Source organism: Thermobia domestica, chromosome 1 (assembly GCF_964235325.1).
Source record: "Thermobia domestica chromosome 1, izTheDome1.hap1.1, whole genome shotgun sequence".
Classification (NCBI taxonomy): Eukaryota; Metazoa; Arthropoda; class Insecta; order Zygentoma; family Lepismatidae; genus Thermobia; species Thermobia domestica.
In genome coordinates, this window is record NC_137454.1 from 92,188,332 (window position 1) to 92,296,906 (window position 108,575).

A 108,575-nucleotide genomic window follows, 5' to 3' on the forward strand; every position below is an offset into this window, starting at 1 on the left:
CTGACGGTACAGTTCTCACTGATACGGATAGCATCTTAAATAGATGGAAAGATTTCTTTGACAATTTGCTGAACAGGTAACCAAAAACTAATGTGTGTGGACAAAAAGAGATACACACCGCAGAACCGTATATTCCAGAACCCAACCGAATAGAAGTAGAAACCGCTATAAAGAAATTAAAGAAACACAAATCTCCGGGTGTAGATGAAATTTCGGCTGAGTTAATTTTAGCTGGTGGAGAAAAATTCTGGAACAAGATACACAAACTCATTCTCCTTATCTGGAACTAGGAAGAATTGCCTCAAGAGTGGAAAGAATCAATTATTGTTCCAATTTATAAGAAAGGCGCCAAATCTGACTGTAATAATTATCGAGGCATTTATCTTCTTTCAACATCGTATAAAATTCTTTCAAATATTCTATTAGCAAGATTGACCCAATACGTAGATGAAATTATTGGAGATTATCAGTGCGGGCTTAGACGAAATCGATCAACTATTGACCAAATATTTACCATTTGCCAAATACTCGAAAAAAAGTGGGAATATAATACCCCGGTACATCAACTATTTATTGATTTTAGAAAGGCGTACAACTCAGGAGAGAAACATTATACTTGGAATACCGAGAAAGCTAATTAGATTAATTAAGAAATGTTTAAATGAAACCCAGAGTAAAGTCCGGGTAGGAAAATTTTTGTCCACGAGCTTTCACGTCGAAAATGACCTGGAACAAGGAGATGCGTTGTCGCCATTATTATTTAACTTTGTTCTGGAATACGCTATAAGGAAAATCAAAGATAGCAACCAGGGCCTAGAGTTGAACGGTATTCACCAGGTTATGGCATATGCTGATGATGTAAATTTAATAGTGGATGATAGGAGAACAATAGAAATAAATGCAGAGATCTTATTAAACGCTTGCAGGGACATGGGTTTAGAAGTAAATGCAGAAAAAACTAAATACATGGAAGTGCGTCGGGACCGTAATACGTCAATTTGTGAATGCGTTAAAATATTAAATAATACTTTTGATAAAGTGGATAGTTTCAAATATCTAGGATCAATATTAACAGACGAAAATCATATTCGCGAAGAAATTAAATGTCGACTAAAAGCAGGGAATTCGTGTTACTATTCAGTTCAAAATCTCTTGTCGTCGCGAATTCTGTCGAGGAATGTGAAACTTAAAATATACAAAACGATAATCATGCCTGTTCTTCTGTATGGTTGCGAAACATGGTCGCTTACTCTGAGGGAAGAACATAGACTGAAAGTATTTGAGAACAAGATCCTTAGACTAATATTCGGACCCAAGAGGAACGGGAATGGGGAATGGCGGGAACTTCATAACGAGGAACTACATAATTTATACGGTTTACCCAACATTGTTAGGGTCGTCAAGTCTAGGAGGCTTAGATGGGCAGGTCATGTAGCTAGAATGGAAGAAAATAGAAAACGCTTTCAAAGTCTTGACTGGAAGACCAACCGGAAAACGACCATCAGGAAGACCTAGATGCAGATGGGAGGACAATATTAAGATGGATCTCGCAAAGATAGGAATACAAAGTAGAAACTGGATCCAATTAGCTAAGGATAGAAGTCAGTGGAGAGCTTTCGTGAACGCGGCATTGAACCTCCGGGTTACATAGGCCATAGAGTTATATATATATATATATATATATATATATATATATAATCATCGTAGTACATTTTTAGAATTTTTAATGAAATTATCAAATTTTTAGCTACGTAGCTTTTCTTTTCTTCAGGTTATGCATCACCAGAGCTGGATTTAGATTTAATGGTGCCCTAAGCTAGTGAAGATAATGGAGTCCTTTATGTATCCAGATGAACGTTGGACCCTATATACAGATATCAAAACACCAGTTTTATTTTAGGAAGCAGGCTAGCAGAAGGGGTACCATTTCTTAATCATAAGAGCTTACACAAACGAAGTAATGTAGTTATATGTATATTTTATTTTATTTATTGTTTTTCTTACGTTTTGGGAATGTGTACTCAATTTTTCTTTATTTTTTGGGGCCCCCAAGAGCATGGGGCCCTAAGCTATAGCTTGTTTAGCTTATACTTAAATCCGGCACTGTGCATCACTGGTATCACTCACAAATCCGTGATCTGAAAGGGTAAAGTAAACAACAATTCAAATTTTCTGAGTGGACCGCATAATGATAGTGTCAATCCTGAAGCTTAACGCACCATCTGTCGAAAATCCTTTATAAAAGTTACGAACCGACAAAAGAAGGAGATAAAGACTAATAATTTCTGTGTATAGCATGGGCGCACCCAAGGGGATGTTCACCAGGCCCGGACACCCTTCCCCCCTCAAAGAAATCTTCATATTTCCACTAATATTTGTAGACTTTCTCAAGAGAACTATACTTGTCTCACAGAAAAATGATTAAAGTATGCAAGCAATTTGATTTTACGCCTCACCTGTACTCTTTCATTTCTTATAAAAAGCAATCCTGTTCTATCATTTATATATATATATATATATATATATATATATATATATATATATATATATATATATATATATATATATATATATATATATATATATATATAGTATATAGGAGCCATTGATTAACACTTACTTATCATCTTTTCGGTAACAGAATAAGGCAGGTTCAATATTACATAAACGTAATAATACTCCCAAAAATACTTTGGACCAGTCCCAGCAAACATTTCTGGGTGTGTGTCTGGTGCACACTATTATGTTACTTTCGTCTCTGTACTTGTTCTAATTGATTTCAGTTTGAAAAATCAACGTTTAGGAGCTAACGATACTCTTATGCTATACCTTATTAACAATTTTGTGTATTATCATATTGCTTGTATCATAATGAAAGACGTATATTTTAGTATCAGATTCACCTCAATAGATGGCACACTTCTCGCAGAGCATTAATTTTGAATTTGAAGCCCCACAAAACCTATTTTTGTCGATTTTCTCGAAAACCTCACATGAAGATTTAGCCCCGAATGTATCATTTTGTTGAGTTCGATATCTATCGATTGATATATCTTTCATTTTGGGACAACTTTTTATTCGTTCTGCACTAATAATACAGCAATTATGGTTAAAGTGTTAATAAGTTAATATAAAAATAATAGAACTAAGAAAATAGAGATGTCAAAACAACATACCTATTTCAACCTTTCACTTCTGATGTGTTCTCTTATACTATGTAGGAAGATGTTGTAAAAATCAAAATGGTGACTGGTCTTGATCTCTTTTCTGAAAATTTCTCTCTCCTTATTTCATGATCAACTCCTCAGTAACTGAACTACATATGTCTTCAGTCTTGTCTTTTAGTCATCTTCGCCTAATGAACATCAACAATCGCCTACTGGAATTTGTAATGTTCTGATGTAATCCTGGATCGACTTACATCACAACTTTACCTAGAAATAAAACATGTTTTGTTGTTCTTCTCGTTTGCTGTATTGCTTAAGAAACGAGTTTCAAACTTTCCTTTCTATAATAACATTAAAACATATTTTTACGGAAACTTGACAGCCAGTAAAATATTAAAATTAAACTATTTTGTGGACAAAGTTTAGCATGTGGTTAATTAATTGGAAAGATTTTAATGTTCTTTCTCAGTATACAGGCTATAAGCGAATACTCACACACCTTAACATTGGATACTACTTACCTGTACTATTAACTCTGTTTACTGGGTGAGAAATGTGTATGAAATTTACATGTTGTTCTATAATTTAATTTTTATATAATTGTCACAAATTTCTATTGCTTCTAAATTATAACTTCGTCACATTGTAGAAATGGTATATATATGAAGTGGACTATATATCTTCACGCCCTTGGAACTTTTATACTAATGCACAAAAAATGCTGGAATTTTGTACCATACAAATATTAAAAAGGATACATTGTTTTAACTCTGTGATATCACAAAGTTAACAGTTGTAATTTTTTTTTCAAACAGCACTACGTCAGGTTGTTATATATTTCAAATTTACATGTTAATGGAAACTTTTCAATGTTACCGTACATTATTATTCATTGCTGCGAACTAAGGACACTACAGTATCACAAACATTCAAATTTCAGTGGCTTCTATAGCAGTAACAAAGCAAATAATACAGACGGGGCACCGAATTTCCAAAGTAATTTACTAGCTAATGCTATAATTATGATATGACGGATTCAAAATAAAGATGAACAGAGTTAGAAGGGATGGAGAAATTGACTTTCTTCTAAAGTCTTCATTTCAAAAACTGCTTAGTCAAGTACACAATCCAACTGTATAGATGGTTTTCAATAGATGTGAAGAACACAATATAGTTTACAGCAATTTATTATTATTATTATTATTATTATTATTATTATTATTATTATTATTATTATTATTATTATTATTATTATTATTATTATTATTATTATTATTATTAAGTATTCTCCTTTTTGGGAGGTCCTGGGTCTAATGAGTTTATTAGTTTTTCTTTTTAAATTTCCACTTTCTTCCACTTTTATCGATCATCAGCTTCCTCTTTTCACACCTAATATTTTCTTCTATTTTTCAAATCATCAATCAGTTATGTTTACTTCATCCTACTACTCTCTCTCCTTCCATTCGCCAAATACTCGAAAAAAGTGGGAATACAATATCCCGGTACAGCAACTAGTTATTGGTTTTAGAAAGGCGTACGACTCGGTTAGGATAGAAACATTATACTTGGAATACCGAGAAAGCTAATTAGATTCTATGGCGGTATAAAAAGTACAATTTCTTTGTAAGATCTGTCCAATCAATTCGCCTTCCTGAGCTCCTTCGTTAGAGTACAGAGACCCAGGCTCTATTCACGGCCGGAGCTCATGTAGTTCGGATTCCACATAATCAGTAGTCCTGTCTCATATAACCTCGATGCTGAAAGGGACGTTAAACTCAAAATCAATTAAACTAAAAATCAACTCAACTCAACTCAGTTGGCCTTCCTACGAAGAATGGTGGCTAGAAGCGTCCTCTTCTCTCCTATCTGTTTTAAAACATCTTCGATTCTTGCTTTCTCTGCCCATTTTATCTTCTCCATCTTCTGCAACAACACATTCCAAAACTCTCTAAATGTTTCTTCTCTAACTTCCGTAATATCCAAGTCTCTGAACCATACAGTCCAGTGCTTCATATATAGCACTTGACCAACTTCATCCTTAATCCAATATTAAGCCTGCTAGTTAAGAGTGATCTTTTCTCGTCGAATGCTTCTTTGGCAATGGCAACTCTTGTCCTGATCTCATTTGTGTAGTGCCTCTTGTCAAAATACTTCGAAGATACTTGACATTATCGAGCTCTTCAATTTCTCTTTGTTTTACTCCGACTCGTAAGGGTGGGTCCGTCATCTACTGTAGTCTTTCTTCGGTTCCAGCTATAATGACCATATCATCTGCATATTTGACCTTGTTAATAATTTCCCCTCTAATATTGATATCTCCAATTTCCATTAATGCTTCCTTCATTAAACATTCACAGCAAATCTTGAATAATTGGGGCGACAAACTACATCCTTGTCTAACTCCTCTTCCAATTTCGACGCTATTGGTTTTTTCTTCATTTATGCGTAACTTCACGCGTTGTATTTTGTGCAGTTTGCAAACGAGTCATTTTTTCCGCAATAAGAAATTTCATTGTTAATAGATAAAATTTTAATCTTACGAAAACTACTGACATTGGAATCATAAGTGTGACACCCATGTTAATATTTATAATATTTTCCTGTATTATTAATAACGAATATCGGAAATTTTTGTATTAATTATCTGGTCTTTTAAACTGGTCTTCAAGAAACTAATATACCTAAGTACAGTTTTCTTTTTAAAAACTCACCATCTCTCTTAGAGTCATATTCTAATCACCTATTTGGAACGGTTAGTATCTTGGTAAAAAAAAAAAAAAAGAAAGAAAAGAAAAGAAAAGAAAGAAAGAAAAAATAAGTAGCGGATGAAATTTTACATTTGTTTGATTTACTTTCGCGTATACATAAAACTAAATGAGATTAAAAGGAAAGAAAGAGAGAAAAGAAAAAATGGAAGTGGATAGCTTTGGTTTCTTGATTACTGTACGCTTTCTTGTCACTATTCTAATGTCCCGAATTCACGCAGCGGTTGCTTCACTGGTCTGAACGCACGTGTGTCTTCTGTGGTCCAGGTACTGAAGTTTGATTCCTCTTAGGGGAGAGTGAAACATACTGCAGTTATACGGATCACATTTTCAATTGTGGTTCTTGGTCTATGTAACTTCCTTACTAATGAAATAAATCAGTCCACTTACAACATATCTGAACTTGAGAATCTAGTTGCAAAAATTTTTATGCAAAACAGGCAGTCACTGTATACTGCAATATTTTTTTTAGCACTCATCAATATAGACAAGGTATAAAAAGTGTACTAAACAAATTTGAAGCAACATAAGTTACATGTGAGGCTCCCAGACATCCTGGTAAAGCCAGGACAATCCGGACTTTACATCGTTTACCCTTTTCCTCCAAATTCTTAGACTCCAAATGCCTCAAATCTTCTTCGAAACGTATGTTAATATCATTCGTATGGTGTTTTGAAAATTTCGCTTTTATTAGTCAGGGATGCTCAACTAATAGGAATAATCCACTTTCTGACACTCACTTTTAGTGAGTATCGACCTATTGTTTACTTAATTAAGATATTTCAGCAGAAAACCAGTGCATAACTACAACTATACTGTACAGTTTCATAGAGTGACCCTGTTTTACTGAATATTTTTACCGAGTGTTATTGTTTAAAAATCTGAAAGTCCCAGGGGCGCACCCATTTGGGGGGCCCCGAGTCTGAGCCCACCCATACTTAGGAAATCGACAAATTTTTGTAAATTTTCTGAAAAAATTATACTTGTTCAACGTAGAAATGATTGATGTAGTCTGAAGATTTTGATCTTGTACTTCATTTGCACACTTCTTTCCTTACAGAGCAATCCAGGTCTTTGATTTTTGCTGAAAGTATAGGTGGAAATACTCGACAATTACTTGTTATTTTTACAGATATGCAATAACACCGGTTCAACACTATATATACGTAGTGTCTTGTACTACTGTACCCCTTCCAAAGTTTGGACTCCTCCAATAAAAAAAAAAAAAAACAATCTGGGTGCCCACACGGGAAGCCTTAACTGTATGACATGTTTCAATATGGTGATTTCATTTGTACTAAGATTAACGTGATCACAAAATTTGTATGGAGACTTGTATTAAGTATTACAGAGAAATGGTACAAAATATCCACATTATATATTTTTTTAATTAATTTTGAGACAATTCCTACTTCACACAAATAGTTCACCTTGAGATCCAAGAGTTATGTTTCAATCAAAGTTGATATACTTAATTAGAAACTAGATGGTTTAAAAAAGAATTTAAGCATATTTTTTCTTTTTCTCCAAACCTATTATGTCAATATGCTTAGGGGCTTCGTACGAAACTATGCAATAAAGATAACTATGCAATAGATAATCTACTAACGTTGTTGGTTTGTACAACGAAGAAACCCATTAAGATAAATCACAGAGTCATTTGGCTCTATATATATTGTGACATTTCCATACAGAATCAGAGTTTTATTCAGAATTAGCAACATTCTCCGAAGTGTCCACACATCACATACCTACAAGATGAAATTCGTTGTAAGTACTGTTCAAGTTTTAGAAATATTTCTTCAATCACATTGAAACCTTATTAAATTTTCTAATTCTTTCAATTTTCCACAGGTATCGTTTTAAAAATACATTCTTATGCATTGAATGTCAGTTTGCAGCAAAAGAACACTAAAATTTTGAACAGTATTTATTAAGACCTTGAAATTTATTTAATTTAGGTGCTAGAAATTCCTATATTTCCATGTACAAACCTTATTTTTTTCGAAATGTTTCCATAAGATTACCTTTAAGCAAATATCTTATTAAAGGATAGACTATTATTCAAAGAGTTTATTCTCAAAAGGGAACATTACCACTTTTATTTCGAAGTATACTTTTCAGCGTTTTCGGAATCTTTGCAATGATCTCCATTGGATTATGCAACAGGCAATATGCAAACAAGGACGTTTTCGGCAGAAGGCCCAATAAAAAGTTTTTCGTTTCAACAAGATCTATTTCGTTCATTCAATTTGATACTTTTCATTCAAAAGAAAACGAAACAAACTGTTGAGCTAAAGGACATTTTCTTTTAAAAACGTATATTTGCAGGTCTTTCATGTCAAATGTTCTCCCCTTTATCTGTAAAATTAGTCGTTGTGGAAACGGTTCTTTTCGAAAATAAGTTCCTCATTTATTAAGTACTTCACATTACATCAAACATGTAGTGTTTGAATATCACTTCGGTGAAAATAATGAAATAATATGGACACATTTAATGTACATTGAAAATTAGTAACGTAGATAATAGGTTTATTTAATCTGAAGTTCAAGTAGCTAACTAGCAACGTCCTAATCAAATGGTTCAAATCTAAAAGTGAAATAATAGACAAATTTACTTGCTCCTGTCTCTTTAAAAAAAAAAATAGAATAGCTACACTGTTATTCTGTATATACAAAAAACAAAAATAATATTCTATGATAAACTAGTTATTGTAAACCACTTAAAGAGTGAATGAAATGTTTACCACCAGTAGTTACTCACGAGACTAAATTTTTGTGATGATATTCAAGATGAAACGGAGCTCTTCCTATAGAAATAAATAGATACATTTTCGAGGTGAGGGATCACTTTCACGTTTTCGAGACAAATATCACTTTTACATAATCGAAATAAGACGCACTCAAATATTGTCTGGTACCTATTCGTAACATTAATCATAAACAATAGAGTCAAATAATTTCTGGACAATTTATTTATATCAGTATTAAATAAAATTCAAATTTTAACATTTTTAAGTCACCTTCAAATCTTTCTTTAAAGAAGAAATTTTACTTTTCTTTATGGGACAGCACTGAATACACTACAGTAGTATAGATTCCACTTTGAACTGTAAGTTATGTAGTATATAGACTACTCTTATTCTGCTCAAAAGGCCTAAGTACAAATGAATTAACCTATCATAATCAGTAAGGTTTTCGGTAACGAGAGCTGAATTTACTTTCTCTGTTTAAAGTAGACTGCTCATCTTAAGTTTCGTTCCCCGCATTCCATCCTTCTTTCATTTTCCCTACAAAAGTTTATAATATTGTAATAATCCAACAGTCATTACATACATTCATCACAGTACTTAAAGGGTTATTACAATTTCTAGTTTCTGATATCTTAGGTTCTGCGTGTTGATTGAGACTCCCACAGTAAAGAACCTTATTCTCTCTTCTCTTTACTTATCAGATGCACCAGCCAGCCTACAATTCGTCGTAATATCCAGTGGATGATATATTATGCAATAAAATAACGTAACCAACATATATACAGCATATACAGTACACACATATATATATATGCAGTTTAATTGAGACTCAATTCAAATATTTTCCAACATAGTCTTCCTAACTTTACACATTATAAACAATATACACTTATCACGCATCATTATATTCATTTTCTTATCCACTTCTATATTATTATCATTATATTTATACCTTTATATTCTGTGGAAGGCTGATTTAATAAGAAAAACACTAGAATTATATTATCAATATACAGGGTGTTTCAAAACAATACGGACAACTTTGAAGTGATTCCTGACACCAAGATAAGACAAAAAGTATAGACCAACCTGGGTGCACAAATGCTTCATTTCGGAGTTATAGGCTGCCAAAACCATGGAAAATGAACTTTAAAAGTCCATAACTCCAAAACTATGGGACCTACCGAGGTCGGGTCAAGACTTCACTTAAGAACTAGTATGTGCGCTATGTTTCAGAATCCTAAGGTTCTCACGGGCATATAATTTGAAGTACTCAGAACTATCTCTATAAAAAATGTTGCGGAAGTGGCGCAAGATTGTGAAACTTGAATATCTTGGATAGAGCAGATACTAAAAGTCTTTACCCCTGATATTACACATTGTACTTACTCACAACATTAAATACGAACTAGAATTGGAACAACTTCGATGTTTGATCCAAGGCTCACAATTTTCTAAAGGCACATTTTGTTATAATACATATTATTGACTAAGATGTCCCTTCCATCATACATGTTATTTCAAATTTGTTTGTATATTTCGATTCGAAAAATGTATTTTCTTTTAGACTTGTTAATTTCTGAATCATATGCTGCGGACCTTTATCCTTTAGAACATTATCAGGGATGTATTGTAATTCGTCGCTCAGCTATATAATAGCGGTGCATTACAATATATAAGAATTCAAATAGTTTGACCTTTCTTACTCTACTTTCTACAGATATTCGTACAAAGGTGAATCCTACAATCGCTTCTTGTAATTTATGTTAACTGGTCCATGGAATCACCAAGAGAAATGCATAACTTATTAAATGATGCAACATGAAGCAATTAACGTCAAATATGACTTACGTGAACATACTAAATGATGAATATTTATTGTTCTTTCGATGATACTATAAGTTGCATTATATCGTCTAGAGACATATTAATTTGTTATTGAAAGTAATTCTCTTCTTTCAATTTTCTTAATTTCAGGTCTTCTTTGTCTTGTTCCTGTCTGCAGTACTTTTCGTAGCCGCTGATGATTTGAAGAAAGAAGAAACAACGTACATTTACCGCAATGGATTGCCTGTATTAACTGAATATGCTTATCCTTATGCTTATCCTTACGTTTATCCTTATGCTTACAACTACCCGTATGTTATAGTATAAAATTGAAAAAAAGGAGAAGACATAATTCCAACAAGTTTTACATCAAGAACAATGTTTTTTCTGCCTCTTAACTAATCACAAATCTTGCATTAAACTCACTTCTTGTAACAAATGCAACTAATAAACAATAACATTACAGTTATTTTGTGTTATGTTTTATTATTATCTTCGAAACAAGTGTTTTAAGTGTATTTCATCTTTCTGAATCTTCATGGAATATCATTTGCCTGTGACCTGTATACATATGAAATATAATGTAGCTAAATTCTTTGTGATTCCTGCTTCTTCCAAAAACCAAAGTGTATGTGGTTATTATTTTATTTCTTTCCATCATTTGATTACATTTCATTCCGTCTGAAATTTAAGAAAAGAGTGAAAGATTTTTTAAAAATATCAACAAAAATTCTAGAAAATTAATTACTGCTATATTTTAATATACTTTATGTTTATTATAAGGTTCTACCGGAAATGAGAAGAAAAATAATTACGCTCAGGTGCAATTTTAATTTATGAAAATCATTAAGTTATAAAAACAGTCATGATTATCTCAATAGTGTATCTTCTTGTTCAGATGTGGAGAGTTTTGTAATTGTTATTAAAATATCTAATTTCTGCTATGAAAGAAGTTCTGACCGATTGAATGATTGATCTGCAGCCAGGGCAATCCTGCTTAAGTAAAAACTGGGAGATTTGGACAAGCCATAGTATTTATGGCGTAAGGTCAGGATTATTTGGAAACCTTTCTTTAAAGAGGAGAGGAGAAGGAATTGAACTTGTAATTTAATATGATAAGATACTTGTATCTGGGCATTCGTTAAGGTTAGCGATGAAATTTTATATTTAAGCTTTAAATAGGTGTAATTAAACGTATGTTTCACTTTTTACTGTATTCTCCTTGTGCAAAGAAAGGAACTTCTACTAGTATTTTCAAAAATATTACAGTCTGTACAAGTTTATAGTCTCTCTTAATGTGTTATACAGTATCAATTCGGAGTAACTACATATTTAAAGTTATAGGGTTTAGTTAACGGTCTTTTCCTACCATAAATCATGCCGCTGTGCTTACTAATTATACTTCGATTTAAGATTCCACTATACGAATAAATTTTCCGATTTTTCAAAAACCAATTCAATACATTTCTTTAAATCTGTTTTCCTGTTACAAATCTTGTTTAGAAAGTGACCATAATCGTTATTCTTTTATTACAGTTCTTAAAAATATATAAATCAATTAAGATAAACGAAAGTAAAAGGAAACATACTCTAGGAGACTTTTAAGGGGTTTGGTTTCCCAATCGGAACACCTCTTAATATATACTTCGTCGTTCTGTTTCTGCGTGCGGAGAAGACAAAAAATACTTTGTTGTCCGTCGGGGAAGACAAGGAAGTCTCTATAACTACATAACAGATCACATCAATTTTGACGAGGATGTAGAGGGTAAAAAAAGTTAGGAATCGAGTGATTTGATGGAGGAATATTTAATGACCGTTAGCAACTGAGTGTAAGAGGCAATTGCCCCCCAACTCTATTTTTGAAATGTTTTCGGTTCTTGGAAAGACATTGCGAAACATACTAATTTGCTTTCAAATACTACAATACTTTATATATTTATATGAAATACTACAAATATCTTTAGCTTTTTGCTGTAGTTATTAACGATATGTGGTTTGTAATTTTATATGCTGCCTAATGTGCATGTGTGCACCGAAGTATGTGTGTGCTCGTATTTGCAAGTTTGCTAGGGTGTCTGTCTTTTGCTCCACTTGGAATCAGTCTCTTGTCGTCTACATTGGATTGAATCATTCGGCCTCTCCTAGTTTCCAGCTTTAACGTTGATTGCTACGGAGAAAAAGGGTAATAGATACCGATAGGAGCGATTCTCTGTAATCGAACAAGTGTCAAAAGTATATTGGATCTACATCCTGAAACGGAAACCATTAATAATTTATTATCAATTTCCGGTTTCAAAATTGATCTACAGAACATAGTGAAGAAACGAGTAATAGAAATTGAGAAGCGCTTTTCTGCAAGCAATTAAAGGTTCCAAGAACATATTCATCGCCGCTCCAATCTTTCTACTAATATTGAAGGGGTAGAAAGCTAATGCTTCTTTCTGTTTCAACATTAATTAAGAATATATCACGCTATACAAACCAAAATCCTTTACCTGATGCACACATAACACTGTTCCTTTTCTTTTGTAAAATAGGAATTTTAAAAAACATTATCCTAAATTTACCTGCTACTTTGGGAGAATTAAGTATGAGCAAGTCAAATTAAATTAATAGCTATATATTGAAGGTTCATGAAAAATGCCTCTTCAATTCAATAACACTGATAATACCAAATGTAAGAAATTAATTAAACGACTAGACGGACACTATTCGTGCACAAAACAGAATGGGCGTTTAGTTCGTAGTTTGCACAATCTGTAGAAATAAGCTAAGAATAAGCATAGTTACTATTCAATTAAATGTCTCGTTTGTAGTAGGTGGTAGGGTCTATGAAAATCTTTACACAGGTATACATAAAAATGAAAATGTATATATCCATTATATAATACATATAACCAACTCTAATTACTTGCCTAGGAAAGAGTACTCTCAGAGTGAAATTCCTTTAGATCCCCTGGGAGAGTGGGAGGGGAAGACTTGTAAAAATGGTCGAAAATTACTGATATTAGTGTCGAATCTGTAGTTTTCGGGGTTTCTGAAATGAACAGGAACACTTCGGATCCCGTTTAAATCCAACTTCAGCCCCTACGAGTACTCCTAAGAAGAGACCTTTTGTGACATGTGAAAAATAATTGATAATGACCAATATTACTGTCGTATCGATAGTTTTCGTGGTTCTTACGTTGATTGGTGACAACTTTTGTTGTCCTTTAAGTAATGTCAGCTCTCAGTTGGGGTAAGATACCGTTTGAAATGAATCTTGTAACATGGTGAGTTCTTGTCTCAAGGTTTTATAATGTCACATTCATTATGGTCGTATCCTGAGGAGTACGAATTTCAAAATGTATGCCAAGAATACAATATCGAATGGATTGTTTTAATTACACTCTCGTTGAACTGCATATCATAAGAGGAAGGGACTTCAAATATTTTCCAAACACTTGATCTCCCCGTAAGAAGGAAAAATATTTCAGGAAGTAGATGGATGAAATTCTTGCTCCCTAACCTCAATGTTTGCAATTAAAATCCTGTATACCGCTTTATGGAAAGTAATCTCTTTTGTCACTGCTGCTTGAATGGAGAAAGAGTATTTTTAGACATACAACACTACAGATTAGTGTAAAATATTATTTTGCTTAAGATTTCTACAACTGAGTGTGAAATTTAACCAAGGATAACGTGACGCTTGATAGCTAAAATAAGAAAGTATTCAATGTATCTAGGTCCCTTTTTTCTGACATTCTCGTCTTGTTTGATTATTTCTTGCCTCTTTCAGTAACAATAAATGGCATGTACGTAGTAGGTGGGTCCTGAGGAACAGAATTTCCTTCTGAAATCCCGACTTTTCAGTGAATTTAGTCTAATTTTAGGTTTTATTTCACAAATTTGAATATAATTAATCCTCTTATTAGATTTCACCCACTGCGAATCAGTTCCTGGGTACGTCCATGATGGTAGTGGTAACTAAATCAGAATGAAAAGAGTTCTTTCAGAACAGAAAAGGACAATGTAATATTTTTGAGTGGGAAGAGATTAATTACGTTAAGGGAAGACAACATTTAGAGACGGAAAATCTTATTTTCGAAACGTATAAGCTGTGATAAAGTAGAAAACGATTAGATTAACTATTAATTCATACCTTGTTACTTAGATTTTAGCTTCCTTAAGATTATGAAATCACTCTTGGGTAAGGCTCCCAGATTTTCAGACGAAAGTAATAAGGCAATAATGTATGATTTTTTTTTAATATTAATGGCTATGAAAAAGCAGTGGAGTGAACATTTCTATTCTCGATGGTGTCTCAGATATTTCGTGTTGTCCCATAATAGTGAGGTAATTGGGGAATAATTTGAATTAAGAGTTGTTCTTTAGAAAATTTAATGTAACAGAAGTGGAACTTGATATGTTGAACTATATACGACACACATTGATCCTTGATTGTTATGCTGGTTGCTCATTGCTCTAGATAGACTACATCTTAAGTTATGTTACTTTTACTGGATATCATTTCTATCCCTATTTGTAACTTGTAAATACCAACAATATGTACTGGATCTATCGTTAAATTGCATTAATTCCTGCATATTTTTTACTTTGGTTTATAATTTTCTTAGAAAAGCTTGTTTCGTTTGAACACCAAGGTTTATGGTTTTAGGTATGTGAACTGTTCTGTTATCTTTAAACCACGGAAGTCTATATGATAAATGATAATCAAGAGACTCTGGTTAAAACCAGATGCACAAATGAAGAAATTCCGGGACAATCCGACTTCCAAATCTTCTTATGTCTCAAAACTTGATATAACAAGTAAAATTTCCCTAAGGAACAACACATATATTGTTGTGAGCAGATAAAGTTAAATTAGACAAACTGATGCTTCGTTTCTTAATGGAAAAAATATTGAAAGATAAACTCCAGAGAGATTCACATATATATTTGGCCAGTGCAATACGAAATCAAGGTTTCAGTTTTGAAACTATCAATTCGTCAGTAGTTTCAATTAGCCACAATTCCTTTCTTCAAGATGAAATACGTTGTAAGTATTAGCTGATAGACAAGCTCATTGCTTGCTGATATAATATTAAGATTTTACATTACGAATTAATTGTTTTCTCTCAATTTTCGTTACTTCTTTTATCGGAGTTTGTATCTGCTTCACATTTCTTAGCTCATTGATATGAGGTGAGGTGATTTTGAGTTTTACGTCCCGTTCAGCAGCGAGGCTATATGAGACGTGGACCTACTGATTAACGTGGAATCCGAACCACATGAGCTCCCGCCGGGAATCGAACCCGGGTCTCCCACGCCAAAGGCGCGCACGCTAACCGCTTAGCCACGAAGGAGCTCTCATTGATATGAATTTGCACAATTATATATATATATATTTTTGTTAGAAATGAATTGTAACTTTATTACCTTATTTTGCTGATTTCTTCTTTAAATCTGGTTAAGTGTTGTCTTCGTACTGAAAATCAATCATCAATTATCAATTATCAACAAAAATCTTATTGTATGAGGAGCGTCCAAATAGTAGCTTTTCAACGCATATTTGGTAATAACTTTATATTACGTTCTTCATAAAACAAAGCACGTTGTATCCTGCAGTGGACACTTTATTTTTCAAAATAGTGGCCAAGACCATTCATTGTATAACAATGAAATGAGCTTGTCGATGCCATTTTCGCAAAATGTGTGATCTTGACGGTTTGCCCAGCGTTGCACTAATTTGCCACACTCTAATGACTCATCACGTTTTTCTCATAGACGTCCCCGTAGTTAACGATAAATTTCCGCGTTTAGGAATCGAATAACAGAATATATTTCGTGCTTGAGCCATTGTTTTAATGTTCAAACGCTAAACGCTCTGACGTTACGATCTGAAACAATAGAAACAATTTGTCATAATTACATACTGCCTAACGTCAAATTCGTACGAGGTCGTCTCCCAAAATAAAATTACAGAACAGTGATGAAGATGTCAAAGCAGCGATGCAATGCTGGCTCAACAGTCCAGGCTCCACAATCATAAAAGTGGCATCTAATGGTTCATTTCACGGTTCATTAGACAAAAGTGTTCATTAGACAAATACCTCAGTCATCCTGGCGACTATATTTGAAAAATAAACTGTTAACTGTAGCACAGAATGTACATTGGTTTAGGCACAGCGTAAAATATGATTATTCTCAAGTATGCCTTGTAAACTTACTTGTAGGAGAGATGTCTCTCGTACAAAAATTAAATATTTAAAACTATATGTGACACAATTTAATTTTCACGAAATAAGGAACATAACTATTTTTGGGGATGAAGTCAGGTAAATCAGACCATTAAAACTCAGTTTCAAGAGAGTTGAAAAATAATTTTCTCCCTATAAACTAATGAGCAAAAAACAAATACGACATTAATGTCCAACAACATTAAAGAACATTTCTTTCAAACTTTTGTGACTGATCTCGAATCGTAGTACTTGATATAAATATTTTCGTATTCCTTTCTTCTTTCTTGTATTGCAGTAGATCGGTGTTAAAAATGACTAATAACTACTTACCTGTCTGATACGCATAACCTATAAACCAACATCTACTCTTCAAACTTGAACATTGCTTTTAATAATAACATATTATAGCACTCGCTTTATCCAACCGTACTATTTTTTTTTAAATCTTTTTAATTAGAAATGAACAAATAGTTATTTCAAACCTGCTCTTTAGGAGAGTTCAGAAAGATATTTACTAGCATGTTTAACGAGTTTTTTTTTGTGTTCTAGAATAATTGTATGCATTTAAGCAATTAAGCTCCTCAAGGGTTAGGTCCCGCACTCGGCCTTCAGTATTACAAAATTTACGGGAATATTGGGCGAATTATACGAAATTTAATCATCAGACAAGCTGAAAATGTAATAAAGCTTAATACTATACGGTGACTAATTACGCAGCAAATAAAGTTTAATTTTCTAGTATATGAAGGCCTGTAGTGAGGTGATATTAGGTAAACTTATAATAGAATATTATGTTAAAAATCTCGAACCAATTGTGTGAGTAACTAATCTAATAGGTGTATGAAGCAGTAGGGCAGATAAAGGTGCCAATTGATTCTAACAACACTCTACAGTGTCCTCAATGTATTGCCCTTTTGTGGCTCGATGCTCTCCTATTATAAGGGGTGTACATTTGTAAATTCTGTGGAAGAAATATGTGAATTAATTTCACAATAGGATTGTATAAGAAACCAAAACATGTCGGGATCTTATCTCTTCTACATATAACAAGGTAAAAAAAAAACAATACGAAGTGGAAAATGTGTTTCTTACCACGTCATGTTCCATAATGAAGACAGGATTAAATAAAATGCTATGCAAAGGCAGTCTACAAAGTGATCATGGAAGTACTACAGATCTGTGTCACACGTACAGTATGTGTTTCTTGCTATGTGAAATGTTTACCACTATTCTCGTTTGTACGAAATCGCCTACTCCCTTACGGACGCACCACTGCGCTACAGTACGAGCCCCCTGCTGAGCGTCTGTCTGACTCAGATAGCATTCGTGTCTTTCAGTGGCCATATATCACAAATTGGTTTGTGTTTTAAAATTGGTTCGTTTTTTTATGCCACATCTCACACGCTATATTTATAGTTAGTCCTCCTATAGCCAATCTGCACCTATTAATGAAACTCCTCGCTCACAGTGGTAAAGTAAGGAAAAAAAGATTGTAATTCCATTGAAACATTATTTTCGTTATTTCTGAATATAGATTGTAACACATGACAGTTGAAAGGTTTATTTTTGCGCAGAAAGACAATATGAATGCATACTTAGTCGGTAAAGAATAAAGGAATAGGAAATTAACAAATATTTGCGAAATATAACTAGAACTGAAGTAAACAAATGAAAGAGGAGTAATTGTGAGTAAAGTATATTAACGGAACTACATGAAATTTCGTAAATAAAGTTTAAAATAACTTTATGTTCCTCTGATTACAGAGAGCCATCAACGGAACTTTAGTCCTTCGCAATATTGTTCCTTATTATTATACTAAGAGTATTCATTTAAAGAAAACATGCTTAACGTTAAAACAATTCATCCAACATAACGTACAAAAGTATAAAATGGTCTGTTTGCAACTCACATTTTGGTTTAGAGTCAATAACCAAATGAAGTCTAACAAAAGGTTAATTTCAGTTTAAACCACAAGAGATTCTAATTTCTGGTATACGTTTCTTTGAGCTGGAATTTCTTGCTCTATTGTCAAGTGATTACATGCAATATGCTTCTTTTTTGGTATGTATTATACTGTTTTAATCGTTTTTTTCTATTTCAGTTACTCTTTGTGTTATTGCTGAGTGCAGTGCTTCTTGCAAGTGCCCACAATATGAAGAAAAGGGAGACTTCATACGAATATATATACAACCCATATGGTCTCTATCCATATGGTCTTTATCCATATGGTTTCTATCCTTATGCTTACCCTTATACTTACGTCTAACATAAACACTATGTGAGAGGATCAACATTAAAGAACATAGAGATCGATTTAGTTGACTATTTGAACCAATAAATTGTGGTAGATTGTAAATGAAAATTATGTGAATAAAATAAATACAACTTTCACTGAAAGTAATGTTTATTTTCTATCGTAATTGGTTCTGAAGTACTCAGTTTCACAGAAAAAACAGTGCATATTATTCACTTCATGTTCTTTCCGCAATTAACATCTGAATCTAATGAAGAAATTTTACTGCGGTTGAAATTTTAAGCAGTATTGTTTTCAGAAGTTCCACGGGATGATGGGGGACTTTCATTGCCTGTAAAAAGGAATGTAGATTTTCAGGCTCTGTCTTGGGTAAATCATTACTATTATTAGTTTCTGTGCCGGAAAATCAAGTTCGATTTCAGTAGGACTACATGTGTTTTGGATTTTGAAATGTCTCACACTCGGTGCTGAAATAGGATATAAACCATCATCAAATGTTTGTAGAAAGTTAATAACAATTCCTTTACAAGAAGAAAGTCAGAATGGTTCGTACGATGTATGCGAGACTCTCACGTTTGATGTAATACTTACAACACCTATTCCACTATTATTTCTTCTGAAGGGAATTCATCCTCAAAAGTAAGCTATCCCTTGTGAATTTTTAAAAAGAGAATTAATGTATATCATATTAAAAGGTAGTTGATAAGATTCGCATAACGAAAATGAGAGAATTGTGAAAAAACTCATCTTCAAGAGTATCGTGTCTCTTGTTGATCTTATAGAAAGGAAAAACTACTTATATCATTGTTGTAGGGTGAATTGTAATGAAATGTTTATTTATAAGTAAAAAGAAATATTCGTCCTAACCTCTTTCGAAAAAGAAATCCTCCGAAAAACTCATCCACAATAGTAAACTACGATGTCTGGAATTTCTTTCTCAGAAAAATAACTAATAATATAATTTAGATTAGTTAATTACTATTGTTGAGTAAAATATAAGCAGAATTCTTTCAGTCGTTTTCGAGATTAGCACAATTTTCAACATTTGCCTCACAGTAAACTCGTATTTTTGGTATCGCAAGAAAACTCGAAACTCCATTATCCTGGAGAACCTTATGAACACCTTAATTGAAATACATTGTCCAGATTCGTTGACGGTATAACTTCTAAGCGTGTGAGCACATATCAAAATGAACACACGCACATTCAAAAATCATTTTCTCATTATATAGATGTCATTAACATGGAAATCTGGGATTCGATTAGAGGCTTTTCGCTCGAATATGAAAATAATTGAAATATTAAACAAACAAAGAGAAAATGTAATTAAACAGTTGTTTTTTAAAGAAATTTATGTCGTATTGATTAATTGATAATTGTTCGTTACTGTATTGGCATTCCCAGAGAAACTCTCTGCAGATACTCTATGAGGTGTCTGTATACAGTCATTTAAGAAAAAGTGGTTCACTATAGACGTAAATTCACACAATTCTCTTGAAACTACATAAAATAAACAAATAATGAACTCTTGCGTTTAAAGATTCCCATAGCCGTAATTTCTGACTTTCTATTTAAAGTATATTTCTGTACATACAAAATAATATAGTAAAAACAAGTGCGGAGAAAACAGACACACTTTTTATATATTTCATATGTTTTGTATTCAATTATTGCCCTTGATCATTAGATAAATATTTTCTCTAAAGGAATCCTTTCAGGTTGCCACAACGTTGATTACTGATTCTACGTTCTGTCGAAACTGCTTAAAATTTCTTGCAATATAATATGAAACTATAGTAAGATATTCTCCATTTGACAGCATCGTGGGGTACAAAATAGAATCATGATGAAATTGAGAAAGAAAGTACCGTATATATACTGGTACTTATTATGATTTAATAGATTTGGAAATAATCCCTATATAAACACTTTAGCTTCATGCCACATGTGTAAGAAATATGTGGTAATAAGAGTATTTGGTTTCCTAAAATTCATCATGGAATCATAAAGATTAGGTAAGTAAACCTATGACTTAAGGGACCCGAAGGTTCATTGTCACAAAAACAAATTTTCTCGATTAGATTAAATCCTGTAGAACACAATTTTCCTCTGGATGAATAGTCTAAAAAATATGATTAATACATTATATATTACTCTCCCATCTTCTTCCTGGGATACCCAAAGGTCTCTTCCCTTAGGATTCTTATCTAGAATTCTATGCACTGCAAGTGTCGTTTTTCTCCCTGCTTACAAGTAAACCTTACGTTTGGGTGAATCGAGTTGCTGACTGAGACACATATGAGAAAGTAGTACTAAATGTGGTCAGTATTTCAGTGAAGTTTTAGGTGCGAAGCTCCAGGGGTTTAGGAGATACAGCTACCAGAACATCACATGGAAGTACAGAATAGTCTTCATACAGTTGGAGGTAAAAGCCCTGTAAGACCTCTTGTAACGACAAAAGGTGAATAACAAATACATGGGTACATATTAGGACTAGGGGGAAGTCATGTAGTAAGGGTATACCTGACGGCGGCCATCTTGAAATCCGCCATTTTGAATTAAGATTAAGTTTTTAAAATAGGAATAGGGTCATGTGATACATGATTTAAGGCACAAATTTAATCAGAAGAATAATGGTGACGTTAATTTTGATTTACGCGCAATTGGTAAAAAGTTACAGGGAAATTAAATATTGTTGCTGCATATGTATTAGTCCTTTACCCCACCTTGTAAATTTTGTGTTAATGATAATAATTAAATAAAAAGCAGATGGATAAATATTAGGTTTATGGTAAGAGTTGTCTTGATGGCGGCCATGTTCAAATCCGCCATTTTGAATCAGACAAAAGTTTTAAACAAAACGCATAACAGTGGCACCTTATTAATAGCAAATTTTACCATAACTCCAACGGTATAACCATTTTTGCTTTATCATTAACCAGCACAAAACTAATGGATCGCACCTTATGTCTACTGTTTTGACGGAATTGTTAACGACAAATGTGTCAAGTGTAACTCGATTGCCTTTGTCAGGTGTGCTCACTGTGAGCAGAGCATTTGTGCAAGGCATGCACTCTTTTCTGAACTACATATTGATTGTACTAATTGAAGACTTTTTTGGAAGAAAGACCCAAGTTCAATTATGACTCAATTCCACTTTGGTCATTTTTCCTTAAATTAGCAACTTGTTTATGCGATAACAAATGCTCGTTAATGATAAAGCAAAAATGGTTATACCGTTGGATTTATGGTAAAAATTGCTATTAATAAGGTGTCACTGTTTAAAACTTTTGTCTGATTCAAAATGGCGGATTTGAACATGGCCGCCATCAAGACAACTCTTACCATAGACCTAATATTTATCCATTTGCTTTTTATTTAATTATTATCATTAACACAAAATTTACAAGGTGGGGTAAAGGACTAATACATATGCAGCAACAATATTTAATTTCCCTGTAACTTTTTACCAATTGCGCGTAAATCAAAATTAACGTCACCATTGTTCTTCTGATTAAATTTGCGCCTTAAATCATGTATCAAATGACCCTATTCCTATTTTAAAAAACTTAACGTTAACTCAAAATGGCGGATTTCAAGATGGCCGCCGTCAGGTATACCCTTACTATATGACTTCCCCCTAGTCCTAATATGTACCCATATATTTGTTATTCACCTTTTGTCGTTACAAGAGGTCTTACAGGGCTTTTACCTCCAACTGTATGAAGACTATTCTGTACTTCCATGTGATGTTCTGGTAGCTGTATCTCCTAAACCCCTGGAGCTTCGCACCTAAAACTTCACTGAAATACTGACCACATTTAGTACTACTTTCTCATATGTGTCTCAGTCAGCAACTCGATTCACCCAAACGTAAGGTTTACTTGTTAGATGTCTCAACTTTATTATTCTCACTTGTTTTAATTTAGTAAACTTCAGCGTTCTGCGTAACTTTCTAATTTCCTCGATTGCTCATTTCATTTCCTGCCATTGTTCTCATATATATATATATATATATATATATATATATATATATATATATATACAATCATCATAGTACATTTTCAGAATTTCCAATCAAATTTTTAGAGACATAGCTTTTCTTTTCTTAAGGTTATGTCTTACTGGTAACATTCACAAAGTCGTGATCTCGAAGTATAAAGAGTAAAGTAAATAATAATTCAACTTTTTTTGAGTGTTACGCATAATGATAATGTCAATGCTAAGGATTAACGCACCTGTCGAAAATTTATATAAATAAAAATGAAAGTGAATACTTTTGAGACTTAATAACTCTTGAAACACGTGACCGATCTTGATCAAATTTTCAGCATTGATGAGGTTCGGGCCTGGGATGATTGTTATCGTTTCATTTTGATGGTAGAACTTCGGGGAAGGGGATATATATATATATATATATATATATATATATATATATATATATATATATATATATATATATATATATATATATATATATATATATATATATATATAATGAACGAAAATGACAGATATTAATGTCGAATCCAGAGTTTTCGGGGTTGTTGGGATGAACAGTGAACAACTTCCGAATCCAAATTCAGCCGTGCAAAATGGGGGAGTGGAAGGGGAGATTTTAAAGAAATGAGAGAAACTGACTGGTATTACTGCCGAATCCATAGTTTTTGGGTCGCTGAGATAAGCGGTGACACTTCTCATGCCATTTAAATCTAAATTTAGACCTGCAACTGACCGATATTAGTGTCGAATTCATAGTTTTTGGTGTCCTAAAATCATTAGTGACATTTTAGTGCTCTTTATGACCATAATGAAATGTATTCTCCCCGTGCGAAGAATGGGAATTATAGTAGTGCTTTATAAAGGTTCTGACCTAAAACTAAAGGAAAAACAGACTAATAATTTATGTGTACACTATTATATTACTGTCTCTAGATTCGTACCGTACTAATTGATTTCAGTTTTTAAAAAAAGTCAAAGTTTAAGAACTAATGATACTTTTATACTATATTTCATTAACACTTGTAACTATTGTCATATTACTTGTGGTGCACTTCTCTTAATTTTGATGTTGACCCTCCACCCCAAAATTTTGGTCGATTTTATCGAATACCTCACATGAGGATTTACCCTTGAATATGTTATTTAGTTCAGTTCGATGAGATCTATCAATTGATATATCTTTTAAATTTGCACATTTTTTATTCGATCTACGCTAATAATGTAATAATATAATGGTTAAAGTGTTAATGGGTTAATATAACAGAACTAAGAAATTGCACATATGAAAACCACGTACCTGAATCCAATTATTTTTTTCCGGCATGTTCTTTTATATTTTGGAAGATGTTGGAAAATTCAAAATGGTCTTGATCTCTTTTCTGAAACTTTCTCTCTGTTGTTTCATGATCAACTCATCAGTAACTGAACTACATATGTCGTTGAGTCTTGTCTTTTAGTCATATTTGCCTAATGAACACCAATAATAGCCTGCTAGAATCTGTAATGTTCTGATGCAATCCTGAATCAACTTTACATCATATACCTGGAAATAAAACATGTTTTGTTGTTCTTCTAAATTGCTATATTGCTTAACAAACTAGGTTGGAATTATTCCTCTATATGGTAAAAACATTAAAACATATTTTTACGAAATATATTACAGTACTGTAAAATATTAAAATTAAACTGTTTTGTAGACAAAGTTTAGTATGTGATTAATTAACTAATTGGTAAGACTGTAATGTTCTTTTTCAGTATGCAGGCTAGAAACAAACAGTAGCACACTTTTAACATGATATATTACATGTACTACTAACTTTGTTTCCTAAGGGAGCCGCGGTGGCTCATTGATAGTGTGTTCATCTCTGGTGCATAGGGTCCTTGCTTCTATCCTAGCTCGCGCCAAGTGAATTTTGTGGTGGACAAACACTATGTGTGTGTAGATTTTCTCAGTGTTCTGTTACCTCCCACTTTCTTCATTCAACGATTCATTTAGTTCTTATCATCACCGTCTCATTTAGCCTAGCCAGCATAAACGTGGGACGTAAAACTCAAAGATTTCATTTCATTTATTGTAATTTCTGTTTCCTATGCAAAAAATGTGTATGACGTTTTACATGCTATTCTATGCAATGACAACTCTTTTAGAATTTCTTGGGATCAAAATTGGTTCCACAAAATTAAACACGTACGTACGCAATGATTGAACATTATACTTTATTTTTTTTATAATTGTAACAAATTTCTATCTATTCTAAATAATAACTTGATCACATTGCAGAAGCGTGAAGTTGAACCATTTATCTTCATACGCCTTGAAACTTTTATAATAATAATGAAAAGTTCTAAAGTTTTGTACCAAGAAAATATCAGCAGGCGAACGTAGTTTGCATAGTCTATGATACCACAAAATTAACAGTGTTGCCAATCCATCATAAAGTTGTATTTTTTTTTTCAGACAACCCTACATCCGGTTTTTACATATTTGAAATTTACATGTTAAATGAAAACTTACAATGTTACATTTGTTATAAAGGCAATGTATATCCAAAGTACTTTAATGGCAGATACCCAGCATCTCCACCATGTAACATGACTGGGTTCTGTGATATAAGGAACCATAAAGGACTTTACTTTTATAGTAACTTGGGATTTTAATTTATGTGAATGTTTATCGACTACCAGTGTGAGGAGCTGGAAAATGAATGAAATAATATTTATAATGACTATATTTAATTTAAAGTTAAATGGGTTGTGCAGCTTGAAAGAACTTGTTAAATAAAGCAAGAACACAGATTTTATTTTTTATAAAATGCAGCAGATAAGGAAAAGTTTGAAAGTGGAAGTAAATATTTTAGTTTGGGGTTGTTATTAAATATTTTGAAGTTTTTACTCTACCTTTTTCAACAGTTGTTACTCCATTCTTTCCCCTAGCTCGATCTTGTTGCTTGTTTAAGAATATTGTAATCGTAGTTTTACGATATTTTCTAAGCATAGCTACTGTTTTGTTTTCCGGACAGAGACAAAAAAACACAACTCATGTCCCCTTAATTTAAATATATGGTTAACCCATTATTTTTCGACCTTCTCTTTCCACCATGTTTGTGATGTTAGAGAATGATAGGATGTTTTATGAATCGTAGACTTCAAATGCTGGGAAAATTACCTCACGTTCCTACATGGTAGCTTTTTGAGATAATCGAAGTCTGTAGTAAATAGAAATAAACAACAAATTTCAGCTTTAAAAATAAATACAAACGTACTAATGTGACAATTTTTCATAACTGAGGAAATTAATAAAGGAAGCTAGGAATGTGCCGACTGGACGCTTTGAGCATCGTTTTTAAGCACAGTTTAGTGACTGGGCGAAGTAGTGAAACGTAGCCAGACATAGGTAGAAAATAACAGATTGTATAAAGGTAAAAATAATGAGCAAGGTTACTGAAACATTATTATGGGTGAAAGGAATTTGCTAAAGCATTAAGCTTAATAAACAAACAGATTTATAGAAATGCTTCCAGGAAGTTTTAGTTTAAAATATTAAAATTTTGTTATTTAAAAAAGTAAAAAATAATTTGAGGTAGTGGATGAAATAAATCCAAGTATCCGTCCGTGGAATCGAACTAGGAGCCTCAGATGTAAAATATTGTTCCACTATAACCATGATATGACGGATTTCGAATGAGTATAAACAAAGTTACAAGACATTGAAATTTTAGTTTTTCTTAACTAAGTATCTCATCCAATTGCAAAGATGGTTTTAAGATGTGAAGATCACAATGCAGTTTATTATTATTATTATTATTATTATTATTATTATTATTATTATTATTATTATTATTATTATTATTATTATTATTATTATTATTATTATTATTATTAAGTATCCTGCCTTTGGCAGATTCTGGGTCTAACATTTTTTTTTTAAATATTTCTAGACCTGGAAATGTTTCTTTCACGTTTCTCGATCTTCACCTTCCTCTTTTAAATCCTAATATTTTCCTCTTTTTTTTTTAATCGTCGATCAGTCGTGTCCTTCTTCTTATTCCTCCTTTTCTTTCATCTTTCCTTCTATGGCAGTATGAAGAAGACAATTTCTTAGCAAAAAGTGTTCTGTCGAATTGGCCTTCCTACGAAGGATGCTGGCTAAAAGTGTTCTCTTCTCTCCTATCCGTTTTAAAGCACCTTTGTTTGTTACCGTTTTTGTCCGTTTTATCTTCTCCATTCTCCTCCAACACCTCGTTTCCAAGCTTTCTACATATGTCTTCTCTAACTTTCATAATGTCCACGTCTCTGAACCATACAGTACAATGCTCCATATGTAGCACTTGACCATCTTCTTCCTTAGTCCAATAGTAAGCCAGCTACTTAAGGGTCATCGTTTCTTGTTGAATGCTTCTTTGGTTATGACAATTCTTGACATGATCTCTTTGGTGCAGCAAGCGTCTCTTGTCAAAATACTTCCCCGTTACCTGAAATTATAGACTTTTTCAAGTTCTCGTTGTTCTATTTTGTCCTATAAGGGCGCGTTTTCACGGGATATTCTCATGACATTCGATTTTTCGATGTTGACTTCCATTCCATATAGTTTCCCAGTGTTGATTATTTTGTCCATCATCTCCTGTAATCTTTCTTCGGTTCTAGCTATAATAACCGTATCATCTGTATATCTGATTTTGTTAATGACCTCTCCTTCGATCTTGAAACCTCAAATTACCATTAAACCTTCCTTAATTAAACTTTCACAGTAAATGTTGAATAATTAGGGTGACATATTACATCCTTGTCTATCTCCATACTATTGATTCCTCCTTCATTCAAGCGCAATTCACTCGTTGTTTGTGCAGGTTTCAAATGAGTCATTATTTTCGGCAATGGAAAAACAGAAAAAAAATGATCTTACGATAACTACTGACATTGGAATCATAGGTGTAATACCCATGTTAACGTTTACGATTTCTTTCTACATTATTAATAACGAATATCCTAAATTTTAATAATAATTATCTGATCCTTTAAACTGCTCTTCAAGAAACGAATATACCCAAGTACAGTCTTCTGCAAATAAAAACTCACCACCCACCCCTCTTATAGTAATCTTCGAATAACCTATTTGCAACGGTTTAATATGTTGGTCCAAATGATAAAAAAAAAAAAACTTAATTAGCGGAAGAAATGTTACATTTGTTTGATCTTCGCGTATAGAAAAAAGTACATGACAGTAAAAAAAAAGAAAGAAAGAAAAAGGAAGTAATTAACTATAGTTTCTTGATTATTACTGTACGCATCCCCATCACTTTTCTACTGTTCCGAATTCTTGCAGCGGTTGCTTTGCTGGTCTGAACTTACTGTGTGCCTTCTATGCACGAGGTACCAAGTCTGATTTCTCTTAGGGGAGCGTCAAACACATTGCAGTTATATGGATCCCATTTTAAATTTAGGATTGTCCTATATAACATCGTTATTAATAAAGGAAGTGTAAATACAAATAAATCAGTCCACTCACAAGAGATTCGAACTTAAGATTGTAGTTGCAAAAATTCTAATCTATAATTTGCACCAGGACAGTCACTGTATACACTGGAGTATTCTTTTAACACGCATAAATATAAATAAAGTAGAAAAATTCTACCTAACAAATTTGAAGACATAAGTCATATGTAGGGCTCCCAGGCGTTCCGGTTTAACCAGAAGATCAAAGATTTACATCGTTCCCCCTCTTCCTACAAAATATTAAAAACACCAAGTGTCCAGAATTTTCTTCAAAATTTATGTTCATATCATTCGTACGATATTTTTTAAAAATATCTCTTTTGTGAGTCATCGATAAACAACTAATAGGAATAATCCAGTTTCTGACATTCACTTTTGGTGAGTGCTGACTTATTGCTTAATTAATTATGATATATCATCAAGAAAACAAGTGCATAAATACAACTATACTGTAGAATTTCATAGAGTGTTCCGGTTTTAGTGTAAATTTTCAGAAGGTGCTCTGGTCTAAAAATCTTGAAGCCATAGAACATGTTTCATTCTATTGATTTAATGTTTATTAATATTAACATGATCACCACATTTAAATGAAAACTTGTTATAGCCTTTACAAAGAAATAATACAAAATAAAATATTATACATATATATTTAAAACATTCTTACTTCACACAAATAGTTCACCTTGAGAACCAAGTATTTGCCTTCCGATGGTAAATGATACAGTTAATCACCTCCTGGATAATTTACAAGAGAATTTTAAGCACATTAGTTTTTACCTCCGAACATATTATATCAACATATTTAGGATCTTTGTACAGAACTATTCAGTAAAGATAAACTAGTGATAATCTAATACCGTTGTTATTTTAGGTAAAGAAGAAGTCCATTAAGATAAATCACAGAGACATTTGGCTCTATATATATTCTGACATTTCCATACAGAATCAGAGGTTCACTAAGAATTAGCAACATTCTTCGAAGCGTTCTTACATCACATAACTACAAGATGAAATACGTTGTAAGTATTGTTCAAATATTAAAAATACTTCTTCGATCACATTCAAAACTTATTAAATTCTCTAATTCTTTTGATTTTCTAAAATATACTTTTCTTAAAGTGCGTTTTTTCCTATAGCATGTTAGTTTGCAGCAAGACTGCACTAAAATTTGAGCACTATTAATTAAGGTCTTAAAATTAATTTCATGATGGGAACAAGAAGTCCTTGTTTCTACATACAAATCTTATTTTGTCTTTCTAATGTTTACCAAAGATTACATATAAGCAAAAATATTATTATAATATATAATATCGTTATTTGAAGAGGTTATTTTCAAAGAGAACATTTCTTTCTTTCTTTTTTTAATAATGCACCTTTCAACGGTTTCTGATTCAATGGGATGATCTCTATCGGATTTTGCAACAGGATATATGCCAACGAGGATATTTTTGGTAGAAGTCACAATGTAAAGTTATCGTTTCTACAACATCCATCTCGTTCATTTAATTCGGTATATTTCATTGAACTTTGGAACACAACAAAGCTGTTGTCACATTTCCGATAGAAGACTATTTTTTAAACGCATATGCTCAGAAGATCTTTCAAATCAAATATTCTCTCCTTTTCCTATAAAACTAGTCATTGTGGAAACGGTTCTTTTTGAAAATAAGTTCCTCACGTATTAAGTACTTCACAAATTAAATCAAATACGTGGTGTTTGAATATCATTTGGGTAAAAATAATGAAATAATGTGTATAAACTTAATGAATATTGAAAATTAGCTAATGTACATAAAGTATTTATTTATTTAATTTCTACTTGTGGTGGCTAATTACCAATGTCCCAATCGAATGGTGCACATCTGAAACTGAAAATAATAGACATTTATCTGTTCTTGTTTATTCTTTAAATTGGAACAGCTTTACTGTTATCATAGTCTACCATTAAATACAGAAAATAAAAATAATAATCTCTGATAATTCAGTTATTGTAAATCACTAAACAGTGAATGGAATGTTTACATTAACTAGAGTTATACATGAGACCAGACGAGATATATTGTAGTTACAAAGTTTAAAATAAAACAGAGCTCTTTTAAAACAAAACAAATAGATACATTTTCGAAGTGAGACATCACTTTCATCCTTGCAAGACAAGACATCACTTATCTATTATCAAAACAAGACAGACTCAAAATTTTGTCTTGTGCCTATCCGTAACATTAGTCATAAACAATATAGTCGAATAATCGCTTTTCCTAGCCAACTTGCTTACATTACTATTAAAGAAAATTCAAGTTTTATTACTTTTAAGTCATCTTCAAAGCTTCTGAAGAACAAGAAATTCTACAATTCTCCGTAGACCCTTGTAGTGGCGAAAACGCCGAAAGACAAATCAAAACCTATCATATTCAGTAAGGTTTTTGGTAAGGAGAGCTGAAGTTTATTTTGTCTGTCTAATGTGAAAAAACTGATCATCTTAAGTTTCGGGACCGACATCTCAACTTTCTATTATTTTCTGTAACATAAGGTTATTATATAAAGAGTTCAAAGAGTTTGACCTTTCTTACTTTACTTCTCCCAGCTGATCGTACAAGGCTGAATCCTACAATCACTTCTTGTGTCTTATGCCAGAAACACGTCACATCGTTAATGGATCAACCAAGAGAAGGTCGTATTTCTGTGTATATGACCTAAAGAATTAATGCTACAAGTAAATAAAACAAAGGAAAACAGAGAATGGATCCGCCACAGATGACTAGTATTAATAACGACCTGCCACGTGTACCATATGAACAGTTATTATTTCACTGTAGCTTAAAGTCGGTTGCAGTAAAAATGAGTAGCTCAACTCACTCGAGCTTATTCAAACTTAATTTTTATGCCTATAAATAAAGTTCTTAACACTTTCTTAATAAGATTTAACTTAACCTTAAATATGTAAGTTTAGGCTTCATTCTTGCTTAAAACTGGTAATAGTTTTAACTTGTAGAAAATATTGCGTATTCAATTACTTGCAAATGAACGATATATATGAGGGATCAAACTTGCTTACTAATACCAAATAAATTTATTTTATTAAGGAGCTACAAGCCTGTCTTTTCGTATTTACAATTTTATTTTATTTTCGTGATGTTTACATAAGGTTATCTTTAAGAAAACAACTTATTATAAGATGCAACATGAAGTAATTAGCGTCAAATATCGCTTACATGAAAATAATGAAATAATTAATATTTATTATTCTTTCGATGATACTTAGATCGTCTAAACACATGTTAATTGGTTATTGAAAGTAATTATCTTGTTTCTCTTTTCTTAATTTCAGGCCTTCATTGTCTTCTTCCTGTCTGCAGTTCTTTTCGTAGCCGCTGATGATTTGAAGAAAGAAGAAACAACGTACATTTACCGCAATGGGTTGCCTGTATTAACGGAATATGCTTATCCTTACGTTTATCCTTACGCTTATTCTTATGCTTACAACTACCCATATGTTATAGTCTAAAACTTGAAAAAAAAGAAGAACAAAATGTACAGCAAGTTTTACATCAAGAACAATGTTTTTTCTGCTTCCTTAGCTGATCACAAATCTTGGACTCACTTCTTGTAACAAACGCAATTAATAAATAATAGCATTAGAGATAATTTGTGCTATGTTTTCTTATTATTGTTTTCGAAACAAAGTTTTAAGTTCAATCCTTCTCAATCTTCATGGAATCATGTGTGCCTGTGACCTGTCTACATATAAAATATAATGTAAGTAAATTCTTTACCATTCCCTCTTCTTCCAAAAATCAAAAGTGAATGTGGTTATTCTTTTATTCCCTTCCATTATGTGAATAAATATTATCCCGTCTGAAATTTAAGAAACCAGTGAAAGGTTTTTAAAAACAAACCTCATCAAAAATTCTAGAAAAACAAATTACTGCTAAATGTTAATATGCCTGATGTTTATTTTAAGGTTCTATCGAAAATGCCCCCCTTCCCCCCAAAAAAAAACGATCGAGTGCAAATTTTAATTCATGAAAATCATTAAGTTATAAAAACAATGATGTTTTACATGTCAACAGTGTATCTTCATGTAGACAGTTTTATAATTGTTTTAATTTTTTTTAAATATTTTAATTTAATCTCTGCTATGAAAGAAGTTCTGACTGACCGAGTCATTAATTGATTGGTTTAACGCCCAGGACAAACTGTTTAAACTAAGACTTGGGATTTGGCCAAAACATAGAATTTATGACGTAAGATAAGGATTTTTGAAAATTTGGCCTTGAAGAGGAGAGGAGAAGGGATTAAACTTGTAACTATTATAATAAGATATCTGTATTTCGAAATTCGTTAAGTTTAGCGATGAAATTTGATGGTTTTTGCTTTAAGTACACATATATTTCACTTTTTTACTATATTATTCCCGTGCAAATAAATGAACCTTTAATATTATTTTTATATAAATATTACCAGTTCGTACAAATTTGTTGTGATTGTTTGTGTGTTATGCAGTTTGAGTTGACTTCATATTTTAACCTCACCGGGTTTAGTTGACGGTGTTTTAGTCCGTTTTCTGGACGTGTATCTGGAACGCCTGAAGGAATTTTAACCAACTTAGTACACATATTACTTACAGTCTGGAAAGGAACACTGAATACTGTCGGGGTAAAAAAAAAAAAAAAAAAAAAAAAAAAACCTTAGCTCACCTGCTCACCTAGGAGGACACTCACAAAACTAGGAGAAAAAAAGTAGTTTCAGACATAAAAGATAAAGGTAAAGTAATTGAATTTTTGAGACGGAAAATTCAATTACTTTAAGAGAACAAAACATTTTGAGGAGAAAAATTTCATTCATTTAACGTATTAGCCGTGATAAAGTCGCAAATAGTCGAAATTAACTATTAATTCATATGTTGTTACTATGGTTGATAGTTGAAAGAGTTGTGTTTCATGTATACTCTCACTAGGTGGCAGCATTGTAGTATCGGAAGGTTGGAAGTAATCCGCTGTTTTAGACACTGCTACCATTTCGCCTCACAACGTGCTGTGTATATGCATACAGTGGAGGATACACGAGAAGAACAGTATGAAGCAATAAAGTTTTGCTTTCGCTTGAACCATACAGCTTGTGAAACATACGGAAAGCTCAAGCTAGCTTATTCCAGAGTCAACAGTCGTGATACCAAAGAGGAACAGATGAGATATGGAGGTGATCGTCCATTCTTAAAAGGGGGAAAAAAATAACATATGAAATTTCCAACACCACTTAGTTTACGTAATGTTATTCTTCGATCCTCACAGCAGCGGTATTGATGTTTCTTGACACAGAGGCCGAAACACCAGGTCCGCCTTGCTTAACGCATGGAACTCGACGTATGGAAAATTGCTTCCCCCCCCTTTCAAATTTCGATTCGAAACCGAAGCCAATCGTTTGTTTTTCGTTTGTTATTGGTTGTTTTGAAGAAAAAATCTTTATTTGGAGAAACATACAGAAATATTCAAAAAATAAAGTTGGGGGGCCAACTTCACACTGCCCTCCACCCACTTTCAAATTTAGACTCGAAACCGAAGCCAATCGTTTGTTTTTCGTTTCTTATTGATTGTTTTGAAGAAAAAATCGTTTATTTCGAGAAACGAACAGAAATATTCAAAAAATAAAGTTGTGGGACCTTCACACTGCCCCCCCCCAATTTCAAATTTCGATTCAAAACCAAAGCCAATCGTATGTCTTTCGTTTGTTACTGATTGTTTTGAAGAGAATCGTTTGTTTCGAAAAATGAACGGACAAATTCACTAAATAAAGTTGAGTTAGTGTCTGATGAAGACAATGTTAAGTTGTCGAAACTGTTACACTGGAATTGAGTTTTTAATAAAAAAAAGTGTATATACTCTGGTCAGAAGTGTTTATTATTTCTTAAATAAAGTTGGTGGGGTCAACTTCACGCTACCCCTTCACTTTCAAATTTCGACTCGAAACCGACGCCAATCGTTTGTTTTTCGTTTGTTATTGATTGTTATGAAGAATAAATCGTTTGTTTCGAAAAAGTTACGGAGATTTTCACTAACTAAAATTTGGGGGTGGGCATTTTCCCACTGGACACTTTAGTATGAAATTTCGACTTGAAACGGAAGCCAATCGTTTCTTTTTCGTTCGTTATTGATTGTTTCGGAGGAAAAATCGTTTGTTTCGAAAAACGTACAGAAATATTCAAAAAATAAAGTTGGGGGTCACCTTCACACTGGCCCCCCCAATTTCAAATTTCGATTCGAAAACGAAGCCAATCGTTTGTGTTTCGTTTGTTATTGATTGTTTTGAAGAATAAATCGTTTGTTTCGAGAAACGTACAGAAATATTCAAAAAATAAAGTTGGGGGTCACCTTCACACTGGCCCCCCCAATTTCAAATTTCGATTCGAAACCGAAGCTAATCGTCTGTTTTTCGTTTGTTATTTATTGTCTTGAAGAAAATATCGTTTGTTTCGAAAAATGAACAGACATATTCACTAAATAAAGTTGGGGAGGAACTTCACGATGCCCCCTCTTTCAAATTTTAACACGGAACCGACGGCAATTGTTTGTTTTTCGTTTGTTATTGATTGTTGAGAAGAAAAAATCGTTTGTTTATTCAAAACAATCAATAACAAACGATCTTCGTCGGTTTCGAGTCGAAATTTGAAAGTGGAGGGCCAGTGTGAAATTGGAGCCCCAGCTTTATTTTTTGAATATTTCTGTATATTTCTCGAAACAAACGATATTTTTCTTCATAACAATCAATAGAAAACGAAAAACTAACGATTGGCATCGGTTTCGAGTCGAAATTTGAAAGTGGAGGGAGGGTGAAGTTGCCCCCCAACTTTATTTTTTGAATATTTCTGTACGTTTCTCGAAACTAACGGTTTTTTATTGAAAACAATCAATAACAAACGATTGGCTTCGGGTTCGATTCGAAATTTCATACTAGAGTGCCCAGTGGGAAATTGCCCATCCCCAAATTTTAATTAGTAAAAATCTCAGTAACTTTTTTGAAACAAACGATTTTTTTCTTCAAAACAATCAGTAACAAACAAAAAACAAACTATTGGCGTCGGTTTCGAGTCGAAATTTGAAAGTAGGGGGTGGGCAACTTCACATACATTGGAACTCGTACTTCTTTGAATTCTTTGAACTACCGAAACACTGTTGCTCGAGGTAATGCACTTTCACTGTAAGCTTGCTTGAGTTTTTGGTAAATAGTAACTGTAAAGAACCTATCTTGTGTTGATTTATACTGTCAATTTCACATCGATTTCGATTGACATCGCCATAAACGTTCAATATTGGATTTGATCACCCGAATGCAATATAGAATTCACCTGCTGACGAGGCCAAGTTGCTACTCCTAAGGTAATATATTACTCTCTTACACAAACACCCACCCGAAAACACCCAAAATTTCAAAATTATTTCGTTTTACAATCGCATTTAGACCGGAGTGCGTTGTGGCCACTCTATATTAATGATATTCTTATGTTCCAACTATTCTCTTGTCCTGCTAGGTTCTGCTAATTTTGTGGAACAAAATCATTATATTGTAGCCAGATTCATGCCCTGGGATGATATTATTTTAGAAGTACCCTGCCTATATTTCCTTAGGATTTGCAATAATATGTGTGGTACATATGACCCTAGATTTCGTATAATAGACGATAATGTTCGCCGATAAGGGGAAGAGGCAATGGAGAAGTGTTTGGAATATAATATCATACTTGTGGAATGACCACCACGCTCCCTGGCTCTTAATCCAATTGAATATGTCTTGGATCTCAATGGACGTCTGATTCCCACCCAAGATTTACCACCTGGGACTCTGGAGGGCTTTGGAAGTGTGTCTATCGAAAATTAGGATGTAGTACTATATGAGCTGCTGGCTGGTCGCATCCGCAGTATAAAAACGCAGTGTGCAACCTGTATAGCCAGTTGGTAATCAAACTAAATAATGAGCATTCCTAGTGATTATAAATGAAAAGGACGTGAAATCGACAGGATAAACTCTATAGTTATATGTGTCTTACAATCGCCATTTGACATGTTTTTGTGTCAAATGGCATTCAGCGTGGTCCCTCGGTATATCACTCACACTTTGATTTTGTAGATCAGCAGCGATCCCCTGTTTTCATTCCTGTCAGTTTCCCAATATATCCCCTAACCTTTTGTCACAAATATAATAAAAATCCATTTTTGAATCAAAACTCCATCTTTAGATGGCAATAGTTTAAATACACAACTATTATAACATCTTAAATAGCTTCAACTTTTGATATTTGTAAAATGGAAGTTATATTTAATAAGAAATGACCACATTAGAGTTATAAAGATTGCTTAGTTGGAAACTATATTGACTTCATAAGGGCTTTCCGGTTGTTGTATTTATTATGATTTACATTCAGAAAGACGTGAAGAATCGAAATATCGCACTTCAAGAAATTTACAGCAAATCGTTTTTCTATTAGACGGGCCCTTTGAAAAAAGTGTTTGTAGCATAAATGTAAGACAGAGCAACTACAATAAAACAATAAAGTAGTACTGTGTAAGCACAGGGATGTCCACCTGCAGGTTTTGGGGTACAGATTCCGTCTGTGAAATTGTTTTTGAGAATATATATAATTTTCCATTGAAACTTACACAATCGAACTTTAATTATACCATAATGATGCTTCTAAGAACAACAAAAATCTTTTGAAATTGAATAAATGCCTAGCAAGCAATTTATCGTGGGTTTGATACAAGCTACTCTGGTCTCTTTTATTCTTTTTGGGGGAAGGATGGTAAATTTCGGGAAGGTATATTTCGGTATCTCTGTAGCATAGAAAACATCTGTATTAGCGGATAATGAAGAAACAAATGTCCAAAGATAAGACATAAATAAATTGATAGTTCTTATTGAACGGAACAAAATGACATACGTTAAGGTAAATACTTTTATAAACCTTCTGAACGGAACAAAATGACATACGTTAAGGTAAATACTTTTATAAACCTTCTGAGGAAAATTGTCAAGGAACGATTTTTTAATACTGCTAATAATATGTCATTCGTGCCCAGGTTTAAAGAGATGCCATCTATTATAGTGAAACTAATAATGAAATATAATACTGTACATCAAATATATAATTATGACATTAACAAGAGAACACACTATGCTTGATGGTGTATTGCAAATTAAATTTATCATTAACTGTTAAATTTTAAATATTTTTCAATTAACGTTCTTGCAAGTTTTATATATTTTTCGAAATAAGATGATTTACGTACTTTTAGAAATAAGAATATAATCAAATTGTTAGGCATTGATATTCTATAATATGAAAAATAATGCATCTATTTTCATTTGTGTCTAATATGTTCCTGATTTAGGAATAATGTTAGCATAGCTAATATATTTATCTTATTATTATTGTCCTCTCTGAGAGCAGTTTCATCCTCGACTGACTCCAAATGGCTTATTCTTTTACTTTTCTATCGCTTTTGTTTCGCCACAATTCATCAGATTCCTATTATGTTCTGTTGTAATCACAGATCAATTTTTCTCAGCTTCTCCAAGATAAACAGTTGAAGAAGATTGAACAATAAAATAGAAAAAAACAATAACACGTAAATCGAAAGTATTAAGTTTCCTGATGCAATGGAGGTTGAAGATTAAATCACTTAAAGTTTCCTTGTGAACAACTACTAATTTAAACATTTGATGATACTTCTCAAAGACAATTACGAAGGAAAGTTTTATGATTCATGTAATTCACAATAGATTAATGAATCCAATGAAAGAAAGAAATTCTTTGAAATTATTTAGAATTAAACTGCAAGGTTTTGGTAAACTTTTGTCCGTACGAGATTTCATTGTGCAAGTTCTCCCTCAGTGAGATTAGGTTTGCGAGGTTTTGGCCACGCGATGTTTCGGGTGTGATGCTTTGGTCACGTGAGGTTTTGTTCCGCGAGATTTTGAGTGGCGATGTTTCTGCCACAAGATTTAGGTCGTATGCCTTTCGACAGTTCGTTGGTCCTTACTTCAAAAGTGAGGCGAAAAAATAGACCAAAGGGAATGGTCAGAAAAGAAAAAGCTTTGTTATTTTAATAATTCACAAAAAAAAAAAAAAAAATACATATTTTTTCACAGATAGTGAAGGTAACAAATAGGTCTACTACAATACCATTTCGAATTAAACTGACTTTCTTGAAACTAAAGTAGTACTGAACTGCAATTATATATGCCTCCTGGAGCAGAGACTCTGGGAATTTCCTGAAATTAATGTTTACTAAATATTCAAGTACTTTGAGTGGCTGTTTCTTTGTAATATGGAAAAAGTTACAGGTACTTCACTGATATTTCAATAACGTTATTAGTATGGCTCATTAGTTTCATCAATAAGTTTCAAAGTTGTCAGTTTACTATTTTATTTTTAAGTACTTACCTTACCTTCCCCACCCCCAATGTAACAGCGGCGCTGACTTCAGAAAATTAGGGATGTATATGTGTTAAAAGAACAATAGGGGAAATTATAACAGGATCATTAGATGTACAGTAGTACTGCACATCTACAATACTGCAAAAAGTTTGAATACCTCTGGTATATGACATTGAAATAAAGAAGCAAACGAAATAGGAAATACGTGGCCATGGTTTCTTTATTATTGATGTAATTTTATAATGTTCCGCATTTCAGCAGCCGGTCTGATTGCTTAGTATGAACGCCTTTCGTGCAGGAGGTGTCGAGTTTGATTTCTCTTACCAGAGCGTCAAGCACACACTTTTTTAAATTGTAGGTCTTTTCGTACATAACTCCGTTACTAAAAAAAAGGGCAAATAATAGAACTTAAGAAATCTTTCTTGCCTTTCTAAGTTTTACGTCCCACGAATGTGCAGGCTAGCCTAAAGAAGACGGTCATTATGAGAAATGAATGAAATAGTGGAATGAAGAAAGTGGAAGGAAACAGTAGAACATCAAGAAAAAACACGCATACGCTGTTTGTCCACCACAAAGCTCACTTGGAGCGAGCTGGGATCAAACCATGGACCCCATTCACCAGAGGTGAACACTCTATCACCAAGCCATTGTGGCCTCATTTGAACTTAAGAATCTTGTTGCAAAATTTTAATCTATGAATTGAAGAAAGGCCACTGTATACTGACACATCTATTTAGCATGTATAAATATAAGCAAGATATAAGCATCGTACCAAACATATTAGAAGCAGCATATTGAGCCATATGTAGGGCTCCCAGACTTCATGGTTTAGCCAGAACAATCCAGAATTTAGATTGTTCTCCCTCTTCCTCCAAGTTGTTTAAACAACAAATACCCCGAATCTTATTCAAAACATCTGTTAATATTATTAGCACTATATTTTAAAAAAAAGTATATTGCTTTTATTAGCCACGAATTCTCAACTAAAAGGAATAATCCACTTTCTGACACTCACTTTTGATGAGTGTTGACATTTGTTTAATTAATTATGATATTTCATCAAAAAGTATATATCTACAACTATGCTGTAAGGTTGCATAATATGTCTCGCTTTTAGAGTAAATTTTCACAGGTTGTTCTGGTCTAAAAATCAGAAAGATCTAATCGTACAACATGTTTCACTGTATTGATTTGACCTTTATTAAGACTAACGTGACTACAACATTTTATAACTATCAGAGATAAGTGATACAAAATAAATACATTATACATATTTTTAAATATTTTTAAAACATTCCTAAGTAACATAATAGTTACAGTGGAAATTGATATAGTTAATTACACACTAGATAATTTACGAAAGAATTTAAGCATATTATTTTCTTTTTCTCCAAATTAATTATATCAACATGCTCAGGATCTTCCTACGAAACTATGCAATAAAGATAAAGTATAGAAAATCTACTAACGGTGTTATTTTGTATAACGAAGAAACTCATTAAGATAAATCACAGATACATTTGGCTCTATATATATTCTGACATTTCCATACAGAATCAGTTTCATTCAGAATTGGCAACATTCTCCGAAGTGTCTTTACATCACATATCTAAAAGATGAAATACATTGTAAGTATTGTTCAAATATTAGAAATACTTATTCAATCACACTGAAATCTTATGAAATTTTCAAAACTGTTTTAAAAGTGCATTTTTTCTCATAGCATGTCAGTTTGCAACAAGATTACATTAAAAGTTTGAGCACTATTAATTGACACCTTGAAATTAATATAATTAAGGGAACTAGAAGTCCTTCTGTTTCTACTTACAAATCTTATTTTATCTTCGTAATGTTTACCAAAGCTTACTTTTAAGCAAAGATCTTATTATAAGATATAACCTTATTTGAAGAGCTTATTTACACAATTAAACATTTCTTTTCTTTTTAATACACTTTTCAATGGTTTCTGATTCAATCGAATAAGCTTTATCGGATTATGCAACAGGATAAATGCTAACGAGGATATTTTTGGTAGACCCATCCCGTTCATTAAATTCGGTATATTTCATTGGAATAGGGAACACAACAAAGCTGTTGTCACATTTTCGGTAGAAGACTGTTTTTTTTAAAAAAAAAAAACGCTATAAAACTAGTGATTGTGGAAACGGTTCTTTTTGAAAATAATTTCCTCATGTATTAAGTACTTCGCAAATTAAATCAATACGCAGTGTTTAAATATCATTTGGGTAAAAATAATGAAATAATGTGTACAAATTTAATGAATATTGAAAATTAACTTATGTGGATAAAGTACTTATTTATTTAATTTGGACTTGTGGTGGCTAATCACCAATGTCCCAATCGAGTGGTTCAAATCTGAAACTGAAAATAATAGATATATTTACCTGTTCTTGTCTATTCTTTAAATTGGAACAGATACTGTTATTATGGATATACAGAAAATAAAAATAATAATCTCTGATAATTTAGCTATCGTAAATCACTAAAGAGTGAATGAAATGTTTACATTAACTAGCGTTATACACGAGACCAGATGAGATATATTTTCGTTACAACATTTAAGATAAAACAGGGCTCTTTTAAAAGACATAAATATATACATTTTCCAAGTGAGACATTACTATCACTTTTGCAAGAAAAGACATCATTTTTCTATTATCGAGACTAGATAGACTCAAATCGTGTCTTGTGCCTATCTATAACATTAATCATAAACAATAGAGTAGAATGGTTACTACTTCTGGACAATGTACACCGTACTTACATCAGAGTGAAAAAAACTCAAGTTTTATTAGTTTTAAGTAATTTTCAAAACTTCTGAAAAGCAAGAAATTGTACAATTTTCGATCGGACAGTACAGAAAGCATTACACTAGTGCAGATCTCAGCGAAAATGAATAACTCAACTCACTAGAGCTTATTAAAACTTAATTTTTACTTGTATAAATTGGATTTTCTTAATAAGATTTAACTCAACATTTAGGCTTCATTTTTGATTAAAAAATAGTTTTCACTTCCAAAAAAATATTGTCTGTTCAATCATTTGCAAATCAACAGTATATATGTGGGATCAAACTTACTTACTAATATAGAATAAATTTAATTCATTAAGAAGTTACAAGGCCCTCTACTCCTATTTACAATTTTATTTTCGTGATGTTTGCATAAGATTATCTTTAAAGAAATAACTTATTATAAAATACATTGTTTATTAATTACTTTACACTAAATGAAATAATTAATGTCAAATATTACTTACATGAACATAATGATATAATGAATATTTATCATTCTTTCGATGATACTATAAGTTGCATTAGATCGTGTAGAGACACATTAATTGATTATTGAAAGTAATTCTTTTGTTTCTCTTTTCTTAATTCCAGGTTTTCCTTGCCCTGCTGATGTCTGCAGTGCTTTTCGCAACCGCTGATGATTTGAAGAAAGAAGAAACAACGTACATTTACCGCAATGGATTGCCTATATTAACTGAATATGCTTATCCTTACACTTATCCTTACGTTTATCCTTATGCTTACAACTACCCATATGTTATAGTCTAAAATTAAGAAAGATGCAATTCCAACAAGTGTAACGTCAAGAACAATGTTTTTTCTGCTTTTTAGCTGACAAATCCGTCATGGGATTCACATCTTGTAACAATTGCAACTAATAAACAATAACATTAGAGTTATTTGGTTTTCTTTTTTATTATTGCCTCCGAAACGTTTTAAGTGTATTTAATCTTCCTGAAACTTCATGGTATCGTATATGCCTATGAGCTGTATTCATATAAAATGTAATGTAGGAAATCCTTCGCCATTTTTGTTTCTTCTGAAGACCAAGATGCATGTGGTTATTATTTCGTTTCTTTCCATCACTTGCATAAATTTTATCCCATCTGAAATTTTAAAAAAGCAGTGAAAGATTTCTTAAATAAAAAAATAAAAACTCTAGAAAAATAATTAGTGCTAAATTTTAATATACGTTATGTTTATTCTAAGGTTCTATCAGAAGAGACAAGAAAAAATGATTACGATCAGGTGTAATTTTAATTCATGGAAACCATTAAGTTCTGACAACAATGACGATGAATATCTCAATAATGTATCTTCATGTAAACAGTTTTATTTTTAAAAATATTTTGATTTAATGTCTCCTATGAAAGAAGGCCTGGCTGATCCATTGATCAACTCCAAGGGCAAACTGCGTAAACTAAAAACCTTATATTCGCACAGAGCAAAGGATTTATAACATAAAGTGAAGATTTATAGAAATTTTACCTTGAAGGGAAGACGAAAAGGACAGGGGACTAGTAAGAATTATAATAAGATATCTATATCTCGCAATTCGTTAAGATCAGCGAAACCAGCAAACATAGTTTCATAAATCTCCCATTCTTCTTTCATCCTTTTTCATAAACCGTATGAAAATCGGACTTCAATCAGAAATTCTAGACCTAAATGAAATCTATGAATTAAAAAAATCAACCTGTAGAATCAATACAAATAAGTTAAAAATTAGCATTATTACTCTTCAATTAAATGCCTCGTTTGTAGTAGGAGGTAGGGTATATGTAAATCTTTATATACGTTACGGAAAAATGTATATGTGTGTATATATATCTGTATATGTATGTATGTTCCAGCGTAACTCTGTAAAAACTTTAACCAAACTTACAAGGTTAGTACTCTCAGAATAAAACCCCTTTAGATCACCTGCGGCAGCGGGAAGCGAATACTTGTAAAAATTATTGAGAACTACAGATATTAGTGTCGAATCTCTAGTTTCGGTGTCTCCGAGATGAACAGTGACACTTCCGATGCCGTTTAAATCCCACTTCATCCTCTATTAGTACTCCTGAGAGGAGAGAATAGTGACATCTAAAAATAAATGAAAATGACCAATGTTAGTGTCTAATCCATAGTTCACCTGGTTCCTACGTTGATTGGTGACAATGTTTGTGCCCTTTAAGTTGATGATCAGCACCCAGTTGGAGTAAGATTTCGTTTGAAATGAATCTTGCAACATGTTTGTTTTTGTCTCAAAGATTTTATCATATCACATTGGTGAAGGGGCTAATCGTAAGGAGTACGCGAGTTCAAAATTTATGCCAAGAATATTTCTTATGGATTTTTATATTTACATTTTCATTCAAGTTCTTATCACAAAGGGAAAGAAAATTCAAATATTGCCCATAAACTTAATATTTTCCCTTACGAACAAAAAACATTTCAGAAAGTAGACAGATAAAATTCTTGCTCTTTAACCTCGACGCTTGCAATTTTAATCCTGTATACCGCTCTTCGGAAAGCAGTTTTTATGTCGCTGCTGCTCGAATGGAGGGACAGTATTTTTAAACATACAACCCACTGATTTTCTTTCAGAAATATCATGTTTTATTATTATTGTTTTCAGTGTAAAATATTCTTTGTTAAAGTTTTCCTTTTACGAAGAAAATGGGTGATACTTGATAGCTAAAGGAGAAAGTATTCAATTTACCAAAATCACTTACTTTCAAATATTCTCGTCTTCTTGATTATTGTGTACCGCGTTCAGTAACAATAAATGGCTCGTACGTGGGGGTGGGTCCTGGGAGGCAGAAACTCCCCCGAAATTCCGACTTTTCTGTAAATTTAATCTAATTTTAGGGGTAATTTTACAAATTTTAATATAATTGAACCTCATATTGAATTTGAACCCTCCCCGAAATAAGTTTCTGGGTATGTCCCAGGTAGTAAAAGTAACTAAATAAGAATGAAAATATTTCTTTCGGAGAGGAAAGAAAAAATGTAAGATTTTTTTGTGGGAAGACTAACTAACTACGTTAAGAGAAGACAACATTTAGAGATGAAAAATCTTTAATTCCTAAAATGTACTGTATATACCGTAATAAAGTCGGAAACGATTAATTCATACCTTGTTACTTAGATGTTAACATTTTAAAATTTTTAAAATCACTTTTGGATAAGGCTACCAGATTTTCGGATGGAGATAATACCGGAGCATTATATGAAAATTCTTAGGTATTCATGGTTATGGAAAAGCGATGGTGTCAAAATTTATATTCCTGATGGTGTCTCATAATTTTCAGTGTTGGCTCAAAATCGCGAGGTAAATGAGGAACAATTTGAATTGAGAGGTCTTCTCTAGAAAATTTAATCTAACATGAGTGGAACTTGATATGTAGATTATACACATTGCACATTGCCCTTTCATCGTCATGCTGGTTAGATCTTGTTCTTCATGAGCTATATCTCAAGTTATGTTACTTTTGCTGGACATTACCTCATCCTCTACTTCTACTTGTAAATAACAACAATGTTTACTGGAACCGTCATTAAATTGCCTTAATTTTTGTATATTATCTTCGGCTTGGTATTTGGCTTCTGTAGACCTATATTATTTTTAATAGAAAAGCATACTGTTTCGTTTGATCAAAGCGGTTATTTTGTTTCTAGGCACGTAAACTGTTCTGTTATCTTTAAACAATGAAAGTATGTATTATGTACGTTAATCAAGAGGTTCTAATTAAAACCAGGTACAGAAGTGAAGAAATTCCGGAATAATCTGCCTTTAAAGTCTCGAACCTTGATATAACAAGTAAAACTTCCCTAAGGAATAGCATGCATATAATTGTGAGCAGATAAGCTTAATACAAGTTAAAGTATACAAATGAGCTGCTGTTTTGTTTCTTAAGGGAGCAAAATATTGAAAGATAAACTTCAGATAGATTCAGGTATAGTATATTTGGCCAGTTCAATACGAAATCACAGTTTCAGTTTTGAAGCTATCAATTCGTCAGAAGTTTCATGTAGCCACAAATTCCTTTCTTCAAGATGAAATTCGTAGTAAGTATTATTCAAATCCTACAAGACTAACTCACCTCTTGTAGCCATAATTAAGTTTTTACCTTATGTGCGAATTGTTTTCTCTCAATTTTCGTTACATCTTTCACCGGTGTTTTGTTGATTTCTTATTGATTATTTTATTTTATTGATTTCTTCTTTAAATCTAGATAAATGTTGTATTGGTAATACAAAATGAACATGTGTTATAGGAGGAGCGTCGCATAAGTAAGTTTACAATGAATATTTGGCAATAATCATATATTATGTTCTTAATTGAATAACACACATTGTGTTCTATAATGAACACTTTCAGCATAGTCGCCGAAACGATTAAGGCATTTGTCTAACTGTGAAACGAGCGTGTCTATACCTTTCGAAAAATATGTGGTCCCAACTGTTGAGTCAGCGCTGCACAAATTTTCAACATTCAGAGGTCCCTTCAGCTTTCCAGCCCGACGATAAAATTCCGCATTAAGTAATCGAATGACAGAATGCATTTCCTGTTTGGACCACTGCTTTAATCGACCTTTCATTTCACGTTATGACGTTACGACTTGAAACAACAAAAACAATTATAGTTACATATTGTCTAACCTCAAACTCATACGAGATCGTCCCCAAAATAAACTTACAAGGCAGTGACGAAGATGTCAAAGCAGAGATGCAATGCTGACTCAACAGTCCGGGCTTCACAATTTACGAAAGTGGCGTCGACAGGTTTATTTTACGATTAGACAAATACCTCAGTCATCTTGGCGACTAGATTTGAAAAGTAATATGTTGACTAGCAGAGAATGTACCTTGGTTTAGGTAGAACATAAAATATGATTATTACCAAATATGGATTGTTAACTTACTTGTGCGATGTTCCTCGTATAGAAATTAAATATTACTTAAATTTACTTATTAAGTATTTAAAACTAATTAATTTTCACGAAATAAGGAGCATAAATAATTATGAAGAAGCATTCATCAAAATCAAACTATGAAAACTCCAGTTAATTTTCAGGAGAATAGAAAACCAATTTCTCCCGTATAAACTAATCAGGAAGAAACAAATATGACCCTACTGTAGACGTTAAAGAACATTTCTTCCAAAATTTCGTGAATAATTTCGAATCGTAGTACTAGGTATAAAGATACTTTTCTTGTATTGCAGTAGTTCGGTGCTCAAACATTTTAAAACTGACTAATATCTATAATATCTATTTATCTCTCTGGTACTCGTAACAGCTAACATACCAATATCTACCTTCTATTCTTCAAAAATGAGCATTGTTTTAATCGTAACATATTTCAGTACTCGTATTTCTGAAACGATAGCAATGAAAACTAATTTGTTATCAAGAAATAACAAAGCAAGGTTAATTCAAAGTTAAGTTAAGAAGCAAATACCGTAATTTTTGGTAGATGATCAAATTATCATTTCAAAATCGCTATTTAGGAGTGTTCACAAATATATATATATATATATATATATATATATATATATATATATATATATATATATATATATATATATATATATATATATATATATATATATATATATATATATAATTACTTTTTGTGTTCTAAAACATTTGTATTCATTTTGCAACTAAGATCCCAAAGGGTTAAGTTCCGCAGGTCGCCCCAAAAATTATAAAATTTACGGGGAAATTGATTGAATTATACGAAATTTAAACATCAGACAAGCGGGAAAGGTAATAAAGGTCATCAGTATACGGTGATCATTTATGGAGAAAATAAAGTTTAATCTTCTAATATGTGAAGGCGTGTAGTGTGGCCATATTAGGTAAATTGACAATAAAATATAATGTTTCGAACCCACAGTCTTAGTAACTAACCTTAGTGTGATGTAATAGGAGAGATAAAGGTACTGAATAATTCTAGTAACACTCTACAATGTCCCACAATGTATCGCCCTTTTGGGGTTCGATGTTATCCAAGAGCGCCGATCCTGGGGTGCCAAGGGGTCACGAGCTCCCCCAAAAGCTCATATGGGCCCCCACATTGTATTATGAATATACAATATTTGGCATAATTTGAATTCAATTTGCCTTAAAATCCACATATATATGCTTTCTGTATATGAATGACTCCCCCTCCAAATTTACAGAGAAATCGGCGCCCTTGATGCTATCCTATTATAAGGAGCGTACATTCGTAAACTGTAAGGAAGAAATATGTGAATTAATTTCACAATAGGATTTTATAAGAAACCAAAATATATTGGGATTTTAGCTCTCCTACTTATAACAAGGTAAATGGAATGTGTGCTCCTAACCACGTAGTACTCCATAACGAAGACATGATGAAATAAAGGGCAATTTAAGAGCCGTCTACAAAGTGATCATGGTACTACTATAGATGTGTGCTACACATACGGCATGTGTTTCATGCCATATAAAATGTTTCCCACTGTCTTCGTTTATGCGTATAGCCAGCGTCCAAAACTCATCTGCTCCTCACAGACGCATCCCTACTCCACAGCGCGGGTTCCCATACTAATTAGGTAACATTCTACCGAATGTCTACCTAGTACAAGTTGGTTTGTGTTTTTAAGTCGGTTCGTATTTTATGCTTTATGTCACATGTTATATTTATATTTGGTACTCCTAAAGCCAATCTGCACCTATTAATGCAACCCCTCCCTTACAGTGATAAGGAAACAAGTTTTTAATTCCATTGCAACATTGCTTCCGTTATTTCTGAATATGAATTGTAATACTGAACATTTGAAAGGTTGTGCTTTTGCGCAATAATACAATATGTATGCATACATAGGATACATAGGAAATTAACAAATATTTGCGAAATACAACTTAGAACTGAAGTGGGAAAACTAAAGTGGAGTAATGGTGAGTTAGGTATCTTAACAAAACCATACGTTATTATGTAAATAACGTTTAAAAAAGTTTTTTTTTTTTTTTTTTTTTTGCAATTAACATCTGAATGGTATGAACAAATTTGACTGCAGTTGAAATTTTAAGCAGTGTTGTTTTCAGAAAGTTCACGGGAAGATGAGAGACTTTCAATACACGGGAGTGAAAGATAGTACCGGTACCGTGAATATATTGATAACTTATACTGATCACGAATAGAAGTTTGACTTCAGGGAGAAAATTTTGTAATACCAGGAGAATGGTTTTACCCAGTATCAGTTCCTGAAAATATCATTGGTTGTCACAACTTACTGAGAATTAAGTACTCTTTACATTACATAAACACACTAGAATTAATTAACTTGCTCAGAAGTTCGTTAGCAAAGAAGAAAATGGAGAAAACATACACTCACGTTGCAACTACACTAAACTACGTTGCTATTTCACTTATGTGATTGCCTGTAAAACGAATGTGGATTTTTAGGATCTATTTTGGTTAAATGATTACTATTATTACTTTCGATATAGGAAAATCAGGTTCGGATTAATATTTTACCTACCAACTGCTTTGTCTACTGCAGTAACAACACATACGTCTTTGAATAGGAAACATTTACAAATCGGAGTTATTATGAGTATTAATATATAATTAATATTCATTGCTCGAATAATATATATATATATATATATATATATATATATATATATATATATATATATATATATATATATATATATATATATATTCAAGTGCATCACAGCTTTTGAAAATTTGAATGAACACTTGAACCACTGATTGGAAAAAGGGAATAAGTACAATTTTTTGCGATTTTAACCTGAGATAGCAGATGTGTTCCTTTAAGATAGTTGCATCGTTGAGTAGAAAATTGGAATGTTTGGGCAACTCTATGTGACCAATGTAGAAGGCAAAATCTCTTGCTGATTAGAAAAAGGGAATAACTACGTTTCTTATTTCCTTCTTACAGTCACTACAGGACACGACCACAACTGTGAGACTGTGTGTAAGTAGACAACCACCAGAGCCCTCTGCTTTCGTTAAGATACTTCGCCTTCTTTTTGCATTGCACAATCTATGGAGAACTTTTTGCCCCAATCAGTTACAGATTTACATGTTTTCAGTGATACAAGTGGTGGTCAAAACTGCAATCATTCAATGACATGAATGCTTTTCAACCTGACCGTATCATAACGGTTCCCATTATACACCAATATTTGCCTGTCAGAGGTCACAGTTTTTACCATGTGACCGAAATTTTGCTGTAATCAAACCAGAACTCAAACGACACAATCGCATTTATTTACCAGCACAGTATAACCACATGATTACGAATGCAACAAATACTGATCCTCCATTTCAGGTTTACGAAGTTGTCAATGAAGAGATCTTAGATTTTAAACATTGGTGGTAACCGCTTTAGAAATCTTCAGGTAGCATTGTGGACAAAACAGTGAAATTCCAAGTAAGTAAATAGAGACACTGTTTACAAAGCAGAATCTCTAGGTTATGTCCAAGCTCATAAGTTTATCAATGGACTAAGAACTGATATTTTTGATTACTCAAAAGTAATGTCACAAACGTTGCACTGCCAACGTCAAAGGCATACGATTGGCAAGTCTCGATCAATCAGAAAATGATCAACGATTCTTCACAAATCATCAAATACATACCTGACCAATACAAACAGTTTTATAGGATGATTTGTTCATGGAAAACCACTGATCAAGAAACTGTAGAAGACGAAGATGCAGACGGATAGGACCCTATGTAAACCCATTCTACTGTGACAAGGTATTTTGCTACGTATTTTGTTCAGTTGTCTATTGTATTACTTTTCTTGCTGTACGAATAACATGTGCTGTACAGAAAAACGAACGGTGACAATAAAAGTGTTAGAAGCCTAATATGCGTGATAGTTCGAATACATATATCCAAGATTAACATACAACATTGCATTCAACATGTACATTTTCATAGCTTTCTATCAAACTGCACATTACATACCTTACACACAATTACAATTGCACCCAACTTTAATTGATTGGAAAAAGGGAATATTTTTTCCATTTTTAAGCTTTTCTAACCAACTCCAGGGCTGCAATACAAGATTCTTCTTGTTGTCTTAGTGTTTGTTAGTTGTTTTGCTACAAGTAATCAATTATACACTTTTTGCAACAAATACAAACAACGCCTCTAGAAGGTTTTTTAGCGTTATTGAAAACTTAGGTCTGATGCACTTATTCCCTTTTTCCAATCACTGATTCACTTACTGATATCGTATTTCTTGTCAACTTCAGCTAACGCCAAGGTGATTCTTTACATCGTATACGATACAATATTTCTTTCAGACAATATGCGAAAATTTGTGTGTGTCCACGTTTTGCCACGAGTTGTGTAGGCAATCACCATCACCTTGAACACTGTTCCTCGCGTTACACCTAAGATACTTATCCCCTTAAATATACTCACATCAATTAACGCCCTATTCATATATTGGCCTTTTTTGAATTGTAGATGTGTCGTCCATTTTGCACCACTAGTGTCTATTATCTTCGAAAAACGTCTCCGTCCTACTTCCCTGTCGTACTAGATATGGTTACATAACATGCCACTAACATCTCACAGTGTACTCATTCTCATGTTTCTAGCCCACAACTCTTACGTGTTAATGTTAAATAAAAATGTAATATTGCCATTTACCTGGGGTGGGAAGGGAAGAACGAGACGGGGGTGGACAAATTTTGTAAGAGTATGGTGAATGGGGGCATGTTTGAAACGTGGGCTGGTCAGCGATATGTTAGCATAACAGACACTAACTTTAAACACTTATGTTGAGGATCCAGGTAAATGGCAACGTTGCATTTTAATTTAACATTGGGCTCATAAGGAATGTACAGCCCAAATGACTCATCTGCTTTAAAAAAAAAAAATCCTTCACTTTAGATTGAAAACATCATATTTGAAACATCATGGAAAGTTCATTCACACAATCTTTTTGAAAGTATTTAAAATAAATAAGTAAATAATGAACTTTTTGTTTCAACTACCCTCAGTTACGCTTTGGAAATTAAAGGACACAGAAGATTCCCATAGCCACAATTTTTGACATCCTATTTAAAGCACAGGGTGTTTCAAAATGAATATCAGTGGTTTAAGGATTTATATATATATATATATATATATATATATATATATATATATATATATATATATATATATATATATATATATATATATATATATTTAACGTACAATTATAAATAATAGATCAAATCGTCGCATGAGAACCGAGGAACGTAGCTCCAAGAATGCTGTTTTCGTTTTCTTCATGTTTGGACATAATTTTGAAAGCGTTCCTTGGTGAAAATGGAACGTAACACCATCTGTTCTCCTTGCCGATCATCTGTTGTAATCTAGCTCAATTACCATCTTACTAAAAACACATCTTTCTAAGAGAATATTGTTTTTGTTCTCTCGGCTGTATACCTACGAAAATGGAGTTACGTACCTCTGCGACGAAATTTAAGAGCAACTCAAACAATTTTTGAATCGCACAGCGCACATCGATTCGATAGGCGAGAAAGGCGCATAAACTTTCCTCCTTGATATGACACAAAATGTGTTCAATTTAGAGGAGTCTCGTTGCAACTGTACTATCTCGTAGGGGTTTGCTGACCTTCAGATGCGAACATTATGAGTGTTCACATCGTCACTTAGGTGAAATGTCGATTCATCACTGAACACGACACGGTCCACATCTTCATCGTCATGCAACATTTCATTTGCAAAGTTTGTACGTAAACCATAGTCTACAGCAGCTTTTCCCAACCGGTGTGCCGCGGCACACTGATATGCCGTGAATGGACCACTGGTGTACCGCGAGGAAATCGAAACAAAATTATTAATTCTATAACAATCAAATTACAAAACGTGGGGGAAAATGTACATTTCTATTTCACACTACTATGAACCTCTACTATGAATCTACAATTATAAGTTTCACACCGTGTTACTTTTTGTACATTTTTAATGTTGAAAAAAGTATTTATCATTGCTATGACCATTATTGTTTCTTTATTGTTGCAGACTATTTCGTAACTTGAAAATTTAAAATATAATTCAATCTGTTCGACAAAACAAACGTGCATACAAATTACGTAATTTGTGTTTTAAAAGTAAAAGAGATTTGTTTTTTCGTTCGTTATTTAGTGATCTTCCTTCTTAGTGAAAGGTTGGATACAGTTTTCGAAAAAGAAAGCGTGTTTTTTAAAACCTGAGTCCAATATTTCATTGCAATTGTTTTCTATTTTTAAATTAGAATGAAGAATAAGCATAATCATTTACCACTGGATAAAACTAGTGATCGAGTTTTCTTCTCTGTGAGAAGAAGATCAGTAATCACAGAAAAAAATACACTGTGTTTTATGTTTACAAGTAATAATATCTGTAAGTGTGACGCGAGAATTCAAGTTACACCCGTAGTGTGCCGCAAGTTGAAGAAGGTTGGGAAACGCTGGTCTACAGGCTTCACAGCTTGTAGCAATTGCAATCTAAAAGGACATAGTTGTAAGCGTCTACTTAAAATTCTCCATACAGACGGTTACACTATAAGTACAGATTCAGTATTTCCAAATATAAACACAGAAAGATTTCTGCCCACTAGTCGCCATCTTTGCTACTAGCGCTTTCTAACGGCAGACAGAAGAAACAGTGCATACGTATGCATGCGTACAAAACTGTTTGAGTTGCTGTTTTATTTTATGTATTATTTATAATTGTATGTTAACTGTAATAAGTACTACAAAACCTTTTAAAACCCATATATGCATTTTGAAGTACTCTGTATATTTCTGTACATGCAAAATAATGTATCAAATACAAGTATGGAGAAAAGAACCACACTTGTCTGTGTCTTACATGTTTTCCATTAAATTATTGCCCTTCCACGTTCGATAAAGTTTTCTCTAAGAGAATCTGTCAAATTGTCACAACACATATTACTGACTACATATCTTGTAATATGTATGAAACTATAATGATAAAATATTCTTCACATGATAGCATCGTGCAGTACAAAATAGAATGATGTCGAAATGGGGGAAAGGATTTCTCATGATATTAATCAATGTGGAAATGGTTCCTAAATCAACGCTTTAGCTCCATGCTATATTTATGTGTGAAATCTGCTCTAAAGAGTATTTGGTTTGCCAAAATTCAATTCATGGAATCATATAGATAACGAAACTAGGTAAGTAGGTCTATGACTTAAGGAACCCAAAAGTTCATTGTCACCGAAAAAAAAAAAAAAAAACTTCTCCATTAAATTAAATCCTGACCATTTCACTTTGGATGGATACTCGAAGAGCATGCTTAGTACGTAATTTACAGTATTATTCTCTCCTCTTCTTCCTGAGTTTCTTTAGGATTCTTATCTACACGGTGGCCCAAAAGTAGGTATACAGTACCGTACTGATCAGCTCATTGCATTTTATATAATTTCTTATTTTAATCCATCAGGTAGACTTACTTTCTTTATTATTTGTTCTTAATGAGTTTTTACTTACATCTTAAGCTCGGAAGAGCCCAAGCAAATAAACCTATAAACTAGAATGTTATATTTGATCAATGCAGGGGTGTATACCTACTTTTAGAAAACCCTGTAGAATTCTGTGCACTGCGAGTGTCGTGTTTCTACTTGCTTAGACGTCTTGACTTTATTATCCACGTATTCCTCAATTTAGTACACCTTAGTGTCGTGGGTAACTTTCTGATTTCTTCTTATGTTTATTTCATTTCTCGTTATTATTCTCACGAGATACGGTACATTTTCACAAATATGGTACATATACAAATATCGTGATACATTTTCAGAATTTCCGAACAAATTTTAGCGACGTGACTTTTCTTTTTTTAAGGTTATACCTCACAGGTATCACTCACAAAGTGTGATCTGTAAGGGCAAGGGCGCCGATTTCTCTGTAAATTTGGGGGGGGGCATTCAGATGCAGAAATCATATATGAGAATTTTAAGACAAATTGAATTGAAATTATACCAAATATTGTACATTCATAAATAAAATGCGTGGCCCACATGAGCTTTGGGGGAATCCTTGCTCCCTCGGCCCCCCAGGATCGGCGCACTTGCTATGGGGTGAAGAAAACAGTAATTTTTTGTGCAGCACGCATAATGATAATATCAATGCTGAATCCTGCCACACTACCTGTTGAAAATGTCTTATAAAAGTTATGAACCGAAAAATCAAGGAGAAAAAGACTAATAATTTCTGTGTACACCACGGGGGATGTCCACCAGGTCCGGACTTCCCCCAAAATTTCATAACTTGACTAACATTTGTAGACTTTCTTAACATAAATATAGTTTGTCCAACAGAGGAATGATTGATATACGCAAAAGATTTGATTTTATGTCTTATCTGTACTCCTTATTTTCTTAAAAAATAATCTAGTTTTATCATTTTTTTCTAAAAATATAGGAGGCAGTAATTAACGATTCTTATCGCCTTCTCGGGTGCAGAATAAAACAGGTTCAATGTTACATGGATGTATTTACTTCCCAAAAATACTTTGGACACTTCCCAGCAAACATTTCTAGACGAGTGCATGGTGTGTTATTTTACTTTCATCTCTATACTCGTACCAATTGATTTCAGTTTGAAAAAATCAAGGCTTAAGAGTTAACGATACTTTTATACTATATCTCATTAACAATTGTGTATCATTCAAGTAAATAGGTGGCACAATTCTGGCACAGAATTAATTTTGATGTCGACCCCCCAAAAATTCTTTTTTGGCGATTCTCTCGAAAGCCTTAAATCAAGATTTACCCTCAAATATATTATTTTGTTGAGTTCAATGAGATCTATTTATTGGATTATTTTTCTTCTGCGCTAATAATGTAACAGTTACCTTTAAAGTATTCATAGGTTAATATAAAAATGATTTAACTAAGAAAATACACATGTCAAAACTACGTACCTGAATCTAGCTATTCACTTCTGTTCTTTTATATCTAGGAAAATGTTTGGAAAAGTCAAAATGGTCTTGATCTCTTTTTTGAAACTTTTTCTCTCCTTATTTCATAATCAACTCATCAGTGACTGGACTACATATGTGGTGAGTCTTGTCTTTTCGTCATATTTGTCTAATGAACATCAACATTCGCTTGTTGGAATTTGTAATGTTCTGATGTAATCCCGGATCAACTTTACATCACATATCTGAAAATAAAACATGTTTTGTTGTTCTTCTAAATTACTATATTACTTAACAAATTAGCTTGGAATTTTCCTCTGTATAGTAACAACATTAAAACATATCTTTACGAAATATTTTACAGTACAGTAAAATATTAAAATGAAACTATTTTCTGGAAAAAGTTTAGCCTGTGATTAATTAAAATAGAAACAGATAATAACATGGTCACATTACAGGAGCGCTGTTTCTTATATATATTACGCGCTGAGTTGAAATAAAATCTTTAAATGCATAACTCATTATGTCACGTGTTTGGTAAAATGACAGTAAAGCTAAATATTACTATTGAGGACTAAATTAGGATTTAAACGGCATCGTAAGTGTCACTGTTCATCTCAGTAGCACCGAACACTATGGATTCAACACTAATATCGGTCATTTTTGATCAGTTTTATATATCTCCACCTACCCTCCGCCAAGTTGAGGGGTTGAATTAGGATTTAAATAGAAACGAACCTCATCGTTCATCTCAGTGATCCCGAAAACAATAGATTCGACACTAATATTAGTCAATTTCGGTCATTTTTAAATATCTCCCCTCCCATGAGTTGCACCGTCAAAGTGGAATGATAAAAACACTCTCAGGCCCGAACCTCATCTATGTTGAAAATTTTATCGAGATCGGTCACTGATCCAAGCGGTGCGAAGTCATTATATATATATATATATATATATATATATATATATATGTACGGTGGAACATTTATTCTGATACGTACTAATTGGTAAAATACGTTGAAATTTTGTACCAAGCAAATATCGACAGCATTGTTTGCATACACTATTATACCACAAATTTAACAGTGCTGCCTATTCAACATAAAGCCGCACTTTTTTTTTTTTTTTTTTTTTTTTAAAAAAAAGGCCACTACGTCAGGTTATTACATGTTTCAAATTTACATGTTAAATGAAAACTTACAATGTTACATTTATTATTCAGTGTTTCAAACTAAGGATTCTACAGTATCAGACCCATCTAAATTTTGGTGGTCTCTACAGCACTAATTAAGCAAATGATACACACGGACAATGCATATCCAAAGTACTTTAGTGGCTCATGCTATAATTATGATATGACGGATTTCGAATAAGTATGAAGAAAGCTACAAGAGATTAAAATTTGACTTTCTCTTAGCTAAGTGCTTCATCCAATTGCATAAGTGGTTATAATACATGTGAATATCACAATGTAGTTTATAGCAATACTATTTTATTATTATTATTATTATTATTATTATTATTATTATTATTATTATTATTATTATTATTATCATTATTATTATTATTATTAAGTATCCTGCCTTTTGGCAGATCCTGGGACTAACCATTTTTTTAAAGTTTTATTTCTAGGCCTGGAAATGTTTCATCCACGTTTCTGGACTTTCAGCTTCCTCTTTTAACTTCTAATATTTTCTTCTATTTTGAAAAACGTCTCTCAGTTGGGATCTTCGTATTCCACGTTTAACTTCCATCTTTCCTTTCCTTCTATACCGGTATGAAGAAGACAATTTCTTTGCAAGAAGTGTCCAATCCAATTGTCCTCCCTACGAAGGATGCTGGCTAAAAGTGTTCTCTTCTCTCCTATCCGTTTTAAAACATCTTCTTTTGTTATTTTTTTTTTGTCCATTTTGTCTTCTTCATTTTCCTTCAACATCACATTTCCAAGCTTTCTACATATTTCTTCTCTAATTTCCGTAATGTTCACGTCCCTGAACCATACACTCCAATGCACATATATAGCATTTGACCAACTTCTTCCTAGTCGAATATTAAGCCAGCTACTTAAGAGTGATCGTTTCTCGTCGAATGCTTCTATGACAATTCTTCACATGTCCTCTTTCATGCAGAAAACGTCTCTTGTCAAAATACTTCCTGGTTACGTGAAATTATCGACTTTTTCAAGTTTTCGTTGTTCTATTTTGTCCTGAAAGGGTGCGTTTTAACGGTATATTCATATGACATTCGATTTTTCGATGTTGACTTCAATTCCATATAGTTTTCCAGTGTCGATTATTTTGTCCATCATCTCCTGTAATCTTTCTTCGGTTCTAGCTATAATAACCGTATCATTTGTATATCTGACTTCGTTAGTGATCTCCCCTCCGATCTTGAAACTTCAAATTACCATTGATCCTTCCTTTATTAAATTTCACAGTAAATGTTAAATAATTAGGGTGACATATTACATCCTTGTCTATCTCCATATTAGTGGTTGCTCTTTCATTCAAGCCCAATTCACTCATTGTCCTGGGTGCAGGTTTTAAATGAGTCTTTTTTTTTCAATGGAGAAACAGAAAAAAAAGATGATCTTACGAAAACTACTGACATTGGAATCATAGGTGTAATACCCATGTTAACGTTTACGATTTCTTTCTACATTATTAATAACGAATATCCTAAAATTTAATAATAATTATCTGATCCTTTAAACTGCTCTTCAAGAAACGAATATACCCAAGTACAGTCTTCTGCAAATAAAAACTCACCACCCACCCCTCTTATAGTAATCTTCGAATAACCTATTTGCAACGGTTTAATATGTTGGTCCAAATGATTTTTAAAAAAAACTTAATTAGCAGAAGAAATGTTAGGTTAGTTTGATCTTTGCGTATAGAAAAAAGTACATGACAATAAAAGGAAATAAATAAAGAAAAAGGAAGTAGGTAGCTATAGTTTCTTGATTATTACTGTACACATCTCCATCACTCTTCTACTGTTCCGAATTCTTGCAGCGGTTGCTTCGCTGGTCTGAACGCATGGTGTGCCTTCTGTGCACGAAGGACCAAGTTTTATTTCGCTTAGGGGAGCGTCAAACACATTGCAGTTATACGGATCTTATTTTAAATTTAGGATTGTCCTACATAACATCGTTATCAATAAAGGAAGTATAAATATAAATAAATCAGTCCACTCACAAGATTTGAACTTAAGATTGTAGTTGCCAAAATTCTAATCTATAAAATGCACACGGACAGTCATTGTATACACTGGAGTATTCTTTTAGCACGCATAATTATAAACAAGGTAGAAAAATTCTACCAAACAAATTTAAAGACATGTTAAGTCATATGTAGGGCTCCCAGGCGTTCCGGTTTAACCAGATCATCAAAGATATTTACATTGTACCCATTCTTCCTACAAAATATTAAAAACTGCAAGTGTCTAGAATTTTCTTGAAAATTTATGTTTATATCATTCATAAGATATTTTTTTTTAAAATATCTCTTTTGTGGGTCATCGATAAACAACTAATAGCAATAATCCACTTTCTGACATTCACTTTTGGTGAGTGCAGACTTATTGTTTAATTAATTATGATATATCATCAAAAAAGCAAGTGATAAGTATATATATATATATATATATATATATATATATATATATATATATATATATATATATATATATATATATATATATATGTTAATATTTTTCAAACACTTCTTACTTCACACAAATAGTTCACCTTGAAAACCAAGAATTGCCTTCCAGTAGTAATTGATATAGTTAATCGCAAACTGGATAATTTACAACAGAATTTTAAGCACATTATTTTTCCCCTCCAACCATATTATATCCACATGTTTAGGATCTTTGTACGAAAATATCCACTAAAGATAAAGTACTGTTAATCTACTAACGTTGTTATTTTGTGTAAAGAAGTCCATTAAGATAAATTACTGAGACATTTGGCTCTATATATATTCTGACATTTCCATACAGAATCAGAGGTTCACTAAGAATTAGCAACATTCTTCGAAGCGTTCTTACATCACATAACTACAAGATGAAATACGTTGTAAGTATTGTTCAAATATTAGAAATACTTCTTCGATCACATTCAAAATTTATTAATTCTCTAATTCTTTTGATTTTCTAAAATATACTTTTTTTAAAGTACGTTCTTTTCTATAGCATGTTAGTTTGCAGCAAGACTGCACTAAAATTTGAACACAATTAATTCAGATCTTGAAATTAATTTCATGATGGGAACAAGAAATCCTTGTTTCTACATACAAATCTTATTTTGTCTTTGTAATGTTTACCAAAGATTACATATAAGCAAAGATATCATTATAAGATATAATAACGTTATTTGAAAAGGGTATTTGCAAAAGAAAACATTTCTTTCTTTTTTTTTTAATAATGCACTTTTCAACGGTTTCTGATTCAATGGGATGAGCTCTATCAAATTATGCAACACAATATATGCCAACGAGAATATTTTTGGTAGAAGTCACAATGTAAAGTTATCGTTTCTACAACATCCATCTCATTCATTCTGTTTGGTATATTTCATTGAAATAGGGAACATAACAAAGCTGTTCTCACATTTCCCTTAGAAGACATTTAAAAAAAAACTCATATTCTAAGGAGATCTTTCAAATTAAACATTCTCTCCTTTTCCTATAAAACTAGTCATTGTGGAAACGGTTCTTTTTGAAAATAAGCTTCTCACGTATTAAGTACTTCACAAATTAAATCAATACGTAGTGTTATAATATCACTTGGGTAAAAATAATGAAATAATGTGTACAAATTTAATGAATATTGAAAATTAGCTAATGTGGATAAAGTACTTATTTATTTAATTTCGACTTGTGGCGGCTAATCATCAATATCCCAATCGAATGGTTCAAATCTGAAAGTGAAAATAATAGACATATTTACCTGTTCTTGTCTCTTCTTTAAATTGAAACATATAGACTGTTATTATGGATATAAAGAAAATAAAAATAATAATAATTGATAATTTAGTTATTGTAAATCACTAAAAAGTGAATGAAATGTTTACGTTAACTAGAGTTATACACAAGACCAGACAAGATATATTTTCTTACAATTGGTTTACATACAACATAAAATATGATTATTACCAAATATGAATCAATAACTTGCTTGTGCGATATCCCTCGTATATAAATTAAATATTACTTAAATTTACTTATTAAGTATTTAAAACTATTTTTTAATTTTCACGAAATAAGGAGCATAAATAATTTTGAAGAAGCATTCATCAAAATCAAACTATGAAAACTCCAGTTAATTTTCAGGAGAATAGAAAAACAATTTCCCCCGTATAAAATAATCAGGAAGAAACAAATATGACCCTACTGTAGACGTTAAAGAACATTTCTTCCAAAATTTCGTGAATAATTTCAAATCGTAGTACTAGGTATAAAGATACTTTTCTTGTATTGCAGTAGTTCGGTGCTCAAACATTTTAAAACTGACTAATATCTATTTATCTCTCTGGTACTCATAACAGCTAATATACCAATGTCTACCTTCTATTCTTCAAAAATGAGCATTGTTTTAATCGTAACATATTTCAGTACTCGTATTTCTGAAACGATAGCAATGAAAGCTAATTTGTTACCAAGAAATAACAAAGCAAGGTTAATTCAAAGTTAAGTTAAGAAGCAAATATCGTAATTTTTGGTAGATGGTCAAATTATCATTTCAAAATCGCTATTTAGGAGTGTTCAGAAATATATCTATATCTATATCTATATCTATATCTATATCTATATCTATATATATATTATTTACCAGCGGGTTTAAGGAATGATAATCAGCTACTCTTTTGTGTCCTAAAACATTTGAATTCATTTTGCAACTAAGATCCCAAAGGGTTAAGTTCCGCAGCTCGCCCCAAAAATTATAAAATTTACGGGGAAATTGATTGAATTATACGAAATTTAAACATCAGGCAAGCGAGAAAGGTAATAAAGGTCATCAGTATACGATGACTGTTTATGGAGAAAATGAAGTTTAATCTTCTACTATATGAACACGTGTAGTGTGGCCATATTAGGTCAATTAACAATAAAATATAATCTTTAGAACCCACAGTCTTAATAACTAACCTTAGTGTGATGTAATAGAAGAGACAAAGGTGCTGAATATTTCTAGTAACACTCTACAATGTCCCACAATGTGTCGCCCTCTTGGGGTTCGATGCTATCCAAGAGCGCTTATACTGGGGGGCCAAGGGGGCACGAGCTCCCCTAAGGCTCATGTGGGCCCCCGCATTGTATTATGAATGCTTTAATGGAATTTGCCTTAAAATCCTCATATACATGCTTTCTGCATCCAATTTACAGAGAAATCGCCGCCCTTGAGCTATCCTATTATAAGGAGCGTACATTCGTAAACTCTAAGGAAGAAATATGTGAATGAATTTCACAATAGGATTTTATAAGAAACCAAAAATATTGGGATTTTAGCTCTCCTACTTATGACAAGGTAAATGGAATGTGTGCTCCTAACCACGTAGTACTCCATAACGAAGACATGATGAAATAAAGTGCTATTTAAGAGCCGACTACAAAGTGATCATGGTACTACTACAGTTGTGTGCCACACATACGGCATGTGTTTCATGACATATAAAATGTTTCCCACTATCTTCGTTTATGCGTATAGCCAGCGTCCCTAACTCATCTGCTCCACACAGATCCATCCCTATTCCACAGCGCGGGCTCCCATACTGCGATTCTGTCTGACTCGGTTAGGTAACATTCTACCGAATGTCTACCTAGTACAAGTTGGTTTGTGTTTTTAAGTCGGTTCGTATTTTATGCTTTATGTCGCATGTTGTATTTATATTTGGCACTCCTAAAGCCAATCTGCACCTATTAATGCAACTCCTTCCTTACACTGATAAGGAAACAAGTTTTTAATTCCATTGAAACATTGTTTCCGTTATTTCTGAATATGAATTGTAATACTGAACAGTTGAAAGGTTGTACTTTTATGCAATAATACAATATGAATGCATACATAGGATACATAGGAAATTAACAAATATTTGCGAAATACAACTTAGAACTGAAGTAGGAAAATGAAAGTGGAGTAATGGTGAGTTCTTAACAAAACCATACGTTATTATGTAAATAACATTTAAAACAGTGTTGTGTTCCTCCGTTCACTGGGGGCAAATATTGTTCCTTATTATTATAGTAAGAGCATTCAGTTAAAGAAAACATTCTTAATACAATTCATCTAGTCGCGTACAAAACAATGAAATAGTCTCTTTGCAATTCACATTTTGGTGTGCATTCAATAACCAAATGAAGCCTAACAAAAGGTTTATTTTAGTTTAAATGACAAGAGTTTTCGCGTTCTGGTATAACTTTTTTTGAGATGGAATCACTTGCTATTTTGTCAAGTGATTACAAGCATTATGTTTCTTTTTTTTGGAATGTATTATACTGTTTTAATCTTTTTCTATTTTAGATATTGTTTGTGTTATTGCTGAGTGCAGTGCTTGTTGCAAGTGCCCACAATATGAAGAAAGGGGAGACGACATACGCAAATATATACAACCCATATGGTCTCTATTTATATGATGGGGGCGCGGTGGCTCAGTGGTAGAGCGTTCATCTCCGGTGCTTGGGGTCCCTGGTACAATCCCAGCTCGCGCCGTGTGGACTTTGTGGTGGACAAACACCGTGCTCGTGGGTTTTCTCGGGGTTCTCCCGTTTCCTCCCACTTTCTTCATTTCAATCATCTCTCATCATCACCGTCTCCTTTAACCTAACCGGCATAACCGTGGGACGTAAAACTTAAAGATTTCATTTTTTTCTATTTATATGGTCTTTATCCATATGGTTTCTATCCTTATGTTTACCCTTATGCTTACGTCTAACATAAACACGATGTGAGAGGATCAACATTAAAGAAGATAGAGGTCAATTTGCCTGACTATTTTAATCAAAAATTGTGATTGAATGTAAATGAAAATAATGTGAATAAAGTAAATACAACTTTCACTGAAAGTACGGTTTATTTTCTATCATAAGTGAGTCTGCAGTATTAAATTTCACAGCTTTTTTTTTAAATAATATCTGAATGGTATGAACAAATTTGACTGCGGGGGGCGCGGTGGCTCAGTGGTAGAGCGTTCACCTCCGGTGCTTGGGGTCCCTGGTTCGATCCCAGCTCGCGCCGTGTGGACTTTGTGGTGGACAAACATCGTGCTCGTGGGTTTTCTCGGGGTTCTCCCGTTACCTCCCACTTTCTTCATTCCACCATTTCACTCATTTCTCATTATCATTGTCTCCTTTAGCCTAACCGGCATAACCGTGGGACGTTAAACTTAAAGATTTCGTTTCATTTTCATTTTTTTCAAATTTGACTGCAGTTGAAATTTTAAGCAATGTTGTTTTCAGAAGGTCCACGGGATGATAAGAGACTTTCAATGTACGGGAGGGAAAGATAGTACCGATACCGTGAATATATTGATAACTTATACTGATCACGAATAGACGTTTGGCTTCCGGGAGAATATTTTGTAATACCAGGAGAATGGTTATACCCAATATCAGTTCCTGAAAACATCACTGGTTGTCACAACTTACTGAGAATTAAGTACTGTCTACATTACATAAACACACTAGAATTCATTAACTTGCTCAGAAGCTTGTTAGCAAAGAAGAAAATGGAGAAAACATACACTCACGTTGCAACTATACTAAACTACGTTGCTATTTCACTTATGTGATTGCCTGTAAAACGAATGTGGATTTTTAGGATCTATTTTGGCTTAATTTTTACTATTATTACTTTCGATATCGGAAAATAAGGTTCGGATTAATATTTTACCTACCAACTGCTTCGTCTACTGCAGTAACAATACGTACGTCTTTGAATAGGAAACATTTAGGACTACAAATTGGAGTTATTATGAGTATTAATACTCATTGCTCGAATAATATAGATATATTCAAGTGCATCACAGATTTTGAAAATTTGAATGAACACTTACTGATATCGTATTTCTTGTCAACTTCAGCTAACGCCTACGTGATTCTTTACATCGTATACGATACAATGTTTCTTTCAGATAATACGTGAAAATTTGTGTGTGTCCACGTTTTACCACGAGTTGTGTAGGCCATCACCATCACCTTGAACACTGTGCCTCGCGTTACACCCAACATACTTATCGCCTTAAATATACTCACATCAATTAACGCAATATTCATAAATTCGCCTTTTTGAATTTTAGATGTGTCTTCCATTTTGCACCACTAGTGTCTATTATCTTCGAAAAACGTCTCCGTCTTACTTCCCTGTTGTACTACATATGGTTACATAATATACCACTAACAGCTCACAGTGTACGCATTTTTATGTTTCCAGCCCACAGCTCTTACGTGTTAATGTTAAATAAAATAATGTTAAATAAAAATGTAATATTGCCACTTACCTGGAGTGAGAAGGGAAGGACGAGACGGGAGTGGACAAATTTTGTAAGAGTATGGTGAATGGAGGGATGTTTGAAACGGGGGCTGGTCAGCGATACGTTAGCATGGCAGACATTAACTTTAAATCACTTATGTTGAGGATCCAGGTAAATGGCAACGTTGCATTTTAATTTAACATTGGGCTCATAAGAAGTGTACAGCCCGAATGACTCGTCTGATTAAAAAAAAATCCTTCACTTTATATTGAAAACATCATATTTGGAACATCATGGAAAGTTAATTCACATAATCTTTTTGAAAATATTTAAAATAAATAAGTAAATAATGAACTTTTTGTTTCAACTACCCTCAGTTAGGTTTTGGAAATTAAAGAACACAGAATATTCACATAATCACAATTTCTGACATCCTATTTAAAGCACAGGGTGTTTCAAAATGAATATCAGTGGTTTAAGGATTTATATATATATATATATATAGCGTACACTTATAAATAATAGATCAAATCGTCTCATGAGAACCAAGGAACGTAACTCCAAAAACGCGGTTTTCGTTTTCTTCATGTTTGGACATAATTTTGAAAGCATTTCTGGGTGAAAATGGAACGTAACACCATCTGTTGTCCTTGCCGATCATCTGTTGTAATCTAGCTCAATTACCAACTTACTAAAAACACACCTTTCTAAGAAAATGTTGTTTTTGTTCTCTCGGCTGTATACCTACGAAAATGGAGTTACGTTCCTCTGGTTCTCATGCGACGAAATGAAAGAGCAACTCAAACAATTTTTGCACAAGTGTTGAATGTGAGTACCGTACCATTCGTCACACAGCGCACATCGACTCGATAGACGAGAAAGGTGCATAAACTTTCCTCCTTAATATGATACAAAATGCGTTCAATTTAGAGGAGTCTCGTTGCAACTGTACCATCTCGTTGGGGTTTGCTGACCTCCAGATGCGAACATTATGAGTGTTCACATCGTCACTTAGGTGAAATGTCGATTCATCACTGAACACGACACGGTCCACATCTTCATCGTCATGCAACATTTCATTTGCAAAGTTTGTACGTAAACCAGTCTGTAGGAATTACAGCTTTTAGCAATTGCAATCAAAAAGGACATAGTTGTAAGTGTCTACTTAAAATTCTCCATACAGACGGCTACACTATAAGTACAGATTCAGTCTTTCAAATATATAACACAAAAAGCTTTCTGCCCACTAGTCGCCACCGGCCGACAGAAGAAACAGTGCATACGTATGCCTGCGTACAAAACTGTTTGAGTTGCTGTTTTATTTTATGTATTATTTATAATTGTATGTTAACTGTAATAAGTATTACAAAACCTTTTAAAACCCATATATACATTTTGAAGTACTCTGTGTATTTCTGTACATGCAAAATAATGTATCAAAGACAAGTATGGAGAAAAGAACCACACTTGTCTGTGTCTTACATGTTTTCCATTAAATTATTGCCCTTGCACGTTCGATAAAGTTTTCTCTAAGAAAATCTGTCAAATTGTCACAACACATATTACTGACTACATATCTTGTAATATGTATGAAACTATAATGATAAAATGTTCTTCACGTGATAGCATCGTGCAGTACAAAATAGAATGATGTCGAAATGGGGGAAAGGAATTCTCATGATATTAATGAATGTGGATATGGTTCCTAAATCAACGTTTTAGCTCCATCCTATATTTATGTGTGAAATCTGCTGTAAAGAGTATTTGGTTTGCCAAAATTCAAATCATGGAATCATAAGGATAACGAAACTAGATAAGTAGGTCTATGGCTTAAGGAACCCAAAAGTTCATTATCACCGGAAAAAAAACTTCTCCATTAAATTAAATCCTGACAATTTCACTTTGGATGAATACTCGAAGAACATGCTTAGCACGTAATTTACAGTATTATTCTCTCGCGTTCTTCCTAAGTTCCCTTAGGATTCTTATCTACACTGATCAGCTCATTGCATTTTATATAATTTCTTATTTTAATCCATAAGGTAGACTTAGTTTCTTTATTATTTGTTCTTAATGAGTTTTTACTTACATCTTAAGCTCGAAAGAGCCCAAGCAAATAAACCTATAAACTAGAATGTTATATTTGATCAATGCTGGGGTGTATACCTACTTTTAGACCACCCTGTAGAATTCTGTGCACTGCGAGTGTCGTGTTTCTACTTGCTTAGACGTCTCGACTTTATTATCCACGTATGCCTCAATTTAGTACACCTTAGTGTCGTGGGTAACTTTCTGATTTCTTCTTATGTTTATTTCATTTCTCGTTATTATTCTCACGAGATACGGTACATTTTCAGAAATATGGTACATATACAAATATTGTGGTACATTTTCAGAATTTCCGAACAAATTTTAGCGACGTAACTTTTCCTTTTTTAAGCTTATACCTCACAGGTATCACTCACAAAGTCGTGATCTGTAATTGTACTATAGAGTGAAGTAAACAATAATTAATTTTTGTGTGGCACGCATAATGATAATGTCAATGTTGAATCCTGACACACTACCTGTCGAAAATGTCTTATAAAAGTTATAAACCGAAAAATCAAGTACAAAAAGACTAATAATTTCTGTGTATACCACGTGCGATGTCCAGCAGGTCCGGACTTCCCCCAAACTTTTATAACTTGACTATCATTTGTAGACATAACTATAGTTTGCCCAACAGATGAATGATTGATATACGCAAAAGATTTGATTTTATGAATTATCTGTACTCTTCATTTTCTTAAAAAAAAATAATCTAGTTCTATCATTTTTTCTAAAAATATAGGAGGCAGTAATTAACGATTGCTTATCGCCTTCTCGGGTGCAGAATATGACAGATTCAATGTTACATGGATATATTGCACTCTCCAAAAATACTTTGGACGTCTCCCAGCAAACATTTCTAGACGAGTGCATGGTGTGTTATTTTACTTTCGTCTCTATACTCGTACCAATTGATTTCAGTTTGAAAAAGTCAACGTTTAAGAGTTAACGATACTTTTATACTATATACCATTAACAATTGTGTACCATTCAAGGAAATAGGTAGCACACTTCTCGCACAGCATTAATTTTGATGTTGCCCTCCAAAAATTCTTTTTTCGTGACTCTCTCGAAAGTCTCAAATCAAGATTTACCCTCGAATATATTATTTTGTTGAGTTCGATGAGATCTATTTCTTGGATCATTTTTCTTCTGCACTAATAATGTAACAGTTACCTTTAAAGTATTCATGGGTTAATATAAAAATGATAGAACTAAGAAAATACACATGTCAAAACTACGTACCTGAATCTAACTATTTACTTCTGTTCTTTTATATCTAGGGAGATGTTTGGAAAAGTCAAAATGGTCTTGATCTCTATTCTGAAAACTTTTTCTCTCCTTAGTTCATGATCAACTCATCAGTGACTGGACTACATATGTCGTGAGTCTTGTCTTTTAGTCATTGTCTAATGAACATCAACATTCGCTTGCTGGAATTTGTAATGTTCTGATGTAATCCCGGATCAACTTTACATCATATATCTGAAAATAAAACATGTTTTGTTTTTCTTCTAAATTACTATATTGCTTAAGAAACTAAGTTGGAATTTTCCTTTGTGTGGTAACAACATTAAAACATATCTTTACGAAATATTTTACAGTACAGTAAAATATTAAAATGAAACTATTTTCTGGAAAAAGTTTAGCATGTGATTAATTAAAATAGAAACAGATAATAACATGGTCACATTACAGGAGCGGTGTTTCTTATACATATTACGCGCTGAGTTGAAATAAAATCTTTAAATGCATAACTCATTATGTCACGTGTTTGGTAAAATGACAGTAAAGCTAAATATTACTATTGTGGGCTAAATTAGGACTTAAACGGCATCGTAAGTGTCACTGTTCATCTCAGCAGCACCGAACACTATGGATTCGACTCTAATATCGGTCATTTTTGATCAGTTTTATATATCTCCACCTACCCTCCCCCAAGTTGAGGGGTTGAGTTAGGATTTAAATAGCAACGAACCTCATCGTTCATCTCAGTGATCCCGAAAACAATAGATTCGACACTAATATTAGTCAATTTCGGTCATTTTTAAATATCCCCCCTCCGATGAGTTGCACTGTCAAAGTGGAATGATAAAAACACTCTCAGACCCGAACCTCATCTATGTTGAAAATTTCATCGAGATCGGTCGCTGATCCAAGCGGTGCGAAGTCATTATACATATATATACAGGGTTTGTCCGGTAAGTAATAGGACTGATTTTATTCCGCCATGACTGTACTTCGGAACGTGCGCGCACCGAGTGGATCCAGTAGAGGGCGTTCCTAGCTAACGAACGAACGGCTGGTCAGTTGTCTCCGAGCACACGGATAGTCAGGACAGGCTTTTTCGCGCGACGTGTTTCTGTGAGTGGTGCAAGCCGAAAATGCAGTGTTCGTTAGAGCAGAGGTAAGCGATTAAATTCTGTGTTAAACTCGGTAAATCTGCGACAGAGACTTTTGATATGATCAAGCAGGCTTACCCAGATGATGCTTTAGCAAGAAGTGGTGTGTTTCGGTGGCACAAGGCCTTTTCGGAGGGCCGGGAAGAGGTTGCCGATGAAAACCGTGCTGGAAGACCTTCGACTTCGACAAACACCGACAATGTGACTCGTGTGCGCGAAGTTTTGAACTCAGACGTCGACTAAGTATTCGTTTAATTGCCCAGATGTTAAATTTACCAAAAACTGTGGTTCATGAAATTGTGACGGAGCATTTGAACATGCGCAAGGTGTGCGCGAAGATTGTCCCAAAAGTGCTCACTGACGACCAGAAATTGCGGCGAGTGGAATTGTGCCAAGAAAATTTGAACATGTGTGAAAGTGACCCCCAATTTTTGAGTAACGTAATCACAGATGACGAATCATGGATCTTTGAGTATGATCCCGAGACAAAGAGGCAATCTTCGGAGTGGCACACGCCGGCGTCTCCTCGCCCAAAAAAGGGAAGAATGAGCAAATCCAAAGTGAAAACGATGCTCATTGTCTTTTTTGACATCAAAGGCATCGTCCACCATGAATTTGTTCCTCCTGGACAAACCGTCAACGCCAAGTTTTACGTGGAAGTGCTCAAGAGACTCAAACGAAGGCTCAATCGGGTCCGACCAGACGTCGGAGCCGACTGGAAGCTGCACCACGACAACGCTCCGGCTCACACCGCCTTTCTTGTGAACAACTACCTGACCAAGGCCGGCATCCTAACGCTTCCGCATCCTAACGCTTATTATTATTATTATTATTATTATTATTATTATTATTATTATTATTATTATTATTATTATTATTATTATTATTATTATTATTATTATTATGTTATCTGCCTTTTGGCAGATCCTAGGTCTAACGAGTTTATTTATTTATTTATTCACTTTTAATTTCGTTTAGTGTCTGGAAACGATTCTTCCAAGTTTCTCGATCTTCTGCTTCCTCTTTTAACTCCCAATATTTCTTTTCTATTTTGCAATTCGTCGATCAGTTGTGTTCTTCTTATTATTATTCCTTGTTTTCTTTCCATCTTTCCTTCTATGGAGGTATGAAGAAGATAATTTCTTGGCAAGAAATGTCCAATCCAAATGGTCTTCCTTCGAATCATGCTGGCTAAAACCTCCATTGCACATCGTTTGGCAGTGTCAAGTATTTTATCCATCATCTCCTATAGTTTTTCTTTGGTTCTAGCTTTAATAACCGTATCATCTGCATATCTGATCTTGCTAATGATCTCCATTCCGATTTTGAAATCTCTAATTCCCATTAATACCGTTTTCATTAAACATTCACAGTAAATGTTGAATAATTGCTGTGACATACTACATCCTTGTCAATAAGCCCTTTTCCAATTTCCACGCTATAGGTTTTTAATTCATTCAAGTGTAATTTCACTTGTCCTGGGAGCAGGTTGCTAATAAGTCATTTTTTTTCACGTCAATAGACAAGCTTAATCGTCAGTAGATAAATTTCCTTTCTTACGAAAACTGCTGAGATCGGAATCATTAGCGTTAACACCCATATTAACGTTTATGGTACCTTCGTATACTTTTAACACTTTCGATCCTAAGCCCGAGTCAGACTCGGGTTGTATGTTTATTCCAAAACGTCGGAACCCGAGTCTAAATCGTATTTTACGTAATAGCCCCTGTGTAATTTATTATTGGTTCTGGTAGGTTGTTGACCTATTAAATACTTACTCAGACTCAGTCCTTGAAGAAATACTATTCTCCTGACATTCAATAAAAACTAAACGAACTTCTGCAGGTTGAGTGTTGTGATCAACTTTCAGTGTTTGGAGCAAATTCGATAATATAGTGGAAAACTATTTAATTTTTACAGAAGTTGTCTTGTTTGAAGTAAGTAAAATGAATATAGAAGAAATAACAAAAAATTTAGAAGAGTACAGTTTAGATCTCGTTCGGAAGGTGAAATTGGTGGTTCAGATTTAGATCCTGATTTCGAAATTTAAAAAAGCATATGAGTACATGATCAGTGCCGTGCCGTGGAAAATCAGCGCCCGGGTCGAGAGTATACTACGGCGCCTTTCCCCCCGTACATATGAGTAAAGTCGAGAGACCAGCCGCGAAGCGCAAGAAAATTTTTAAAAATGAACCCTGATTTTATTTGATTTTGAGCATTTTTTATTACTTTTTTCTTCCATTTTATATATATTTTATCTTTTTCCTCCTGAATTTTGTGCCCCCTTACTTCGGCGCCCGGGGCCGTCGTCCCGCTTCCTCCCCTACGACACAGTACTGTACATGAGAACACCCATATAAAAATATTTGTATGAGGCCCATCCACAAAGTAACTTTCCTACGCATCCCATAGCTAGAAAACGTATGTGGTGCACAGCGACTGCGTTGACGTAAGAGAATAAGGTCCTAGCTTGGCTCATGCGCCAGCGGAATTTTCCTAGTGCTCTCAGAAGCGTCGTGGCAGTGGTTGAAGACGGAAGTTGTTTCCTATTCTAGTTCCCACCGCGTGTGAAGTGCGAGTACTTATAAAGTTTTTGAATGTACAGGGCACAAAGCCGATTGAAATCCATCGTCAGTTGTGCCACGTATATGGACCTAACGTCATGAGCAAGAAGATGGTGCCTTACTGGTGTAGGCAATTCGTAGCAGGTCTCTAAAAATGCGCATGATGAGGGACGCAGTGGATGGTCAACGGATCACAGACGACCTTGTGGACCTTGTTCGGGAAAGCACCATGCAGAATCGTCGCTTCACAATAACGGAACTCAGCAATCAGTTCCCGCAGATTTCCCGCTCCTTATTACACACCATTATCACTGCTCGCACTTCACACTACAGAGCCCTGCAAACCCAGGCCCGAATGGATCTATATTCTGTGCCAGGCTCACTGGCCGGGCACAAACGAGCCGGGTGTAAACGGCCTGAGAACAACCAAGTCTGATAAGTCAAGTCAATCCTTCAATGTGCAATGGAAAATGATAAATGTGTCGGCATAATATTGCAATGTATATTTGTCCTTCTCGAATGGGAAAATCGTGTGAAAGGTTACCCAAGGTTTGTTTTCTATATTCCTATTCTATCTGTCTATTTGTTATCTGTGCTTGCTCTGTCCAGCCATATTTATTATACAATAATCCAGCTCATGGATTTAAAGTCTTATACTACACTCATTAGTGCGTTACGAGTAACAGAGAAGATAGGAAAAACTGCTACACCGTATGTAATACTAATACTACAACTACTACTGCTAATACTACTAATACTATTATGATTACGAATGCTAGTGTTATTTGCACTATTGCTGCCAATGCTACTTCTATTACTACTACAACAACTACTACTACTCATTACTATACTAATACGGCAGCGAATACCACTACTGTTATTACTAGTAATACGAAAACAAAACAATGAAAATGAAATGTTCGAGTTTCATATCCCACAGTTATGCCGGCTAGGCTAAAGGAGACGGTGATGATGAGAAATAAATAAAATGACGGAATGAATAAAGTGGAAGGAAACGGGAGAACATCGAAAAAATGAAATGAAATTTTTGAGTTTTACGTCCTACGGATATGCCGGTTAGGCTAAAGGAGACGGTGATGATGAGAGATGAATGAAATGGTGGAATGAAGAAAGTGGGAGGAAACGGGAGAACCTCGAGGAAACCCATGTACACGGTGTTTGTCCACCACAAAGTTCAATTGGTGAGAGCTGGAATCGAACCAGGGATCCCATGCACCAGAGGTGAACGCACAACCACTGAGCCACCGTTTCAGGAATATCTAATCGACCCTCATGTCTTGGTGATTTATTTGATCATTATATTTTGTGATCACATTTGTAGTATCATCCTGGACACAAAAACAAAATCCCATTAAAATCAATGAAATTTTGAAAAGAAGACTTCCACCAGGAGATATAGACTCTTATATTTTAAAAAAATGGCAGGACAATTGGGATTTGTCATCTAAAGCCATAAGAGTATATGAATTATTTCCAGATATCAGACAAAGATTAAGTATGGGCGATCTAGACTTCAATATGCATGTGATACAATTTTTAACTGGTCATGGCCCTTTCAGAACATTTCAATAATAATAATAATAATAATAATAATAATAATAATAATAATAATAATAATAATAATAATAATAATAATAATAGGTCTCTTCGATACTAATGTTTGTGACTGTGGAATTGTACAAACACTGGAACATCTGGTTTTTGATTACACTAACGTACAACTGGCAAACAATGATCAAGACCTGAGAACAAACCTTAAAGTACTAAAAGACAGAAGTGGATTAATGGAACTTACTATTAATAACGGAAATAGACAAAAATTCAACAAACTGTGCTCAAAAATATTAGAAATCAAAAGAGTACAGATAGGAATGGACCTTGCCAGAAGACACCGAAGTTTAGAACAGTGAAATATTTCTCCCAATTTCTACTTATATAGTCACTATAATAATAATAAAATAATATCAACTCAAATCCAAGTGGTAGTGTAGTGTGGTGTAGTGTTGTGTTGCGTCATTGATTATAGTCAAAGTGTTGTGATGTGTATTTCGTCCTTAATGTAGTTAGTGAGACGTAACGTATGGTTTGCTGGAGGACCGCAAACCAAACTAGATAAATGAAATGGAATAAAACAAATTAAATAAAATGAAATAAAACAAATTAAATAAAACACTAGGAGAATCGGAAGACCGAATTAAAACAAAACATCAAACGCATATACAGGTGAAAACCTCTAATTAATTCCTTATTTTATTTTATTATTTTATTATTCATACAAGGTGGAAACCTAATGTAACATAAAGGGAAAACCTAAGTGTAAAAAAATAATTAAATAAAAAGATATAAAATATAGAAAATACACATTATCTAAATGCAGAATGACAATCAGGTGAGAAACTATATTACTCAAGGTTTATTATTCTTAATTTAATCCCATTAACTTATGTTATTGTATATCGTACTTGTATCTCTATGTATAGTGTTTTATGTTTTATGTTATATGTATGTGTGTACGTTTTAAAATATTATGTAATTATTATTTTACTCATTACAGGTTCAAGAATAAAGTTTGAAGAAGAAACCTAATTAAAATATTAGGTATCAGGCTTTTGGGAAAAATTAAATAAGGAAAAGAGAAGAGAGGTGAAAAGGAAATTGAGAGAGATTAAACAGAGTTAGGGGCAGATGCGTCTGCCGATAAGACCTTAAGACAAAGCAAAGGCAGGGGTAGTCCGAGGAATAAATAAATAAATAAATAAAAAAGTATCATACTATAAACAATACAAGAACATGTAACACCATTCGGTATTTGCCTTGCTAATTCAACATTACTACAAATTGCTTTGATCTTATGAACACGCCAGTTCACGATTTCGGCCTCCGTTTTCTAATAGTAGCGTACCAAATTCTACTTAGTAGGCCAAGTACTTTACTTTATCATACGTTCTTTAGGTAACTACTACTGAGCCCGTATGGATAATGATAGGATGATTTGGTGGAATGAAAACAGTGGGAGGAAACGGGGTCAACCCGAAAACTCCACGCACACGGTGTTTGTCCACTACAAAGCTCACATAGCACACGCAGGGACTGGCCCGACGACCTCTAGCACCAGATATGAATGCTTTACCTACTGAGCCACCGTTGTTCCTCGTTGATCAAGCATCGGTTCACATTCTACGCAGACCGGCCATAATAACTAGCATTGATTTCTCCGATTTTTCTGTACTTAGAAGGTAAATTCTGTACCACCAGACATGTCAACTCTGACGCGAAGTTGTAGCAGTTGTACTAGTATTAGTAGTGGTCGTAGTAGAGTAGAAGTAGTACAAGTAGTAATAGTAGTAGTAGTAGTAGTATAGTACTTTACAGTCTTGAATAAAGATTTAGTTTCCCAAACACTTTACGATTAACATAGGCTGACAATATAGTTTCCAATCCGTCTTTCACAGTGTCCGGGTCCAGCCACGCCGGCCCGGCTTGTCCCGGAAATACGTGTGTCCGATTCGGCCCTATAGCATTTGTGTCCGGCCGGGTAAGCCCGGTTAGGGCCCGGTCCACTTTGATATTATTTGAAACGGGCAGAGCCGGGCCGGGTAATCCGCCGGGCCAAACCAGCGCCCGGCCTGTGCAAGGCTCTGCTTCATACACAACGGGAGTATTATTTATCCACAGTAAAAAAAAAAGAAAAAAAATCGTTTGCTCAAAAAGTACATATTTCAAATAGCAGTTTAGCGAACCACTCATTCTTACATCACCAAATTATATATTCATAATAAAATCTAAAGTCCAAAAACTTGCTTGCAATGTTTTTGGTGCATCTATTATTATTTAGCAATGTGTTATATAATTTTTTTAAAGAAGGCCTAAAAACCCCAGGATACTGGAATAAACAAGGTCAGATTAGCCCAGGATCGAAAGTGTTAATAACGAAAATTTAATAATGAATATTGGAGATGTTAGTAGTGTAAAGGTAACCAAGAAAGTTCTTTCGCTTTTTCATTTACCAGCCTCGAACATCGATATGTCACCTAAGACGTACTTGGAAAATCAAAAATAGTCCCCATCAGCATCGACGACCTTCTGTCAACGTTCTGGGAGGCCACGGATTCCATCACTGTAAAACTTGATAGGCCATGAAGCGAAGAAAGTATCAAGATCATTTTGCATCTCTACTAGGGATTTGAACTGACATCCTCTAAGATGATTGCTCAAGGAATTAAACAGGTGATAATCGGACAATGCAATGTCCGGGAGTATGGCGGATGTAATAGTGTTTCCCATCCAAGGCGTAAAATGGTGTCTCGGGTCATCCTAGACACGTGGGGCTTAGCGTCGTCCTGTAACAGGAGGACTCCCTTACGACTGAGAAGTGCTGGCTCTAGAGTTTTGAGTTTTTCTTGAACATGACTCAACTGCTGACAGTACTCAGTTGCATTGATGTTCTGACCAGCTGGTAGCAGTTCCTGATGCACAATGCCGCGAGAAGTCCACCAAACACATAATAGGACCATCTTCTGGTGCAGTGCTGGTTTCGGCTGTTTTGGAAACGGTTCATGAGAGGCTAACCAATGACGACGGCGCCGAGTAGCTTCATATAGGACCCACTTCTCATTACATGCTAACACCCTGTCCAGAAATGGCTCCTTCCTTAGACGAGATAGCAAAGAAACAGGTGTCTGCTCGAGATGCCTTCTGGTCTGGAGTGAAATAATGTGGGACCAATCGACCCAACTTACAGTGCTTCAAAAGTTGATAGAGGTGCTGCCGAATGGTATCTGCACTCACACTGAATTGTAGTCCCAGTTCGTCACATGTCTGGCCACTGTTCACCTCAATTGCTGTCTGAAGATCTTCATTTTGTACATTTGTTGGTTTTCCGGCACGTGGTGCGTCTTCGAGTGTTTCATCACCGTCCTTAAACTTCTTAAATCACAGCTGCACTGTCCGTGTAGTCAAGACACCCTCAGCAAAGGCCTGGCTTATCTTCCGTCCGCTGCAGCGGCGTTTGACCCCAGTTTGAACTCGTACAGAACTCTAATGACGCTCTAATGAGGTCCCACGTTCACTCTGTTCTTACGCAAGTTCACGTTGTAACTGAACTTCCACAAACAGTTAGAATGCTGGATGTACCCACAACAACAACTGAACTTTACTACATTGACATTCAACTCACGGTGTGAGAGCCAATTGAACACAGACCTCCACTAAAAGCGACAGAATTTTCTTTGTTTTATAATTATCTTGTCTTTTAAACTGTTCTTCAAGAAACTAATGTACCTAAGTACAGTCTTCTTTTAAAAAAATCACCACCCATCCAACGCCTTTATTATACATCAATACCCAACTATTAGGAATAATCCACTTTCTGACATTCATTTTTGGTGAGCTTTGGCCTATTCTTTACTTAATTTTGATATTTTAGAAAAAAAAGTGCTTAACAATTATACTGTAGGGTTTCATGGGGGGTTTTGGAAGCCTTAACCGTATGATATGTTTCAGTTTTAATGTTATTAGAATGAGTTTTGTTTTTAATTTTATTAAGGTTATCATAGAATTTACATGGAGACTGTTATAACTATTGTAGAGAGGTAATACAAAGCACGTACATCATATGTAATATTAGTTATTTTGAAACACTTCCTACTTCACACAGTTTACATTTAGAACCAAATGTTGCCTTCAAGTGGAAATTGATACAGCTAATTACAAACTAGGTAATTTAGAAGAGAATTTTAAGCAGATTGTTTTTTTCATCCAAAACATATTATATCAACATGTTTAGTATCTTTGTTCGGAACTATCCACTAAAGATAAGGGATTGATAATATAATAACCTTGTTATTTTGTGTAAAGAAGAAGCCCATTAAAATAAATCACAGATACATTTGGCTCTATATATATTCTGACATTTCCATACAGAATCAGAATCAGAAGAATCAGAACCATACACACTCAGAATTAGCAACATTCTCCGAAGGGTCCTTACATCACATAACTACAAGATGAAATTCGTTGTAAGTATTGTTCAAATAGTAGAAATACTTCTTCGATTACATTGAAAGCTTATTAAATTCTCTAATTCTTTCGATTTTCTAAAATATACTCTTTTAAAACTACGTGCTTTCCCGTAGCATGTAAGCTTGCAGCAGGAGTGCACTACTAGATAAAATCTTGAAATTTATTTCATTAAGGAAGGTAGAAACCCTCTGTTTCTATTTACAAATCTTATTTTATTTTCGTAATATTTACATTGAATTATTTTAAACAAATATCTTATTAGAAGAAACAACGTTATTTGAAGAGCTTATTTTCAGAAGGGAACATTTCTACCTTTTCTGAAATGCACTTTTGGATAGTTTCTGATTCTTTGGAATGAGCTGTATCGAGTTATGCAACAGGGTATATGTAAACGGAAACGTTTTTAGTAGAAGCCACAATACAAAGTTAGTCGTTTCTTACAACATCCATCTCGTTCACTCAATTCGCTATTTTTCATTCAAAATGGAAAATAACAAAGTTGTTGTTGTATTTATGTTAGGGATTTTTAAATGCATATTTTCACAAGATTTTTCAAATTAAACCTTCTCTTCTTTTCCTATAAAACTAGTCATTGTGAAAACGGTTCTTTTTTTTAAAAAAAAAAATAAGTTCCTGAATAAGTATTCACTAAGTAAAATAAGTTCAAAATAAGAATTAATTAGATCTTTATATTTAAGTACTTAACAAATTAAATCAAATACGTAGTGTTTGAATATCACTTGGTTAAAAATTATTAAATAATGAGCATAAATTTAATGGATATTGAAAATTAGCTAATGTAGATAAAGTATTTATTTATTTAATTTATTGTTATGGAGGCTAATCAGCAATGTCCTAATCGGATGGTTCAAATCTGCAAGTGAAATAATAGACACACTTACCTGCTCTTCTTTAAATTGAAACAATTAGGCTGTTATTATGGGTATACAAAAAATAAAAATATAAATAATCTAGTTATTGTAAATCACTTAAATAGTGAATCAAATATTTACATGAGCTAATGTTACATACGATATTTAAGCGATATTTAAGATCAAACAGAGTTTAAAATAGACACATTTTCGAGGTGAGACATCACTTTCGCCTTTTCTAAACAAGACACAATTTTACATTATAATGACAAGTCAGACTCGAGTGTTGTCCTATTACCTTCCGTACCAGTTTGATCATTCTTACTCTACTTCCCATAGTTTTTCGTACAAATCTGAACCCTGTAATTGCTTCTTGTTTCTTATTTTAACTGGAACATAAAATCACGAATGGAAATGCGCAATTCAATTTAATATGTATGTATTAAGTATCATACAGTTTAGTTAGGTTTTACAGGAAATATATCAAACTGCAAATGGATCAACCAAGAAAAGGTTGATACACAGAAACGGAAAATATTTTTATGTATAATTTTTTTGAAGAATTAATGCTAGAATAAAACAAAACAAAAGACAAAGGGGATAGTTACGCCACAAATGACTAGTATTAATAACGACTTCCCAATTAATCCATTATACTGTGTACCATATCAACAGTCACTATTACATTGTAGTTTAAAATCGGTTACAGCAAAATTGAAAAACTCAACTCACTCGAGCTTATTAAAACTTAATTTTTGTTCCTATAAATTAGATTATAAACCCCGTTTTCCTTATAACGTTCAACACAACCTTAAGTTTGTAAGTTTAGCCTTCATTCTTGCATAAAACTGTAAATAGTTTTCACTTGCAGAAAACGTTGCCTGTTATATCATTTGCGAATCAACGATATACATGAGGGATCAAACTTGCTTGCTAATACAGAATAAATTTAATTCATTAAGGAGATACAAGTCCCTCGGTTCCTATTTGCAAATTTATTTTATTTTCGTGTTGTTTACATAAGGTTATCTTTAACGAAACAACTTATTATAAGATGAAATATGAAGTAATTAGCATCAAATATTACTTACATGAAGATAATGAAATAATAAATATTTATTATTCTTCCGATAATGCTTAGGTCCTCTAAATACATATTAATTGGTTATTGAAAATAATTTTCTTCTTCTTCTTTTAATTTCAGGTTTTCTTGGTCTTCTTTCTGTCTGCAGTACTTTTCGTAGCCGCTGATGATTTGAAGAAAGAAGAGACAACGTACATTTACCGCAATGGATTGCCTCTATTAACTGAATATGCTTATCCTTACACTTATCCTTACGTTTATCCTTATGCTTACACATATCCATATGTTATAGTCTAAAATTGAAAAAAGAAAAAAAAGATGAAGATACAAGTCCAGCAAGTTTTACATCAAGAACAATGTTTTTTCTGCCTCTTAGCTGATCACAAATTCTGCACTGGATTCACTTCTTGTAACAAATTCAACCAATAAACAATAACGTTACAGTTATTTTGTATTATGTATTCTTATTATTGTCTCCGAAACAAACATCTTAAGTATATTTAGTCTTCCTGAAACTTCATGGAATCGTATACGCCTATGGCCTGTATTCATATAAAATGTAATGTATTAATTTCTTCGCCATTCCTGCTTCTTCCAAAGACCAAAGTACATGTAGTTATTATTTTGTTTCTTTCCATTACTTGAATAAATTTTATCTTGTCTGAAATTTAAGAAAGCAATGAAAGATTTTTTAAAAAATAAAAAAGTCAACAAAAATTCTAGAAAAGTAATTATTGCTAAATATGAATATATTTCATATTTATTTTAAGGTTCTATCAGACATGGCAAAAAATATTACGATCAGGTACAATTTTAATTTATGAAAACCATTTAGTTATGAAAACAGTGATGATTAATATCTCAATAGTGTACTTTCATGTAGACAGTTTTATAATTGTTGCTATGAAAGAAGTCCACACTGACTGACTAATTAATTGATTGATCAATGCCCAGGGCAAACTGTTTAAAATAAGAACTGGAGCTTTGTACAGTGTATATAATTTATGGCGTAAGGTTAGTATTTTTTGAAATTTGGCCTTGAAGAGGAGAGGAGAAGGAATGGAACTTATTACAGTGAAACCTCTCTTAACGGACACCTCTCAATAACGGACACCTCTATAATGCGGACAAATTTTTTTGTCCCGGCAAAAATATATGTTCTCTTATGGAATAAAACCCTCCCTTTTGCGGACACTCTCAGATACGGACGCGGACAGTCCTTTTTTCCCCCAAACGTTTCAATAACCTCTTCATAACGGACAGGAATTATTATCGGTTCTGCGATATATTACCGTAGATAGAAAGTCTTTTTCCCACAGGTGTATCTATAATGAGTCTTGACCTGGTGAACCATCAAACAGAACAGCTTCAAGCTGAACTTGAAATTCTTCTTTTTTCTGTCCGCAATAAATTGCTTTCTGGTGGAAATCCTAGGAAACCTTCAATAAGCAATAACAGTCATACAGGGTCAGTCGTGTGGCCAAGAATTCTATGCGAAAGATCTTCCCTTCCCTAACAAATTTAGCCCTTTGCCTCTGGGCCTTGCATCTTTCCCGACAATTTCATAGATAACAAAACATTGTTTGTTTTACAATAACATTTTGAACGAGCAATGTTTCTTCTCCTACTTTTTTGGGGGGAGGGAAGCAATATTTTTCTTTTACTTATGGTGCTGTAACAAATCTGGGTTGGAGTTCTCCCGGCTTCCTTTTTTACTTTCTCTAGTCTTTGTGATTGAGACCAATAAACATATGCACTCTCAATAACTTGCGTCCGATTACACTTCTATTGATAAAGATTTGTCAATTGAAAACAACAGTACAGAAATCGCTAAAATCGTAAACAATGTGAAAGACAATAAGTGCAGTGAAAGCGAAGAGGAAACAGCAGAAGCAAATTCGTTGGATCAACTCGAGATACCAAACTACAAATTGGCGTGTCAAACAGTTGAACAGTTAAAGAAATTTACCATTAATCGCGTTGACATAGAAGCTCTTCAATTGATCCAACAGTTACAAGCATATTTCGAACAGAAACTAGTGTCTGTAGGATGTACACGGCAGACAACTATTGCAGAATTTTTCCCAAGAAATTCATAGTTGGTGTGTTTGTTCTCAACATTTTCAATATTTAAAAATAATACTGTATGATTATTAAGCATTATGCACTTATTTTTACTTTTAGTATAGGCGGTATGTGAATTAATGGATTTTTTACAGGGTGATGACATGTACTTCAGAAAATTACCATACACGCATTATCTTTTGCAATATACAAATATATTAACACATCCCCAGCAATAATATTATTTAACAACTGAATTTTTCCTTCATTCCTCCTCGTAATTCAAATACTGTACGTACTAAATGCAGTATTTTCATATTGAATTTTACGTATTTACGCTCATACATAATGTTTTTACTCTATATTACTGCATACAATTACCGTTGGGAGAAATTAAATTTCTGAACCTCTCTGTAACGGACACCTCTCAATAACGGACAAAAATGCATGTCCCATTGGTGTCCGTTATTCAGAGGTTTCACTATTATAATAGGATATCTGTGCTCCCCATTCGTTAAGGTTACCGATGAAATTTGATGTTTGGGCTTTAAGTACTCGTAATTAGACATATATTTCACTTTTTACTACATTTTCCCCGTGCAAAGAAAGGATAGCATTTTTATAAATATTACAATTGTGTACACGTATATACACATATTACTTAAAGCATGCAAAAGTTACTGTCGGGGTAAAACTCTGTTAACTCACCTAGGGAGGGACAAGGGGGCCATGTTAAAATAATTGAAAATTACCGATATTAATTGTCGAATCTGTAGTCTTCGCTGTCGCTGAGATGAGCAGTTACAGTTCCGGTGACGTTTCTATCCAAATTCACCCCTACTATTACTCCTGACAGTGGAAGCACGGTGACAAGTAAAAATAATTGAAAATGACCAATATTCGTGTCGAATCCATAGTTTTCGTTGTCCCTACATTGGTTGGTGACCATTTTGGTGCTCTTTAAGTCGAAAGTCAGTCAGCCAGTTGGGATAAGATCTTGTTTGAAATAAATTTTGCAACATGGTTAGTTTCTGCTTTAAGGTTTTTATCAAGTCAGTTCAAAATTTATGCCAAGAATATAATCTCTTATTAATTTTCATAATAAAATTTTCATTGAAGTTCGTATCATGAAGGGTAATGGAGTTTAAATATTTTCTATAAATTTAATTTTCTCGTGCCAAGAACAGGCATTTGAGCTAGTAGGCGGATAAAATTCTTGCTCCTTAACCTCGACGTTGGCAATTTAAAACCTGTATACCGCTCTTCGGAAAGCAATTTTTTGTCTCTGGTACTCGAATGCAGGGACAGTATTTTTGAACATACAACTATAATGATTTCTTTTAAAAATGCCATGTTTTATTGTTATTGTTTTCAGTGTAATAGTATTTTTTAACCACTGAGTTTAATCAAGTTTAACCAAGAATAACCAAGTTTAAACGAAAAATATGGATGATACTTCGTAGCACAAAGAGGAAAGTATTCAATGTATCTTGAAACATTACTTCCTGAAATTCTCATCTTCTTGAGTATTCCTTGCCCCTTTCAGTAACAATAAATGTTACTGGTAATCAAGATCGTACGCAGGGAGAGAGTCCTAGAGGACTGTATCTCACCTCTAAATCCCAACTTTTCTGTGCATGTAGTCAAAATTTCAGGTTAATTTTACAAATTTTTATATAATTTATTGAATTTGAGCCCACCCCCAAAATAAATTCCTGCGTAGATCCCTGCTGGTAGTAGTAACTAAATGAGTGTGAATATATTTTTTAGACAGAAAAGTAAAATGTAATATTTTTCGAGTGGAAAAAGATCAACAACAATGAAATAATACAACACTTAGAGCTGAAAAATCTTATTGTTTAAACGTATAAGCCCAAAGTCGAAAATGACAATATTAATTATTAGTTCATACATTCTTACTTAGATATTAGCTTCTTTAAACTTTTGAAATCACTCTTGGATAAGGCTCCCAGATTTTCAGACTAAAATAAGACGGGGATTTTATGTATATGAAAATATTTAGATATCCATAATTATGAAAAAGGTATGGGTAATGTTTTCTTGTTCAAAAGGCTGCATTTACAATGACTATTTCCCAAGATGACAGTATATGAGAATTTTGAGATCTAATTTTAGTGATTGTTTTACACTTATTAGTTACGTTAATAATGTATGTACATGAAAATGTACAAAGCTATATTGCATGACATCACGTTGTTTTATTTATATGACTTCAGAATCATACTTTTCATATATTTCACATTATTTTTTTATAATTTAACAAGTTTTTACAACAATCGCAAAAGGCCACACTTCATGACTCTGAAGGCTGCAGGTTACGGTATTAGACCACGGTTTTCTACTTGTTTTGTGGTGAAATATCAGAATTAATTAAATAAAAGGTTAACACTCTCCAGAAGTGAGTGACGTAGAGCACATCATTCCTATTAGTTCTGTATCGATGACTAAAGCGAAATTTCTTAAATATATTTAACGAATGATATTAACGTATGTTTAAGAGCAGAAACAGAGACATTCCGAATTTTCAAGCTTTCTTTCTTTTTGGGGGGGGGGGGCAGAGGTAAAAGTGGATTTGAAGAGGTAGGGAGACGCATGACGTCCGCCGACCCCGTGCCTATCTTTGCCAATTGTTATTTTTTTTAGAAAGTGGGGGATGCCACAAATATTGTCTGGAAGTGGGCGGACAGCGTCCCCCCGCGTTCCTCGCACTTTTACCCCTGGGGGAGAGAGATAATAGAAATTCAGGAATGTCCCAGCTAAACGAAACGTCTGGGAGCCCTACTCTTGGAGTATATGGAACCGAACTTATAAGACATCACCAGCTCATACTCCATCATAACGTATCATTTGCTTTAATTAACAATATCTATGATTTGGTTATCGTTGCTTCTGGTATTCTGCTCGATACATTGACCACAAGTATAGTGCAATTTCGTTTGGAACCCAGATTAACTATATAACGCTTTTCATTCGATTGGCCGACAGTAGTTGTTTTCGTTGCAATAGTAAATTTAATAAATCCAAATATCGTATTATAAGGTATTACAGCATATTGTATAAGAATGTTGTTCTTCCCTAGAGTAACACTTCTAAAACACGAACACGTAAAATAAAATAAATTATACAACGGTCATTGCGGAAATCATGTCAACTTTTCTTTTTTCGAAAATGGGAACGAAACAAGAAATTCTGAGATATGCAAATTATTCAATATATTAAAGCATATACATACAGAATTAAACATACTAAATTATAAAATAACAATAAACAAAATATTAATGGAATAAAATAAAAGAATAAGGAAAAGTTATCTGCTACAGAAATCGACAAATCAAATTAAAGATTAATACATGTATAGAAGGACCCTAGACTTTACTGCTATGTTTCTGGTCTTTACGCATAATTGTTATTATAATTGTAACGCTTTTAATGTAGTTCAAGGTAATACACGTATGAAACGATCGATTCGTTGTACTCATTTTTTTCTCGTAAGAAAAGAAAGAATGTTATGACTCTTGCACTGTCCCTCGTATTATTACAGTACGAATGTTGTGTGACGGTCATTCTTAGCCCCCCCCCCCCAAAAAAAAAAAGACTGTACTTTGCTTATGGAAAAACGTCTTGTGAAAAATTTCTTAAATGTACAAAATATATCGATTCTTCATATCTTCCTGAACATAGGTCGTAACTGCCACAACACCAGAAAAGAAAACAGGCCTTAAATAGGGTTTCCTACCAACGAATATTTATAACCTCAGTATTGTTATTTGTAATTAAATGTCACTATTATTGGACAAATCATTAACATTTGAACTTGTTTAAGATATTTAATCAATAAAATTGTTATATAATTAATTAGCTAGGTGATCCAAAGTTAGATTTTTTAATATACTCTGTCGAGAAAAAGAGACATCACGATCGTGGAAAAATGGCGCACGAATGAAATAATGGGACCATTGCCGATCTGTGGAATTGAACGTTAGGAAAATATACCCCGGGAACATGCTGGATTTCATATGACAGTATCACAGCAAATGATACTGTAACGAACCTATCTTGTGTTTGTTCGTACTGTGAATTTCACATCAGAAACGTACAGTATTGAGTTTGATCACCCAAGTAGCAATATAGATTGCATACTATATTCCGATACTGCTGATGAGGCAAACTAGCCTCTCCTAAGTTAATATATATCACCCTTGCACGAACATCCATCGAAGGTCATCCAGAATTTCAGTTGGCTGATTTCAGGTTGTAATCGGACGTCCAAGGGCTCTATATGCATGGTATTCATAAGTTCATATCAAGTATTCATAGTGTGTCTCTTGTCTACGCTACATACTGTCCATTTTGTGGAGCAAGATTGTGATGACGGTGCCAGATTCTTGGTGTGGGACAGTATCATGTTATTGGTACCCTTCCTATATTTCTTTAGGATAGCATGGCGGATGAGATCTATTGAGACACCATTCTGCAATAATGTGTGTGATGCACATGACCCGAAGTTTCGTATGGACGATAATGACCACCAATGCAAGAAATACATGGTGGAGGACTACTTGGAAACAATGATATCACACGTGCGGAATGACCTCAACGCTCGCTGATTCTTAATCATTTGAGCATGTCTGTGATGTCCTTGGACGTCCGGTTGAAACCCAAAATCTGCCACCTGTAACTATGGAGGACCTTGGATGGGTGTTTGTCCAAAATTTGGATGAAAGAGCTTCTGACTGGTCTTATCCACAGTAACGAAATACAGTTTGCAACCTGTATAACCATTCGGTAATCAAACTCAATACTGGGCATTTCTAGCGATGACAAATGGAATCGATGTGAAATCTACAGGATGAACTCTCAAAAATAGTGTTTTACAGTGTCATATGAGACTCAGGGTAGTCCCTGCTAACCTCACAAACATTTGATTCTGCAGATCAGCATCATCCCCTGTTTTAATCCCTGACAGTTTCCTATTATGTCCCTTAACTTCTGAGCACAAGTGTATTAAAAATCCATCTTTGGTTTACAATAATTTACTTATATTAATTAAACGTCTTAAACAGCTTCAACTTTTGATAATTGTACAATGAAAGTTACAGTTAATTAGAAATGACCACATTCAAGCAAGGAAGATTGGTTGGTAGGAAACTATCTAGTTTAAGGTTGTTGTAGCTATTATAACTTACATTCAGAATGATGTGAAGAATCAAAATATCGCATATTTAAGAAATTTAAAAGAAACCATTTTTCCATTAGATCATTTGAAGGATTCAGCATAAATGTAACACACAGCAATTACAATTTTAAAAAAAGTAGAGTAGGGGTGCCCAGAGGCAGATTTTAATGTGGGTACCATCTGTAAATTTTAAGGTGGAAATGTGATTCTTTATTGAAAATGACGCAATTGAAGGCTAATTATGCCATAATGATACTTTTAAGAACAACAAAAAAGTTTCGAAATTGAATGAAAGTTAGTCTACGAAGTAATTTATCTTGGGTTTGTCACAATCTACTCCGATCTCTTTTATACTTTTTTGAGGTAAGGGTGGTAAATTTCAGGGAGGTATATTGCGGTATTTCTATAGCATAGAGAACATCTCTATTAGCGGATCATGAAGAAACAAATGCCCAAAGATAAGACATAAATCAATTGATAGTTCTTATTCAACTGAACAAAATGACATACGTTAAGGTAAATACTTTTATAAATCTTCCGAGAAAAATTGTCAAGGAACAATTTTTATAGTGCTAATAATGTCATTCGTGCCCAGGCTTAATAAAGTGAAACTAATATGGAAACATGATTTATCAAATATATCATTAAGACATTAACAATAGAAATGTATTGCAAATTAAATTTATCATTAACTGTTAAATTTTAAATATTTTTCAATTAATGTTTTTGAGAGTTCTATATATATATTTTTTTTCGAAATAACACGAGAACTTATTATATTACTTATTTCTACAAATAAGATTGTAATCAAATTGTTAAACATTCATATTCCACAACCTGAAAGATAATGTATCGATTTTCATTTGTGTCTGAATATTCCTGACTTAGTAACAGTTTTAACATAACTAATATATTTACCGTATTATTATTTGTCCTCTCTGAGATGTATTCACGCTCGACTGACTCCAACTGACTTATTCTCTTACCTTTTTAACATTTTTGTTTCGCCACAACTCATCGAATTTCTATTATATTCTGATGCAATCACAGATCAATTTTTCTCAGCTCATCCAAGATACCAAGTTGAAGAAGATGGAGCAATCAAGAAGAAAAAGGAAAACAATAACACGCAACACGAAACTATTAAATTTCCTGATGCAATGAAGGTTGAAACTTACATCACATAAAGTTTCCTTGTGAACATACTGCAATTAAAACATTCGCTGCTGCTTCTCAAAGACATTTTGGGTCTGTACATTTTTTGTATTTGCTATAGTATTGGAGAAATAAACTGTAAGTATTTGGACTATTATTACATCAAGAAAGAAGTACATCAGAATAATGGGAAATTACGAAGTTATGATTCATGCAATTCATAATAGGTTAATGAATCAAACGAAAGTAGTAAATACTCCGAAATTATTTAGAATTAAATTGTGACGTTATGGCGAGATTTTGCCCGTAGGAAATTTCTGTCTGCGAGTTTTGGCTCAACGATATTTGGTTTGCGAGGTTTTGGCCATGCAAGATTTTAGTCCGTGAAGTTTTAGACAGCGAGGTTTTGCCCAGGCGTTGTTTTTTAGTGATGAGGCTTTGGCCACGCAATATTTTGTCCCGCAAGGTTTTGGGTAGCGTTGTTTCTGCCATGATATTTTGGTCGTATGCCTTTTCATAATTTGACGGTTCTTACACGAAAATGAGGCAAAGACATAGATAAATGAGAGTGGGAAAAAAGGTTTGTGATTGTAGTAATTCACAAATATAGAGTATATATTGTTGCACACAAGGAAAGTAACAAATAGGGCTACTCCGATATTATTTCGAATTAAACTGACTTTTTTCGGGAAATAAAGTAGTATTGAATTGCAATTGACATATGCCACCTGGAACAGAGACTCAGTAAAATTTTCTTAAATTAATGTCTACAAGACAATAACTTATTAGTATGACTCATTAGTTTAATTAATAAGTTTTAAAGGACCAGTTTACTATTTTATTTTTAACAGTGTTCTCCTCATCTTACACTCCCCACTCCGAAATATAGCTGGTGTGCTGACTTCAAAAAATTAGGAATTTGCAAATGTTAGAAGAAGAGTAGATGAGATTGTATGACAAGAACATCAGATGTGCAGTTACGTATCAAAATCCTACTATGTAATTTGGATCCTTCATTTTTTTTTTTTTTTTTTTTTACATAAAGTTACACATCGGAAAGAAAATGGTGATATTATGAAATCTCACCATATTTTCAATAATCTATGAGTTTTTTACATTAACGTTGCTGTATAGGTAAACTAATTCTTACTGTGTTAATTATAATATCCTATGTTACGAAACTGCACGTTTTTTCTGTGGACTTTGAAGTAAATGCTGAAAGGAGTAAGAGTACTTATTTAGAAAGATATACAGGATGTTTCGAAACAACATGGACAACGTTTGGAAGATGATTCCTGACACCAATAAAACACAAAGTATAGACCAACCTGGGTGCACAAATGCTTCCTTTCGGAGTTATAGTCTGCCGAAAATATAAAAAAAATGAACTTTAAGGGCCCATAGCTCCAAAACTATGGGACCTATCGTAGTCGGGTCAAGACTTCACGTAGGACGTAACATGTGCACTATCCAAAAATACATGTTTCAGAATCCTAAGATACTCACGCACTGATTTTTGTGGAGGTAGTTCGGCTACACGCATATAATTTGTAGTACTCACAAACTACCTCTACAAAAATTGTTACGGAAGTACCGCAGGATTCTGAAACATGGATATATGGATAGAGCACATATTAGTTCCTAAGTGGTCTTGACCCGACTAAGGTAGGTCCCACAGTTTTGGAGCTATGGACATTTAAAGTTATTTTTTCATGTTTTCGGCAGCCTATAACTCTGAAAGGAAGCATTTGTGCACCCAGGTTGGTCTATACTATTTGTCTTATCTTGGTGTCAGGAATCACCTCCCAAACGTTGTCGGTGTTGTTTTGAAACAGCCTGTATATATTCCCCATTACTGAAACACTTTACAAAAAAGTTAAAAAAAAACAATAATAAACGTATCGGAAGATATTATTTTCACAAAATGTTTTAAGATAATAAGATTTCAAAGAATTACATTTGAATATATAGGGTATATGAAAAGTCCATGGCCATGGGCCCACTAAATGAGCAAAGATATGGAAAAGGGGGAAGAGATTAAACTTGCTGGTAATTAATAGGTGGTTTTCAATCTAAAATATTGAACTTTTTTCAATGGCACCTGCCGTTTGAGCTCCACATTGGAAAAGTGTTGTATGATAAATTAAGAAACGTTTCCAGTTCAGAAGGCGTAAGAATGTCAAATAAAAGCATGTAAAATAGAGCGAAGACATATACATTGATATGTGATGAGTCCTACAACATCTGAAATCCATTTCCCAGCAATAGTGTATTGTTGGTATGGAGAAGGCCCAAGGGAATAACCTGGTGAACTAGCAACATTGCTCTTTCCTTTAACATAGGGTACCTTACCATTCTGGAGCCCAAACGTCTGGTGTGATGGAAAAAATTCCACGAGTTTAGATTGAAAATAAGCTTTTTCCAATAACTTTCCTTTCTTTCCATATTTCGTAAATATGTAGGGGAAGGTGGGGCGGAACGCGGTACCTAACATAAATGGCTATGTAAGGGTAATAAAACTGAAAGAGAGTACTGAAAATGAAGTTAATATTTTGTTTGAAGTTTTAGGTACAAAAAGCAAAGGTTGGTTGATGTGTGCCCAAACCTAAGGACGCACACGTGTCTATCGAAAGTAATGATTTTACGCATGGACGTGAACAGACGGGGTACAATGGGGTACACTGAGATACGGCTGGAAGTAGCCTATTTACAAACGTAAACTTGTTTGTCGTCCTCACTATCTACACCTGCACAAGAATTATGTGACCCAAGTCTGCACAGCATACACGAAAAATATCCCTCCTTACCTGTATATTAAGAATACCAGCCAGCACAATAAAGGCATGTAGCGTCTTCTGATGTACTAGCTCAATTTATTCTCCCTTGTTGCTGCTGTCAGCTCTCCTGCATACTGATGTGTATGATCTGTTCTCTTCACCAGCTTCTCCTTGCCCTGCTGCTTCCTCTTCTTTCATCCACTTTTGCTTCCTCTTCCAACGCTGCTCGATAAGACGATTATGTCAAAATCACTGTTTTTAATTGGATTTTGGTCAGTCTCCCGCCACCAGTCTTAACTCTGGGGAAAGATAAAATATCCTTCAGTGACATGTGTAGAAATGTTGTCACGTCCGGAATGCTTGTTCCTCTGGTTGAAGGTCCTGGAATCGGTTCGTCGAGAGGTCTACTTCTTGAAATCGTGGTCACATCTTGGATATGTGATTCTGTGGATGACGACGAGGGTCCTAGTTTTGATGCTGCAAGGGAACAACTTCCTGTAACAATTTGTAGTCATTTCTCGATGGTTTGGGTTTCTTCTTTTGGTTGCAATTTGATATCCATAGCCCATTTCAACCCTACTCCGTTCCACCCCGATATACATGTTGGTGCTTCATATAGTGTCAGTGGTATCTGCATGGGAAAGATTACACACTATAGTTACTAAAACATACAACAACTATGATACTCTAAAACTATAATTACGGCTTCAGCATTCTGTGCATTCTTATTTCAGTTTCCTTGAGCTTTGTTCTTATTTATGTTGCAACAGACGTCGAAAAACAAATACTAAAAGGATTGACACATGCCACACGCCTTCTCCAACACTTACGCTGCTTTCTTCACACACCAGTAGAGAGTCGACATTCAGTTTCCTGCTGCTTCCTCAAATCTGCAGCACCATAGTGGAGAGGTACCCCATTCCAGCCCGTTCTGCCCCGCCTTCCGATACTCATAAATGAGTTGATCCATGATCCTGAACTTCTCATATAGTCTTTAGAGTATAATTTCTTATTCTTCTTTGTAGAACTTAGAATAGACGTAAAACATCTCGTCGATAAAAAGGAAAGTACAAAGGACAAAACTTCATAATTGTAGGTTGATCCGTATCACATGCAATCGCACAAGAGAATTGTTTCACAAATTTTACCTAAAGAGGATAATTTTAAATTTATATTTCTTACATGATTCATCCATATGTACTGTTGCTTGTTTGGCATGGCCTTGTGACATTCCAATTGTGCTGTTTCATGGGTGACCTTTTTTAATTTCAAAGTTATTATTTGCTATTTTCATTATAGTAAACGAGAAAAAGTATTTAAAGTTTTCAACTAACAAGTAAACCACTTCCGAAGTCTAACACTCCGATTTTGATCAAATTTGGTAGGTAGATACTATACATAAAATAAACGAATAAGTGTTTTTTTTTTTTTTTTTTTACATTTTCTGCGGGAAAACGGTTTCAGGGGTCAAAAGCCCCCACCCAAAATTTTGAATTTGACACCCGAAAGGCAAAACCAAGTGGACCGAAGTAAATGAAATTATGCACAGATATTGTAGACATAAAATGAGGGAAAATGGGCTTCGTATTTTCCTGAAAAGAAAACGGTTAAATGGGGCACGGACCCCTCCAAACCTTTGACCACGAAATATCAAAAGTGCTAGTAACAGTAGCCCTATGTCAGATGTTTGTAAAGGACATGAAGAATTCAACGAAACTTTGTGTATGGACAATACGCAAAAAATAAACGAACACGAGTTTTACATTTTCTGCGGAAAAATGGTTTTAGGAGGAAGAATCCCCCACCCAAAATTTTGTAAGTTGAAGCTCGAAACGCAAGAAGAAATGGACTGAAGTGAATTAAATTGTGCACAGATATTGTAGACGTAAAATGAGGGAATACGGATTTCGTATTTTCATGGAAAAAACGGTTGGGTGGGACACGGATCCCTCCAAACCTTTGATCATGAAATATCAAAAGTGTTAATAACAGTATGTCAGAAGTGCATAAAGGACATGAAGAAATGAAACCAAACTTTGTCTTAGGACAATAAGCACAAAATAAACGAATACCGGTTGTTTTATTTTCGGGGGAGAAACGGTTTTAGGGGGCAAAAGCCTCTGTCCAAAATTTTGGAATTTCATACCCGAAAGGCAAGAAGAAGTGGATCGAAATGAAGAAATTGAGCACAGACATTGTTGTCACAAAATGAGGAAATACGGGTTTCGTATTTTATTGAAAGAAAAAAATGTTTGGTGGACCAAGGCGTTGAGTGGCGGAAGGAGTTAACCGAAGGGAATGAAATTGTATGTAGATATTGGATATGTAAAATAAGGTCTTTCGTGTTTCACAAGTGTCTCCATCCGATTTCTTCCAAATTGGCAGATCAACAACAAGCACAAATAGTATAGCATATTTTATAGTATTTTAGGAAGCACATTTAACCTTTACAATGTTTTTAGAAAAAAAAAATCACGTGTCGGTTATATTCTGTTTGCTGTTGATGTGCGAAATTTAAAGCAAAACAAATAGGGAAACTTGAGAAACACGAAAGAGCTTATTTTACACAGGGTCTATACAATATATACACACAATTTCATTTGCTTCGGTCCACTCCTTTCTACGCTATTACATGGTAATCTTTACTTTTTTTTCGAATGGGGCCTAGGTCCCAACATCATTTTCCCGCAGAAATTAAAACACGTTTCATTTATTGTTTTGCAAATTGTCCCTATACGAAGTTTCGTTGCAATTCTCCACATTCTTTAGGAACTTCTGACATAGTCTTATTTGCACTTTTGATATTTCGTAATCAACGGTTTAGAAGGTCCGTGCCTCACTCAACAGCTTTTTTTCCAGGAAAAAACGAAACCCAATTACCTCATTTTACGTGTACAATATCTGTGCACAATTTCATTCTATTTCGTGCACTTCTTCCTGCCTTTTGGGGCTCAAATTTCAAAATTTTCAGTGGGGCCTTTTGCCACCTAAAACTTTCTTTCCGCAGAAAATAAAAAAACAGTATTAGTTTATTTTTTGCGTATTGTCCCTACACAACGTGTCGTTCCAATTCTTCATGTCCTTTAAGCACTTCTGTCATACCGTTATTAGCATTTTTGATATTTCACTATCAAAGATTTGGTGGGATCTGTGTCCAACCAAACGGTTTTCTTTTCTATGACTACAATATGTGTTTACAATTTCATTTACTTCAGTTCACTTCCTCTGGCCTTCCGGACCTCAACTTTCATAATTTTTTGGTGGGACTTTGATCCCTAAAACCGTCTTTTCGCAGAAAATAAAAAATCCGTATTCGTTTATTTTTGCGTACTGTTCATACACAAAGTTTCGATACAATTATTTATGTCCTTTACACACATCTGACATGCTATTACTAGCACTTTTGATATTTCGTGTTCAAAGGTTTGGAGGGGTCAGTGCCCCACCTAACCGTTTTTTCCAGGAAAATACGAAACCCGTGTTCCCTCTTTTTATGTCTGTAATATGTGTGTACAACTTCGTTGACTTCGGTTCACTTGTTTTTCCTTTCGGGTATCAATTTCAAAATTTTGGGCGGTGGTTTTTGACCCCTAAAATCGTTTTTCAGCAGAAAATAAAAAACACGCGTTCGTTTATTGCATGTGTAGTATCTGCCTGCCAAATTTTATCACAATCCGAGCGTTACACTTCGGAAGTGTTACTTGTAAGTAACTTCTTAAATAAAATTATAATATACGTTACTTAAAGTGTTATGAAACTATCCATTATAAACACCTGCTAAGTTGAAATTAATATGTATTTTAGATAGTTCCGATATTAATCTATACCTCTAATTAGAAACTCACACATGTACAGAGTTGACCACTTATCTTGAAAAATACTTGTAATTTTAGAACTAATAGATAAAAACGCTAAAATTTCGTTCAATCCAAATGTGAATAGAATCGTTTTAACATACTATGCAGTACAACAACATAAACAGTGCTTTCAATCCAACATAAAGTTACATTTATAAAGGTAACTAAGAAAGTTCTGTAGCTTTTCACCTACTACTTTCAAACATCAATATGTCACCTAAGACGTATTTCGAAGATCAAGAATAGTCCCCATCAGCATCGACAATCTTCTTCCAACATTCTGGAAGGCTTTGGATTCTAACATGGTAGAACTTGGTGGGCCGTGAAGAGAAGAAAGTAACAAGTGCATTTTGCACCTATACTAAGGATTCGAACTGGCGTCCTCTAAATGATTGTCAAAGGAATGGGACAGGTGATAATCGGAAGGTCCAATGTCTAGGGAGTATGGCGGATGCAATAGTGTTTCCCATCCAAGGCGTACAATGGTGTCCCTGATCATCCTATCCATGCCGGGCTTAGCGTTGTCCTCTAACAGGAGGACCCCTTTTGCGATTCAGAAGTGTTGGCTCCAGAGTTTTGAGTTTTTCTTGAACACGGCTCAACTGCTGACAGTACACAGCTGCATTGATGCTCTGAGAGCCGGTAGCAGTTCCCGATGCACGATGCAGCGAGAAGTCCACCAAACACACAGGAGGAATTTGTTCTGGTGCAGTACTGGTTTCAGCTGTTTTGGAACCGGTTCATGGAATTCTAACCAATGACGACGGCGCCTTGGAGCTTCGTACAGAATCTACTTCTAATCACATGCCAACACCCTATCCAGAAATGGCTCCTTCCTCAGACGAGACAGCAAAGAAACAAAGGTGTCTGCTGGCGTTGTCTTCTATCCCGGAGTCAAATCATGTTTGACCCATCCACCTAACCTTTAGTGTTTTCCAAATTGATGGAGGAGCTGCCGAATGGTTTCTCCACTCACACTGAATTGTAATTCCAGTTCCTCAAATGTCTGGCCACTGTTCACCTTAATTATTCCCTACTTCCTGAAGATCTTCATTTTGTACATGTGTTGGTTTTGGGGCACGTGGTGCTTCTTCGAGTGTCTCGTCACTTCCGTATTGATAAACCATTGCTGCAGTGTCCGCGTAGTCACTAAAGGTCTGGCATATCTTCCACTCTGCTGCAGCGGAGTTTGACCCCAGTTTGAACCTGTGCAGCATACACGCCTTTATGACGCTCTGCGGATGTCCCATGTTCAATCTGTCCTTACGCAAGTTCGTGGTATAACTGAACTGCTACAACCAAGTAGTATGCTGGATACACCCAAATATACAACTGACCTTCGCCTTATCTCCATTCGCATTCAACTCGATTATCAATTGAAGACAGACCTCAACAGGGATGAAAGATGATGGCAAAACAAGTAATATAAGAATAGAAACGAGTGTCCGGAAATGCGTGATTTTGGAGACAGGGGCCGCCGACAATTTGTCGCAACGGTACAAAAATTGGCATAACTCGAGAAGGAAATGTCGGATTAAGGTACGGTCAAAGGCAATGTGCTTTATTTTTACCTGCAGATTTCATTAATGTTGGAGTGGATTGAAAGCAGGAGTGGCGCAATGCTAGCCCCCAAAGAAATATAGAATATTTCAAACATCTGCAACAAACATGCGACGAGAAATTGGTAACTGTGTCCATTACGGATGTTTCGGATAATTATGATTCGGATGTTTCGGGTAGCCACTAGCTTAATTATGAGCTGCATATAGTAATATGCTGTGAAAGAAAGAGGTATCTACGTGATGTGACTGTGCATGTTTGAAAGATGGAAAGGTAGGGTGGGCAATCACAAAAGAAGGAATCCGAGGCGAGGAACTACTATTATCACATGCGATAGTACAAAAATTACACGGTAGGAGTGTGAAAGAAAGCCGTAGCAGGACGGCAGTAAATGTACCGTGGAGAGATGGAGTGGGACAACAAAAACGTGACCCGCGATCCACTCTGACCCACCATGCGATATTAATCGACTGACCCAGTCTGACCATTGAATTTACGAGTGGGTCAGTTGTGGTGGGTCATGGATCATTTCTCCGGTTAGTGTTAGTCGGTCACGAATCGTGGGTCATATAAGGACTTAGGTTCGAAATGTCTCACAACCATCCGATCTACGCTCAAACTTGTCTTACGTGACTCACGACCACTGACCTACTTCAACTCTCAGCGCAGACGAACACAAATGATTCTGGTTAGCTGTATGTTGGTCTACTTGAAATCATCTTAATGTATCACAAAAATTACAGACGACATTTATCGTGTGTATGAACAAAAGCAAGTGATGCAGTTATTTTCTTACACGTAATAGGTGTGAACACGTTTTCTGGTCGAAACAAAACCAACACAGGGAGAGTAAGTAGAGTGCCTGTAGGCGGTGTGCCAGACGACACTAACTATAGCACGCCCTCTCTACTGCAGTTCGAAAAATTCTTGTGTCTACCTCATCAGCTGTCAGTTGCCTTGAGGTGTTTCGTCAAATGCGGTTGATAAAGCGTGTTTTGAGTTGGTTAGTGTTGATAGACTGGTGTCGTATTAGTCGAGTTGTAGTTTGTGTGAATTACCTTTTTAGAGCAATGGAGTTTGCGTTTGACAAGCTCGCAGATATGGATTTAAGTATGGAATGGCGATTGGAAACAGCCTTGAAGCGGAGAGGTTAGTTATATCGTGCACGATTTCCACAAAGGAGACATCCCACGCGTTACATTTTCTCGCAAGTTTTCCAACGTTTGCGGAAAACGGGACAGTTATGATTACAATTTCACGACAGCGGGGGGCACAAAACTACCAGAAAGCCCGCTTTCGAAGAAGAGGTGCTTGCGCGTGTAAAGGAGTAACCTTCAACAAGCACTCGGGAAATAGCACATGACATGAGTGTGGCAGACAGTACTGTGTGTAGGGTACTACATGAACAGGAATTGCATTCCTACCATCCACAAAGAGTGCAAACACTGAGTGCAGCTGATTTCGACATGTGCAGCGCTGTGTGGCCGATCCTCAATTTCATGCCTCAGTATCGTTCACCGATGATGCCTGTTTTACCAGAGACGGTGTGTTTAATAGTCGTAATAGTCACGTGGGGGCCGGCGAAAACCCTTACGCAACAACTGTACGGAGCTATCAAAAGAAATTTGCAGTGAACATGTAGGCAGGCATCGTTGGTGACTACTTACTAACCCCCTATCTACTTCCTGTAGGTTTATCAGCACCAGTGTATGCTGTGTTTCTGCAGCATACGCTTCCAGAACAATTAGAAACCGCTTGTTGTTCGACAACAGATGTGGTTTCAGCATGACGGAGCGCCAGCCCACTTTGCTGCCGTTGCTCCTGCTTACCTCGACGAAACATTCCTAGATTGGTGGATCAGGCGAGAGGGTCTTGTTGCATGGCCTGCTCATTCGCTGGACCTCACCCCACCTGATTTCTTCTAGTGGGGCTACATAAAATGCCTTGTTGAAGAAAATCATGTACAGAGCAAAGAGGACATCCTGGCACACATCCTCGCTGCCAGTGACATCATCCCAACCACTCCAGAGATATTTGCTCGTGTACGACTAAGCTTTGTCGTACTGTCACATGTGCTAGTAGTAGTTCCTCACCTCGGATTCCTTCTTTTGTGATTGCCCACACTCCCTCTCCATCCTTCCCACGTGCATAGTGACCATCACGTACGTACCTCTTTATTTCACAGCATACTGTTGTATGCAGCTCATAATTAAGCTAGTGGCATCATTACTATCCGAGGCATCTGTAATGAACAAAGTTACAAATCTCTCGTCGCATGTTCGTTGCAGATGTTCGAAATATCCTATATTTCTTTGGTGGCTACTCTTGCGCCACCCCTGCTTTCAATCCATTCCAACATTAATGAAATCTGCAGGTAAAAATAATGCACATTGCTTTTGACCGGACCTTAAGCCGACATTTCCTTCTCGAGTTATGACCATTTTTGTACCATTGCGACAAATTGTCGGTGGCCCCTATTTACAAAATGACGCATTTTCGGGCAATCGTTTCTATCCTTAAATTGCTTTGTTTTGCCATTATCTATCATACCTCTGAGTTTTCATAGCATCACGGATCACCCTGTACATAGATAGATAGATAGATATCGTCCTTTCCTTTCCAAGTCGGGGTCAGAATTGGGATTTTAACGGAATCTGAAGTGTCCGGTTTATCTCAGTCATTAATATCGGTCATATAAGGCGTCTTCGTTTGGAAATTAGGATCGTGTATCGTATTCCATTTGACATCGATTCGCATCAATGACGTACTAGAGATCCCAATCACCACCGACTGTTATCATCTTCAGTTTGCAATATTTGTCTTGATGAGAAAACAGGTTCCAGCGTATCACATTCTGACATGTATGACTAGAGTACATAACTTTCAGGGGCTATGGGGGAACGATCATTCTACTTCCGGTTCAACGACGTTGTGAATCGTAAGAGTAAGCATATTTCCACCTTTCAATATGTCCTTCCACTTGTGCAAGTTTCAATGAGATACTCGCCGAGGAGTTGGATAGCTTTCCTTGTAAGCACAATCTATGTTCCTTTGGAATTGCATTTTTTTTTTTTTTTTTTAGTTAAATAGTATTTTATAAAAAGTTTAAACTTGAACCATAAAATTATGTAATGATGTATGGTGATGGTTTAGTTTCGAGCTTTCATTAGTTGTTAACTAATCATGTTTTTGTCCCATCTCGAATTTAAATATGTACTTCTCGGTTCGTAGGCATAGGAGAAAGCATAAAGCGTGCATTTTACATAGTATAAAACGTTGGTTAAGAAAATGTAATTGTTAATGTAATTGAAAACAATTAACCAATTTGATAGTTCCAGAAACACTAATAGTTAGTTCATCCGTGAAATGGGTATCACGCATAGATTTTTACATTTGTAATGAATTAATTGTTCGAGATTGATGTTTCGAAAGCAGTTTGAAGCTATCTAAATTTACGTAGAAAGAGAAAATTTGTTCTAAAAACCTTTTAGTTTCCTGGATATTTCAAAGTGAATGTCAGATGAGATTGGCAAAAGTGTAGAAAATAAAGAGGTCTAAAACGATCAAAAGTCATTTTGTAAATATAATACGAGTACAATTTAGTTATTATTAAGAACAAATCCACTTACTTTTATGCAATTTAATATTCATGAATATTTATTAAAGTTATACGAGATAAAATGAGAGCATATGGAATTCCTGTGCCGCTGTCTTGACATGCCATTTCGAAAGTGAAACCGATGCTGAATCGACGGGTGATTTAGTATGTTGTAAGGATTGGTCTCAAAATACTGATAAATACTGATTCTGAAAAATCAAGATTTCATGTAATTAACTCGATACAACCGCAGTATTTTGGGTGTTTTTCCAGGCTTATAATATTAAATTATAGTAGTCATAAAAAAGAAACAATTGTAAAAGTTGTCTACGCATGAACTTTGAGAAACATTGTGAGAATATTAATATTTAACGTTAATTTCTTAAGGGTGCTCATAATTTGTGTTTATATTCGGTTACTATACTATTATTATTATCTACACTCATAAATGAACATTAGCATGAACATAAAGTATATTAAAATGTAGCTTAAATTTTTCTTATAGATTTTTAGTGTCAATATTCATGTTTTGTTTTTTCTTAAATTTCAGAGTAATTAAAACTGATTCAAAAGAAAACGAAAGACCAAGGACATGCCTTTTTTTAAGACATAGCAATGACCTTGAGTTTGCCTACAATAAATAGATTATAGGATACCAGTTATAGGCACACACGACTCCACAAAAATTCTAATTGTACTTCTAACTGTTGTTTCCGTAATAACTGGAACCTAAATAACACAATAACTTCAATACCATTTTTTATTAGTTATTTTGTTACAAGAAAGTAAGTCGAATACAGGAGTTATGATCACACTGAGAGACAGTAAAATTATTGTTTTTTTTTTTATGTAAGATTTGCTGGATTTCTATCTTCCTCTTGTTCTGAGTTTTAGGCTATAACATACGGGTAATAGGGATAACCGTAATAATAAGGGTAAGGATAAACATATTCAGTATATGCAGGTAATCCATTGCGGTAAATGTACGTTGTTTCTTCTTTCTTCAAGTCATGAGATGCAGCGAAAAACACTGCAGAGAGGAACAAGACAAAGAAAACCTAGAATTAAGAGAAGAGAAATATGAAAAATAGTTTCTCATAACCAAATAATATATCGTTAGACAATCTACCATATAGTATAAATATAACTTATAGTATAGCCAAATGAATAATAAATATATATTATCTCATTATATTCATGTAAGTGATATTTTAACATTACTTGATTTACTGTGAAGTGATTAATAAATATTGTTGTATCTTGTAAGAAGTTCTTTGCTTATAAACAACCTTCTGTAAATACTACGTAATGAAGAAAATTTGTAAATAGTAAAACAAACAGCTGGTCTTACAGCACCTTAATGTGATAAATTTATTCGATATCATTAGAAACAGTTAAATCTCATATATATTATTGATTTACGAATGACCGAATAGACTATGAAAACTATTTTCACTTTTATGCAAGAATGAAGGTACGTATTGAAAATTAAGTCAGAACTTCTTAGGAAATGGTTTGAAAACAGTTAATGGAAATGGTATTTCAATTGTAATCTCCTTGGGTGTGATAGTAGGTGCTTTCGACTTAACCCACTTTAAGACACTTTGAAATATGCTACTGATGCGGTACTTTTGTCTTGTTAAGGTTCACAGTATAATTAACCATTCATTTGATTATTAATAACAGAATATTGACAATTAGTGGCGGATCCACTGGTTGTAGATAGCAAACTACCTCACTCTGGTATATTTTTTTTAACTTTTAGTATTTAATTCGTTATGAAACATTTATATGAAAATTGGCTATTTTTCCCAGCCGATCCGGTCGTAGTACGACACAATCTAGCAAAATGTAAAGCAAATATGCCGCACTTAATAGAAATATATCATATGAATTTTATGTAATTTTGTTTCTAATTATTCGAACCGGTCCAAAGAAGCGAATGTGGGATTCGTCCTTTGCATGAAAAGCTGTACGAAGAAAGGATCGAACTCTTTAAACTTAAAATGTATATTTTAACCTTTGATACACAAAAAGATACCAGGATGGGATGCAGGACGGGATCCCAAGCATAATATATAATGCGCAATTTCTGTCACTTTGATATAAAAAAGAAAAATCTTATTGTTAGCAGCAAGATCATATAGATGAAACCTACAGTTTAATATAAACCATTCAACCACTATAATGAACTTTTATCCTTAATTCAGATCATGTTAGTACTCCTGCATTTCATTCATGATTTGAACTACGGTAGTATGTTAAACACACTATCACCAAGAATAGTGTAATTAATTGTTTCATGGATTGTTATAAGTTAAAACTTATAAAAATTGTTAAAAGTTTTAAAACCGCTATAACCTGAAAGTTTCCTTGATTCTGATTTATGAATAAATAAATAAATAAAAATTAAGGAATGCTGATCCCCTGAATGTACTATTTATGATTAGTGTAAATATCTCTCTCACTCTCTAGTGGATAATTGGATTAACAACCGAGTATTATATTCATGACAGTCCAGCTGTTCTAACTCAACGGACAGACTAATGCGAGTAAATATAGCGGTAGAAAAGATATTGTGCTCTCAGATTTGAGCCATTCTGAAATCCTAACCAATATGATTCTCTACTTGACTTTTCTAGCCTTGCAAAGGGAGTCATCTCATTCTAAAATAAATAAACTCATGATCTCTGTCATCATTCTCACTAAAGTTTTCATATACCACTCAAAATTTTAATGCATTCCCTACTGCCGGAAATTGACATGCTGCTAAGGAAAAAAAAAAAGTAGTGTCAGAATGCTTTTTAAAAAAACTGAAGAAAATATTTTCATATGATATAAATATTTCTAGCATTTGAATAATACTTACAACGTATTTCATCTTGAAGGTATGTGATGTATTAATGAACACTTCGAAGAATGTTGCTAATTCTGAGTGAACTTCTGATTCTGTATTAAAATCTCAGGTTATTTATAATCAAATTTATCTTTCTCTATGATTTATCTTAATATGTTTCTTCATTAAACATAAGAGCTTTAGCACACTCTCTCTACTTTATTCTGCTTTGTAGTTCCAGGCAAGGTTTCTAAGTGTTCTAATAGATTATACTTCGAGAAAAACTACTGACAAAAGTTCACTTTTAAATCACTCAGGATATAATTAACTATTTTAATTTTGACTGGAAGGAAGCACTTGGTTCTTTAGATTTATATCTAAGAACTATTTATGTAAATAAGAAGTATTTTAATTAAAAGGTTGTTTTATACGACGTTTAATTTACAATTAAATCTCTGTAAAAGCTACAAGACTACGTATAAGATATGTTGTGATTACATAAATTTCAATAAAAGTCGAATACTCCTTTTAACACTATGTGTCACTTGGCTTATTTTGTATATAACTATAGATCTACGTAATAAATGTTTCCAACTATACAGTTTTTGGGTGGTCGTCATTCAAAAGTTAATAGTAATAATATTCTTAAAACTTTCGATCCTGGGCTAATCTGACCATGTTTATTCCCGTATCCTGTTGTTTTTAGGATCCCCCCCCCTTTTTTTTTTTTTTTACAAAAATTATAGTTCATTGCTAAATGATAATAGATGAACTAAAAACATTGCAAACAAATTTTTGGATTTTAGATTTTATTACGAATAAGTAATTTGGTGATGTAAGAAAGGATAGCTACACTCCTGTTTGAAATATGTGCTTTTTGAACAATCGACGAACAATTTTACAATAGAAAAATAATACTCTCGATGCGTGTGAAGTGCAAGCAGTGACAATGGTGGGCAATAAGGAAAGGGAAATATGGGGAATACAACTTCTGTTTGAAATGAAATAGTTTTCGAAACAAAATAATCCACTATTTTATCGAACGTGTTGCAGTCAAACGCAGAAAGTTGATCACAATAATCAGCTTCTAAAAGTTCGTTTACTCTTCGCTGGATGTCAACTGAATAGTATTTCTTCAAGGACTGAGTCTCAGTAAGCATTTAACATGTCCGACAACCGACCACAACCCATAATAAGAAACCTCGGGACTATTATGTAAAAGACGAGTTTGGAATAAACAGACAACCCGAGTCTAACTCGGGCTTAGGATTGAAAGTGTTAACTTCAAATTTCTTGAGTGAAATAATTAATTTGTATTTTCATGCATTGTCAATAATAAGGTTACATAGTAATTACAGGACTTAGAGTGTAAAATAGGATTATTTGGGACACTATTACATTTAATGTTTTCTCAGTGGCAATCGAAAACCGAGATCTTGTGCACCAAAAGTGCACATACTAGCCACTTATCAGATAGAGGGGCATTGAGGAAATTCCTGAACATAACAGAAATGCTGATGATGAGTACAGTAATGTTAAAGGAATCCTGGTTACACGTCTCTCTTAGAAAGGCATCTTGAGATATAAAAGAAAATTATTTAGATATAAATCAAACAAGTTTATTTTTCTTCGCTATTATGGCTATTTATTTCGAACCAAAAATACCAAGACATTCGAATTATTTTCCGATTGTGAGAATCTCTCCTTGCAAAAAGATTGATGGGAAAGTTGTTTTGAACATGACTGCACTTTAGACTACTATTTATTGGAAAGCTTTATGGTCATGTCTTATATAGCTTTGGTCCTAAACAGAACGCTGATTTCCAACGTCGTAATTCTACTTGGGTTTGAGTATACGATATGTAGTCGATAGTTGTTTCACGTTTCTGTTTTTTTTTATTAAGATTAAACAAATTTTCTTTATGACACTTGTTGGCTGGTGTATGCACTTTTGGTCCTGGATTCGATTCCTAGTGGGAGAATATTACAATTTGGACGCATTACAGTGGTTCGGAATCAACGTTAAATTGTAGGTCCATGTCCCATTTATTGCAATCTTGATCCTGAAGAGACACTAATGGGGTACGGTGGCTCACTTTTAGAGCGCTTGCCTTTGGTGCATGGTGTAACTGCTTCGATCCCCGGTTAAGTAAGTGTTTGGAGAACAACATCGTGTTCGTGGGTTTTCTCGGGGTAATGCCGTTTCCTCCCACATTCTCATTCCACCAATCCTTCCATCATTATCATCATCATTCACTTGCCTTAGTCATTGTCTCCTTTAGTCCAAAGAGCATAACTGCGGGACATAAAACTGATATATTTCATTTCATTTCATTTTTGGAAAGAAACGCTAAACTTCAACAAAACACAGAAACAAACAATAGCAACCAAACAATATCAGACATTTACCATCTGCAGACTCAAAGTAAAACATACTTTGTGGTGGACAAACACCGTGCTCGTGGGTTTTCTCGGGGTTCTCCCGTTTCCTCCCACTTTCTTCATTCCACCATTTCACTCATTTTCTCATTATCACCGTCTCCTTTAGCCTAACCGGCATAACCGTGGGACGTTAAACTTAAAGATTTCATTTCATTTCATTTCAAAGTAAAACATGGAGTTACGTACACTGGAAACCACTCGCAAATATAGGAAAATAATAACATACGAACGAGAGTACCGGAAAATGAAAATGAAAAGGCAGTGGCAGTGCGTTGATCATATTGCGAGAAGAAATTACAATATGTTGACAAAACAATTGTTGATTAGCTAAGGTGTCAAGGGACAAGGAGAGAACTAAGGAACGTCTTTATACAAGATAATGTGATGAAATCAAGACGCACAGGGATAATGTGGAAAAGAATTGTCAAAGATGAATGATTATGCAGATAAGCTCGAGAGATATTCATCAAGAAATGAATATTAAATATAAAGAGATGTTTTCAGTCATTCTATACCTCTCATTAATCTTTGACAAACTCAGTCATTCGGAAGTATTGTCATTTTGATTAGTTAATTCTTTACTGTACTTAACATCTCGTGTTTGTAGCATTAAATTCGTCAGTTGTCTTGGAGTTTTACATTTCTTCCAGCACCGATGCTCTATGACAGTAGAACTACAACTCAATGTGATATTCGAGCTAAGTCAGCTTCCAGCGGGAATCGAAACCAGTCTCAAGTTCTACACATATACCCAAGAAGAAATTCTGTAAGTAAAGATGAATGGGAAAGTCAGAAAGGATTAAAGCAATAATAATCGATATAACATGTTATAACATGTTATACCCTTGCCATACAAAGCAGAACTCGCAGTCACAATTCGGAGTTTTGTTTTGTGTTCACCAATCTGCGTTTGAGACACTTAAAAGCTGCAGGGTGAAAACAAAATCCATTCTAGTAAAATTATAGGAATTCAAGCTTACATACCAGTATTACATATTTATAAATTGAAATGAATAATTTCCTATTCGATTCATAGCTTGGACGACATAATTTCCCCAGAATTGATTACATATATTGAAATGTCTAAAGGAGTGGTATACATAATCATTATTATTATCATCACCATAGGTATTCTGCCATTATGGCAGGACACTTACTGCAACTGATAAGCTTCAATGCTGCACGGTGTTCCGCTAACCTCTTCGTCTTCACGTATGATTTCTCTGTTTTGATGTCATCCACCAAGTGAAACCCTCTTCGTACCCTCCCTCTCTTTCTTGCCATCATACCCTCTAGCACGTTCCTTATGATACAGTTCCTTCGTAGCCAATGTCCCAACCAGTTTCTGTTCCTCTTCTTAATAATATCTAATTTTTTGTCCCCTACCATTTCTAACACCCTGTCATTCGTTTTCTGCTCGAACCAGCTAATTCGCTCCATTCTTCTCCACACCCACATTTCGAAAGCTTCCACTAGTTTCTTATCATATTTGCGTAGTGTCTATGTTTCTGACCTATACAGCACAATACTCCACACAAGCATTTTATGAGTGTTTTTTTGTCAACTCTTCATTCAAGTTCCCACAAAATAGTATTTTCTTTCTCCTAAAGACTCCTTATGCCATTCCTATCCTTGTATATACAAATATATATTTTCTACATATTTGACTTCGATTGTATTTTCCACTGTACCCTTGATTTAGAATAAAAAGTTTAAATGCATCAGTTGTTTCACGATAATATTAATATATTACTTCTGCTATGGCTCTTTTAAAAATTGGTACGGGTACATAATATTTGCACATCTTCAAGTAATATGCTATAAAGTCACGTGTAAATTTAGTTACATTTAATTCAAATGTTTAAAACATGAACTTTGTTGTAATAAGACAAGGGCGGATCCAGGACTGACTTCTGGGGGAAGGGGTTATAATACAGCTACTTAGAGCTACTTTTAAGAGCTCTAAAGTCTTGGATGGGTTTTCTTTATATATAAAATAAGAAAGTCTCCTCTTCTGGGGGGGGTGATCACCCCGATCATCCCCCCTGGATGCGCCCCTGTAATAAGAACAAGTGCGTTTTGTTTGACGTATGTAAAACTACGATAGACTTCCAAACTATTTAAATTCAACATTTAAATTCAACGTTGAAATGAAGAGATAATGTTAGAGATGGAACCTGTTCATCTAACGCAGAATCCCATCAAAAATAGTTTCTTGTTATCTTTTACATCTATTACTGTACAGAAATCAATATTGAAACTGAACAAGGTCTATTATTTCTTACTACTTCCGGGAATAAATCTATAATGAAATTAATTCTTTAGATACTGAATCCATATATAAAAAGAAGTTTGTCGCTTTCTATCGCCGTTTTCCCTCTGTGGCAATCAATATCGAAAATCAGAAGTAATAGTGTTGTGTAGCTCCCTCATAGGCATATGGTTAGCCTAAGTGTCCCCGTCGCAGAAGACCGGGGTTCGATTCCTGGCAGGATTTTATGGTTCGGACTCCACGTTAAGCTGTAGTTTAACGTCTCATGCATCCTCGATGCGGAAGAGGACGCTACATTCTAAGGAGGAGGTACACAAGATGCTCACACAATCTAAGGAACGTCTTACAAAGAAATTACAAGAAGAGTGGAAGAAAAATCTCTTGTCATTACACTAGCAAACTCTTTCAAAGTATATAAGACCCTCCATGATTGAACGTTTAGCGTGGGAGACCCGGCTTCGAGTCCCCGCGGAACTCATGTGGTTCGGATTCTACGTTAATCAGTAGGTCCCGCCTCGCTGCTGAAAGGGACGTTAAACTCAAAGTTACTCTTTCAATCTATGCCTGGTAGGTTGCAGAAAGGTCTTCAAAAGAAAGGGGAGGG

General features: G+C 34.0%; 9 long non-coding RNA genes across 10 annotated transcripts; 5 read left to right on the forward strand and 4 right to left on the reverse strand.

Annotated features, from left to right (window-relative positions):
- Positions 1 to 7,553: 7,553 nt before the first annotated feature.
- On the forward strand, positions 7,554 to 10,981 carry LOC145687296 (uncharacterized). Its single transcript, XR_014131668.1, has 2 exons — positions 7,554 to 7,702; positions 10,663 to 10,981. It is a non-coding gene; the product is annotated as an uncharacterized LOC145687296 (long non-coding RNA).
- On the reverse strand, positions 10,835 to 29,277 carry LOC145687323 (uncharacterized). The gene is made up of 3 exons (XR_014131677.1): positions 29,148 to 29,277; positions 24,288 to 24,533; positions 10,835 to 11,193 (listed from the first exon to the last, which is right to left on the reverse strand). It is a non-coding gene; the product is annotated as an uncharacterized LOC145687323 (long non-coding RNA).
- Positions 15,158 to 19,131, forward strand: LOC145687316 (uncharacterized). The gene is made up of 2 exons (XR_014131674.1): positions 15,158 to 15,550; positions 18,836 to 19,131. It is a non-coding gene; the product is annotated as an uncharacterized LOC145687316 (long non-coding RNA).
- A 77-nt stretch (positions 29,278 to 29,354) lies between the features above and the next one.
- Positions 29,355 to 32,128, forward strand: LOC145687297 (uncharacterized). Its single transcript, XR_014131669.1, has 2 exons — positions 29,355 to 29,502; positions 31,812 to 32,128. It is a non-coding gene; the product is annotated as an uncharacterized LOC145687297 (long non-coding RNA).
- An 8,264-nt stretch (positions 32,129 to 40,392) lies between these two features.
- On the forward strand, positions 40,393 to 42,501 carry LOC145687299 (uncharacterized). The gene is made up of 2 exons (XR_014131670.1): positions 40,393 to 40,543; positions 42,322 to 42,501. It is a non-coding gene; the product is annotated as an uncharacterized LOC145687299 (long non-coding RNA).
- On the reverse strand, positions 42,334 to 74,622 carry LOC145687321 (uncharacterized). The gene is made up of 3 exons (XR_014131676.1): positions 68,495 to 74,622; positions 55,690 to 55,931; positions 42,334 to 42,836 (listed from the first exon to the last, which is right to left on the reverse strand). It is a non-coding gene; the product is annotated as an uncharacterized LOC145687321 (long non-coding RNA).
- Positions 59,631 to 80,660, forward strand: LOC145687303 (uncharacterized). 2 transcript variants are annotated; one of them, XR_014131672.1, is made up of 2 exons: positions 59,631 to 59,767; positions 80,334 to 80,660. It is a non-coding gene; the product is annotated as an uncharacterized LOC145687303 (long non-coding RNA). The 2 variants fall into 2 exon arrangements; XR_014131671.1 differs by lacking the exon at positions 59,631 to 59,767 and adding an exon at positions 78,159 to 78,253.
- LOC145687319 (uncharacterized) lies at positions 80,571 to 88,484 on the reverse strand. The gene is made up of 2 exons (XR_014131675.1): positions 88,393 to 88,484; positions 80,571 to 80,874 (listed from the first exon to the last, which is right to left on the reverse strand). It is a non-coding gene; the product is annotated as an uncharacterized LOC145687319 (long non-coding RNA).
- Positions 88,485 to 101,251: 12,767 nt separating this feature from the next.
- Positions 101,252 to 103,432, reverse strand: LOC145666293 (uncharacterized). Its single transcript, XR_014127709.1, has 2 exons — positions 103,291 to 103,432; positions 101,252 to 101,479 (listed from the first exon to the last, which is right to left on the reverse strand). It is a non-coding gene; the product is annotated as an uncharacterized LOC145666293 (long non-coding RNA).
- Positions 103,433 to 108,575: the final 5,143 nt, after the last annotated feature.